The following is a 130,543-nucleotide window of genomic DNA, read 5'->3' as shown; positions in this document are numbered from 1 at the left end:
GTAGGGAGTATCCGCAATGGCACTCTAACAGAAATAAATGTTCAAATTGATTTGAACAGTGGGTTTTACATGTTTAAACACCATTGATCTTTTTTGGCTGTAAACACAACCCACAACCCGAACCACACTCTTAACAGTTTTGTAAAATGCTTCCACCTTTCCTCATTCGTCCAAAACCTCCTAGAGTAATTAAAAACGTTTCCCATGGGAAAACAGATGTTTTTAAAGACTTTTGCAAACTTTTTTAATTGGCTTTGTTGGCTGCTTCTAAGAGTCATCAGGATTATAAACTTGTTCTTGTATAAGATGATAGGAACACTGTTTGTTTGGTTCAGTAGCAGCAGAGCAGGCAGGATATTTGTACACACCCGCCATACTGCCATTACGAACTGCCCCCATTCATTTCTATGGGTGATTTCATCAGTGCCCTGTCTCCCCTTCATAAAACCTTCCCTGGCATGATAACATAGAGCACAGACGATCATTAGTCAGGCACTAGTCCACTAGCCATAAGCATCCTCAGGCTCCATGTTGATGTTTCCATGAATGACAAGGATAGATACAGCTGATCCTTAGAAAGATCGTGATACATGAAAAAAATATTTCCGATTCTGTAGTATGTGATGGTCTTGCAGATCTACCCACTATTGCCTCTTTTCCACTGCCAGTTTTCTGGTATAACAGCTCGACACAGCACGACTCCGCTGCCACTTCTTGCTTCATGATTGAGCTGTGTCATGCCTATTTGAAAATCAAAAATTTGCAGCCGAGTCGCGCTGTGTCGAGCTGTAGGCCTACCAGAAAACCGTCAGTGGAAAAGAGGCATAACTGACCCAGTGCAAGATGGTGACATATGTGTCGCTTACTACCTGCTGCCTAAAGCAGAGGAGAGTATAATTACATGTGTAACGTAGAACACAGCGGATCATTAATCAGGGGCTATAGTCCGCTAGCTAGCTAAGCGCTAGCGTGTTCATTATCATTAGTGGATGACCGAGCGTGCCGCTCCCTGCGCCTTCATTAGACCCCTAACTTATTAGTGCACGAGGACCAGCAGGCCTAGGGCACACACACACACACACACACACACACACACACACACACACACACACACACACACACACACACACACACACACACACACACACACACACACACACACACTCTCTCTCTCTCTTTCTCACTCTCTCTCGATGATGGATCTGTTGAAGGCACAATTAAAAACACTAGGAGCAAAGGCGACAGAGAGAGAGAGAGAGAGAGAGAGAGAGAGAGAGAGAGAGAGAGAGAGAGAGAGAGAGAGAGAGAGAGAGAGAGAGAAGCGTCCTGAGTGCCATATGTTGGTGGTCATGGCAGGAGCCGGGAGTAAGCCATCATCAGGGCTAATTTGCGGGCCTGCAGAGTGGCTGCACTGGCCTGCTGTGAGGCTTCTCTCCTCTCCTCTTCTCCTCTCTCATCCTCTCTTCATCTCTCTCCTCCTCTCTTGACTTATCTCCTTTCCACTTCCCTTCTCTCCCCTACTCTATTCTTGTCTTCTCCTTTCCTCTTCCCTTCTCTCCTCTGCTCTTCACTTCTCTCCTCCCCTCCCTTCTTCCCTTCTCTCCTCTCCTCTTCCCTTCTCTTCTCTTCTCACCTCTTTTCTCTTTTCTTCTCACCTCTTCTTCCCTCTCTCCTCTTTTCTTCTCTTCTCTCCAAGCCTGTTGGCGTTGAGGGCCTGTGGATCCCCCAGGAGGGCTGGACCTAACCCAGTCAACTATTGGCTCTGGCAAAACCCTTCCATAAATCACGTTCCCTGGCCTGTCAGTCGTGTGTGTGTGTGTGTGTGTGTGTGTGTGTGTGTGTGTGTGTGTGTGTGCGTGCGTGCGTGCGTGCGTGCGTGCGTGCGTGTGTGCGCGCGTGCGTGCGTGCGTGCGTGCGTGTTCTGTCTTCTTCAAGCACTAGCTTCACCTGGCAGACATTTGAAAAGGTTTCAAAGAGGTGAAAGAAAGTATATCTTCCTTCGACATGTCTACATATTGTCATTTTTCATTTTCATTTTTACTTTTTCAATGTGTTTTTTACCTTTCACTGACAGGTGATATATAAAAACTGAGTGGTAAGGCAATATCCCAAATATCCTGTGGCAATATCCATAGAAACATTTCATGATTCATTGTGGCTCAACAGTGGTTTTGTATTATTCATACATCTCCAAAAACAAAAACAAAACAAAGCCAAATCTGTTTCCTCCTGCTCTGTACCAACAGGTGAAGCCTTTGAGTGGCAAGCCACACAGTTCAATAACATAAAAGATTCATTTTTGAAGAATAGGTAGAATTTTGCTTACAGTAATATAATATAAAGCCAGGGTTATGAAACATTGTAGCAAGTGGGAGGATGATATGTCAGAGATATCATGAGCATGAATAGTGGTACTGTCACAGCTGTACAGGCATATGTCATGTTCTGTGGTGAGTGATTGGATTGATAAACACACACAAAGACACACGCCACACATGCACGCGCTCATGCACACACACACGCACACACACACACACACACGCACACGCATACACAATGTCATGCTATTATTCCGATGGCCATAGAGACATCCCTAAAGGCAAAGCTACTTATCACGCGGTTGTATAGCATGTCCTTGAGTCATGACTTATGAATGTAGCAATATGTGAGAGTGACACGTTTCAGATGATAATGTCATGGTGTCATGTAGGAACCATGATATGAAATTCATCTCTTCCTCTTCAGACACATGCTCGTCTCATCTCATCTTCCCAGTGGAATAGCCATACAGGCATGTTCACTAACACTGCAGCCTAGAAATGCAGAGATGTAGGCTTACATTCAGGGCTGGACTGGCCATCTGGCATAGAGGGCATTTCCCGGTGGGCCCTGCACCCTTGTGGGCCCCTATTTTCAGAAATGTAATTTAAAAAAAAAATGTTTTTACATTTCTGAAAATAGGGGCCAACAAGTTCCGCGCAGCTAATTATGGGGGGATGGGGGGGCTTTAATCCAAAAGTGCCCGGGCCCTATTCCTCCCCTCCCCTAGTCCAGCCCTGCTTACATTTTAAGTTTACTTAGACTCTTGGGATCCTGAGTGACGACTGTCTGAAAGTTAAATGTACTGTATGGTTCAAGTTCAAGTTCAAGTTCAAGTTGGTTTTATTGTCAATTTCTTTACATGCACTGGTCATACAAAGAATTTTGGGCCATGGAAATGAGCTTTTACAAAGTACAAAAACGCTGAGTAGTATTCATTCTGGTCTCATGGAATTCCCTGAAGTGAACACAAGGCTCATCGTGAAATTTGGGCCGAATCCGGTAAACTGCCATAGATTCTGTGTTCCAATTAAGGAGCCATGTTCATGGATTTCTGTGGTTCTTGTGATTCTTCTGTGAGAATCTCCTGTAATTTTCCATTCCCCTTGTAAGCTACCACTTTGGTTAGCTAATCCTTTATCCAACATCCCATATCTCCTCCTACTGTTTGATTCACACCTCATTTAAATAAGAAGGGTATCACTAAGCTATAACGCATCAGTAAAGAAGTGTCTGGGGCCCTGCCGTGGCCAACCAGTATACCCTCTATAGGGCAGTCTCTAAATCAGAATGGCATGACTATAATGTGCTACTACAGAAATCTTTGCAATGGCAGGCCTATAATAATGTTGTGTTTTTAAATATTGTTTTGTTGTAGTGAACACATCATGTGCATTGAAAGGCTATCTGATTTTGAGGTGTTGTTGAGATCGTCGGTATGCTGCCCTCGGCCTGCGTTACTGGTGCAGAGCTAGACAGCTATGAACAGTTCAAGAGAAGGCAAGCTGAAGCGTGATTTTGTCCTTTTATTTTCTTTCTTTCATTTCCTCACTGACTTTTCACTTGCACTTTCACTTTGTACACTTGCACTTCCACTCTCAATACTGTGAAATTGTTAACAGAAAAACGAAATAAACATACATGAATTCCACATACTCAAATGTTTCTACATGGCACAAATCTACACGCAATCCAGCGATCTAATTTCAGCATACACAAACGTGACCTAGCATAGCTAAGTAGAAACAGATTAGCCAACATTTCCAGGCAAAGTATACATCATTTCTAGAGCCAAATAGATTGAAATTTACCTCAAAATATCAATGCAATTTCGTTACAAACTAAATCTTACACAAAAGGTTACGTACAGACTAATATTGTCCAAGGCTCAAGTGTGAAAAGATATGAATTGCGGGAGAGATGAAGTCCGTGGCTTTACGGCAGAAAACACTTGAAAGCACTGACTGAAACTGACCAGGAACAACCGTATCTCGTGCCGTTCATGAAATATTTACGAAAAAACCCCAGAACAAATCAACTGTAAGCTTCGTGGTGCCGTCACGAGATAGCCTCGTTTGTCGTGGTTGAGTGACGAAAGGGGGAATTGACAATTGGGGTAGTTTAGTTCTGGGGGGGAAAATAATGGGGACGGACGTCAACAATCAAGCGTGAAGGAAGGGTAACTGGAAACGGGACTCACAAGTTTCATACGGTAATCAAACATTTCAAACAAGCGATTTAGGGTTAGGTTTAGGGTTAAGGTTAGGGTTAGGGTTAAGGTTAGGGACAACGTTGGAGGAAGGGAGAGATGACATGAAGCTGACACGACGACAGGGCTCCCCTCCCGGAATGCACGCTGCTTGGGGCACTCGCACTCTCTCTCTCGCCCTATCTCTCACCCACTCTCACGGGCGACAGCGAGCGTTGCCCAACCACGAAAAACGAGGCTATCTCGTAACGGCACCATGAAGCTTACAGTTGATTTTTTCGCAAGACTGGGCTCCCAGGAAGTAGAATTGCACAGTAGGCACAGTACCGCGTAAAAGTGGCGGTATTCACCATAAGATTTACGTGTGCCATACTAATCTGAGGCAAGGAATTACAATAAATGGAAGGCAGAACAGTGGGTAATACAGTATATTATCATAATGTTATTATATTATTACATTATTATATTTCATATTTTATATTGTATATTATCTGTATAAGTTCATTTAGAGTAGGATACCCTCCTGGTGTGTCTTCACCACTGCCAGCAAGGCTTTGTTACCCCCTGCTATTATATTTACATCTCTGCGGGGTGCACACAAATATAGTGCAGCCCTCTAGCTCCTCTACCTAGGGCTTGTTTAGAAGGGTTTATAGTGTTCTCATTGTTTTACTATCCACAACACTCACTGACATAAAACGACACGTCTTACTGTACTTACAAGCCTAATTTACACCAATATTCTCCTTTCAAACAGAATAGCATGAATAAAGCTAGCATATAATGTGTTATTACAAGTGTTTGCAATGGTATCATAATAATATTGTTGTGATGTTGTGTTTACATTTTTCTATTTTCTTTTTTTTTCATTTATTTTCTTTCTTCTTCTTCATCTTCTTATTATTATTATTGTTGCCAGTGAACAGTGACGCCTTCCACCGGCAGAACACATCATGTGCAATAAGAGGCGGATCTGATTTTGAAATGTTACATTATATATATTACTATATTGTTTTTCCCAGTAAGACACGGTCCCTGTTATAAATAAGCTGCTACCTGAATGGCAATGCCCAAATCGTAATACTGTATTACCAAAGGCCCCGTGTACTGTCATAGTGGTGTTGCACTAGGATAGTAAAGTTTTTGCAGTGACTATTAGGCCTACAGAGTCCCACTAGTGGAACAGCACACATTAAGGGGCTAGTTGCTACATACAGTATACTATTATCCGAGTAACATCAGGAAGAGTAGGCTACCCTGCCGTGCTTCCGCCACAGCCAACAAGGATTGTTGTTAGCCATAGCTGGATTGGCCATATACGGGATACAAGGCATTTGCCCGGTGGACCATACCTGTCAACCATCCCTAATTTCCCAGGAAACTCCCTATTTTTGACTCATTTCCCGATTTCTTCCCGATTTTACATTATTTCCGGAAGTATCCCGGATTTTTCACATTATCAAAAAACACCGTCGGTACAGTAATTATACCCACGGCCCTGTCCGACGAGCCACACCCCCTCTTGACGAGAGAGCCAGAGGGTCTCGCTTATCAAGCTACCTGCCAGAACATTGTATGCCAGATGCCACCAAGAATTGAAGTTCCTTGAAAATACGAGCTGTCTGTCACCCTCGAGCACCGTAGTTTTCTAGCACTTGTACACCCACTCTTTGCCTCAGAAACCGTCAGTTCATGCAACGCATAAAACAGCCTCGAAACAGCGAATCATGCGATTAACCTAATCACAACCTGTAGGCTACCAGCACAAAGTTTTGAACGAACAGACATCTTATACGACAAAACAATGTAGTAAGGTGGACCTTTAGATGTTAGTTTTCCTAAAATAATAACCATCAGACTGATACTTGTAATTGCACGACTACGCCACTGGGGGACTGCCACCCCAGAATATATTTTGATTTCAACCAATAAGGCACAACAGGTTCGGATAGAATGGACAAGAGACGTACCTTTGTTTAAAGGAATAACAATGTTTTCTTTATTAATACAATTGTAGTCAATTAAAACCCTGCGCCGCTGAGATAAAAACAGTAATGCACATTAGAACGGGGTTGGCTGCCCCAGGATAAAAGGGGTTCACCGAGCTAGGCCAGCCGGGCAGGCTTACTAGTTGAGAATAAATTAAGTTCACCACTCGTGCACGAAACCAAGGGGCCTATGGTAAACGCCAGTCACACACACACGCGCATAGGCTCACTACGCTATGTAAGTGATTAAATGACAATAAGTGTGGATATCCACTACACACAGAATAAATCCGTATAATCACACTCAAAACTACTAGTCTACTGTATGGCCCGGCCCGACTAGCGTACATAGGCCTAGAACTGCGACAGCCAAACCCCGTACAATGACAAAGTGACAAGCTAAAGCGGCGGACAGGCGAAAGAAAATTAAAGAAACAAACAAAACAGAAAGGCTAAACAATTTCGTAAGGGCAAAACAGCGGTGAGCAGCTGCCGCAAGCAGTCTGCCCACAGAGACAGACCCTCGACGTACTCTGAGGTGTCTGGAATTAGGTGAACATACACAGAGATCAGTACATGTTACATACAAATAGTTGACAAATGTTTAACATGAGCTATGCATAGGACAAAGGATCTTTACAAGCTCACCTCAACAACACTGAGAGGGAGGGGAAGCCACTGGGGTTAGACGCCACGGGAACTGGCTCCTGAGAATGAACAGTAGCCTATGTTTAAATACACAGCTCTAGCTGGTTGCAGTCATCTAGACAAAACTGTGATCACACATACCTTGCTGCACCCGTAGCAAAGGCACCGGGCATCATCAGCGAATACCGGCACACCGGGAAGGCTCCAATGAGCCGGTCTAATTCATCTGATTTTATAAAAACAATGGCATAGCCACCAATTACGGATTAGCCACTGAGCGGCTACCTGAGTCCCGTGACGTCATTGGGGTATGGGACCTGCTGAGGGACACACCTTACTGGACAGGCAGTGCGCCCTGTTACAACAACAAGAAACTCATTGCGCTCATTTCATTGTTTTGTTTTCATTACATTGTTTTTCCTCGCTGTAAAACGTGTTCTGAGGGATTTTAGACAGGACTGTCTTTGCACGTGCGCTGTTGTGAAAAGCAGATAGAACGCACCGTCCGATCCGTCTCTGTCATCCCCTTGACTGTCAGAATTTGGCCTTTGGAAAATTTCCCGGATTTTGGCTTAAAATATGGGAACTTTCCCGGATTTTGGGAGCTCAAAGTTGACAGGTATGCAGTGACTGTTGATGATTTTGGCCTACACCTCCCCTCAATGCAGTGGTATCAGTTCTCATGTCGCTACAGCTGACCTCTCAAAGTCAGATTTAAAGTGGTAGTTCGCTATTTTAGACATTAAGCCCTGTTTGTGTGACTTCTGGGGTGAAGTAGAGATGTTCTCATCACAATTTTGACATTTGGTGCTGAACGGAGCATTTGGGTATCCAAGACTGCAGCCCCCCCACCTTTAGGCTACATTGACTCCAATAGAGCACTCAAGCAATCGATTATAAAATGGCATTAAACTTTTGTTTGAGAAGACATGGAACTCACCGTGTGGTCAGTGGTAGACTGCGATAAATTGACCCGAAAATTGCAGCAAAATATGCCTTCTAACTGTTGTTTAGCATTTGGCGGACCTATTTTTCCCCAGACGCCGTTGAATAGCAGTAGACATCCAGCCAGTAGGTAGCGATAGTATGTTGTTTATGTAGACATCAAGGAGCGAGGTAGAACGGCTATCTTTGAGCGGGACTGGCTACAAAAACTACAGCTTGCATACAAACCATAGATAATAACGTAAACAAACGCACCCCCATTTCCGGTCGCGCGGAGTAATACTAGTCAAACCAATACTATCAATGAAGACGGACAATAATGAATATATCTTCTCTGGAAGCGTATTTCGCGGTGATTTTCGAGCCACCGTATCGCTGCCCACCTCTGACCACTCGGTGAGTTTCATGTCTCTGCAAACGAAAGTTTAATGCCATTTTATGATCGATTGCTTGAGTGCTTCATTGGAGTCAATGTAAAGGTGGGGGGGCTGCAGTCTTGAATACCCAAATGCTCCGTTCAGCACCAAATGTCAAAATTGTGATGAGAACATCTCTACTTCACCCCAGAAGTCACACAAACAGGGCTTAATGTCTAAAATAGCGAACTACCACTTTAAATATTCATTTTGGCTGTGGTGGTCACAACAACTTGTAAACAACTGAAACAACTGAAAATCTCTCTCAATGCCTGGCGTACCGATCTTGGCGCGAAAATGCCCGGTCTTATTTTCTGCCCCAGTCCAGCCCTGCTGTCAGCCCCTGGAGCTTTCCTCCATCTCCACCCAGAGTGCTCACCAATATAGTGCAGCCCTCTGGTCCCCTCTGTACTCGGAGCTTGTTTAGAGGGGTTTTGGCTCTAAAACACAGGCCTTGTTTTTCCTCCATGAGCATGGCGGTTGGGGGGGCTTCAGAGAGAAATGGCTGCTTAGAGAGTGAGATCTTACACGCCTGGGTAGGTGGTGATTGTAGAGGTTGTTTACCTGAGCCGGTCGGATCGAAACTTTTGATGGTGTCTCTGTGTGTGTGTGTGTGTGTGTGTGTATGTATGTGTGTGTGTGTGTGTGTATGTATGTGTGTGTGTACGCGTACGTGCGTGCGTGCGTGCGTGCGTGTGTGCGCGCATGTGCACATGCTGGTATTAAACTCTAATGCATTTCTGAAAAATATCACCTATGTTGCACAAAAAAACATTGCTACTCTCATTTTCTGTGTCTTTCACTTCTGAAAAAAATAGACGGGGAGTATGGTGTAACAAGGCTGCAAAGCTCACCTTGCACAGTCGAGACAGCCAATAGCGAATAGTGAATGCAGACACACACACACACACACACACACACACACACACACACACACACACACACACACACACAGCCGGCACTCATGTTCAGAGAGCTGAACTGTCGAACCCAATCTGCCGCGCCGCGCGCCTCGTTAATAAGAGCCTGCATTCCTGCGTTTCTTTCATTCTTTCTTTCAGCTGCATGGCATGTTTGTAGTCATTATACCCTTGTCTTGTTGCACTGTTGTTTGCTGTTGTTCTTGTTCTCCCTCCTCATATCTCTCTCTCTTTCTCTCTCTCTCCCCCTCTATCTTTCTCTCTCTCCCTCTTTCTTTCTCTCTTTCTCTCTATCTCTCTCTCTCTCACACACACACACTCTTTCTCTCTCTTTCTCTCTCTCAGTCATTCTCTCTCTCTCATGAGCACAGGAGGAATTTTCTTTTTTTTCTACCAGTATCTACCAGAAATGCATTAGTACACACACACACACACACACAGAGAGACACAGGCACATAGACGCAGATAGGCAGACAGACAGACTGACAAAGAGAGACACACAGACAGGCTACTGGATGAACAGACACAGACACAGACTAAGACACACGCACGCATGCGCACACACACACACACACACACACAGAGTGTCTCTTAGCCTTCACCAGGGGTCCGTTTCTCGATTCTTGTCGTTGCTAACCGTCGTAAGACCGTCTTACCATTCCCTTGGATTTAGTGGTGAGCGTCGCTGTCAGGGAGAGTTGAGTCGCTCTTGCGAAGGNCTTTGCTAACGACGATAGCAAAGATGCTTTCGAGAAACGGACCCCAGAGCTGTCCATCTTTCCATCTCATGCTGAACATCTCCATCTAGTGTTGACCGGGCCTCTCCTCTTCTCTACATGTCTCCTTCTCCTCTTCACCTCTCCTCTTTTCTCCAGCTCGTTTTCACTCCTCTTCTCTCTCCCTCCTTTCCTCTCCTCTCCCTCTGCCCTCCTCTCCGACTCCTCCTGTCCATCTCTTTTCCTCTCCTCAGCTCCCGGCTCCTTATTCTCTCCGCCTCCCCTCCCCTCCCCATCTCTCCTCTCCTATCCACTTCTCTCCTTCCCTCCATCTCCTTTCTGATTCCTCTCCTCTCTGCTCCTCTTTTATGCACTGCTCTCATTCCCTCCATCTCCTTTCTGATTCTCTGACTCTCCTCTCATCTCCACTCTCCTCTTATCTTTTCTCCAGCTCCTTTCCTTTCCTTTCCTCTCCCCTCCTCTCCTTTCCTCTCCTCTCCTCTCCTCTCCCCTCCTCTCCTCTCCAACAGATGCTTGGGTCTGGTGCTGATGCTTCTGCCATGGAAAGCTAGCTCACCATGCCACATCCCCCCAAAGGCAAAGGCTGAATTTACACTCTGTTCATTTGCAACTGCTCTAGACTAGAATGGACACTTCTTCACATTTTCCTAGCAGCATGCATGAGGCTTCCCAGCAGAATCCACAGACATTTTTATAGACACCATGGGGCCACATTAATGTTCTGCCCTCTTCCCAGACTGCAGCACACAAAAAATGATTTTTGTTTTTCCTTTTCACCCGAACAACCTTTTTATTGAGGCCTACCCCATTTCTGTCACTGTGGTCTTCTGACTCTCTTCTGAACATACAGTATAAAGCTGAGTAACTGAATGAATGAGTGCGGAAGCAGTTTTGCCAAATTGAAAAGCAAGAGTTAGGCCAAATTCACAACAAGGCGTCGCGGAACGGAAGCGAGACGCATGAGGTGTTTCTGCTTAAGCTGGGCTTACACTGTGCGAGTTTTGCCACGATTTTTTGCACGACTTTTTGGGAGTCGGGCCGATTTCTTGCTCAATCGTGAGTCTCGCATCGTGCAGTGTACATGGGGTGAAGACAAGCGATTTCACCTCACGATCGTGCAATCGCAGGGTGGCAAGAAAATCAAAACTGTTTGAAATCCTGGTCGTGCCTCGTGACTAAATCGCACAGTTAAAGCAGTGCTACGACCCAATTTGACACACATGCACAAGTTAATAGAGCCGTGCGATTCGTTCTTGATCGTGCCCTCGTCTCCACCTCAGGTGCGCATGTTCCCTCCTCTGCAGCCCCGACAAACACGCGTGTCGTGTCGCACAGTCGGACCATTCTGCTCGCATCCGACCGTCAGCTCGTATAGTGTGAGGACGTGAGTCATGAGATATGAACTTTTAAATCGTGAAATTTCCTCGTGGAGTGTGAGCAGGAGCTTAATACCCACGACTGAAAATATCGCAGTGTATGCCCGGCTTTAGTTTCGGCCGGTGTGATCTACTCTGCCTTTCACACCGACAACGTCGGCGTGCGCGGCCAGTCCTGTTCAAAACCCCCCCACAGCCAAAGCTAGCGTGCTACTTTGCCATCCATTTGAATGGGACACCACCGGCCAATGCCGCCCAAAATCTGCTCGAGTTCTATTTTCCAAATGCAGCGCGGAGCGGAGCCGGGTCCCGCGCCACTGACGCCCGACTACCTCCGATTGGTGTGGAAGGATAGATATGTTTCCATGTATTTTCGCCACCGCCGGTAAAAATCGCTTCCGTCCCGTGACGCTTCACCGCCTTGGTGTGAAGCCGGCCTAAGAGGGGTGGGGGAAGAGAGAGAGAGAGTGTATGTGTGTGTGTGTGGGCATGCGTGCGTGCGTGCGTGTACATGTGTGTTTGTGTGACACCATCTCTCCCTTGCTGTATAATTAAGCCCATAGAGAGTTGTGCAGAGCAGAGGGGCACACCGGGGGCCTTAAGGGCTCTGTGGGTCGTGTGCATGTTTCACACTGTATGAATAATACAATACATATGCAGGGCCCCGACCGGCCAACCAACCAAGTGGGGTGCCGAGAAATAAATGGACAGTGTCACCACCTCCACGCCTGAGCCGCTGACAGACTAATTCCAGCCTGTGTGTATGTAGTGGGAGGTATAAGTGGACTTTCTTGTTCTTCTTTTCTTTCTTCTTTGGATTTTTAAAATCTTTTTATTATTTATTTTCCGTTTTTTCCCCCTTTTCTCTCCCAATTTTATTTCTTTGGAAAGGGGAAAGTAAGTGAAGGCCATTTATTTGCCAGCCATCCCTATTGGCCTATTTGTCCAAGTCAAATATGGTTGGAATTTTAATGGATGCAAATACAAATTGCATATGGGGTTATTGATGACCTGTTTTTAAATGGACTTTTTATGAATTAAGGCTAAAGAAAGCAGACCTGCCTTCGGCAGTAAGTTGAGTTGAAAAAAAAAAGACAATTAACTGCTCAATTTAAACTCCAGGCAGAGAGCGGACACTGACACAGTCTTTTCCTTTAATGTTTTATTCTGCAGATATAGAAAAGAGAAGTTTCAAAAAAATATGTCCAACTCCCAACTGACCACAAGAAAGCATAGACCATTCTCTATACAGCACACAACACGCATACATACGATGACCATCAGACTGTAAAACAGAAATGACACGTTCATGAAGAAACAATATCATCCAGCATTACGGCATTAAAACATAACAGCACCATGCCTCTTCATCCGTTGAGCGAGCATGGAAATTCATGCAGTTCCACAGAATTATTATTTCAGTCATGACAGACCGCTAAAATATTACAGCGAAGGGAAAAAAAAAACATAATATGGCCTAAAGACAGATTCACTTTGTCAAAGTCCTAGTAGTGGTGAATGGTTTCATTACGGTATTGCACACAAAAATGTTTTTCTGGCTGCGACAGACCACATACCTGATGAATGTTGACATAAATGTAGGACAAATAACGTTACAAACTCTTAGTTTCATAGTGACTGAACGGAGTCGGATCAATTAAGCCAATTACACCACAATCAGTAGGATGTCAAATCATTTGATTCTTCCTCACCCACGGTTTCCTGGCTGGCTTTCCATCCAATTGTAGTTTTTATTTGACAGCGCTGTCACACAAGAGATATTACTTCAGCCACTCTGTTACATTACATCACCACTAATCTCAATGGAAGTGCAATTATTCCCCCAAAAGCAGCCCTTGTCATTTCCCGGCCCGATTTATTCTTTGGTATTCTGGAATCAGAACTCTGATTTCTTTACCCATGTATTGTACTGACCAAAAACACTGCTAAAGAAAGCCTCCATTTTTTTTCCTGTCTGTGACAAACCTTGGCTAGGCTATATCTGATTTTTTTTGTTATGTACATTTAAAAAAGAAAAGAAAAAAGTTCCTCAATTAACCCACTGCTGAATCGGGGGTTACTCTACTCGGTAGAACCCCTCAGGTTCCTTCAAGTTCCCTCAAGTTCCCTCAGAGATGCCTTTACAGGGGCTCTTTACAGTGGAAACCCAGGGTTTCTCAAATAACCTTTTTAGGGGTTCTCCAGTTTGGCACTGTGGAGGAACTCCTAAAGGTTCTCCGAGGTTCCTTTTCGAGAACCGTGGGGTTCCCTCACATAGGGCTTTCAGGTCGACCAGAACGGAGCCGGTGCCGGTGCCCACACCAGTTAGGCTACGTTCGGCACTAAAGTGCTTATCTGCGAACCTCCCGTGTTCATACCGGGCTCTGAACTTTATCCGCACGTGACTGTGTTATCCATATGAACCTGCTGACGGCCACGCTGTCATCACCGTTCGTGGAGAAAAACCTAGTATTTTGCCGTTGGTATTGCGAACCAACTTTCGGGTTCGCGAACGATAAAAGCTGTGGTGTGAACACGACGGTCGGTTCGCGATTAGGTGCGGGAACGGGCACCGGCACAGTGTATGTTGTGAATTTCATTGTTTTGTGACCTACATATGCTGGGTAGTGAATGTGAACACTTTGTATTCAGCTTTGGCATCTACCCAAAAGGAGGGCTTCCATTATAAAGGCATTGATTTCTGCTTCCTTCCAATGGCCTGAAATATTGATACAGTGTTTAACACCAGGGTAAAGGATGGGCACAGTGACAACTTGTCCTCTCAAGTCCCTGTATGAATAATGTAAAACATTCTACCTTTCTCACCCCTGTAGGTACGTAAGGTAGCTTGTTCGTCTTATTCTTTGTGTCTTATGTCTTCCTTTTGTGCCTTTTATTCTGTCCTCTTTGACCCCATTGGCTAGTTAACTCTCTAATAGCTGCGTTCATAAGATCTGAAACCTGTCACTGGTGCCTTGATCTGTCACTCACCCTGTGATTACGCCCCGTCCCTACCTCCACCTGACCACACACTTTATCCTCAATCCATTGTTGGCTTTCAAGCCCATCCACAATGCCAACCAGGTTCCCCCCTAATATCTGCTGTGCCACATGTGAACAGTAGCACATTACATCTCATTAGCATTCCATTCACCAAAGGAATTGAGTAAAACCTTACTTTCTACTATTTTGAATTTGAGTACACTTTACATACAAATCTGAGAAGGTTTCCATGTTTTTGACACTGAATATCGAATGAAATACAAATGCACACATCCAAGGATTAACACTATTCAAAGCATACAGATGCCATATATCCACATACACATTCAAAGCAAGTCCACCCTCTTACCTGATTGTTTTTTTCTTTTTCTAATAATCTTACAATTCTTACATCCCCACCTATAATTGCATATGTGCAGTGGCCTTGTGCCGTACAGTATGTGCCTTGCAATTCAATGTGTCCGACCATGTGGCATAGCCTACAGACACTATACACAAGAGAGAAAAAGAAAACACAAAACAGTCATCCAAACACACATGAAAAAACACACACACAAACACACTAAGTGCACAGTGTTTTTACAGTGCTAATTCAACCCTTAGAGAGTGGTACCAACACCATGGGTGTCGAATTCAACTCTGTAAGGGTTGAATTAATTAACACTGCAGTATTGACTGTGTGGGTGAAAGGTTGCACGTACGGAGTACAGAGACGCGCCCCGTCTCGTCTACCTCTCCTCCCCACTGGCTTCTCCAACTGGGTAATTAGAGAGAGAGCTGCATTCAGGAGGAAAAGCCATTGCAGCATTCAGGAACGCCAAAAAATAAACACATATAAGCTCAGGAGAGCAAGGAGAGAATAGGAAGACCTTGAAAAGGAAATCTACATATTCAGGATACATATTCACACCGCTGAATGGGGAGAACTCTAATGGGAGAGCAGCAGAGAGAGAGAGAGAGAGAGGGAGAGAGAGAGAGAGAGAGAGAGAGAGAGAGAGAGAGAGAGAGAGAGACAGAGGCAGAGGCAGAGAGAGAGAGAGAGAGAGAGAGAGAGAGAGAGAGAGAGAGAGAGACACACACACACACACAGAGAGACAGAGGCAGAGAGAGAGAGCGCGCAAGAGGGAGAGAGAGAGAGGACTCACTCATATCTCAGTGGGGTGGATTCACTAACATGAATAAATAAAGGTTGTTGTGTGAGAGAGCACTGAGGCACTGGCATTTATGTTTGTTTTGTTGCATGTTTGTGTGTGCGTGTGTGTGTGTGAGCGTGTGTGTGTGTGTGTGTGTGTGTGTCTGCATGTGTAGACTATGTGAGGTGTCTCCACATCATTCCAATGCATGAAACAGTGACATTAGCTTCTCTCAAAACCACGCCCCAATCCTAGGAGCCAATCGGGGTGCCCGCTTCTTCTTAGTATCTCCCTCCCTCAGCCACAGTTTCTTCCTCCTGGCATCAAACAGTCCTGCAGAATTAAAAAAAAGAAACATCTGTTAAAAAGCTGAGTGAAGCACACCTCCTAGTCTGTAACCATGAGAAACGATACCTGATCAAGAGACCCTGTTTGAAAAATCAATGGTGGTGGAAGCAAGGACTAGATTTTGGAGCGGAGTCTATTTGTTGTTATGGTAATACACAAAACTTGACATCTGTCCAGTAACGGTTCTCAACTAAGATTAAGGAATCAGTGGGCCCTAACAACAGAATAGGTTTTGAGGGCTACAGCGGTACCAGAGAGAGTAGAGAGAGAGAGGTTCCATTGGCCCATTGTTTCCGGGTTCTATTATTGCAAGGGGTGGGGGTGAAATCCCCCTTTAGGCAGACCTAAGGACTGTTCTATTCAATGCTAGGATTATTATGACACGTCCCTTTAGGCAGACCGGAACCTGGTCACGTTAGGTGCCCATAGCAACCTATTACAATGGCATATCTCTATATACTTAAAGAATCTCTGGTGGTACTCTTGCCATGCAGGCTGTGTAGAAGGTGTTCTGTGGTAATAGGGTAGGATAATGAACTGTAAAAATAATGAAGTACACAACTTGTGAGTTAAAATAGATGGTTGATACTTAACTTGTTTAACAAGTCTGACAGGCAGACAAAGATGCGTCCGCCTATGTATTACCGCCTTGTGGACACAGGAGGGAGTTACAATTTATATTTTTATGGGCTTTTTGGGCCTTTATTTCAGATAGGACAGTGAAGGTGCGACAGGAAATGAGTGTGGAGAGAGATGGGGTAGGGTTGGGAAATGACCCCGTCCGGACTCGAACCGGGGTCCCCATGGGCATGCAAGCCCAAGTGTGGGGGGCTTAGCGCGCTGTGCCACAGTGCCCCCGGGAGTTACAATTTAAAGAAAGCATTTCAGACGGACAGACAGACAGACGGACGGACGGACATACCCTCTTATAGAGATGCTAGGACGCATCTAAAAAAGGACATGTTTCGGCCCGATATGGCCTTATTAAACTCCTGTACTCGTTCCTCACAATGCATCACATATTCTTTTCTTTTTTTCTTTTGGACTGACTGTTAAGTGAATGCCTGTACATATCTGAACATATCTGTATGTGATATGAACATAAAATGAACATAAAAATACAGTGTAATGTGAGTTGTGTAATGTGTATTTTGTTGTATATTCAACTGTACATCTTACTTTCCTTCAGGATCGATAAAGTAAGGTAGGTATCTCTAATCTTCACTCATCTACACAAATACTCCCCTGTCTCTAAACAGCATCTGATTGAGCGTTTAGAAAGGTCACATATTACCTTAATGTGCTCAAAGCGAGCGCTGATTTTTACTCAGCAGGTACTAATATGCATAGCAAGACACAAGTTTACTAAAGAGACCCTCACATCTCTAGGAACGCTACCTAACAAGCTATTTACAACATCAAAGAGGCTGGCTAAATTAAGCCCTGGTGAGAAATACATGTAAGACATGACACATATTTTTTTTTTTTTTTACTGGCGTGTTCTGTGCAACAAGTCCAGTGGGAGAAATCGCTTTTAAACTGCTGCCAATGTGTATCAAAATGGCTGCCAAATGTGTCTTAACTTGAATATTTTAGTAGCACACTACAAATGCAAAATGAGCTCTCAAGTGAATATTTTCTATGAGCTTCATCATCTCATCTACTATAACTCTAATGAACAGACGCACTCGTTTACTCTGCTGGTGCCCTGCTGGTTTAGTTCCTTCATCAATTTGAGCTCATAAAATGTTTCATAATGACACTGATATTAGGAAACACAGTTGATGCAAGACAGTTGAAGGCTTGTGTACTGGGTGAATGTGAGCCATACATTGTGAGGCAATTCTGAGTGTTCGGAGGAGTAGAAAAGCATTTAGTTTGTGTTTAAGTTATGCATTTAGCATTTACATTTTTTTTATAGTATACCATCACTTTAGGCAACATGTTCACAGAGCTTATACTAGGGTGACAATATTTCGGGATGTGAAAACCAGGACACTTTACTGTGATGGGCGGGGAAATAGCCTAGATAGAGGCCTATTCATTTTATGGTTACCTTACATACTGGACACCCTCAATTCATTAGCTTTATAATCCAGTGCCACATATTCCAAGTAACCTACTTTTTCTGTACAATTCAACCAGGTGGTTCAATGGAATGTTAAAGTAAACCATATTTCAGCATGTGAACACTATCACACCTTACTGTGATGTGCAGGGGAATAACCTATAGGCCTATTCATTTTATGGACCTTTGTCTAGTTAATGTTACCTTACATACAGTGATGGACAACCTCAATTCATAAGTTTACAGTCCAGTGCCACATATTTCAAGTTTTTTTCTCTCCCAATGTAGAATAGTTCCAATTCATAGATTGTAGAATGGTCCCAATTCAACTAGGTAGTTCTACAGAATATTCAGGTAAACCCAGGTCATTTGGAATATTCTATGTGGCACTGGACTATAATGAATCCAGGTTGCTCATCACTAAAATGTAACATTGAGATATGTTCATGGAGTTAATCTTGATGTGAATCAACATATGCCTCTTCCAAGAAGTTTTTGGGACTGGGCTGCTGCATTGACTCGATTCACTTTGTCCCGGTCAATATTGGGGAATTTCCCCAGTAACTCACCGATGATGAATATTTGCATTTTGACACAGAAGTGGTCAAATGTTTTTCTTTCTACTAGTTCCTTGATTAAAAGAGACGGGACACATCCTCATGGATGCGCTTCAAGTACGCCCATACCATCCGGTTATAGTTTGTGTTTACGTCACCATACTAAAATTCTTGCGTTGTTGCTTATCAGGTGCGTAATTGTATGCATTTGAGAAAGGGTACGTGGATTTGGCAGAAGTGAGAAGCAACAGGCTAGAACTACGGAAAATGAAAGGGTTGAAGGGTGTTCCGGGACTTTAACCCATTGTGTCCTGGAGTGACATATACGCTGCATTCAGGTTCTTGAGATTTGAGCTGTTTTATAAACAATGTGGCTATGTTAGAGCTGAGTGAACACATTCTATTGCAAACTGGGGGTTCTAGCTTTTAAATGCAACTTATTCCATGTTTTTATGTGCTTCGGAGACTTTAATTAGGTTTTAATAGGGAGAGAGCACCTTTTCCCAAAAAGGGCTAAGGCTAAAATGGGCAGGGTTGCCAGATGCGTCTGATGATTTCCAGCCCAAAAAATGCTCAAAACCTGCCAAGAAGCACAAAATCCCGCCCAATTCTATTGATTTCTATGGCAAAAATTGGTCTGGTTTTTCTGCTAAATGCCATTTTTACCCGCACACGGCCATCCTAAGCAGCCCAACTGGGCGGGAAACAGCCCAATCTGGCAACACTGAAAATGGGTTAAAACAATGTTGGTGACATTGGAATTTAGTTTAAATGCAAGCTCCAGTAAAGCAGTGTGTTATGTTTTACCCTAAAGGGATTTTAATGTTCCATGACATTTCCACCATTTCATGAAAATACCCCAGGACAGGTCGTAAAATCAGGACATGTCCTGGAAAATACGAACATTTGTTCACCCTAAAAATATAACATTACATACAAGCTCTTGTATCTTGTATCTCTTTGTATCTCTCTGTATGTAACAGAGCTTGAAAGTCCCGCCCCTTAGTTCCGCATTTCACGGGACCTAAGCTGACCATCTAACAACATGGTAGCGAGTTAATGTCTTCTGATTACGGTCATTATATGCGCTGGGCTACAAATATGCTGTTTAAGAGGCTAGATATAGATTATTCGTGCAGAAGTATTTTGTTCTGAGGCTGTCTGCTTGAAAAATGTGAAGAAACACACCCTTATAAATCGTTTGGAGTTTCGTACGAAAAATTAAACAAAAATATCAGAAATAACATATGTGGAGCTCGTGGCACAATTCGAAGGGGATCGAAATATCATTTTAATACCGTGATTGGATTACATGCTACGATTTTCGGCTGAAAACGCTGTTGAGGTCCCATGAAATCGGGGAAGTGACGTCACTTTCAAGCTCTACTGTATGTTGGCAAGGAGCCATGTGTTGTGCACCACACCTGTTGGGACTGAATGAAGCATTGCTCAAACCATGGCTGGACTGGTCATCTGGTATAGGCCTATAGATTATTATCCTGGTGGGCTGACAGTCCTCAGGTGCCAATGCTTTTAGGTTCTCTTAATCAGTCGAATTTCGTTCGACGTCTCTCTATGGGAGGTCCTCATCGTATGAGACATCCACCGAAGCACCTTTATAGACCAGTAGCCGCTCTCCAAGAGGGTATAAAAACGGGGGTCGTTCATTCATCTGGCCATCTTTCATATTCGTATCAGCTTAACTGTCCACTTGTAACGAGCCTTCCCCAACTTCCCCAACTATCGCTGTGTCAGTAGATAAGGTAAGAGTGGTTATCAAGCCTTCCACGGTCTTGTCTACCTGTTTGCCTTGTTGAATGATATTCAACTGATAAAGAGAACAATAGGACATGTATAAGTCCCCGGTTCTCTGAAGGAGAATGAGAAAGACGTCTCTCTTCCGTTCCCTTCTCGTTCATAAGCTCAGAAGATTGGTTGTGTAAAAATGGCCAGACGCATGCGCTTTTATACCCTCTCGGAGAGCAGCTACGGGTCCTTGCAGCTATTCGCCTTCAGCTGTGATTATAGCTTCGGTGGATGTCTCATATGATGAGGACCTCCCATAGAGAGACGTCTCTCTCATTCTCCTTCATATATAGGAGTTGTTAGTGCTGTATTTCCAGAATTCATGCTGGTTTTTCACGAGTACTTACCTGTACCACCACCACCAAATTCTAAGTACTGGTAAAATTGCATTATTCTCCACTGTCCGCCATTCTGAATTTCTAAAAACAAAATTATCTGCAAAACTTACTGTACTTTGGTCATACTAGTAATTATTAGTTCCATATTTATTAACTGTTCATGAAAAGATCAAATCTGGCAGTAGATAGCACAGCTTCAATGAGCAGCATAGTTGCAATACCTACTCTGGCCACCATCCAGTGAACCTCTACCTGTGGACTGTGTGAGGAGCTGGTCTATGTCAAAAATGCCTAGGCTATTTGTCACACCTAGTCCAGCCCTGGCTCAAACTGTTTCTTTTGAAAAGGGAGGAACTCATTTATGCTTGTCCTTGAATATGTAGCAAACAACAATAACTTGCCATGCCATGTTCAGCCTAATGTTATGTTTCTTCATACCGCCACCTACATTGTGTGCATCATCTCTGTCACCAATTGATGGTAGAATTAAGCCCATTAAAGATGTCGTCGATCTGACTTGAGCCTTTCGTTCCACTACAATAGGATGACCAACGTCCGTATTTCCCAGGACATGTCCTGATTTTACGACCTGTCCTGGGTGCAAGAATTTTAGTACAGTATGGTGACGTAAACATATAACCGCATGGCATGGGCGTACTTGGAGTGCATCCCATGAGGATGTGTCCTGTATCTTTTTATCAAGGAACTAGCAGAAAGAAAAACATTTGAGCACTTCTGTGTCAAAATGTAAATATTCATCATTGGTGAGTTACTGGGGAAATTCCCCAATATTGACAGAAAAACATTCGAGCACTTCTGTGTCCAAATGCAAATGTTCATCATAGAGGAAAGGCAATCAGAATAGAATTCATGTAACCTCCAGAAACCTTTGCATGTGTCACTCAATGACTCAGCAAGTCAGCTCCTTAAAAAGAGATATTTTCCTTCATAAATCTTTAATATATTACTTTCCAAATGTTAAAACTCATAAAATGACGTAAATAAAAACACATTATTTCAGTATTAAGTGAAATTATGTTTGATAAAACAGCAAAATGTCTACAATATGGCCCATAGACATGTACACATATACTGTAGACATGAAAGCTGCCAAAAAGGTTGTTTAGCCTACACTTATTTGCAAACATTCAAAATGCATTTTAGCATTAAACATGCCTAAAAGTGCAAATGTGAGTATAAATGATTAATATGGCAAAAGAAGTGTAATGAATTCATGTAAATATAGCCTCATTCTAATCTAGTTCTAAGTAATTCCAATGGGGTTTATTGCTGTGAATGGTCAACTATATCGTTCCATTACTGCATGTTTTTTAAAAGGATTTTTTGGGGCCGTTTGGCCTTCATTATTACAGGACAGTATGAGAGTGGACAGGAAATGGTTGGGAGAGAGAGATGGGGCAGGGTCGGGAAATGACCCTGGCCGGACTCGTGGGACACGTCTTCTGACCAAGACACGGAGGCGTGAACATATTACACCTGTACTCGCTGCCCTCCACTGGCTCCCCGTACGATACAGGATACATTTTAAGATTCTTTTATTTGTTTTTAAAGCCCTACACGGTCTGGCACCCCCCTACCTAGCTGATCTTTTAACTTTACAGAGCCACTCCAGGGCCAACAGGTCAGCCGACCAAATTAGCTATTTTCCAGACTTAAAAGTAGAGGGGACCGAGCCTTTGCAGTTGTTGGCCCAAAACTGTTGAACGAGCTCCCTATTCACATCCGCCTAGCGCCCTCCTTAGCTGTTTTTAAAGTAGAGCTTAAGACCCATTTTTGTGCCCAAGTTTTTATTTCCCCTTGATATATTCTTGTCTTTTAAATCTCATCTGGGCCCTATTGACTTACTGATTTGTTTATTTATTTATTGTTTTAACCCACCTTCTTTTTTTAACCCTCTTATTTATTGACACTCTTGTGTGATTTTCATTCATTTATATAGGTCTATTTGTTCTTATTGATACTGACTTCAGTATATTTTTCAGTCTTATCGTATCCACTAATGCCTGTGTTTTTTGTGTGTTTTATGGATGTCTCCACGTCTTTTGTCAATTGTTGCTTTATGTTGTTTCAAGTCTTTTTTTACTTAGGCCCTTCTGTTAGCACTTTGGTCAGCTGCTTTTGTTGTATTAAAAGTGCATTACAAATAAACTTTGACTTGACTTGACTTGACTATTCTACAATCTATGATTGGGAGAGAAAAAACTTGGAATATGTGGCACTGGACTGTAACCTTATGAATCAAGGTTGTCCATCACTGTATGTAAAGTAACATTAATTAGACAAAGGTCCATAAAATGAATAGGCCCATAGGTTATTCCCCTGCACATCACAGTAAGGTGTGATAGTGTTCACATGCTGAAATATAGTCACCCCACTAAAAGGGAGTGGTCAATGCAGTATCTAGTGTGCATGTCTAGGTACCGGTCAATGGCACATCCCTCTTCTGGTTGTTCAACACATAAGCAGGTGTAATACACCGAAATCCAACACTAGTATCTGATCCCCGATCAAGTCAAGTCAAGTCAAGTCCTCGATGAGATGTCTGTGAAGATGGCACCACTCCTCATACTCCTTCTAGCCAGCATGCTGGCCACTGCAGGTAATAATGACAGTAATTCAAATACATTTAATTTGTGCTCTCCACCTCTTTGTAACCGGATGCAAAGGATTTTATGCTTCTATGGTTGGTAATTTGATGTTCAACTACCTGTCTGACTTAAAACAGCGTGGATGCATTTTCTGGCTAATTTAGAACAGGTTTGTTCTCGACAATGATTAGGATGACCTAGCACCATTGTAGTAGTTATTATCATTTGTGTGACTGAAAAATTGCAAATGTTTACGTGCCAGGCCACATACACAATTAAAGAAGCCTTTTAATGGTGATGATACAGTTGACAATAGGGATGCAAATTATTGATTAATTAATTAATTGTTAGTTGATTGACCTTATTGATCAACTTACGATTAATTGATAAGCAGCATTCTCCCTAGTAATCTCAATATTTAAAAACAAAATAAAAAACAATAAAATATGAACTAAAAATTCAGATAAAATGCTACATTTTAATTCTATTTATATTCTTTAATCCAAAGGTGATTAAAATGTTCCCAAAATTCACGCACACTTTTCACATGCCCATTTCACCTGCGTCTCTCGTCAGTCAAATTGGTGATTAATTGCGATATTTTTTTCTAAAAACGATTAACGCATTAATCGATTTAAGTCGATTAGTCGATTAATTGTTGACATCCCAAGTTGCCAACTTTAAAAGCTTTGGGGTAACAATACTAGAAAATTTTATTTGGCCAGCTTATCACTATAACACTTTTACCAGAAGAATCTGGAACCCCAGTGGGCACATTTTCTCAACTATTTTAGCTCAAAATTAGCAGCCGATCAGCTCCTTGACCAGCAATGTTGCTCAAAAAGTTGCCCTGTATATCATTCATGATCTTAATGGTTAGGGAGTTGGTCTTTTGATCAGAGGGTTACAGCTTTGAATCCTACAAGTATAGGAAGAATGAGGGTGGTTCCCCCCTTATCTACAGGTACACAGTAAAAATACAAGTGTTATTTTAACTATTAAAGACTTGAAATTAACTAAATTTCAGATAACTTTTGGTCCCACTCAAAAATAGTGTTAAATTTACTCTTTGGTTCGTGCAACATTTTCAAAGTGAAGTATAGTATTTTATACAGTATAGTATGCCTATAGTAGGCCTATTTTTATTAGCCTGGCCGCGCCAAAAACCCCTACAGCAAAGCTGTGCCGGGAGCAAATTCATTTTGCGGCCACTAGGGGCGTCTAGATTTCTAGGCTACTTATTTTTATAGTATCTAGTCAGTATTTTGTAAATATCAGCACTGAAATGTGAAGATAGTATTGAACCTTGGTGAACCTTGAGCAGAGTGGGTGGGTGGGTAATTGTCTTGCTTTAGAGTTGAAATTACGCTGACCATCAGCAACATTTTACCTGACTTTTGACACCAGTGTTAGAATAATTTGACTCTCCCCAGTGTTGTAATTACTCCAGTTTTCTAAGTTTACTGGAATTTTTACACCATTTTTACTATGTATGGATGAGGATAAAGCACTTAACCTAACATTACTCCAGAGACCGTAATGAATACCTTGTCGTATTGGTTACTGAAGTTGTTTTGTATTAAACATTTTCCCTAAATGTACATAATGCAGGCCTATCAAATAATGATGAGAATTTGTCATTATTGTTGTTGTTGCGCTTCACAGGACCTGTTTGATATTTTTAAAATGTGTGTGTGTGTCTTGTTGTGTAGGACCAGAAGAATCACCTCTCTGCTTCCTATCTGAATGATGTATTCTGTTTCAGATGCCCTGCAGTGTTATTCCTGCACACCGTGTCCTACTCCTGAAGTGACCAATTGTTCTGCGGCTTATGATTCCTGTCTGAAAACAGGTGAGTTAGCAGAACTATAAAAAGGAATATTCATTTAATGTGTACACATGAGTGGTCCATCATGGCAGTGATGTCATCTTGTCAGTGTTGTCGCTGCACTGTAAAATGTGTGGTGACGGTATAACTCTTAAAGAGTTGAAATTAATCTATGGTCAGTATAACATTGTCAGAGTCAAATTTACTCGCGTGAATAGATATCATCTTGCTGTAGACTTGCAATTACACTGGCTATCTGCAGAATTTTACCCTGACTATTGACTCCCCTGTGTGGAGAGTCAAATCACACCAACAGCCTGTTGGTGTGATTAGACTCTCCACACTGTTATAAACACTCTATTTGGAGTTCTAATTTTGACAACCCAATGTTTAACTGTGTGTTTTCCTGATACCACCGAATTCACTACAGCCTTGCATTGGTGCATCTCTTTGTGCTCTCAGTGCATGAGCCGACAGGTATTGTGGCTAAGTCTTGTGGCCTGAAAGCTGCGTGTGCTGTTGATATACCTGATATGAAGTCCTACTGCTGTGAGGGGGATCTGTGTAACGGCGCTGAGGCGATTGGGAAGAACCTCCTGCTCCTGCTGGTGCCCCTGGCCTCCATCTTTGTGCTGTCCTAAGCTAACACCTACTCCATCAGCTCCTTGCAGGATCAGAGAGGTTTATTTTCTTTGTTTGAATGTGGAAGTGTGGTAATATTGCCGGCATTTAATCCTTTTGGAGTAAAACTTTTCATCCATTTGTTGTTTGATTAAAAAAAAAATGATTTTGTTATGCCTCACACCTCAACCAGAGAGTGGGGCACTGACTTTCAATTCCTGCCACATTAAAAAAAACTAACCTTGCTCATCTTCACTAAACTGGTTTGGCTTGTGTACTCTCCGGTCCCCATACTATATGGTGTGCTTCTGATTATGTCTTTATTTACATGTGGATTTTCAATAAAGTTGCCTGTTACGTAAATGAGATGTAAAAACTGAAACAATGGTGTTTGTCTGTGTCAATTGTTACATTTATGGTAGCCTCAGCAGCTGAAGGCTTGTGTATTTGTGTGTATGAATGCACCTTGAGTCAACTAGTTGGGACATGGTACTATCAAAAAAATGATTCATTTGATTTAGTTTCATTTGAAAGAACCAGCGGTCAAAAAATACAAATCCTTACCTTTAATTATAAACTTCCCATAGACATTAGACAAATATAAAAGTGAAGAAAATGACTCAATAAAATACCTAGGAGTACATCTGCCTAAGAACTTGGACACATTGGTCAGGCTAAACTATCAGCCACTGACCTCCAAAATAAAGAGGACATGGCAGGTTATTCCTTTTTTAACCTTTGGCTCAAGGGTTGACTCTGTTAAAATGAATATCCTGCCAAGGTTATTGTAGGCCTACCTCTATCAAACTTTACCTTTGGAGGTTGCAAAACAACATTTTTCGGAGTGGGATAAGCAAATATATAGGTATATTTGGAATGGTCAAAGGCCAAGGATTAAATATAAAACTTTACAGCTCCAGAAAGAACATGGGGCTCCCTTGCCTACTGGAATACTATTGCGCTGCTCAGCTATGCCCCATCATATGCTGGTGCAACCCTGGATACTCTGCTAGGTGGAAGGACCTACAATTAGCTATGTGTATCCCACTCCAGGCAATTGTGTTGGACGAAGTACTAACCAAATACCTTCTGGACAGGCCGAATCCCTTTATCAATCTGTCCTTTAAACATGGTTGGTTCTAACATACACTTTTGTGCAAATTAAGACACATAATCAGTGTTGACACCTGGGTTTGCTGGGTGTTTCGGGTCTCACAACAGACACCCTCGCACAGGAGGCCCAGCCAGGGTGATCAAGCTTATAAATGCTTGTATATTGCTTATAAATCTGAAAGTATTACTAAGACAATGTCTTAAGATTTACAATTAGTATTCCTTTCACATTTGACTTTCTTTATGTTTGTATTATTTGTTCACAAATGATCTAGATCTGCATCCTAGGGATGCAAAACTAATACCAATCCTCTTAGCTGCATGTAAAAAGGCCTTTGCCCGTAAATGGCTAAAGCCCCAACCACCATTCTCTAACTCACCGATGATGAAATGTGCATTCCGACACAGAAGTGCTTGAATGTTTTTCTGTCAACTAGTTCCTTGATAAATAGAGACGGGACACATCCTCATGGATGCGCTCCAAGTGCGCGCATGCGGCTATAGTTTGTGTTTACATACTAAAATTCTTGCATTTTTGCTTATCAGGTGCGTAGTATATACATTCGAGCAAGTGAGAAACACAACAGGCTAGAACTACGGAAAATGAAAGCGTTGAATTTGTGTTCCCTGGCCTTTAAAAAATGTTGATGACATTCAAATGTATTTTAAATGCGAGCCCCAGTAAAGCCAAGTGTTACTATATGTTACCTAAAGGGATTTTACGTAATGTTTCAGAGACATCAAAACCCAGACATTTCCATCATTTCATGAAAATATCCCAGGAAGCCCCGGACAGGTCATGATATCAGGACATGTCCTGGGAAATATGGACGTCTGGTCGCCCTATTGTAGTGAAACGAATAGCTCAAGTCAGATTATTGTCGCCACGTTTAGTGGGCCCAATGCTACCATCAATTGGTGACAAGATGATACATACAAAGTAGGTGGTGGTACGATACAATACAGAATTAGCTTGCCACACAGCATGGAGCTTTCACCAGAGGCCTTGTTTGCCCTTACAAGTCACCCCAACGTTCCACCACCCACCCCCTGCAACCCTGATCTGCTCCCCTGCCGAGTGAAGGTCATGTCGGGGGGCCCACCTCTGGCGAGTCCCAGGCTCTGCAGGCCCCGGTCCTCCTCCTCCTCTGGGGGGTTCTGGGCACTGCTCTTGAGGTAGCGTCCGTGGTGGAGGGAGGGCGGAGCGGGGAGCGAGTTCGTCCGCCATGGCGCCACGACTCTGTGTGGCTCGTCCTCCAAGGCGTTCCCTTCAGGCATATCTGTGTGACAGAGAACACTGACGTCGGACCAAGATTGCTGTGTGTGTGTGTGTGTGTGTGTGTGTGTGTGTGTGTGTGTGTGTGTGTGTGTGTGTGTGTGTGTGTGTGTGTGTGTGTGTGTGTGTGTGTATGAGAGAGAGAGACAGACAGAACAGACAGACAGAGTGTGTGTGTGTGCGTGTGTATGAGTATAGGTGGTAGGTTTACAATATTTCACAGATACACACAGGCACCCACTGACACACATACTATATGCACAATCACACACACACGCACACACACACACACACACAATCATAGTTTTGCGATAATTATCACGACACCTTGATTTCCAGTGGGCTTTGGATAAACTTTAAAACTGCTAAGTGCGCAATAGCCAAGAGACATGGCATTTTTGACGTTTCTCAAAACAGCTTAGTACAATCAATCAATCAGCTCAACCCCCCTCCTGTATTTATCTCTCCGGGTCGTTTCATATTTGCATCAGCTGCACAATCGGGGTCAAAATGAGAAGCAGCTTCTATTATCACCGCGTCACACAGACAATAAGCAGCATCGCCAGGCAGCCTCATTTGTATACCCCGAGCAAACACACAACACAACGCACACGGGGAGAAATGTAAAGAAGAGTTCAAACATCCCCTCCGGCGAGTGGCCCCCTCTCTTCTCTCTGTTCTCGCTCTTTCTCTCTCTCTCTCTCTCTCTCTCTCTCTGTCTCTCTCTCTCTCTCTCTCTCATAAGAGGCGACCTAGCCGTCGCTATATCCCCATTCATATTTCATGGCGGCACGCTTTTATTGTGATTAGTCATGTAAATAAAATGAGATTTCTTTATTCTTTTCTCTTGGTAATTTACATTTATATTGAATTAGCGTCTGGGATGGGAGAGGAGAGGAGAGGAGAGGCACGGACGGGAATGGGGGAGAGTGTGTGTGTGTGTGTGGGGGGGGTGATTATGGCGGCAAGATTACGGGCAGATTTCATCGCCATTGTGCCGGGTAATTAAAGAGAAGGGTGGTGGTGGGGGTGGGGGTGGGTGGGGGGGGGGGGGGGGGGGCAGAAGAAAGGAGACAGATGCTCCCGTGCTGAAACCTGTTTTCATTATCAGAAGAGGGCCACCATTACCAACCATACACTCAACACACACACACACACACACACACACACACACACACACACGTACATGTAAATACAAAAATAAACACCACACCCAAACACACGAACACACACATATGCACTCACACACGCACGCACACACACACACCATTTCTCTTCAGCATCTAATCCCTCTTGACCAGCCCCCCACCCACCCCCATCTCCTCCTCCTCCTCCCATCTTGTCTTCCGCACACAGTGGGTCATTATTGCACAAATTCACAAGTCTAGCCAAACCAATATACGTATCAACATCAACATCAACAAATAATGATATTTGACAATCACCATAAGATTCATCTAAGCTGTCCACAAGTCAGTGTACATTGATAGGTTATGGTCATTATGATGCCTAACAGAGGGTGTGCTTAGATCCGCTTAAAGGAATAGCCTACTGATTTTGTTGCCAACATGATCTCTATTCTCCCTTCATTATTCTTTCAGAAGTCATCATTTGTATGCTGAAGCCTCCACTTGGCAATACAGACAAAAAGGCCTAAAATATTAAAACATCTCAGACTTTTCATTTTAAACTGTTCACATGAATGACTGACCACCAGCAGGCGATCTGGACCCTGCGTTTTGTCTACACAGTGGACATACAGTGAACACGTTTCAATTTTTCACATTTCTTCTTTCAACTTCAACACTCAAAGAAATGCCATACATAGTCCAACTATACTTGTTGACATACAGTGTGATGCATTTTTACTTATTTCTGTATATACCGTAACATTTGTGGAAAAAATAGAATATGTATTTATTCAAATATTTGTCGTATGCATGTTGTTTTGCTGTGTGTATGCAGCAAATATTTGTACTGTTTGCGTGTGTGTGCGTGCGTGTGTGTGTAGGTGCCAACATCTGTGGGCATGTGCATGTGTATGTCATGCATGTTGTGTTGCTGTGTGTATGCACCACAGGACAGTAGCCTTAGCGTTGCAGATCTGGCTGTACACCCCATGACCGCATGACAGCACAGGACAGGGGCAGGACGTCCCCTCCCCTCCCCGGCCCTCCACTAATGATGTCATCAGACACACGGCACAGCACAGCACAGCAGCCAGCTCAATTTGCTCTCTCTCTCTCTCACACACACACGACTCGCACACGAACACGCGCACACACACCACACACATACCTTGTCTCCCCTTCCATCTCTCTCTTTCTCTCTCTATCTCTCTCTCTCTCACACACACACACACACAAGACTCGCACACACACACACACACACACACACACACACTCTCCTTACATCTCTCTCTCTCTCTCTCTCTCTCTCCAACCATGCCCTATACAGTCTGTCACCTACGCCACTGTCACTCCTTCCTCCGCTCCCCTACTCGGTGGCTGGATGCGAAGATGAGACAGAGGCTACAATCAGGGATCGGAACTGTTGATTGAGGAGGGACGGAGGGGGGACGGAGGATGGAGGATGGGGGGGAAATGGGTGATGGAGGAGGGGATGAAGGAAAAAAAACTGTCAAGAGAGAGGGGGATGAGATTGTGGTGGTGATGAGAGTGGGGGAGAGAAAGATAAATAGACAAAAAAGATAAAAGATGGAGAAAGACGAGGACACAGAGGAGAGAAAATAAGCAAGATAGAGCCAGAGAAAGAGAGAAACAGAGAGAGAGAGAGCGAGTGGAAGAGAGGAAAAAAACGCAAGGAAGAAAGAGAGGTAGAGTGAGAGAGAAAGCCGTAATGAGGCTCGTCAAACAGAGACAAAGGCAACCTGGCAAGACTCAATTTACCTGGTGGGATGAGGTCTTATTACCAGGGGGTCGACCAGTGTGACCCTCTACAGTCACAGTCCATTACTGCAGGCACACGGACACCCATGCATTGCCCAAGCATCTTCCCTCTCTCTCTCTCTCTCTGTTTGTGTGTGTTTTGGGGTGTGTGTGATTGGGAAAGGGAGAGAGAGAGAGAGAGAGAGAGAGAGAGAGAGAGAGAGAGAGAGAGAGAGAGAGAGAGAGAGAGAGAAAATAAGAGAGCCAGAGAGAGTGGAAGAGAGAGAGAGAGAGATGGTGAAAGAGAGAGAGAGAGAGAGAGAGAGAGAGAGAGAGAGAGAGAGAGAGAGAGAGAACGTGAGAAAGAGAAAGAGAAAGAGTGTGTGTATGAAAGAGAATGAAAGAAAGAGAAAGCACAACCTCTCTCACGAAAGTATCCAAACCCATCACAGTGTGTAAATCCCCGTCAGGGAATTGGAAACAGAAAATGAGTGGCGCTCTAGTCTTAAGTGTCCTCCCAAACCAACATTCAAGAGGGAGGCATGTCCTTCCTCCACAGCCCTGAATAACAAGCAGTGGCTGCTCAACCGTGAAAGGCGGCACTGGCAGTCAAATCAGATTTTATTTTTTTAAACATTTTAAGAAATGCATAAAAATATAAAAATGGAAAGCGCATCCTGAAAAGCTCCCTGTCTTGTCTCTTGATAGCAGTCTCTACGGAGTGATGGGTGGCTGGATTGATGGACAACACAAGTAGTTGAATTAGACTTTTTACATTTTGAGACATTCGCAAACATCTCTCTCTGCCCCTCGCTGGCTATGCCTACAAAGGGATGGATAGTGATGGTGTTCAAATTAGAGGGTTTTACATTAAAAAAAATATGGAGTAGCCCCTTAATGCGCGCCGTACCTCCAGTGGCACGCTGTAATAGTCATTGAAATGCAACTACCATAGCACTACAATACTATGACACAACACAGGCCCTTTAGTAATGCACCACGACTTGGTCATTGCCATACTGGTAACAACAAATGTATAAAGCCGCATCTTAAGGGGTTAAAATAAAATTGTGAGAGATGGAAGAGGCACACTAAAACTGCTCTGTCTCTACAGATGGATGGATGGATGGATGGAGGCCTGCCAACAGGGTGGGAGACAAATGGGTAATTTGTCATGGGCCCAGGGAGAAGAGGGGGCAGAATTATCGTATGCATTAAATGGGGAGTCTCTTACATGTGATTTTACCCTGGGCCCGGCTAAAGATACCAGTGGCCCTGGATGGCTGGCTGGCTGTATGGATGGATGACTGAATGGATAACTGGATGGATGGATGGATGGATGAATGAATGGCTAGATGGATGGATGGATGGATGGATGGATGGATGGATGAATGAATGGATGGATGCTTCCCACGTCCGTTTCCACTGCTGCCTTTTACCTGATCAATATTTGTTTCTATTATATGGTTACCTGGGAGATAAGTCTGTCAAAAGCGAGAAAAGGGGAGATGGAGATGGAGAGAGAGAGAAAGAAGAAAAAGAGAAAAAAGGGGGTGAAAGAGCAAACCAACAGAGCCGCATAATCCATTATCATTTAATTACTTTAAACAAAAAGCGGCAAAAAAATCAAAGGCCAATAATGATAATGAGATCTTTTAATACTAATAAAGAGAAGAGAGCTGCTTTTATATGCCTCAGATCAAAGCTGCGCTTTTAATTTGAAGTACAAAACACGGGGCCTTGTCGCAGGCTCATTCGGCATGCATGGATTTGCAGCCCTTTTGTGCGCGGTGTGGTTTTGTTTATTCGGGGGTCTTGCTGAAAGTGAGTGAGGCGGCCAGGCTACTGAATGGGCTCTATATTTAGACTAGATTGGGAAGAGGTTGGTGGCCAAGAAGGGACACACTACATGTGTGTGAGCCACACACACTCTCTCTCTCTCTGACACACACACACACACACACACACACACACACACACACACACACACACACACACACACACACACACACACACACACACACACACTTCCATGCATGCAAACATATGCACACTAACACATGTATAAACCCAAGTTTGCAATATCTCTCTCTCACACACGCACGTGCACGCACGCACGCATGCAGGCCCGCGCACACACACGATTAACATGGCGGACACTGAATCCTGGTGATGGTCACCGTTATTCCTTACAAACTGGACTAGATGAGACATAGGTGCGCTCCTCCATTTCATTTTTTTATATCTAAAATGGAGCCGGAAATCCACCCACCAAGTTCCTTTCATGACTGATTCATCTAGAAAGATGACGGAAAACATACAGTATCTGGACCCGAATCATTTAATTCGCTCCCCAGAAAAGACTTCATCCCATCACCAGTTTTGAACAGCCTACCTACTGTATTACATTGCCGGGCCAAAAAAAGGTCACACACTGTAATACACTACATCAGGGCTGGGGAACCTTTTTCATTCGAGGGGCCACTTCAAATTCACCCGAGGGCCGTAAACGTCCTCCGAGGGCTGTACTATGAACACAAACCAGGATTTCCCCCTGAACTTTAGGCCAAAATTGAAGGCCGCCACCTTTAAAACAGACCCCATCATCTCTAGGTCGCCTGAATATAACTTAATTGTATTGCAAATGTATTTTCTCAGATTCCGCTACAAAATTTGTCATAGGCTATTTCATGTGAAGCTGCATAACATTAAAATTACATCGGGGCCGAATAAAACGGCCTCAATGGCCGCAAACAGCCCTCGACACATAGGTTCCCCACCCCTGCACTACATGTAGGGCCTACTGTGCCTATTCATGCTGACTGTAAAATTTTGCCAATATGCGACTGTATCAAGATTACGCTCATGGTGTCATCCTTAGTTATTTAGAAGCGTATGACAGGGCTGCCCAACAGGCGAAGCTACATTTTCAATTCAGCTATCTGGAACACAATGTAATTGCTTTATAAAGTAAACGTATCACCTAAGTAGCCTAGACTATCACATGTCTCTCATGAATCAAAATAACCTGCATGTGGCCTAAGCCTTACCATGCAAGCTACCCAATGTATCAGTTTTGGTGGCCTATAACCAAACCAATCTTGGTGAGAAGGCCTAAGCATGAGCTTCGATACATTACCCCTCCTTAACTTGTCGTTGTGCCCCGAGGACGCACCATTTCGAGAGGGGCTTTGCGTAGTCATTTTCACCACCGCGGGCCCCACTAGAGCAGAAAGCAGAGGCAGCATCCCCGGATAATGGAAGGGCACCGACGGTCAGTGACCCCGAGGCTGGCGCTCTGCCAGGTTACAGCGGGGATACTCACTCTTGCTACACAAATGGCGCTATTCAGCGACATTGAGGATCACCACCACCACCACCTCCACCAAAAGCCGCGTCAGCAGCTGCAGTTTAAGCAGCTTTACTCTCGCGCTCTCCTCTCCCGCCATCCATAATAACTCCATCTCCCCACGTAGTCGCGCCGTCAGCCGGTGATGCCGAGTCCTGAACCGAGATAACGGTGACTGAGGCCGCATACTAGCTTTAAGGAGCTGTTGCCGATTCCGGATGTTTTCCATTCGCGGCACCCCTATCGTCCTCATCTTTCATAAGGCAGCCAGGAGCCCCGGGCGCGGGAACCGGAGTACAGATGAGAAAGGGTGACAAGAGAGCGCCGAGCCATGCGGAAGAATATGAGAGGTGGCGGTGTTGGTGTTTTGCACAAGAGAAATGTGAAAATGGATAGTTAAATATTTGTTTCCCGTTTACCTCAGGTCCTATTTTAGGATAGTAATGAAAAGAGTCTCGCAGTGGGGTGGCCGAATGCGCTGAACCATTTAAAGTGCACCTGGTAGGCTAGGCCTAGACGTTAAAGGTCAGATGCTTTCATGGTAAAGCACTGGAGCAACACTTTCAAGCCCCCGGATCAACCATTTAAGAAGAAACAACACAGCAAGTGTAAGGAATTCAAATGTGATTAAACTATGATGGTGTGGCTGATGTGGGAGACAAGCGCGAGGAGTAGGAGACTTTTAAGCAGCGCGCGCCATTAATAATGCACACACATCATTCCTTTAATTGCCTCAGTGAGCGGGATTTAGGGCGGGAAATGTGTAGGTGGATTGCAGAGAGAAAGTGTGAGCTCGCTGTCGTCTGCTGCAAGAAGGGACAGAATTAAAAACGAGACTTCAAATGAAAGCTCCACGTTTGGATATTTTAAGGCACAACACCATCCCACACACTTCTCTCCAATAATATGCTGGAAGTGCAGTTGAGCAAACTTTAATTAGGTGGGCCGTGAAGATATAGCCTAACTTTACACAAAGTTAACTATGTACCAACAGGCTACATATTTTCCCTACATTTCACAATATTTATTTTATTCTATTTGTTTAGGGCAAAACGTGATTATGTATGGAATCCTACTCAAAAGCAAAAACTCTTCTAGTCTAAGGTCTGAAAGAAATGCTTCCATAGGATATATTTATATTCCTTCCACCATGCTGCCGTCAAAACTGGACAGGAATTCTAATGCAAACAGGTGCTTGAGGTGACATCATCGACCAGGCCTACACGGCGCAATGGAGAAACAGCACCATCTAGCCTCTATGGTGGATGATGCCCCTTTCCCACTGCATTTATTCTGGTGGATTACTAAAGTAAGGACAAGCTTCACTCTTTACCTGATAGACATACTCTGAACACTCTCCAATAAAATCAACAAATTAAACACATTTGCCAGGTTATGTCAAATTGTGTCACTGTAGGCCTACCACAAATAAAGCTCAACTGTTCTGGTTAAGGGTTAAATCTGTTGTGGGCTGTGTGATTAAAAGATATCCGACCTACCTAAAAGGTAACCAAAATATTCCTGGTTTATTGTGACACATAATGAAATAAGCAACCAGGGTATGTTTATTTCATTATGTTATAGAGATTGCCAAGTCACGTGACAAATGGGTCGGAAACGCCTTTTGCCCCAATCTTTGGCAAATCAAATTGTAGCGCTTGTTAGAGAGTGGCCTTGATCCGCCAATCCTCATCGTTTAAACAAGAAAAAACAGACCTAGGCCTATAAGTAAATTTTGTTGGGGCAATGACGTCACGTTGGTAATCTCCATTGCTGTTATTACTGTGGGGTTGCATTTACATGCTTGTGCCAGCAGATGGCAGCATTGTATAATGAACAACAGAGCCAATGGCTCTGATGAACAACCTCACTTGCACAAAAATGGCCTCTACCAGATTATCAATGTCAACACAATCTGATGGGTCTCAATCAAATCCTCTGGATTCACAAAGAAATGTCAAATGTTCACGATAGTGATCAGGACTCCATGCTGACCAGGCCAAATGAAATGGGGCAGTGTGTGTGTGTGTGTGTGTGTGTGTGATGAGACTTGTCATGATAGGCTAATCCCATTCACGTGCACACACGCACGCACGCACACAAACACACACATACTCTCTCTCTCTCTCTCACTCTCGCTCTCGCTCTCGCTCTCTCTCTCTCTCTCTCTCTCTCTCTCTCTCTCTCTCTCTCTCTCTCACACACACACAGTTGTAATCTGTTTTTTTCTCAAGGTCACACTGGATAACCCTTAAAAACTATATGTTTGCTGGTCTACAATTCCAATCATAGGGATCTGGTGAGGGTTCAGATCTCATGGTAGGCATGGTAAAGCTTTTCCTTCCCATCCAGGCTCATGATGCTGGGCATCTGGGATGCTGGGTGAAGCCAGCAGTGATGCAATATCTACACTAGTCTGAATGAGAGCTGTTCGCTTTCCCTGGGCCGTTTCGAGGTATTTGGAGGCCCTAGGCAAAGAGGGACTTGGGGGCCCATTTTCCTCTTCAAACTGTTGGGGAGGGGCCCCCTAAAGAGGGATTTTGATAGCAGTGCCATTGGCCTATTCCTATCATTTGAATGTACATGAACAGCCATCACCAGGGGTGGCCCCTTTATAAGCTGGGGGCCCAGAGGCAATTGCCCATTTTGTTTGCTTGGTTGTGATAGGCCTGTTGTTCCCTAATGTTTGGCCTGACATTATAAAGATAGGACACCGTGTGTCCCCACCACCACAGCAGATGCAGGTTTGATTAAAAATGCATTGGAGGGACCTCTGCGGCTGGCAATCTGCCCCTGCAATCAGTAGCAAGCAAACACCCTTTCCTCCCTCCACTTCTCCAACACTCTCTCTCTATCTATCTTCCTCTTCTATTCTCCTTCACACCCTCTATCTCTCCATATCTCATAACTCTGTCTCGCCCACTTTTCTCTTTCTCTCTCCTTTTGTATAACCCCCATATTTCTGTCTCTCCCTCCTTCCATTTCTCACTGTCTCCCTCACCTTCTCTACCACCCCCTCCTTTCTGCCTGTCCCTCCTTCCATTTATCTATGTCTACCTTTCCTTCTCCATCTCTTGCTCTCTCTCTCCCTCACTCTATTTCACACCTCCTTTCTCTCTCTCTCTCCCACTCATTTCTCCATGCCACTCGCCCTGAAACATACTTAGCGGCTCGTGCTCTCAAAAATGCACAACTCACTAAGTAAACAAACAGACTCCGCTGGCACATTCCACCAGCCTGGTGTGCATTTCAGTTGGGTTATGCTTCCCATGCAAATTCTTCGACTCTTTTTTCAGAAAGAGTGTGAGAGAGACAGAGAAAGAGAGACAGGCAGACAGACAGAGAAGAGGTCACCTACCCATCATATAGCTGTTTGTGTACTTCTGTTGTGTTAGGCTATTGTGTTATTTTGGGCTATGGGACCATAGTGCTAATACAATCCTGCTAGTAATAAATCACCTTTTAAAGAGAGAGAGAGAGAGAGAAAGAGAGAGAAAGAGAGAGAGATACACACACACACAGAGATACATTTTCAGATAGTTTTCTACACGGCCAGCTTCTTAAGAGTTTGTAGGCTACCACTACAGCTGTTAGTCATAGCCAATGTCATGGACAGACAGATACCATCTCTGAGCTTTCTGGAACCTTCCAGAACAGTCACAGTTCAGGCTGGTGTCGTGTCGATATGAGCTTACTGTCAAGCTGAAATACCAAGTCATTACAGCGCCTCTAGGGGTTAGAGTTATGGTTTGGGTTATGTTAACAGCCCATTGGTAGCCCATCTCAACGACGCATCCAATCTTGACAGAACACCAGGCAGGGATTGTCAGGTTATTTCCCTGAGGGAAAAAAGCTAGTGATTTTATGTTCAGCGTTATGCAATGCTATGAAGCCTGTCTCTCTGGTATTGAAATGTGTTTGCTGGTGCAGGTCAGGACTTGCTTTGTGAGCAGCCTATTATGAAAGCAGTCAAAAAAGAAAAAGAAAAACCTCAGAAATTTCCCCATAAGAGGCCAAAGGCAATCCATGTGGGGTTTTTTTTTTGGGGGGGGTTACACAAAATATAGCACATCTGTCTTCGTCTGAATAGACTTGCCGAGAGACAAGGTGTGTGTAAATGTAGGCAGGGCACTGCCATGTTTAAGGGCAAAGAGAGAAAGTCAAACAAGTGATGAGTAAAGGGCTGATGCGAGTGAGAGAGAGAGAGAGAGAGAGAGAGAGAGAGAGAGAGAGAGAGAGAGAGAGAGAGAGAGAGAGAGAGAGAGAGAGAGAGAGAGATTTTCACAGCGGGCACTCACTACTTCACAGACACTAAGTCAACACAGTCCCTCATCTTAAGATAGAGACACATACCTAAGTGGCAGCAAAAAGCCCTTACACACACTAGCACACTGAGCACGCCCCCACGGATACACACACACACAGACTGGAGTAGACTGGACTATACTCTTTGTGTAAAAACACAGACACTTAGATTCCCTCACATCCATGTGCACACACTGTCATCAGATGGCTAACTAAAAAAAGATAATGGATTACAATAATGCATACTACATTGATTCCCAATCATAGGGACACATAGCAGGGTTACTCAACTTCGTCAATACAGTGCACACGCACACACACACACACACATTGTATTATAATCAGTGCGGTTACAGCAGCTCCCATTTTTACATTGATAGCCAGGCAGCTGACAACTGAGAAGGCAAGGAAACCCTTACACAGCACAGCAGACAAAGATAACAGCTAACTAATGTGGATTGTTTTAATGATCCGGGCCAATGCACTGTGTTGTAGAGTAAAAAACAATGTCCCTGAACCACAAAACCATAGTGGCCTCGTTTAGGCCTACATGACACATTTAATTCATGTAACTCACTTTAACTCTGAATGAAGCTTAATTCCCCTTGGAAAACGTCATGTAAACACTTCACAATTCGGAATTAAATGAATGATCAAAGTAAACTCAACAGAACTATTTAATTCTAAATTGTTAATTCAGAATTAAAAACGCCATATAAACGTAGCCAGTGTGCAGATCTCAATTCGGACAGCTGGCAAGTTGGACATATCCGGTTTGGATGTCCTTCAGAAATTCTGAATCCGAATAACCCGTTTCCACAATCCTGATTATTATTCGCTTTACAAAACATGGGAAATAACTCTCTATACTTGGTCCCTTTAAATGCAAATAGGTTTGTGGGGGGAAAACATTATCTCCACGGTTACACCCAAATTCTGAAAGGTAATTAACGCAGGAGCAGCGGTCTCCGCGGTGACCGTTCTCTTATCGTCTGGGCGCAGCAAGGAAAAGGAAGCCATCTAGAACGTGCCAACATACCTAACCCGCAACAAACAGCTTTGCAATGGCCATGCATCTGCAGTGCAGGCGTTTGCTAGTACTACAGGAGCCAGTCAGTAGTTATGAACCAGTTCAGTTCCTTATTACCCCACCGAGGGACTCCGGGTCTGTTGGTTTGGATGCTATTTTAGAAACTCAGCTGTTAGTGTTTGGCTTCCTTACTGCCACCATTAGTAGTTAATGAGTAGCCTAAGCGAGAGACAACACAAGACAAGTGGCCTACTGCTGCTGCTACTACTACTGGAGTTTGAACAGCAGAGGTGTTGTATGACTGAGCTGAAGATAAGATTGTGTGATTTCACCAACATCAAAGAGGTTTAGTTTCTTCAACTGTAAATTGAAACGTTATTTCACAGATATCAAAGCAGTTCCGTTTCTTCCCCTCTTTCCATGGAAATATTGTTTGCCTAGAGTCCAAATAAATGCTGATGTTGACAGACGAGGCTGTGAGAAATAACAAGAGCATGGTACAATGGGACAATCCAACAGTTAGTGAAGCAGTGACCAGTATGAACTCTGTGAGAATGTGGAGGTGATGTGGCAGTGAGTGAGCAAAAAACTTTATTTACAAGGCAGGTGTTTTAATGTGGTTAAAGTTAACACACACCAGTGAGCAGGCTCTGAACCGCACACGCACGCAAACACACACACGCAAGGCACACACACACACACTCCAAACACATTAGAAATGCATCAAAAGTGACATCAGTTTGATCAAAATCACCACACACAGACAGCGTGAGTGCAACAACCCCCAAGAGGGTGAAACTGAGATTTATTAATCCCATTAGGAAAGTCTTTTTATTATTTTATTTCTCTTGTATTTATTATTCTTTCTGCCCCCCAACCCCCTTAATAGCTAACTGGATCTCCTCTGCAAAATACACAGACCCTCCTTTATTCATGTATTACATAATACATTTAAATAAGTCTCTAATATATTCTCAGTTCTTGGTTTGAGGTTTATGCTGTACATACAATGAAAAATAAGATAATAATAAAAAAAATCACACACATTGAAGCCATGTCACTGGCAATCATGCAGAAATAAGAAAGTGAAAAAAAAGATCACTCTTGCATTCAAAACATACAAAACAAATGAAATCGCCCAAATAAAACAATGCATTATCAAACACTATTAATTTATTCAACATTTTAATAGCATGTACAAATGGAATAAGTTGCCAACACCAGTTAGGAAGGAAGGAAGGGAGGTAGGAAGCAAGGAGGCTGTGGTCAGGGTCAGTGAATATTAGGGGTAAAACGGGGGTAAGACTTCAAACAGGATTACCCCACCTGGAGGGAAAAGGAAGAGAAGCAAAAAGCAAAAAGAGGCTCATTTCAAGATGCACAGAGTCAGAGACAAGCTTGTGCTTTGGAGTCATAGGGGAAAAAAGGCAATGTGCTCTTAGGTAGCAGGGGAGAAGAACATGAATGAACCGAGGAACAGTCATTCGGCAGCAGTCAGTAAAGCCAAGGAGCGGGGAGCGGAGAACATAGACATATTATCTACATGGATGTACACATGTACAGTATCTACATATAAATATGTCTATGGTGGGGAGTGGGAGATTAGACATTAAAAAATCAAAAGTGCAATAAAGCAAGGCGTTGGGATTAAGACAAAAAAGAGTCTTGTGGTCCGAAAAAACAAACGATGGTCCCCAAAAAACAATGTCCATAGTTAACAACAATACCAACGATCATAATTAGAACTCTTGGAATAAATCGGAAATACCTAGAACAATAACAAAAAGCTACAATTCAGTTTTTCACCCGTTCTGCTGGTCTCTCATGGTGATCAAGTAAAATGTCTCCAACGAAACAAAAAATACACAGGTCCAGTTCACAGAAGTTAGGTAACAAACGGCACAAGTCTACTGTATCTTAGCGACATAAAAGATAGAGCTTATAGAGAGGAAAGAAGGAGTCAAAGAGAAAGAGAGCTAAAAAAGAGCTACGACCAAGAGAGATTTGGAGGAGTTGTAGAATAGAAGGGAGGTGCAGAAGAGACGGTAGAAGGAGAAGTCAAAAGGTAGATGTTATACGGTAGGTAGGTAGGTAGGTAGACGCCGCAACAGGTGTGAGAAACAGGTCCAGCAAGAACCAGCACAGAACCCTGTGTCAACCTTTCTCGGAGTGTGTGTGTGTGTGTGTGTGTGTGTGTGTGTGTATATGTGTGTGTGTGTGTGTGTGTGTGTGTGTGTGTGTGTGTGTGTGTGTGTGTGTGTGTGTGTGTGTGTGTGTGTGTGTGTGTGTGTGTGTGTGTGTGTGTGAGATATATAGAATCTGAGGCGCAATGCATCAGTTCAGCTGGTTGAGAGGTCGCTCAAGTGTGAGGCCAGTTAGGGCGAGTGTGTCTGTCGAGATGCGTTGTCGGCGTGTTTGGTGGCGGTAGCGGTGTTGTTGCCGTTGTTGTATTGGAGGGGGGCGGCCCCCCACTCCAAATGTGACGCCACGCCCCCCTGCCTGTACGGCTGTGCTGATTGGCCCACTGGCTCACTTGTTGTCCAGCCTGAGCATCTGCTCCTTACCGTTGACTGTGAGGGACTTGAGCTCGCCATCTTCCTCCACCTCCACGCGCTCCTGCCCATTCTCCACGATCCTGGAAACATGAAACACACACACACACACACACACACACACACACACACACACACACACACACACACACACACACACACACACACACACACACACACACACACACACACAGACACACGCACACACAGACACACGCACACCATCCTCACATTAGACCATCGTGGAGTTTCTATGCAGTCTTAAAGCAACAGTAAGCAGTTTTCGTCTTCGCTCATCCCACAGGTTGGAGGCAGAAGTCTCTCACTTTTATGCAAGTTTGGAGGGGTAATATTTCTGCAGTTTTGTGTGAGATTAATTGTTTGGGTAAAGGTTGATGAAGTGGTCTTTTCGAAATCTTTATAGTTGTTAAAGGTTCAGAAGTAAAACAAAAGAACCGTCACAGGACCAAGTACTTGGGAACAGAGAGTCAGGCTGAACAATCTGAACTAAAAAGTCATAATGCAGTGTTATTTAAAACAGACAGAAAATGTGCTGTGATATGCTTATAAATATTGCCCATATTGCAGTATATAATGTTACATTTTAAATTAAGGTTTATATTTCAATAATTGAAGGGCGGCATCAACAAGCACTATTAAATTATATAATAAAAATCTGTTCAGCTGGCCATACTGTATTTACATGTCTGCGCTAGGAGATAAGAGGCATTGTTATCGCCCACCCCTAACCCAGAGTGCAGCCATTTCAAGAGGACATGTAGTGTTAGTTTGGCAAGATCGAGAGGACAAAATGTCCCCACAAAATGTCCTCACACACGAGGAGACCCTGACATGTCCGACAGTCCATCTCAAACAGCTAATGCTTTGATCTTACAGTATATAAACAGCTGAAACACTGGCACAGAAACATTCATTTAAAATAATAGCAACAATGACAACGTCTTCCATACATACTGTAAATCTCAATGTCTAAATAATTTCTGACAGGGGTCTTGACCACAGTTGAGGCAAACAACCCCATGAAACCTCTCTCTCCCTCCCTCTCTCTCTCTCTCTCTCTCCCTGCCCAACTCGATATGATTGTGCACTTGAGCGATATAAATACTTGAATGAGTCACCTAAACACTCAAGTAAGGACAAACCGCCGCTGGCCGGGGGGCTGAAACTGAGAGCCGTCGCTTCAACACGCTCATAAATATGCACTAGCAAACCCACATGTGGACAGAACCATGATACTACGCACTAGCTAGCCCACATGCTACAGAACCATGACACTAGCTAGTCCACATGCAAACAGAACCCGAACGTCGACACGGATTTGATGACTGGGGTCCCTATCATTGGTAACAATATGAACACACAGAATGTGGACAATTAAATATACACCAGTCAACCCCCATGTGGACAGCACCATGGACATGCTAAGGAAAGGACATACTAAATCACACTGTCACATTACGCCACAGTAGGCCTGAATGACACAATAGAGCTTAGTCTAATAAATATGCCATAACTAGCCCAAATGTGAACAGCTCATAACGTTTAGGCCTATTCGCTGATTGTGTCTCGTGCCATTGATACTGTTGCAATGTGACACTAAGCTCATAGGCAGAGTTCGGCGACATAAATATGCACCAGCTAGCCCACATGCGGACAGCCCATGACGTTGAGGTAGACTTGGGGTCCATATGGTTGGTAGCAATGTCACACTAAAGCCATACTAAAGCCACAGCATGTCACATTAAGTCACACCATGTCACAATGGGAACTTGGTGTACCGTAATAAATATGCAATAAGCTAGGTCACATTTGGACAGCCCATGACATGGAAGCGGATTTGAAGACTGGGGTCTACAGCATGTAATTGAAAGCCTGACTGGCTGTATCATTAAGCATGTAGACAGGACGGGAGTTTGGTCAGGTGAACTTCCACATGTGGGGAGTCCATGACGTAGAGGCAGATTTGTAGATGTGGGGGGTCCATGGCACTGTTACCCTAATAGGCATGTCACACTAAGCCAATAGACAGAATTTGGTCTGGCAAATATCTTATTGAGCTGTAGTGCAGTGTGTGGTGTAGTGTGTTATATGTAAATGTGTTCTCTTTATTACCGTATGTGTTAACATGTTTGTGTGTGGAACTATTTGTTTTGCGGCCATTTTGACCAGGACGCAGAGGAGACGCTCAGTGTCAATGGGACAATACTGGCCGAACACGAACAGAGGCTAACTTTGCCATCTGAGAACTTATTCTAAGTTAAAACCAGCCGGACTCCACCAATGATGAATGCATGATCATATTCGATAATCTTTCTTCTCCAATTTCTTGGGCAAAGTGGCAGCCAGATTTGCTAGACTGACACAAAATGGAAGCCTTGTGTGTAGGCTCATGCCAGGTTGTTGGCACAAATATAGAAAGGTTAATGCGTGTTCTGAAACCGGTACAGTCGTCATTAAATATGCCCCTATGGCATAATGTGCACTGATGCATTGCATGGTTACAAATTGTGTTTACAGTCAACAGAGGGAGGCAACAGGGACTAAGAGGAGCTGTAACTGAGCAAATGGCACTTCAGCCTCCCGTCAACGTCCTTGGCAGCATTCTTAGGTTTATATGCAAGACTGCATTTAAATTAAATGAATTAATGTAAAGCAATTAGGTTACTTCAGTCTCCAGTCAACTTCTTCAATTAAAGATGCAATGTGTAATGTTTTTAGTACTTGATTTCCAGAAGTCACGCTGCCCATTCAGAAAAGTTACCTTTTTCATGAACACTGACCCCCACCATGAAATTCTAAGCATTCATTATGACTGAAAATTGCAATCACATGAAAAGGGGGATCTTCTCCATTGTCTGTCATTTTGAATTTCCATAAATAGACATTTTTAGCTGCAACACTTACTGTACTTTGGTCATACCAGTAAATTAGTTCATTTTTCAGTAAATCTTCATGAAAAGATCAAATTCAGCAATAGACAGCACATTATCAAAGAGCAGCATAGTTGCAACACCTATTCTGGCCACCATCCTACACAGTGCACCTTTGAGATCAAAATGTTCTTTACCACAACATGCCAATCTTATTGGCATGCAGAAAAGGTGCAGGTGTAGTATGTGTCCTTGTGAGAGATTGGGTGAGTGCATGTAAAGCATTAAGGTTGCAAAGCACGTTGGGAAGTCTGCTGACTAATGGGAAAGTGTGTGAATGCAGTGCAGTGAGGGAGTGCACTTTAATTTAGAGGCAGCTATGGCCCAATGGGTTAAGGCAGTGTTTCTCAAACTTTTTCAGACTGAGAACCACTTTGTGTCCCTAAAAATGTTCAGGGACCACCTGTCAACTGAATTGACAGTTGACATGCTAATTTGACACTGCTAATTTTGATGCAGATCACTAACTTTTAATTCACATTAGAAGCCTGTCTTATTGTGGTGACAATATGACTTTTTTTGACTTTGTGTTACAAATATAGCCTACAGCTAGCTTGTCTTGGAAAAGCAGAAATCCCCTCATGGACCACCTGAGCTCTGTCGCGGACCACCAGTGGTACCCGGACCACACTTTAAGAATCACTGGGTTAAGGGATTCAATAGTTTCAGGATTGGATGGAGGGTGGAAAGTTCGATCGCGGTACCAGCGAGGGACAAATACAGAGGGTGTGGTTAAGTGAAAAACGTGTAATCTCTTGAACCTTCATCTTTAACTGCTGTTCTTAATAAGACCGGTAGATAAATCATGTTGATGTTAGGTTAGCTTATTTTTTGTGGATGTGGATTATTACGCATTATGCATTTCTTCATTTTTAACACATGTTAAAGAGACCCAAGACCATTTCTATTTTATTCTTTCCCACTGGGGTCTAACTCTCTTCATTTTTATCTTTTTTTCTATTCTAAGTGATCCACTGTATTCTCATTGGTGTGACTGCAGCCTGCGGCCTGGTTTTATTTGACCATGCACTTGTGAAGCTGACGTACCGTTTGGTGGTGATCTTCCTGCCGTTGATGAACTTGGTGGAGGTGGACACGGAGCGGAAGTTGCCGCCGCCGCCGCCGCCCCCGTTCCCGAACGAGGAGGAGGAGAAGGAGGCGAAGCCCCCACCCCCCATCTGGCCAAAGTGGGAGAACCCTGTGGAGAGAGAGACAGACATATAAAACACACATTCACACACACACACACACAGGCCTCAACACAAACACACATGCTCTCACACACGCAAACGCTCACACACGCAGGCAACACAAGATACAGTACATGGACTCACACAAGCACTCACAGACAGACACAATAACATTATCCATGAAAACAATGCTGTTCTCTCCACACTTATATCCGCAGTAACAAGTATGTGGATACTTTTTTCGTTCGGTAAAATTACGGACAGTGCAACGGTCTTTTGTGACTGTCTGACGCTTGGACACGAATCGAAATGTGTCCCGCCACCGCGTGGGTTACTGTTTTGATGCGCATGCTGATGAACTTTATTGAATGCGTGTGGAATTGAACTGTTCAACGTTGCTTTGATAGTTTGAGACAAGCTTGGACGAAACTGCTTTATTGTCTGTTGTTGATATGCCCGATTAGGAGGCCCTATACGGAGCCCACTAGCTGTCACTGATTTAGGCCAGGTACAGGTTACTGAATCGGAGACACAACCGGAGCCAGAGCTGTCATTTAAAACGCTGACTGCAACACGGCGCGGCAAACTTGGCCATTGCATTCGCAAAATTAAGGAAATGAAAAATAATATTTTTCATCTTATGATGAATGAGAATGCTGATGTTGCTGTTGTGAAGACTGAGTTGCTTGCGTTTAAGATCATACTTGGTGACTTTAATCGTCTACAATTATAGTGACTTTGACATGTCCTCACGCTGTAAACTGATCTTAAACTTCCTAACATTTCTGAAACTGTCGTGTTTTCCTCTTGCCTTCGTAATCTTGATGTTTATCACTAATGGATTATAAAGGCAGATTGCAAAATACACAGATTGTGTCGTCACTTGTAAGTTGAGAGCAAACTTCGCTGCTTAATTAAACCGTAGAATACTTCTCGGTCAGAGACGCTCGCTGCGGACTTCCTCCACGAAGGTGGGGCATCGGCAGTGTGTGCCTGTCTGTTCGCAAGACTACATTGGATTCCTTTTTGATAGTGAACACATTCAGAGAAATGTACCATCGTTTTTTTTCCAGATCACACCCCAATAATAAGTTACCAGCCAAATGGCTAATGAGAATCAACTTGTTACACGCCAAAGCAATTTTTTACCCGCATTTGGCGCCATGGCGCCCGCCAGTGTCAAGCCCTGACACACACCCATACCCGAGTCGAATCCTGAGAAGCCTGCTCCAAAGCCGGGGAAGCCCCCTCCGAAACCGGGGAAGAAGGGACCCGTTGTCCTGCTCCTGCTCACCCCCCTGTGGCGACGACCACCTCCGAAGAAGTCATCAAACGGGTCATCAGCTGAGGGAGAGACAGGGATAAGGAGAGAGAGAGAGAGAAAGAGACAACAAGAGAGAGAGCGAGAGAAAGAGACAACAAGAGAGAGAGAGATAAAGAAAGAGACAGAGAGAGAGAGAGAGAGAAAGACAGAAAGAAAGAAAGAAAGAAAGAAAGAAAGAAAGAAAGAAAGAAAGAAAGAAAGAAAGAAAAGCGAGAGAAATATAGAGAAATAGAGTGCGAGAGAGAAAAATAGTGAAAACTCATTCATAGGATGCTTCCAGTGATGTGTGACCACTAGGATCAGGTTAAGGGCAAGTTATTTGCTGGGCTGGGCAATGACTACCAGGGCAATTACACCACCAACCCTTAAATCACACACACATAGACACACACACACACATCTGCTGTAATTGCATAGCTTCAGAGCAAACCAGAGGGATAATCATAATCATCATCCTCGCTCTGCTCGGAGGAGTGGGGGAGGGGAGAGAGGCAAGATGAGACTGAACATTAGATTCATTTGGAGGAGCTAGGGTGATGCCGTACACACATACCACTGCCACAGAAGATTACACATACCACTGCCACAGAAGATTACACACACGCAAACACACACGCACGCACGCACGGGAGTGGAAAAGGTTGGACATTAGCTGAATGTGGAAGAATTGTGTGATACACATACACCAGCTCCAAAGAGCTCAAACACACACATACACAGACAACACACGCACACACGCACACACACACGCACACACACACATACATACACAGCCATCGGGCCTGTAGACATTCACTTCATGTGGTAGAACTGTGGGATGCACACAAACACGCACAGTCATATACACCAACACATACAGCACAGCACAGTCATACAGCTTCATGTGACACACAGACACCAGTGCCAGAGAGCGAGAGAGCGAGAGAGCGAGAGAGCGAGAGAGCGAGAGAGCGAGAGAGCGCTGTGGAGACGGGCCTGTGTACATCAGAGTCTTAATATCCTGGCTAGCGGTTTAATTCCTCGCTGCTTTCTCTTTTTTCTCCGGAACATTCCTGGCCATTTCCCCCTTCCTTCTCTCCCTCTAAACCAGTGATTCTCAAAGTGTGGTCCGGGGACCACTAGTGGTCCGTGACAGAGCTCAGGTGGTCAACTAGGGGATTTCAATTTTACCAAGACAAGCTAGGAGTAAGCTATATTTGTAACATTATTACAAAGCTAAACATAGCATTTCACTACAATAAGACAGGTTTGTGAATGTGGATTAAATAGTAAGTGATCTGCATCGAAAATAGCAGTGTCAAATTAGCACCCATCAACTGTCCATTCAGTTGACAGGCGGTCCCTGAACATATTTGCGGGCACAAAGTGGTCCTCGGTCTGAAAAAGTTTGAGAAACACTGCTCTAAACTGTGAGCAGCGTGTTCTGGCTGGGGAGCCCAGGGGAGAGAGCCATTTCATTACCCCTATGTAGGTCAGGACAACGCTGGAATGGCTTCAAAACAGACGCCTTTCTAACACATACAGTACGCACACACACTCACACTCGTGTGAATACACAAGTTTAATCATAGAGGGAGAGTGTATTCAGAATAGTGTTGACCTTTTTAGATTTTTTTTTTTGGTCTTTCACGACTTCATTGATAATAGGACGGTTTGAGAGGTAGACAGGAAGTGAATGGGGGGAGAGAAGGGGAGGGCTCGGCAAAGGACCCGGGCCGGGAATCAAACCCGGGTCGGCCGCATGGCAGTTGTCCATGGCAGGGCCGTGTTGATCTTTCTAATTGTAGGAAGTAGCAAACCCAGCTCACTTCACACATTTACATCTAGAGATGTGTACGCTCATGGACTACACACACATGGACTACACACGCACGCACGCACGCACGACCACACCCTCACCACACACACACACACGCACACACGGCCCATCTGTACCCACTTAGGAGAGTGTTAATTTTTAATAGTTGATAGCAAGACTCGAACACTCGCACAGAGAGAAAAGGCTGCAAGGTCATGATCCATGCTCACACCTAAAAAGGGGAATGACAATTCTCTCGGAACGTCCCTCTCCCTCATCTGTACACACACACACACACACACACACACACACACACACACACACACACACACACACACACACACACACACACACACACACACACACACACACACACACACACCACACACACACACCAGAACACACACACACACCAGAACACACACACACCAGAACACACACACACCAGAACACACACACACCAGAACACACACACACACACACACACACACACACACACACACACACACCAGAACACACACACACACACCAGAACACACACACACACACACCAGAACACACACACACACACACACACACACACACACACACACACACACACACACACACACACACACACACACACACACACACACATAAATAATCCCTCACACACTGCACGCACGAGGACAACCTGAGGACTTGCAGGCTGTTCCTGACGCATGACGCATCTTTCCAGGAGAGAGTGTTTGTGATGTGATGTGATGTGTTGTGGGCCACGGCAATCACGTCCTCTGACCTGGCACACAATCACTCATATTTACAACCAGGCCCGTCGACAAGGGGGGACAAAGGGGTATGTTGTCCCGGGCCGAGGGAGATAGGGGGCCCAGAATTGGGTCCCCATTACATTGTATGTATTGGGTCGGGGGCCCTTTAAGATAACTCTTTCCTGGGCCCAGAAAAAGCTATCAGCGGCCCTGTTTACAACCCTCTCCCCTACACACAGGGCTGGACTGGGGGGAGAAATAGGGCCCGGGCACTTTTGGCTTAAAGGGGCTTTTCAGAAATGTTTAAAAAAAGATATGCAGGGTGCGCCGGGAAATGCCCGGTATGCCATATGGCCAGTCCAGCCTTGCCTGCGCACGGATGCACACACATATGCACGCACGCACGCCTACTCCCTCTCCAACACAAACAGACAGACGGACACCACCCACCACTGCTACCCCCAGCTGGGTGTAGAGTTCCCATCCAATGCGCCAAACCCGCCTGCCTAGCACATAATATCCTGGCCCACTTCACCAACGGTGTGTGTGTGTGTGTGTGTGTCTGTGTGTGTGTGCGGTTGAGTGAATAGCAGGACTGAGTCAATGCCAGGTGAGAAGATTTGGACACACACATCCTGCCCCACATCACCCACGTAGTGTGTGTGTGTGTGTGTGTGTGTGTGTGTGTGTGTGTGTGTGTGTGTGTGTGTGTGTGTGTGTGTGTGTGTGTGTGTGTGTGTGTGTGTGTGTGTGTGTGTGTGTGTGTGTGTGAGTGTGTGAGTGCGCACGCGTGTGTGTGAGTGCGCACGCGTGTGTGTGCGCGCGTGTGTGTGGTGGAGGAGGGGTCTGTGTATAGAGCGGGCTATCGTAAGCCAGGCCAGGCCACCTCATCATGTTACCTGCAGCAGCTGTCTCAGGTGACGGTACCGGATGGAGCAGGCTACTGGATCCCACCTGACCTGGCGTGAAGAGAATGGGCACCGACCAGCTAAATCTGGCACTTGCCACACAATACACTGAGCAGGACAGGGCATGCGACCATTATGTGTGTGTGTGTGTGTGTGTGTGTGTGTGCGTGCGTGTGCGTGTGCGCGTGTGTGTGTGTGTGTGTGTGTGTGTGTGCGTGCGTGTGCGTGTGCGCGTGTGTGTGTGTGTGTGTGCGCGCGCGCGCACGCGTGGAACAGGTGACAAGGTCTCCTTGTTTTTAAGCTTGTGTGTTAAGGTGATCGCAATGTGCGTGTGTGTGTGCTTGTGTGTTAAGGTGATCACAATGTGCGTGTGTGTGCGCGCGTGTGTCCCCACGTGTGATGTGAGGCATGATAGTCAAAGCCAGCCACGAAGGCAGGATGATAAGCCGGGAAAGTTTCTATACTGGTCCCTGTGAGGCCAATCAGGGAAATTAGGCCCTGCATGTGATGGAGACCCACTTAGGCGTCAGTGGCCTGCTTAAGTGAACTGAATGCATCTTTCAGTTAGAGGACATCTGGCATTCATTCTGGCTGCTATTTCATTTGTGGTTTTAAACAATAGATATCATCTTTGGGAGGCTTTACGGGAAATTTGATAAGAGGCAGTTGTGTGAATTGGTTCAACAGATTTTTAGGAATGTGAGGTAGGGAGCACAACACTGACAACTTACGTTTCCATGCCTCACTTGCTGAGAAAAAAAAAACTTTCCATGGGTACAATAAAAATGTCTATACTACACTGTAGTAATATATGAATAAAATTTGAAAGTTATTCAAAGGAGCTTCTGATGAATTTTGGGGAAGTGCTGAAGTCCTCTGAGGAACCCTGAGCATTCTCTGAAGAACCCGAATATTCCTGGAAGGTTCCCCAAGGTTCCCTAGATAGCCTTTTTAGGGATTCTTCCCCATTGGAAGGGTTTCACAAAGAGCCTTTGGGTTCCTGGGTTCTCTAAGGAACATTCAAAAATACAAACCCCAACTCCGATGAAGTTGGGACGTTTGGTAAACAGTGAATAAAATCAAAATGCTATCATTTTCAAAACATTCAATCTATTCATTAGATGAAGAATAGTGAAAAGACAACATATTAAGTGTTAAAACCGAGAAAAAAATATTGTTTTGGGGGACATATGTACTCATTTCTAATTTGAGAAATCCAACACGTCTCAAAAGAGTTGGGACGGGGATCAGTGAAATTTAGTAAACATCCAAATAAGATAAAACAACAAAGAAGAACATTTCAAAATGAATTGTACTGACGGACAATATAGGTGTCCAGGTATAAGATCATCACAGAGAGGCTGAGTCACTCAGAATGAAAGATGCAAAGGGAATAATTACCATAGTTATTACATACATTTTTGAATTCCCTTTGATTTACCACGATTGAGTGTATATAAGACATATTTTTGTTAATAAAATCATTGTATAGGTTCATGACATCATGAAATATATATTGGCTGTAGTCTCACTCTAATTCCTGGAGTGCTAGAGCTATTGAAAATTGACCATATTAAGAATGCTTAATGCATGAAAATGACACAGGGGTTAAACATTCTCCTAAGCACCTGAGCTCACTTGAAATAGACCCAGAAGACATGGGAAACTGTCCTTTGCTTACAGAAGTCAGCAGAAGTTGTAGAAGTCCATTCTTTTTGACAATAATAGAGCATTGCACATCCTGTGCTACAGTGAAAATGGACCATCCAACTTGTGTTAGTGCTAGCTTCAAAAGTCAGCCTCCATGATGGCATGCGGATGCAGTAGTGCATTGGTTAAGATGTTCTCACTCATCTGTAGAGTTAAATACAGTGCTGAATGGTATAAATGGGTTTTAAACAGCATGAAAAGCCACTCATGCATTATATTTTGAAGGGAGATCTTCGATTACTGCCACATAGTAAGGTCAAATTGCATTCTCTACTATGTTTTAACAGTGTGGCTCCATCATAAGGACCAGCATGTGATAAAATGGTGGGTTTTTGGTCAAGACCTGTCACACTGTAAGCACTACAGAAAGGAAAACATTGCAAAACATGACAAGGAATACACCCACCATTTAAGCTGGTGAAATCATGTCCAAGATAGGAATTAACACTGTTTTTTATATAAAATCATCTCATCGGTTAATGTATTTAACTGTTAAGTGTTGTCTTTTGTTTTGTTTTTAGTCTTCCTCGACATTTGCTGCCATTTATTGTCCCCGTCCCAACTCTTTTGAGACGTGTTGGATTTCTCAAATTAGAAATGAGTACATATGTCCCCCAAAACAATATTTTTTCTCGGTTTTAACACTTAATATGTTGTCTTTTCACTATTCTCCATCTAATGAATAGATTGAGTGTTTTGAAAATGATAGCATTTTGATTTTATTCACTGTTTACCAAACGTCCCAACTTCATCGGAGTTGGGGTTAGTATGAAGTATGGGGCAGCCAAGTGGTTAGGAAGATGGACTTTAAATCAGAGGGTTGCAGGTTTGAATCCCACCCTTCCACTCCCTACTGCACTCCATGGCTGAGGTGCCCTTGAAGCAAGGCACCTAACCCCACACTGCTCCAGGGACTGAAGAAAAATTAAGAAATGACTGGTTGTTGACTAAAGTGTTAAAAGTTAAAGACATGGCACATGGTTTATGGCAGAGTAGCGTCACTCATACTTCTTTCACATTTTGCCTTATACTATTTTTGGTCTTGTGTCTTAATCTTGAATCTAAAACCTTTAAGTCATGTTGGGCGACAACTCATTAGGAAAGGAATCGTCTCACACAAATGATTGTATTTCCAGCCCGTGGAATAACCTTCAAAGCTTGGCGGCTGAATATGTCCCTCTATCTATTTCAGATTAGTCACACTTACATCACAGCACACGCATACTTTCATACACATTTGACCATCCATCTACCCACCCACACATGCATACATACACACACCGTCTCCCTCCGTCTAATTCATTCTCTCCCTCAAACACACAGACAGACACAGACAGACACAGACACACACACACACACACACAAAAGCCGTTAGTAAAACCCCCTTCCCCTTGCCCTTCCTCTGCCCCTGCCCTGCCTCGCCGTCACCCCTCCACCTCCACCTCCCCATCCTCCTCCCCCTCCCCCAGGCTTGGCTGGCCCTCTTGTTTTATACGGAAGCTATTTCGGAGAGCATTCCAGGCCTCTGATGCAGAGTCCACTATCGGCTGCCTGGCTTGACTGGCTGGCTGGCTGGCTGGCTGGCTGGCTTGGCTGGATGGCTGGCCCCACCGCCACACTCCCCAGCTCAGGGGTTCAAGCCTTATTTAGTGTGGAGAAGGAGAGAGAGAAAGAGAGGGTGGGTGCATTATCACACATGCCATGACCCCAACACCACCACAACACTGCGAGTGGGGACCCACCCCAAAAAGCCTAGCGCATATCATAAACACATGGGGACAGATGACACATGGGGGCAGACGAGACAACACATGGATGTGTACTGTGCGCGGTACTACTATAGGAGTCAGTGTGGTCCCCTTCCCTTCTGACACGCCCAGAGAGTAAACACATGGGCTGACACATGGATGGGCGGGACACATGGATGTTTAGTTTACTATGCAGGTACTACTGCAGGCATAAATCTGATCCCCATTCCGACCCACCCTAAAATGCCTAAAGCCTTAACACATGGGCCGACACATGGATGAGCACAGCACGTGGACGTGTACTGTACGAGTACTATAGACATAGAGGTTCAAAAATGAACTACGCGTGGGCATTGTTTTTAATATGTCCATGTAGGACTTGTCAAATTAATAACTCAATTTGGAGTGCCTTAGTCAGAGAATGTTTTCTTATTTTTGAACCTGGATGTACAATATGTTGGACTAAAGCCAAAGCCAAGGACAAACTCAAGAAGCATACAAACAACCAGGATACAGAATATAGAGTACAGCATATTCCACAAACTCATACTATAGACATACTGTAGATCAGATTGTCTTTCAGCACATCCCATTCCAAAAATCCTTAAAAATAGTAACGCGTACTACACATGTACATTAGGTTGTTACAGGGTATATACACCAATCTTGAATTCAAATTGACTATCATTTAATACCTTTTTTCACTACCTTTAGATGATTGTAGACGGCACTTCGTTGCAAGTCTTAACAACACACATTTTTTGCAAAAAGATGCCTGAAGGGAAGCAGTGCGGGGGGACAGTGCCATGCTCAGGGTACCTCAGTTATGGAGGAGAACGAGGGAGAGCACTGGTTAATTACTCCACCCACCAAACAGGTGGGTTGGGAGTCAAAATGACTACTTTTGAGCTAAAAGTCTAACCTAACCACTTTATTTTGAATCAAAATGCTAAAAAAAAAAAATAATAATAATAATAATAATAATAGCTCGTTTAAAAAAAAATAAAAAAAAACCTTTTGAGCAAATGTACAACTTTTAAGGCCATTAAATTTTGCCTTTTGAATTTATCAACTTTTAATACTTTTTAAAAACCCATAGACACCCTTTGTTAGTCTTTTTTATATATATACGAAGCGCATTGAATTGCACCTGTGTGCAAATAAACTTGCCTTGCCTAGGTGTCAATCTGATGCCCCCTCCAACCCAGCCCCAAAAAGCTTTCGGCGTAAAAACATGTATTAGCTTGACGCATATATGGGTGGGCAAGCGCAATGCAGGCATGGATCATGGATGTGTACTACAGGGGTACTCAAGCCCATCAGTCTCATCCTAATACGCTCTCAAGTCTCATCCATTACATTCATGTACACAGAGAGACACACGTGCGCATACACACACAAATATACGTACCACATACCGTATACAGATGGTCTCATACACACACACACACACACACACACACACACACACACACAAACACACACACACACACACACACACACACACACACACACACACACACACACACACACACACACACACACACACACACACACACACACACACACACACACACACACACACACACACACACACACACACACACACACACACACACACACGTGCCTACTAGCAGCCAGCCATATATAAACTCACGTAAACATGCTGACTATCTAGCTTCCATTCCTATGCGCTGTACCCCTCATGTGTAGACTGCAAAACCCACCCCCTGCTCTCCCACGCACACACACACTCCTTCACAGACAGACACACGCATACTCACACAGGTACAGGCACACATACACGCGCGCTCGCACGCAGACAATACACTCTCCAAAAGCACTCCAGGAAAACCTGTCTGTTCTCTCCACTCTCCTATACACACAAATAGCCACTCTCCCTCTCTCACAGGTACAGAGACACACTTCATACGGTACTCCGCAAACCACTCTGCTCTCAGACTTAACCGCACCGCTGCGGACCAGCACTCCAGACAGACAGTGCTGTCACACACTCTCCCCTGTCTCCACTTTCTTTTCTTTACTCACCCTCTCTCTCTCTCTCTCCCACTTTTTTTTAAAAACATGCTCCCCCTCTCTCCTTCTCCACCTCCTTTTCTCCCTCACATTAGGGCTGGGCAATATGACGATATATATCGTTATCGTGATATAAAAGTGTATATCGTGACCTTTCTCCTATATCGTTTATATCGTGATATTCAATTGTATACAACTGATAAAATTACTATCATTTAATTACATTTCATGTTGTCACATTACACACTATAAGTTCATGTAACTGTAAAAATAACAATAAAAAGATCCATTTTAAAGAAAGGTTGTTTTGCGACATGAAAAAATAAAGAGCAAATAAAGAGAATAACGGAAAACGTATGTAATTGTGCTATATCGTGATGTATATCGTTATCGTGATATAAAGTAATCCATTTCGTGATATATTTTTTTCCCCAGCCCAGCCCTACCTCACATACTGACACACACTCTCCCTGCCACCACTTTCTTTTCTTTACCCATTCTCTCTCTTCCACTCTTTTTTTTAAACAAGTTCCCTATCTCCTTCTCCACCTCCATTTCTCTTGCTCCCTCACATACGGACACTGCCTGCCGTTAGTCCTGCTCTGCTTTCTGTCGGGAAGATGTTTTTCTCTCCTTCTGTAAACACGCATCTAATTTCAAACTCAATCTGTTTAATACTAACAACACCCAAGACACATTCCCAACGTCCGTTCACTTCTAATGGTGAGAAAGTGCTGGTCTACTTTACGCTCCAAACCTCAGGAGTCAAAGGCTAACCTCAAACAAACAGCACTCTTGACACTGTAATTTACTGAGCCTGAGGGAGTATCCTGACAACAAAAAAACAGAGAAGAATGGCCATCAGCAGATTTGTCTATGTTTATGAGCAGTGCACACACAAGAATGTGTATGTGAGCGTGTGCGCACACAGACAGACACACAGACACACACACAGACACACACACAGACACACTTGGATGATGGATGCTCCTCGTAATTAAGCAGGATTAGGCAGCAGCAGAGAGAGTGTTTGCCTGTGTGTGTGTGTGTGTGTGTGTGTGTGTGTGTGTGTGTGTGTGTGTGTGTGTGTGTGTGTGTGTGTGTGTGTGTGTGTGTGTGTGTGTGTGTGTGTGTGTGTGTGTGTGTGTGTGTGTGTGTGTGTGTGTGGTGCTGTACTAAGAGGTTCTGGACACCCAGGCTGTGGACACCAACCAAGTCTCACAGCTGGATAAAACCCCTCCCCCCATGGACACATAATAAGGGTTCCTGCTCTGGAGCAGCCAGGGGATAAACAGCAGCCATTGTTGTTGTTGTTATTTATCGTTTGGGTTTGTTTGTTTTTTTCTTTGCCTTCTGGTTTCTGTTGATCTCTTCTGGGCTCTGCTTGCTGACTGGCTAAGCTCTAAGCGATTAGAGACACCAAGCCTCAGTAGGAGACACTTCCAACAGCAGGCTTCGCTTCAAATGATGACAAAAGAGATGGCCAGACTTGAGGCTTAACACACAGTAAAAGAATAACGTGTGGCTCACTCTTTCCCCCCCTTTTTACGCACTTATTTAATGCAGTGATCTCAGACCGTTTTACTGAGGGGTATTAAAAAAGGCTTCCCAATCATGACGCTATGCCTCACTCCGACTTGTGCTTTACGACAGCGGTCCGGATCTATTAAAAAGAATCTGTGGCTATCTGCTCAGGTGATTAACCGCATGTGACCACGTCACCAATGGGTCTTTTTGTCACCCTTGGCCAAATCAAATTGCATTTGTAAATGGTGGCGTCACGGATATAAACATTCCATTTGCTGTATGCACTATCAAAAAGATGGAAATCCGTTTCATTGGAAATATTACAAACCAGACTGAGTTCACAGAGTTTCCCTTCCTGGATCTGATCACCCATCACCCTGTCCAAGTTCACTGCTGGCTCGCCTCAAAGACGCGAAAGTTACAAGATCGCATAACTGTGTTTACCGAAAAAGTCTGCAAACGGATCTCGGCCGCCGAAGAATTCCCTGAAGACGTCCTCTGGGTTCCGGAATGTGAAGCCACCACCAAAGTGGTTATCATAGTGTCCTCCTGAGAAAAAGGAGAAACGGGGGAGGAGAGGAGAGGAGAAGAGAGGAGAGGAGAAGAAGGGAAGATGGGGGAGGAGAGGAGAGGAGAGGAGAGGAAGATGGGGGATGGGAGAGGAGAGGAGAGGAGAGGAGAGGAAGATGGGGGAGGGGGGAGAGGAGAAGAGAGAAGAGGAGAGGAGAGGAGAGGAGAGGAGAGGAGAGCAGGTGAGAGGAGAGGAAGATGGGGGATGGGAGAGGAGAGGAAGATGGGGGATGGGGGAGGAGAGGAGAGGAGAGGAGAGGAGGTGAGAGGAGAGGAAGATGGGGGAGGAGAGGAGAGGAGAGGGGAGAGGAGAGGAGAGGAGAAGAAGGGAAGATGGGGGAGGAGAGGAGAGGGCAGGAGAAGAAGGGAAGATGGGGGAGGAAAGGAGAGGGGAGGAGAAGAAGGGAAGGTAGGAGAGGAGAGGAGAGGAGGGGAGGGGAGGGGAGGTGAGGGGAGAGGAGAGGAGAGGAGAGGAGAGGAGAGGAGAGGAGAGGAGAGGAGAGGAGAGGAGAGAGACAAGTTAGCCTTAAACTGTGGGCCTTCCATGACGCAATAGTATAAACATCCTGTGGAAGACATTAAACACAGAACACCTGCTCCTTCAGCTCAACCTTTGCACCTACTGTTCTACTATTATACAATTAAACAATACCAGTTAGAAATATGCTGTATTTTCATTATGTTACACAATGATATATACTGTACATTATGTTATATGTTAAATATTATATACTATAGTATATATGTGTTATATACTAGAGTAGTTTTACACTACATATATACACAGTATACTATAGTAGTTTTACAACAATACAATTGTAGTATAGCTATGTCAAGTCACGTCAAGCTGACTTGACTTGACTTTACTACAATTGTATTGGTGTAAAACTACTCACTTTCAGTACCAGTGTACAGTAACGCTTCCATACTGTCACATGACAAAGATAATGGTACTAATGTGTCAAGCAGTTGGTTACGGCACTTTCCCAATCAAAAGATAGCCAGAGGGCCTGACATTGTGTGCCCATTTCCTGTGGAACTGTACTTACTTAAGAACATCTTAGTCACTTCCTGTTAAGAGTCATGCTGAGTACAAGAAAAACGGGCTGGTTGCAAATCATTTGAATGGCTGGACCGTAACTGGCTAAATGAAAAGGAATGCGTTTTGCTCTCAAAATGTATCCTAGGGGCAATGCTCTCTGAACATTAATGTTGTCTGAATATCACCATACCACAAGGATGGGAAGACACAGAAGTGATATTCTGCCCAAACATACTGTAATGACATACTGTCATTTTGTCATGTCCAGAACACAATGGTTGAAACCACTTCCCAAGCAACAGGATTTCGAACTTGCCCAAAACGTGCATAGGTCATGACACTTCGTGACACTGACTACTATAAAAATAGTAAGAGGATGCTTGGTGAGGCAGACTTTTTAGTTTAGGCATCTTTTAGTTTACTTGGTCCAGCACCCAGTAGCATTTAGAGCAGTGGTTCTCAACCTTCTTTGAACAAACGCCCCCTTGACCTTATCATAAGTCTGAAAACACACCCCTTAGGATTAACAAATAAAATACCCCAATGGCATGAGCACCACGCCCCCCCCACCCGAGACTCTCTAGTGCTGTACAGCCCCCGTTGAAAAACATTGATTTAGATGGATGTGCATGTTTTCTGTGAGTTCAACAGCACTTAAATAAGACTTACCTCTGTCACCACCTCCTCGACTGAGGCCTTCCTTGCCAAACCTATCGTACTGGTTCCTCTTGTTCTCTGGTGGGAAAAAACAAAGAGCATATGCTGCCGTCAGGCAAGTGGCCTTTAAGAAGCATCAGGAGGCCACGCAGACACACACAGACACACGCACACACAGAGACACACGCACACACAGAGACACACGCACACACAGAGACACACGCACACAGAGACACACGCACACAGAGACACACGCACACAGAGACACGCACACAGAGACACGCACACAGAGACACGCACACAGAGACACACGCACACAGAGACACACAGACACACAGACACACACACGTGTGCACGAGCACACAGACTCACAAGCACAAGCACGCACACACAGGGTGTGGGGTGGGGAGTGTGAGTGAGGGGAGTGGTGCCCCTTTCCCCTGGGGCAGAGATAAGGCACTTAACCCCTCCAGTGAAAGTGGCTGGTAATTGTGTCTAGGGCTGCACGATTTTGGAAAAAATCATAATCACGATTATTTTGGTCAAATCGTAATCACGATTTTAAATCACGATAATTGTTTTTTTTCCCGATTAAAAAAAAAAAACTATAACAAAGAACCAAGCTATGACCAAGAATGAATTAAGTTTACATACGGGATGAGCAAAATAAAATGAATTGTAATAAATATGTAAAGGCAATAGCATGAAACTTAGGTGGAAAGATTTCTGGCCAGAAACACCAGCCTATCAAAATGTTCTGGCTTCAAGGACGCTCTCAAAGGTAGGTCACTATTGCCACGATTAAATCACGATTGAAATCACGACTTTGATTTCACGATTTTATCACGATTTTCGATTATTTTCGATTAATTGTGCAGCCCTAATTGTGGGATTTGCATAGTGTGAGATACACGCGCCACACAGCCTTGACTTCGAGGAAAGCACAATTGACTGACGCAAAACGGCAACAAAATGTGTAAGACAGTACATTCAATGTTGACATTATTAATGTTAATCTAAATGTCAGTAGAGTTGTGAGTGTGTACATTAAGACTGGCCTAGTTGTAGCTGAGTGTACAGTCCAGGCTAACTACGCAAGAAGGCAATTTCAGGCCAGTTTGAGACTACACAGAGGAGCTACTGGAAGCTTATAACCTGATAACACACTGTGGGACACATGACCCAGTTCAGTAGCACAGAATGCAAACAGCATCCACCACACACAGACAGATTCCTCCAAGACAGTCACATCTGACTCAACAGCCTCTTGCCGCCAGAGCAACTCCAGTAAACTCAACATCAGTAAGTCAGTAGCCATGCGAGGCGGCGCTTCTTTTGCTTTGGAAACCACAACAGAAGACGTTACACGTTCCAACCAGGACACGGTGACATAAAGCAGATCGCTGTGTCCTCATCGCTACGTATTCAGGTGGTGACCCAATTGTGTCTGGCTAGATTTGTACCACAGTTTAACCTGAGGCAAATTGTACAAAGAAAGGAGGGAGAAAAACACAACGAAAGTGGGCAGCAGGTGTGTAGGCTAAAATGAACCCTAACAGCATGCATGACCACCTGTTACACACACACACACACACACACACGCACACGCACACGCACACGCGCGCGCACGCACGCACGCACGCACGCACGCACGCACGCACGCACGCACGCACGCACGCGCACACACGCGCACACACACACGCACGCACATGCACGCACACATGCAGCCCCACACAGAGTGGCCTGATAAGGCTCAGCCAAGAAACCACATGTGCTTTCTTCCAACAGACGAAACGGCAAATTACACCAGCACCTTCCAACTTCCTACTTTCACTTTGACCAATATGTTCTCAGAGCAGCTTTCCTGCCTTATCCTGAGACCTGGTATTATAACAACATTACATTACCAATTTACAGAATAAAGCCATTGTTCTCAAACAACACAGTCCTTATTGTGCTGCACCTCATAATCATGTAATAACACCAACACAGGGGCACCCGGTAGATGTGGGCTTTTCCTTCTGGTGACTTCAGGTGATTTCACTTATTAGCTGAATCTGTTCTACAGGCTCAATGGATCAACGGATCCATCTGGCTCAATGAATTAGCCGGAATAAATATGGGGCATAAATGTTACTTTCCCAACTTTCAAAGACATCCTTCTCTGCTGGCTGTACAAGAGAGATGGGTTTGAGAAACTCTAGAAATGAGGCGAAAGCTCCCGCTAAGCTCATGCTAGACCTATGCCAATCGCTTCGGGTCTTGGACCATCTTCTTGGTTTCCACAGATACCGGACCTTTCTCGGCCAACCAGCCTGACACACACACACTGCTTGCAGCCCTTTTCAACAGTCGTACAGCACAGCGTAGAGTAGACAACCTCATATTTACGAGCCCTATTCTATCAGGCCGCCGGCCACTTGGATGTGAAGCGGCCGGCCGCACAAAGAGACGTTTTTACAGTCCTGAGAATCCCGGCCCGTTAAAAGGTGATGGCGTACTGTTGGGAGGACTGTTGCTTGGTGCGCACACGAAGGCGGTAAATATTGTTTCGGTCATGAGGACCACTGTTTGTTCACTCTCAACATTTGCTCCAGCTTTCGACCCGGCCTGCACACTCGGGCTTGTGGACACTGTGCAGGAATGCCTCAATGACTAACAAAGAGACTCTCTCACTCTCGCAGAGATCCGCTCACACTATCCAGAGCAGAAAAAGCATTGAAAAAATGATAAGCCTTACACATTATCAAACGTTTGAAAGTTATTATGACTCATCTCCAAAGCAAATGTTAAATTTAGCCTGGTGTCTGTCCCGCTCCTGATTTCAGACATTGTGCCTCGCCTTATATGTTTCAGCTCTGATGATTTTCTCTCCCCTCAATGTTCTTTCTTCTCTCTCTCTCTCCTCCTCTCTTCCTCAATCTCTCTAACCATCCCCCATCCCTCCCTGCAACCCTGACCCACTGTATTAACATCTTGTGCTAATGAAATGAGCGGTCTATTCCCCCGGCCACAGCATTAGATTAGGGCATCAGCGTGGCTGTACCGTGGGAGCTGAGGAGTAGGCTAAGTAACTAACTAATGTGGCCTAAACCCACATGCTGCGGAACTCGGAATGCCACGCAGCGCAGGCCATGGCAACCGGAATCCTGTGCTCGCTTAGTAATTATGGGCTTTATGATTGAACTCAGTCTGTCAAAAGGGCACAGCAACCCCAAGGCATACGCAAAGAGAGAGAGGGAGAGAGAGAGAGGGAGATAGAGAGAGAGGGAGAGAGAGAGAGAGGGAGAGAGAGAGAGAGAGGGAGATAGAGAGAGAGGGAGAGAGAGAGAGAGGGGGAGAGAGAGAGAGAGAGAGAGAGAGAGAGAGAGAGAGAGAGAGAGAGGGGGAGAGAGAGAGAGTGGGCGGAGAGAGAGAGAGAGAGAGAGAGAGAGAGGGAGATAGAGAGAGAGGGAGAGAGAGAGAGAGGGAGAGAGAGAGAGAGGGAGAGAGAGAGAGAGGGAGAGAGCAAGAGCAAAAGTAAGGGAGGAGAGAGGGAAAACAAAATAGTTCTGAGAACTGGAGATTGGGTACACTGGTAATGCTGGTTCAGTTGACGGTTCAGGGGATGGTACCACTAAGCAGAGACAAAGGCCACAGGGAGGGTGGGACTGGCAGAGAATCATTTCAGCATCAGCACATTCACGCCATTTTTAATTTATGGGAAGCGAGAAAGAAACAGCTGCAAACTCAAAGTGCAAAAGAGACCATGGCAAAAACCACAGTATTTCACTTAATAATTGATAAACTGCAGAAATGTTCACAGACAAAGGGGTTAAGTACCTTGGGAGGAGTGAAGAATAAAACGGTGGTTTGCCTGGAGGTCCAGTTGCTCAACAATGGCTCATCTCCTCTGTGGCGAATCTATACAGTATGGGCGCGTTCAGCCCGATAGAGAATTCGTTGCATGCAATGCAGGTCTGTGGACCTTGTGCCTTATAACACAGGCGACTTCACTAAGTAGCTAATCCACATGTCTAGTGACACGATTACAATCAGCCGATCTTTTAATACTTTCTCATCCTGGAAACAGGATGAATTTCTTACAGGTTTCAAACGGCATGATTGAGGATATTCACAGACAAACTGATTGGAGGAACTTCGTGGGATGGATTTTTGTTTAAAACTTTCAGAACTCAGTATTGGCACGCCTCTGTTGGGAGAAGCGGGTGCTTGTGTAGAGCCTACATTTAAATTCAACACTCACAGAGAAGGACAAAATACATCTACTTCACAGAGTTAACTGTAACTAAGTGTTGATTTACCACTGCAAAATGTACTGTGTGGGAGCAGTGGGTGGCTGGGTGAGTGAGAGTCTGATGGCAGCAGCAGTGGCAGTGAGTGGCTGATGATGATGATGAGCAGTAGCAGAGAGTAGCAGTGTAGGACAACAATACACCCTGCAGAAGAGAGTTACATTTAACTCTCTATGGGTTGAATTAACACTGCACAGCATACTGAGAGAGGGCAGTGGATGCTTGTGTGTGTGTGTGACAGAGAGTGTGAGTGTGCAAGAGAGAGAGAGAGAGAGAGAGAGAGAGAGAGAGAGAGAGAGAGAGAGAGAGAGAGAGAGAACGACAGAGAGAGAGAAATAGAGAGCAAGAGAGAGAGAGAGAGAGAGAGAAAGAGGGAAAGAGAGAGGGAGAGAGAGTGTGTGTGAGAGAGAGAGAAAACACACAAGAGAAAGACAAAAAGAAAGAGAGAGAGAGAGAGAGAGAGAGAGAGAGAGAGAGAGAGAGAGAGAGATAGAGAGAGAGATAGAGAGAGAAGGCAGCAGCAAGTGTCTACCATAAGCAGTGGCAGTGAGTGGCTGATGGAAGCGTCACAGCCAGCCATGAGGGAAAGCACCGCAAGCTAGTGGCCAAATGAGCTCCATCCATCACACGCAAGGGCCCAATGGGATAGTTTTACAACCACACACACCGCACAACACACACACACATACACGCACACACTGCCAAACACACACACAAATACACACACCACACACACACAGCCTCAAAACACACACACAAACAACCATGCGCACACATGCACACACAACCACGGCCAGTGTCCAAAGCCTATAAATGCCACATAATGGGGACAGCAACAATGGCCTCTAACAAAAGCTCAAGTGACCCTGACGAACATGCTCACACAGACACACTTCTGAAGAGCTGGCGGGTCAGGAAATGTAGGCTTGTGCTGTGCTGCGATGACTTTGTTATGCTTTCAAAAAACAGGCCATACTTGTGATGACTTTACTATGGCTCACAAAAGCAGGTCATAATGACAGTATGTAAGTCTTGTCTTTGTTTACTACCCTCATTTTACAGAACTTGCTTTGTTTTTTTTCCGCAGAACTTGAGTCAGGAGAACTCCACAACAAGGGAAATTTCGGGGTTCACAAAGCCAAACAAGCTGACGGGCAGGCGCTGCTCTGCATGACAAATTGGTGGCCACATAAGGACAGCTATTGTGGCTCGCCTGCGGTTTCAAACATCACTCAGTCCAGTGTGCTGAGCACAAACACACAAGGGATGGAAGTGGATCATGTGCAAATTCGGGGCTTTTTCAAAACAGAAATGATGATCATATGATTATATCAATGTATGCAGACAAATTGCTTGAAGCAGACGTGGATACTGTGACAAACTGCTAAACGTGGATAATGTGTGGCCTTATTACTGCCTTATTGTTTAGCTTCGTCTAAAAATGAGACACTGAACATTGACATGGACATGGGAGATAGAGATGAACAAAAACAGACAGAATGAAAGAGCGGACAAAATACAGATGATGGCAGACAGACAGATGGACAGATGCAAAGAAAGCGAGAAAAACTGAAACAGAGTTACTGGCAGAAAGACTGTGTGTGTGTGTGTGTGTGTGTGTGTGTGTGTGTGTGTGTGTGTGTGTGTGTGTGTGTGTGTGTGTGTGTGTGTGTGTGTGTGTGTGTGTGTGTGTGTGTGTGTGTGTGTGTGTGTGAGAGAGAGAGAGAGAGAGAGACAGAGACAGAGAGACAAAGACAAAGACAAAGACAAACAAAGACAAAGAGAAAAAGAGAAAGGGAAAGAGAAAAAAGAGAAAGAGGCAGACAGAGGGATATAAAGAGAGTGTTACCATCTGACAGCACTTCATAGGCCTCTGAGAGCTCCTTAAACCTCCTCTCCGCCTCGTCCTTGTTATCGGGGTTCTTGTCTGGGTGCCATTTCAGGGCCTGTTTTCTGTACCTGTACAGGGAAGACATATACAATACATACATGCTGTTATTATAGAATAATCCCAATTTTCCACAGCAGTAGAGATGGCACTTATGTTATGCAGACACGGACCACACACATGCAAGTTAGGGGTGTAAATAAAATCGAAATGTATCGAAGTATCGGCCGGCGATTTAATCGAATTGCATCGTATCGTGGGGCATTCTTAAGTATCGAAAAGAATCGAATAGCTGGCCCCTGTGCAATGCCCTCGCTCCATAACACAATAATAGTGGAAAAGTAATTGAAAAAAATCGAATCTAATCTAATCGCATCGTATCGTGGGGAATTCTTTAAGTACCAAAAATAATCGAATCCCTGCTTTAAGAAATCGATACCGTATCGTATCGTAATGGAGGCTGTGATTTACACCCCTAATTCATTTCACTTCAAAAGGTTGAGGGAGACACAACAACATGAACGAGATATTGAAAAGTGGACTAAAAAGATTCTGTTGTGATTCCCTCGGCTCCATCAGGCTCTGAGCTCCATTCCGCTTGAGGCTTGCAGTAGCCACAGAGGGATTGGCCTCTTATGAAACATATCTCTGATTAATAAAAAATGATTGAATCATGACACATCAACCCTGAAGGCCAGGCGCGGGCTGATACCAGAGCAGGGAATCTGAAAGCTCATCATCATCATAATCATCATCTCCACCATCGCCATCATCATCATCATCACCCCGCAGGTGCACCTCAGTACTCGCTCCTATCAAGAGGAGACAAAAATAAAAGCGTTCATGCTTGGATTTCTAAATGTACAGTAGAGGAGAGGGGGCTGATATAAGGGGAGCCTGTGCGTGCGTGTGAGAGCGAGAGTGAGAGAGTGAGAGAGTGAGAGAGTGAGAGAGTGTGAGAGCGAGAGCGAGAGCGAGAGCGAGAGCCAGAGCCAGAGACAGAGCCAGAGACAGAGAGGCACAGAGAGGCACAGAGAGGCACAGAGAGGCACAGAGAGGCACAGAGAGAGAGAGCGAGACAGAGACAAAGAGAGGCACAGAGACAGAGACAGAAAGAGAGACAGAGAGCAAGAGAGAGAGACAGAGAGCAAGAGAGAGCGAGGTCTATGAGTGGGTTGGACATGCATATTCTTCATAATGCATGCACTAGTCCAGTTAGTGTGTGTGTAGACCAACTGTGTCAGCACATCTGTGGCCTCAGCACTGTTTAAAAAGAAAAAAAAAGCCTCTGCCCGTCGATACCCCCCCGGACAAGAAGAATCCAAAAGGGGCGTGGGGGGGATTTGCTATTCTCAATGCTCCAAAAGAACATGCCTCTCTGGGGCCTTTCATGCGGCCTGAACCCCCTGAAAGGGGTACAAAATAGCTGAGTCCATGGAAGTCAATAATGGAAATGCCTCATCATAACACCAGCTCTCTTTTTCTGCCACATTGTGAAAATGAATAAGGGTGGAGAGTGGAGATGCATTGAACGGTCACGCGTGAGGGCGTGGATTCACGCACGCACACACACACACACAAACACACATGTGCATTCACACAAATCACAAACGCACATGACATGTACACACACGTGCACACACACACACACACACACACACGTACGCGTGCGCACACACACACACGCACACACACACATATACACACACACATGCGCGCAGGCACACACAAGCACGCAGACACACGCGCACACACGCACACACACGCGCACACACACACACACACACGCACACACTTGCACATGCAGACACAGCGTTTTACATGTACCTACACGCCCACAGCTTAACAAAATCTGGAGTCCTCTAAACTTCATCCCCGATACTTTTCCCAGAGTCCCCAGAATCCATGATTATGAGTCACACAGATTACGAGACCATTACATTATTAGCCAGCATACAAGGATGAAGTTTGAGGAACCAGGACGGAGCTTATGGTCACTGTGTGTGTGTGTGTGTGTGTGTGTGTGTGTGTGTGTGTGTGTGTGTGTGTGTGTGTGTGTGTGCGTGAGTGAGAGAGATGCGATACAATAACCAAAACTAATCCCAGAGGCAAAGCATGTATGTGTGTGTGCATACTCTGTGTGTGTGTGTGTGTGTGTGTGTGTGTGTGTGTGTGTGTGTGTGTGTGTGTGTGTGTGTGTGTGTGTGTGTGTGTGTGTGTGTGTGTAAGGAGGTGAGGAGTGACTGAGTAGGAACAGAAGATGATCTTGACCTTTTGAGCCAGCTGCTTCGAGACTTCAGATGTCTGCAGTGTTTTGCTGAGATATAGCCTCATGCAATCACTACTACTGCGCTACTAATAATATTGATGTTACTACTATCATAAACATCTACTACTATCACTACTAAGGCCCCCTCCATAACTTACTCTGATTGCCAGTTATACCACCTGGTATAGTAGGCTACTTACCAAAGATCCTCAATATGGTAAGCAAGATAATAAATCATACCATGATGTGTCACCAATGCAACAAAGTGGAATCAAGTCTGGTGTCCAAAATGAATTTGACTTTCCATTGAGCTCCAGTCATTCTCCTAGTCTCCTAAAGGGGCATGGTTGCCATAGGATTGCAGCTTAGAACCTTACGGTGCATTCACACCGCAAGTGCAGACGTCCACTTAACGTCCACTCCACGTGTCCGGTATCAGTCCAAAACGGTTAGAATACATGAACAGATCATGCCTTGCACACAGGAGCGCGGTGTAAGCGCGGTGTAAGCGCGGCGAATGTCCGACCCGACCGGACATGTCCGCGATGCTCCTTGAAAATAGAACTCGAGTCTATTTTCCTGTGCGGACGTCCGCGTTCAATGAGCGGCTTCCATTGAAAATGAATGGCTGCTGCCCGTGGATAGAATGTGGACGCTGACTGTGCAGTGTGAAAGGCAGCCCGCGAACCTCTCGGACTCGCAATGCTCCCGAACACGTTATGCCAAGGTGGATATCTTGGTGTGTATGTAGGCTACCGCTACATCACATTGATGTTGAAAACTCCTAATGAACCATCTCTACTTCATCAACTGTCTCTGCTTACTCCCAAGAGCTCAGATATTCTCTGTATTCTCCAGTAGTACTATATCCTCTCTATTCTGCATTGCATATGCAATCACTACTGCCACCCTTAAGAACGAAAGATGGATGGAAAGAGAGAAGAAATTCAATGAAAGCGAAAGGTGGTAAAATAGAATAAAGACAAAAAGGCAAAGCTTGAAGAAAGGGACGGGCTTAACTGAGACACCTCGGTCACACTGAATGAGAAACGTCACAACAGATGAGAAAAGGGGATACAGTACGCCCTTCCTAGAAATGAGGACAAGAGACAGAACAAGAGGAAGAGGAGACATGAGGAGGGAGGAAGAGGAAGAGGAAATAGTCACTGGAAAAGGGGGAAATGTATCGTCCCCAGAAATGAGAAGATCAGGCAGAGCAAAAGGAAGAGGAGCTGTGAGGATGGAGGATGAAGAGGAGAAAGGAGGAAGGAAGACGGAAAGATGATGAAGAAGAGGAAGAATACATCATTGCTAGAAACGGGCCTGAAGGAAAATCCTCAGCATAAACCTTTCACACTTTTTATTTTTGCAAACAAACTCCGTCAAGCCTGAAATCAGGCACTGAGCCTGAATGCCATCAGCCCTGTAGAAATGAGAAGACCAAGACAGACCAAGAGGAAGAGGACGAAGAGAAAGAAAGAGGAGGAGTTACTGTGTCCCTTTACAGAGAAAACAGCAGCGCTGGCAGATGGCACAGTGACAACACTTCTTCAAGAGGGCGTGGAATGAAAGGAACGGGAGGACGACAGATGAAAAGATATACAGGAAGAGAAAACGCATGAGCAGAAAACGAAAGAACGCCAAAGAGAGATAAGGTGGGATGGGCAGCAGCAGCATTTGAAAAGCGAAATAGCAGCAGAGGAGATTAAGGCAGTTGGTTTGTAAACAAAGGATCTTTGACCACAGTGGTGTAGGCTACACGTGTAAGAAGATCGCGGACAATACACTTCACAACCCTCGCCCAACCCAAGTGCACACATTTTTTTTCACACAGACATATTCTCTTTCACATACACACTCTGTACAGCAGTTCCTCTCTTGCTCACACACACATATTACAATAATGAACAATAATGCAGGGGTCGGTCTGGTCTCCTCTCCTCTCCTCTCCTCTCCTCTCCTCTCCTCTCCTCTCCTCTCCTCTCCTCTCCTCTCCTCTCCTCTCCTCTCCTCTCCGGCTGCTGCCAGTGCTGCTTGTGTTTATCCTGGGTTAAAATTAGTGCATTACATCCTCCACTGGGGCTCCAGCTCCAGCTCCAGCTCGGACTCCTGACCCCAACACCCCTCCACCTCCACCTCCACCTCCACCCCACAGGGGCACCGAAATAGACGGCCTTGCAGGATTCGCCCTCCCATAAAGCACACACACACACACACACACACACACACACACACTTACAGTGCCATGAGAAAGTTTGGGCACCCTTTTGGAAAATCATTACATCGGTTTATTTCTCGTTGAGCTTTTAAAGTAGCAACTTCCTTTTAACATATGTTCAAACAAAATTCACAAAATTAACCAAGTTCTTTCTATAACACCCATGATAATTCTTCCACTGCTGAAATGTTTCTTTTTCCCTACAGTTTAACAAATGTTAAAAATGAAATTGCTACTTTAAAAGTTCATTGAGAAATAAACTGATGTAATGATTTTCCAAAAGGGCGCCCAAACTTTCTCATGGCACTGTATGTACCAAGAGAGCTGACATTAGGACAGCCTGTACACAAAGGAGGCAAAAAGAGCAACAACTTCCACATTGAGCAAGTCTTTTGTGGCAGCATGTGCAACCAAAGAAAATACTTGAACAGAAACGAAACAAAATAAAGTAGATCCTCTCTAACTCACGCTTTCTTGATGTCATCCTGCGACGCGTTCTTGGGGACGCCCAGGATCTGGTAGTACTCCACCATGGCACAGCGCAGCTCCGGCTGGGCCTGAGGCCTGCCCTCCTCTTCCTCCTCCTCCTTCTTGACCTCCTCGCTCTTTACGACTTCCTTCACCACCGGATCAGCCTATTCAGAGAGACACAGGAGGAGAAACTCAGATGAGATCATGCAGAACAAAAAAAGCCAAATCAACCATAGCTGAAAAAAAATCTCTCTGAGTACGTTCATAAACGGTCCCTCCGCATTCTTGGAGCACACAACAATTAGAGGTCAGACTTAGAATCCATAAATTCAAAGCTCTCGTTCAAGAGTGGAATTCTCACTTTTTTGGAACCTAATGCAGTGTCCTTTTGAACTTGCAAATGCACCCTAGTCTTCAAACACAAACATTGAAAGAAATGGAGATAAAAAGGCTGAGGAGAGGGAGAGAATCCCGGGGGAGAAAAGAGGGGATGAATAGAAGGAGTAGGATGGAGAAGAGAAGACAAGGATACCTAGGAAGCCGTTGACAGAACAAGACGCATGGAACTCATGATGGCTCAGATTCAAACACGCTTTCCCTCTTTTCTCCCTGCCCTTCCCTTTCTCTCTCTTTCCCTCTCCCCGTCCTTCTTCTCCATATGCCACTCTCTCCATCCCTCTCTCCCTCTCTCTCTATCTCACCGTCACTGGCGGGATGGCAGTGTTCAGCAATGTAATCTAGAGCACCAAAATAGAAGCCCTTCAGAGAGCAGGACAGAGCAAAAAAAGAGACGAGAGAGAGAGAGAGAGAGAGAGAGAGAGAGAGAGAGAGAGAGAGAGAGAGAGAGAGAGAGAGAGAGAGATTGGAGAAGAAGGAGAAGGAGAAGGAGAAGGAGAAGGAGAAGGAGAAGAAGAAGAAGAAGAAGAAGAAGAAGAAGAAGAAGAAGAAGAAGAAGAAGAAGAAGAAGAAGCAAGTCAGACTGCAAGGGAGATTGAACGCAAGCACAGGAAAGAAAGAAAGAAAGAAAGAAAGAAAGAAAGAAAGAAAGAAAGAAAGAAAGAAAGAAAGAAAGAAAGAAAGAAAAAGCTAGAATGAGAGAGGAAGAAACAGAGAAATGCTAATTGGAAGAAATAAATAGAGCATTGGTGGAGTGAGAATGTGAAAAGGTGAGAGGTCACATATCTTACTCCAGTATTACATAATGATGGTGCGTACTGAGTTTAGGTGTTAGATTTCAGGCGTAAACTTAAACCTGGAGGAGCAGAGACACGCCCATCTCTCATCTGGGTTCTACAAGGGAAAGGATAAGAAGAAGAAAGACTAAGGAGTAGGAGTAGGAGATGGAGATGGGGGTAGAGAGAGAGAGAGAGAGAGAGAGAGAGAGAGTAGCCAGTGTAGTGTCACTGTAGTACACTCACATGAGTATTGATTTACGATAGTAAAAGCACCACTAGCAGGCTTGAAGCTTCCAATCATAGAACGCTTTCAATCAGCTTTGATTTCATTTGACAAAAATTTAGTCCCGTGCAAATGACCACGTCGGTCGTACACCATTTGCACTCACACTAACTTTTGTGAGTGTTCACTTTGTTGTTGCTTTTCATTTACACAATTCCAATCGTATGACCAAAAATTGTGGTCCACCATGCAATTAACTTTACAGGGACAGAAAGAGAGAAGGAGGGAGCGAGGGAATGTGTGAAGGTAAAACAAGGTGTGTGTACAGTAGGCTGTGTCTGAGTCAGCATTGCGCTCTCCTTTTCCAGAGAAACGAAATTTGAGAGTCAGAAAACAATGAACAGTGGACTCCCCTGTTATCGAACAACTACCAGCATCAAAGCATAGGCAGAGGTTTGATGTGAAGTCCTCCAAGTGTGCAGGTACGCTTAATACAAATCTAAATTCCCCAAATTTAGCTCTGCCGTTAGGGCACTAAACTGCTGTGCCGGCGACCGGGGTTCGATTCTGGCCCAGGTCAATTGCTCCCCGTCTCGTTCTCCCCACTCATTTCCTGTCTGTCCATCACTATCCTGTCCAAAATAAATGCAAAAAGCCCCAAAGATATCTAAATCCGCCGAATGTGTACGCATACCCCCATAGACATTGCATCCACCCACGTGTTGATAAATGAATTGGTGAAACGAGGTCCCGTGGGTCCAGGACAAACTCAAGGTGTATAACGTACAGGATAGCACAGTATCCCTGTGTGTCAGGTAAAAACAAATAAGCCAGACAGTGTGCTAGGGTCCAGAGGAGATGAGCAAGTACTCTCTCAAATCGGTTTTCTCTGGGTCCCAAAAGTACAAAAACAAACATTTTTATCCAGGGGGCAGATCATTCTTGAATACATCCCTACACGCACAGCTGACACACACACAGCTGACACACACACAGCTGACACACACACACAGCTGAGACACACACACACACACAGCTGAGACACACACACACACACAGCTGAGACACACACACACACACACACACACACAGCTGACACACACACACACACACACACACACACACACACACACACACACACACACACACACACACACACACACACACACACACACACACACACACACACACACACACACACACAGCTGACACACACACACACACACACACACACACACACACACACACACACACACACACACACACACACACACACACACACACACACACACACACACACACACACAATGATGGAGCACACCACAGAAATTAACATTTTTAGTTGAAGTCAGATATATTTTCCTAGACGTATGACATGTGCTGAACCAAATAAGAAGCTGTTAGCATGGAGTTTAATTAGTCCGCTGGGCCGGCTTTGCTCTGCGTGTCAGAAGTTAAGTCGCAACCCTGATTGGACTCATCTAACCCCTTTACAGTCTCCAGTAGATCTGGGCTGCATTTCCAAAATAGCGACCCTTTTTTTTTTTTTTAGTATTGAACCAATGTCGTACGATATAAGTTCAAACTTAACACGCCCCGAAATATCACAGACGTTTCTCTTTAGGTATGGTGATCTACTGGTAGTGCACATGGTCTGTTCTCTTTCTGATGCATGATTCTGATTCTGTGTACGCGTGTGTATTGTGCGAGTATGTGCGCATATCTGTATTTCTCTTGTGACTGTGATCAAGTCTGCAGAAGACAAGAACCTCCCACAAACCTAGATCAGCACTTGCAACAAGGCTCCGTTGTGTCTGTGTGTGCAAGGGGGAAACCATGTTTGTCTTCCTACACACCTGTATCAAGTTCAAGGAAATCCTAGGTCACACAGAATCGAAGGGTCGCAACCAAAGTGCTTTGAATACAGGAAACAGTCTTTGTGTGTGTGGGGGTGAAGGACACATTTAAGCTGATGCATGAAGCCCCCTCTACACAGTGTATGTACTTACATCAACATGAAAGTGCTTGGTCTGTACAATATAGCAGTACATGTCCATGCAGTGCAGTTTGAAAACACAATTTTCATACATAAATAATATACTTCCATATCTAATCTGTCTCTAAATTAAAAATATAGAACAAAAACACATCAAATGACCCTTCATATACCTAGGCCATGTCCCTTGACATACAGTACGTAGGGGTCTGGACTTGGAAAGTGGCAACCATGCAAACACATCAGCGGACACAAAAGCTAAAAAGAGACACTGGACTGTTTTCATAACAAGAGCGACACAAGCGATAAAAGCAAAATGCAAACTTTCCGACATTCCCATTGGATGCGAGGGCCGTCGCCGAACCGCATCATAGTTCATTACCATAATATTCGCTGAAGTTCAACAAGCTGTCGCTCGCGTCACTCAAATCGCTTCCATTGCTGCTGTCTCTCTTGACTTCGTGTTTTAAAAAAGTCCCATTTCACCAATGTGAACTACTCAATTCAGGTCTATTCAGACAACTGAACTGCACAAGTTTTGTTGTTGTTTTTTGGGGGGCTTTTCTAGCCTTTATTATGAGACAGGACAGTGAAGGACAGACGGGAAGTGAGTTGGGACGAGAGACGGGGAAGGGCTGGCAAAGGACCCAGACGGGAATCGAACCCGGGTTGGCCGCGTAGCAGACGGGTGCCCTTCCGTTAGGCCGCGGTAGGGCCAACTGAACTGCATTTGTATAGCCACATCCTTTGTGTGGACTATCCAAACGGCTTCACATTCACCTACTCACACGGCAGCTGCAAAAGCTGCCTTGCAAGGCGCCAGTGTAGCACACTGGGTGCGGTATGGTGTCTTGTTCAAGGACACTTGGACCTGAGCAGGAAGAGATGGACTCGTACCAGCAACTTTGTGATTTCCAGGCTTCTTACAAGGTTAATGTCACCCCAGTATCAACTTCCATGTAAGGCGTCACTAATGTAGCAATAGTGAATCATTAATTCCAGATTGGCACTGCTCAATGGGAAGATGCTGAATCCTTTCTACAATAGCTGTATTCTATAATTACCTACAGTTCCTCCAATGTATGACAGCTTTGAAGCATATGGTTGCACATGTTTGAATGTTGCTGTGTTCAAAAGTCATGAATTTGTGAATCTGCTTAAACAACCCTTCAATTCAACAGTTGCCCAAAATGGATTATGAATCATCGGTCATTTAAACCTGTTTGTCGATACTGTATGGTAGCTTTTCGCCATTTAGAATCCCCCCCCAGGTTTGTTTCTGTTTTGAATCAACCATTTGAGTAAAATGTTTTAATGTGTACATCAATGATACAATGATAAGTGAAAATGTATACTAAATGCAGTTATTTCAGCTTCCTGATTTCCCTTTGCTGAGCAATGGCAAACTACTTTGAGATACACTTGCCACCTTATTTGCCGAGATTTCGCTTTATGAGTAGTTTTTTTTGTTGTTGTTGTTTTCGTCGCTTATTTACCCTTAGCTCGGCACAGCACGTCACTGTAGGGATAGAAGCCTCCTTTGTTCTGGAAAGCTGTCCATGTGACACTGACTCATTCCCATTCATCATAGCGTGCCAGTCATTGTTGTCACATTGATCTGTAGAACCTGGACCAAAGCCCTGTGTGATGTCAAACGGGGGCCCACCAACTAGCTAATCTGGTGCTACATCAATGCCAACCGATGTATGCGCACACAAACATACATGAACTGTCTGGATGTCTGTTTTGTTGTGTGTTCATGATGAGCATGAAAGCTTTTGCTTGTTCTTATTATACCAGAAGCCTTGTGGTGGGAGACTGTGTTATTCTCAGAGGATCAACTTACAGAATATTAGGTTTAAATAGAAAGGGTATTCTGGTATGTGAAGTAGCACTTTGCAGCATCTGTGAGGGGTTCCATAACAGGGGCTTCAGAATGGAAGGTAATTTGTGTTGTAAGCATGACAAAAGTGCAGTATTTTAAAATGTAATGCAACTTCAGAGCATGCTGCTGATGTAGCTTTCAATCCAATCTTTGAAAATAAACAATGCTTACCCCGCAAAGGTAGAGAGAGAGAGAGAGAGAGAGAGAGAGAGAGAGAGAGAGAGAGAGAGAGAGAGAGAGAGAGAGAGAGAGTCAGAGAGAGACAGACAGAGATGGAGATATCTCAAAGAACACCTCAACTCAAAAACACACATCCCAGCGTCAAAAAGTAAGCGATGCCCCTTTTGCAATGAAATTGAGCTCCCTTTATCTTTCCTGCAAGTGTCATTTGATCGCATCTACAGCACTCAGCGATGTGTCCGTACAAGTTTTGTTGGCAGTCGTCTAGCTGTTGCGAGATACCAAAAGGCCCCGCAGCTCAGAGAGCCCGGGACAGTAAATCTCCTCACTGCGTTGGTAATACCCACACCGCACCGTTCTGCGCCACACCTCACCACTCCTCACCTGAGCTCAGCACTAAACACTACCAGCTTTCGTTTTCTGGCAAGCACTGCACAAAATACTCTAATCCCCAAACATGAACAGCATGTGCTAGTGATGGTTGGCTAATGCAGACTTGTGCTATAGGAGAGAGAGAGACATACACAAAGCTTGAATGATGCTGTATATATTGTATTGTTTCGGCTTAAAATGAGACACAGAACATTGACATGGAAAATAGAGATGAACGAAAAGGAACGAAAGGGGGAACAAGAGACAGATGATGGCAGAGAGGGACAGCGAGAAAAACAGAAACACTGAGAGAGTGAGAGTGAGAGTGAGTGACAGAGAGAGCGAGAGAGAGCGAGAGACACAGAGAGAGAGAGAGAGAGAGAGAGAGAGAGAGAGAGAGAGAGAGAGAGAGAGAGAGAGAGAGAGACAGAGAGAGAGACAGAGAGAGAGAGAGAGAGAGAGAGAGAGAGAGAGAGAGAGACAGAGAGAGAGACAGAGACAGAGACAGAGACAGAGACAGAGAGATATTTCAAGAAAACATCAATCCACAATCATCCACCAAAAGCCTGATCAACATGGTTAGGGTTTGACACTTGTCCCAAAAGGAAAACAAGAAACATGGGAAATGGTCTAGGGATGCAAATCATTGATCAATTCATTAATCATTAGTTGATTGCCTCATCGATCGACTTTCGATTAATTGATAAGCGGCATTTTTCACCTGAATTTCAGTGTTTCAATAGGGCCTTTTAAAATATCAACTTTAAATAGCACATCATGTTATATTTGCCTTATATTATATTATGATAATTATATTTATATATTATATTATATTATATTATATTATATTATATTCCTCAAGTAATTATGCATAAGGACAAGAAAGCAGACATGGTTTTTATAGTATCTCCTCGCTACCTTTGCTAATAGCAGAGAATCTCTAAGCTATGAGAAAGGTATGTACCATTGACTACCATTATAGCCCCGTTGGCGAACACAGACAAGTGAAAGATGAATGGGAGCCTATTGGGCTAAATGGCTCAGCAGGGATTTGTAACGGTTCTGTTCTCTGGTTTGTAAAGATGTGTGCACATTCTGCACCTTATCATGGAAGTTGTATTAGACGTGAAGTTAAAGGTTCCTGACATGACTTCGTTCTCCTAAAGACTTGTTACTTTTGTCCAGCAACACGCTAGCATTCGGCTAATACATGCTGGCTGAGGAATCTCTGCGACTATTCACAACCAGAGCTGACGAGACGTACTCTGACTAATCCTCGCAGAGACATCTACGGTCACACACCTCAAACACCCCCACCACCGTCTAACATGTTAATTGAAGGTGCCCAAATTCTTAAGGATGAGCGCTGTCATTTCCTTTACCCCATTACCGCTTTTCCACCACCTTAAATGCAATAGGCTAAATAACAGATGTCCGCAACAATCATAGCATACCTTTAAACACATCGACATCTGAAGTCAGACTTAAAACTACAAAACACATGGCGAAGTGCCGTAAAGTCGATTGTCAGGTGTTATGTCATTGCTATACAGCTCCAGGCCACTTTATTAGAATAGCATGAAAAAGTTGATTTATTTCCATAATTCCATCAATAATGTTAAACTGTCATGGATTGTAGATGCATGGCCCAGTTGTTTAACTATTCCAATCATTCAAGTTTTTCTTTTTACATAATTTGGCCTTCCAGCTCAAAAAACCCATGAATTGGGAAATTCGCATTATTAGAATATTGTAATAAAATCACAATTTTCTTCATCAAAATTCGTTTCACATCAGTGCACATCAAATCAGTTGAAATTTGGTACTTTCTACATAACATGCAATGTTCAATACTTGGTTAGGACTCTCTCTGTCTTAATAACAACCATGATGCGTTTAACATTGAAGTCTTTGGCAGAAACAGTGCATGGGAGTAATGGAAGGCCAGATATCCTTGATGCTTTGCCGTCAGCTGTTCTTGTTTGTTGACCTGGTGTCCCACACTTCACTCTTCAATATACCCGTAGATACCCATGCTACGTTTTGGTGTTAACTCACCAGTTTAATTCTAACTCACCAGAAATAAAACCCCATTCATTTTCAATGGGGTTTCATTTCTGGTGATTTAGAATTAAACCGGTGAGTTAGCGACAAAATGTGGCATGGAAATCTACAGGGTATATTGAAGAGTGAAGTGTGGGACACCAGGTCAGCTATACAAAAACAGCTGACGGCAAAGCATCAAGGATATCTGGCCTTCCATTACTCCCATGCACTGTTTCTGCCATTGACTTCAATGTTTAACGCATCATGGCCGTTATTAAGACAGAGAGAGTCCTAACCAAGTATTGAACATTGCATGTTGTGTAGAAAGTACCACATTTCAACTGATTTGATGTGCACTGATGTGAAACGAATTTTGATGAAGAAAATTGTGATTTTATTACAATATTCTAATGATGCGAATTCCCCAATTCATGGGTTTTTTGAGCTGGAAGACCAAAATGTGTAAAAATAAACAATTTAATGATTGGAATAGTTAAAAAAACTGGGCCATGAATCTATAATCCATGACAGTTTAACATTATTGATGGAATTATGGAAATAAATCAACTTTTTCATGCTATTCTAATAAAGTGGCCTGGAGCTGTAGTTTAAATAAGGGTCATTTTCACAAATCTAACACTTGACAAGATGCAAACGTGTCGGCAAATGCTTTCACTTACTCTTATCTATCGAACGCGACTTCATTATTTCCAGGGAAAAAATGACACGGGCAGATACAATTATAAGACGCATACAGCCCCATTGGGACCCATTCATTATTTACTTGGCTGCGAGAACATAGCTGCAGTGCCACTCCTGGCCACCACCTAGTGACCGTTCTCGTACAATATTCCATTTTCTCTGCTAATAGGTTTCAACACAGACACAAAGGAGTAAACTCAAAGCAGATGTAGAGTTCTAGTCTAATTTTTGTCTAAAGTCGATTAATCATCCCTAAGATGGACTAATTGAGAGAGAGAGAGAGAGAGAGAGAGAGAGAGAGAGAGAGAGAGAGAGAGAGAGTCAGGGATGGAATGAGACAGAAATATAGTGAGACAGGTATGAAGAAAGAGTGTGATGAATATTACATCACAGGAAGAAGGAAAGATAGGGGGGTGGAGCGGAGGAGAGAGAGAATCGCTCTCTGATAATGACCGTGACGAAAAGTTGAAGGAAAGAGAAAGAGGGATTGAAGAATTGTCAAAGTCAGCAAGAAAACAGAGGCTTCCGGTTTGGGACATGTAGGAGCAGGACATGAGAACGAGGGTCTCCTGAGATTTTGACTATTTATCACCTGAAATACCTATATACCCGACTTTACACCGAAGTAATCGTTTCATAAGTTTATTACTCATCATTGTCCGCGTGTTTTGTGGCAACTATGTCTAAGAAAGAGTCTGAGAAGAAACCCAGCCGAACTATAAGCAGTAGAGTAGCTAACATGGCGGCAGCTGCTAATGCTGAAGATTTCGGCGTGATACTGGCTGCAGAGATGGAAAAACAACGCGAGTATTTGAAAATGGACATGACGTCTCTCATCAATACTTCGCTAGCACCTATCCAGGCATCTATAGCGAATTTCCAAGAGGCAGTGGATACTCTGGAAAAGAGGGTCGCCGCGGTGGAGAACACAGCAGGTGATAACTTTGACGCGCTGTTCAAGGCTGAGCAGGATATAGCTGAATTGAAAAAGCTAAACGCTACTCTGACTGATCGCATTGACGACCTCGAGAACCGGTCTAGAAGGGTGAATGTACGCATCATTAACGTGCCCGAAGGCAGTGAAAAGAAAGCAGAAAACATGGTTGAGTTCGTCTCGACTCTCCTGAAGGATTACATGGGGGACACTTTCTCTTCGCCACCCAGACTGGAACGAGCCCACCGGGTCTCACAACGGAGACCTAAGGAAGGGAAGAAAGGGAAAGACGAGAAAGGGAAAGCGAGTCCGAGGCCAATTATCGTCGCCTTCCACAGCTTCCTAGACCGCGAGCGAGTTCTGCATTGGGCAAAGCAAAACGAAATGACATACGAGGACCACACCGTGAGATTTTACCCCGACCTCAGTGCTCATCTCTCAAAGAAACGCGCAGCTTTCAAGAACGTCAAAGCGGCCCTTTACAAGAAAGGAATTGAGTTCAGCCTTCTCCACCCTGCCCGCCTCCGCGTTTACCACGGAGGTGAAACGCTACTGTTCGAGACACCTGCTGAAGCTGAGGCTTTCTACTTCCAGAGGATCGAGAGGAACCCAGGCATTCTCCTGACTGAGGAGATTTTGGATGCTCCAGCTCAGTCGGAGGAACAGGAATAGGACAGGAATATGCGGCAGCATATCCAGCAATGGGTAAAGTACAGAAAGACTGAAATGTCATGTCATGTTTCGGTGGACATTTAATCAGATTGCTTTATGTTTAAGTTTTTCACTTTTATTTAATGGTGAACAGGCACTTTATATTATAGGTAAATATATATATATATTTTTTCTTTGTGTCATTACTCAGGAGCTCCCTCGAGAGCGATGACAAGAATGAAAGTGTGTTGTTGGAAGTGTTTAGAAGAGGGAGGAATCCTGCGTGCTGCTATTTTAGCAGAGTTAGGAGGGGGTGTGTTTTTTGGGGATGAATGGGTAGACTGGACCCTCTATATTTTTTGTAATTTTGCTGTTTGTAAGTTCTTGGTTCCACTCTTTCTGTGTACCACTCATTTTAATGATGTTAGGTAGACATGTCACTGACGTTTGTTTTGTCAGGGAATACAGACTAATATTATCTGCATTAGTGTTTGTACCAAATTAATATGGCTAATAATAGTGCAAATCACTCAGGCTCAGCTGTAAGATTTATGTCTTGGAATGTTAAAGGCCTCAATGGTCCTGTAAAAAGAGGCAGAATACTCTCTCATATTAAAAATCTTAAAACAGATATCGCTTTTCTCCAGGAAACACATTTAAGCAATTCAGACCAAATGCGTTTAAAGAAACATTGGGTGGGCCAAATATTTCACTCTAGTTTTAACAGCAAATCAAGAGGTACAGCAATAATAATGCACAAAAAAATTCAGTTTAATTCTTCTAGCGTTATCTCTGACCCACAGGGCCGATATGTTATAGTATCAGGGACACTATATCAAACTCCTGTCTTGTTGGTAAATATTTATGCCCCCAACTGGGACGATGCAGGATTTGTTCAAAAGGTTGTATCTCAGCTGGCAGATCTTGATGCTAACATGCTGATCCTGGGTGGAGATCTGAACTGCGTTATGAGCGCAAATTTGGACCGATCTAATCCCAAAACACAGACCCTATCTAAAATGGCTAGCAGGTTCTCAGAATTTTTCAACCATGCTGCATGCGTGGATCCATGGCGACATCTCAATCCACATACTAAGACATTTTCTTTTTATTCCAATGTACATCACACTTATTCTAGGATAGATTACTTTTTTGTAGACAGAAGACTCTTGAACTCAGTAGAGGCAGTTGAATATTTAACCATTGTAGAATCAGACCATGCCCCCATAATAATGAATCTCATTTTTTGCCAAAACTTCAGCTCTCGATCTCATTGGCGTTTTAACACCACACTATTGTCAGATAACACATTCTGCACCTCAATTGAAATAGCCATACAAAGATTTCTAGAAACTAACTCAATTGACGAAGTGTCCCCATCACTGTTATGGGAAACCCTTAAGGCCTATCTTAGAGGAGAGATAATTGCATATTCTTCTTTTATTAATAAGGAAAGAAAAAAACAAAAACAGCAGTTGATTGAAGCCATATTTGAATTAGATAAAAAGAACTCCATAGCCCTAAACGCATCCCTTCATAAGGAAAGAATATCATTACAAACACAGTACAACTTAATATCTACATCTGAAACAGAACGACTTATAATGAGATCCCGAGGGTCATATTATGAGCAGGGAGAAAAATCAGGACGTCTTTTGGCACATCAACTTAAGTCTAAGTCAGCGGCACAGATTATATCTGAAATTGAAGATGAAGGGGGAAGTACCACAACCGACCCCTTAAGAATAAACAACATTTTTAAAGATTTTTATTCTGATCTGTATAGTTCAGAATCTTTAAAGGACACATCACTGTTTCATAATTTTTTCTTAAATTTGGAAGTTCCTACCCTGTCTTCTGATCAGAAAGAATTCTTGGAGGAACCAATCGAATTGAGGGAAGTTAGCTCTGCCATCTCAGCCATGCAAAATGGAAAGTCTCCAGGGCCGGATGGCTTCCCGATCGATTTTTATAAAAAATTCTCAAAACAACTAGCTCCACTGTTGTTGGATATGTTTGATGACGCTATGTCAAAGAGTAAATTACCTAATTCTCTTAATGAAGCAACCATAACTTTTTTGTTAAAGCCAGGCAAGGATGCATCTAAGTGTGGGTCATACCGACCAATATCCCTTTTAAACACCGATCTTAAAATCCTCTCCAAATTACTAGCTACACGCTTGGAAAAAACATTGCCATATATCATATCACCTGACCAAACAGGTTTTATTAAAAACAGGCATTTATTCTCAAACATAAGGCGTCTTCTGAATATACTGTATAGCCCCTCATCGACTAATATTCCAGAAATTGTGGTATCTTTGGATGCTTTTAAAGCTTTTGATCGAGTTGAGATGGACTTTCTCTTTTATGTTTTGAAGAAATTTGGTTTTGGTAAAGCCTTCATCAAGTGGATTCAACTTCTTTACTCCTCCCCCCAAGCCTCAGTTATTACAAATCGCATCCGCTCCCAAAACTTTCCTCTGTCCAGGGGTACCAGACAGGGTTGCCCATTGAGCCCTTTACTATTTACACTTGTCATAGAACCACTAGCCCTGGCTCTCAAATCAGCACCATCAATAAGAGGCATTCGAAGATGGGGATTAGAATCAAAGTTGTCACTATATGCAGATGATTTATTGCTTTACTTATCAGATCCATTGAATTCAATTAATACTGTTATTTCAGTGTTACATAACTTTGGTCAGATCTCAGGATATAAACTTAATCTAGAAAAAAGTGAGTGTTTACCCATAAACAGTCTAGCTATGCAAATCCCAAACCATGCCCTACCATTTCATATTTCTAGGTCAGGTTTTAAGTACTTGGGTATCAATATAACGCCTTCATTTAATAACCTCTTTGATGAAAATTTAGCACCACTCATGTCTAAATTAAACTCAGATTTGCAAAGATGGGATGTTCTACATTTAACCATGGCAGGCAGAGTGAACTGCATTAAAATGAATGTTTTGCCAAGATTTTTATTTTTATTTCAATGCATTCCTATTTTTTTGCCAAAGTCTTTCTTCACTAAACTTGACAAAATCATATCTAGATTTATATGGAAGGGTCAGAACCCTAGAATTAAGAAGGAGTTCTTACAACGGTCAAAGTTGGCCGGCGGGTTGGCTCTACCAAACTTTAGAGCTTACTATTGGGCGGCAAATTTCCACAAAATAGCATATTGGATTCAGTCTGCTGATACAGATTGGTGTGAAATGGAATACATGTCATGCACATCATCATCTCCTCTCGCTCTTGTTTCATCTAACCTTCCAATGAAGATTTCCAGGTTTACTTCCAATCCTGTGGTTATATCTACATTAAAAATATGGGCTCAGTTCAGAAAGCAGAATGATTTGAGGGATACTCTTTTGACTTACTCTCCACTGTGCAATAATCACAATTTCCTACCAGCAAACCTTGATCACACTTTTGTCACCTGGCATAGGAAAGGAATTAAGAGGTTTAGTGATCTGTATATTAATGGATCTTTTTCTTGTTTTGAGGATTTGTGTGCAAAATATGAGCTTCAGCAAAAGGACATGTTTCGCTATTTTCAAGCTCGCCAATTTGCTAGAAGTCACAGCCCTCATTTTCCTATCCTTCCGAGTGAATCTGTTTTGGACTTAATTTTGAAGGCTCCTTTTTTTCTGAAAGGTTTCACCACACACTGTTATGCAATAATCAGGAAAACGGACATTGTCAATACTGACAAGATCAAAAACCACTGGGAGAACGAACTTGGAACTGAAATCTCTGAGGACACTTGGACTGACACTTTGAAAAGAGTGAACAGTAGCACATCTTGTGCAAGACTGAATCTCATTCAGTTTAAGGTTGCTCATCGCTTGCACTGGAGTAGAGCAAGGATTTCTTCCATTTACCCAAATGTTGACAGCAATTGTATCAGATGTCATATTCATGTTGCAGATTTGACTCATATGTTTTGGTCTTGCCATCTGTTGAGGGGCTATTGGTCTGATATATTTGATGTACTATCAAAAGTCTTTGGAGTCACTTTACAGCCCTGTGCAATGATAGCATTATTTGGAGTACCAAACAAGGAGGCAAATTTAACTAAAAACCAACAGAATATTGTGGCATTTGTTTCCCTGCTTGCAAGGAGGCAGATCTTACTTCATTGGAAGTCAAGTGCGCCACCTACTGTTGCCCAGTGGTTAAAAGATGTAATGCTATTTTTGCACTTGGAAAAAAATAAATTTGCTATAAGACGCTCAGACAAATTTAAGTCTGTTTGGGAACCCTTTCTTTCATATTTTAGTGATCTCCAAGAACTCCCACCAACATTGCAATAAATGAAAGATTTTATGGTTTTAATTTAACAATTTGGAATGCAGATTGAATTATGTATCTATTTTTCATTTGTCTGTTCTGATGTCTACCTATATTTACCAAAAAAAAACCCTGAAGTTTACTGTTGGTATGGTTTATTTTGATTCACTAATATTACAATTATTATTACTTTTCGGTCCAGTCGGGGTGGGGGGAGGGATGGGAGGGGGGTGGCTTTTTGAGTGTGTATAAAGTTTTAAAAATGAGAAGTCTTTTGTAACAATGATGATGTTTTATTGTTTCTACCTCTGACTTTTCAATAAAAATAAAAAAAAAGTCAGCAAGAAAACAGAGGAGATTGACAGACCAAGAGAGAGAGAGAGAGAGAGAGAGAGAGAGAGAGAGAGAGAGAGAGAGAGAGAGAGAGAGAGATTGACTTTTTGCAAGAGGGCCGTGTGACTTGCGTTCTGAACTGGGCTTGGAATTCCACCCATCACCTTAAAAGGATCAAATGAGGCGGAATATGCTCATATTTAGTCATCATCATCATCCCCATCAGATGACTCGCAATCCCTGGTTTACTACACCATCCATTGTAGGCTTACGGATGGCTTAAGAACAGATCATCTTGAGATCAGAGAGAGTAGAAAAGTAAAATCCCTCAACAGAAACTCAGCAAATTCGCATTAATTTAAGAAGGGGATTCCTGAAACTTTCAAAAAACAAGTTATGGTACTTTATGATACTAGTATGATACTGCTGAGTAAAAAGAGGGTTTAACATCTATGCCCCAACTACACTCTAGCATCAATGAGAGACATAAAAGTCCTCCTCGATCACAGCCTTTTCTCATTAACAAAGCTGGATGGTTCACCAGAGAAGGCTTTTACTTAATGAGTCGGATACATTTCTCCTTTAATCAATGTGAGGATGGGCACTAGTACTACCTGCCAGTCCGTAGCCAGCTTGACAATGGAGAACAGTAAAGCAGTGTAGAGTAACAGAGTCAAATCGAGCAGAAAAGACTAGAGTAAAATAGAGTAGAATAGACTGAGTAGAGCTAGCCAGGCTGTGCCCTCCTAGTGACGCAACACTTTCAGCGTTGCAACTAGTCAGGTCAAAAGCAATGCAAGTACTTCCTGAGTTCCTGCAAATACAGGAACTCCTCCTACTTTGTCGATAAGCAGACAACCATAAGCAGACCAAGGGAGGCAGGTCAACCATGCCGTTTGGGAAACATTAATTGTTATGCTCTTGGTCAGACCAAGTCTTGAAGAGATTTGAACGTCGATGATAATCAGGCTAGAGTAGAGCAGCACTCTGAGCTTCCTGCTCAGCCCTGTAACCAATGGCAACCAAACAAACACAGAAAGGGGGGTAAAAATAACAGCACGGTAAGTGACTAGTTCCAATAGGAGGGACTGGCCTGGCCTGGCCGTATCATGCTTGTTTTCTATTTTTACGAGCGGTGGCCTTTTAAAAGGGGTGTTTGGAAGGCCGTCATGCCATGCTCTGGCGGGCATCATGGGATGCCGTGACATCCCAACGCATGCCTACGCCGGCTAACAGGAGAAGACAAGTGGAGTGGAGAGTGGACTGGAGGAAACCACCTTAGTCCTGTGAAATGTTTCCTGACCTGCTCGGTCGCCAAAAACCAGGTGTCATCGTTTGTCAAGGACTTGGTAGTTCCCCTCACATTCTACACATGCTTGACCTTCAATGTTCTCACCTACCTCCGATTCACAACCACATACATTACCTCAGTCTCTCGGTCTCTCTCTCTCTCTCTCTCTCTCTCTCTCGGCTCTTTCTCAAGTTGGCTGATCTCCCTGTCACTCATCTTTCATTTTGCTTTTTGCTGTTTCATGAGTTACAGACAATAACGCTTTTTTTTTTATCTCATCTTATCTATAGAGTTCATCATCTTTAATTGCTCTTCACGACAGACATGATTGCCCTCAGTCAGCACTCCTTTTCCCTCTTGCTCCCTTTCTGTTTCTCTTTGTTTCTCCTTTTTCTTCCCTCTTATTTATCTTTCCGTTTCTCATTTTCTCACTCCTTCTTTCAGCTTTTGTACTGTTGGTCTATCTCACTCACTCACATTACACCTCTCACTCACATTACACCTCTCTCTCTCCCTCTCTCTCAAGATGTGACAGCTCAGCTCAAGCTGGCAGTGAGCACTGCACTCAGCAGAGCAGATGTGAGAGCGGGCGGAGAGGAGAGGAGAGGAGAGGAGAGGAGAGGAGAAAAGCAGTGCAGCAGTCAGTCTGGCACTCGCTTGTTTGCTCCTTTTGCACAGCTGTCCTGACTGCTCACCGTCAGCCCCCGATTAACGAGGGGAAAGAGTGACGAGCCAAAACGCAGAGCACAGAAGCAGCCAACAGAGAGAGAGAGAGAGAGAGAGAGAGAGACAGAGAGAAAGAAAGACAGAGAGAGATGAAAGGAAGGACAAAAAAAGACAGGGGGTCCATGAAGAGGCAGGCAGTTGAGTGGAGGGGAAGAGGTGAAAAGTCCAACAACTGAAGTCAGTCCTGAACTCGGCCTTGGCAGCTACTCATCGCGGTGTGTGTGTGTGTGTGTGTATTGTTGTGATTTGTTTACAGTGGACAAGAGTGCTCTCTGGGGATCAGGGTAGTCCATCTGCCTCCCTCGAGTGTCTCTCTGGTCCACATCTTCTAGCAGAGACTCAGGAGACGCTAAGGACAGGAACTGGACCAGTTGAATGAATGAGAGTTCACACTCTACTGTATGGTTAACTTCCAGTGTTGTAAAAGAAAGTAACAAGGTTACTGTGCCTCACTGCGTAGAGTACCCATACTATAGACATGGGGGACCCAGGTTCGAGTCTGGTCTAGGTCAACTCAATACCTAACCCATCTCTCTCTCTCTCTCTCTCTCTCTCTCTCTCTCTCTCTCTCTCTCTCTCTCTCTCTCTCTCTCTCTCTCTCTCTCTCTCTCTCTCTCTCTCTCTCTCTCTCTCTTCTCTCTCTCTCTCTCTCTCTCTCTCTCTCTCTCTCTCTCTCTCTCTCTCTCTCTCTCTCTCTCTCTCTCTCTCTCTCTCTCTCTCTCCTCTCTCTCTCTCTCTCTCTCTCTCTCTCTCTCTCTCTCTCTCTCTCTTCTCTCTCACTCTCACTCTCTCTCACTTTCTCACCACTTGCCTGATGTTTCTTTACCATCCCATCACAACACTACAAACTTACAAAGCCAAACAAATATATTTTAATTAAAAAAAATGAAAGTGACAAGGTCAACAGACCTACATCTTGTACCCTCCAAAAAGCAAACCTGCTACCAATTGGACAGATGGACTGACATAGCAGTGAATGGAGCTGTCGCACATGACTAGAAATGCTACAAAAAGTTAAATGCAGCTCTGTAGCCTACTGATCTGGAGCTCTCGGTCAGCTGAAGAGAGATCAGCTAATCAGTAAGGTTCACTGTATTGGGCCGAAAAAGCCAATTTCTTCATCTGGGTTTGAAACTTCTGTTCACTTCCTGCAAATAGTGATTTCTTCTGAAGCTACATGCCCAGAGCACTAGTACTGAGGGTTTTGGGAGCATTGGCTGAAAAATACAATCAATTTAGGAATGCAACAATTTTAAAAAAGATCTCACTGTACTGTTCCCTTTTAAAGTGAAATCTTCAGGCCGGTACAACAGTTCTTGTGAGTGAGCCAGACAGGGGAAGGAATTCAAATGATTTACATTTCCTACGAGTGTCCAGGAACTTCAGATTTCCTTGAGATCAGGATATAATACACGGATGTGAAGCTGAAGTCAAATCGGTCTTGAAAATAGAAAGCTTTTGACAGTGATGTACATCATTAGCGCAAGGGGTAGGTCTTTGTTTAAATGTTGAAGAATAGTGTACAGGTCAAGGTATATGGTTATTTTGGTTATTTTGAAAATAATGAGCTTGTGATAACAAATTGAATATATAGCCTGTGTATACTACAGTTTCATTTTAATATAGTTTGTTTCAAATATCAAACATCTTGCCAGGAATATTAGAAGAATTTAACATTTCAACCGAGAAAGACACAACACACTGTCTTTTGGGAGCCCTCACGATCGATTCGATCACGATTCGGGAAAGCGATTCGATTGGGATCCGATCCGATCCAACTCCCATTGTCATTGTGACACAGCACTCCACAGCACACAAGTGAACACTGCACACAACGAAATTGCATTTATGCCTCACCCGTGCAAGGGGGCAGCCCTCAGTGGCGCCCCATGGGGAGCAGTGCGGTGGGACGGTACCATGCTCAGGGTACCTCAGTCATGGAGGAGGATGGGGGAGAGCACTGGTTGATTACTCCCCCCACCAACCTGGCGGGTCGGGAGTCGAACCAGCAACCTCTGGGATGCAAGTCTGACGCCCTAACCGCTCACCCATGACTGCCCAAACAAGTAACAACGTCCATTGGTATGAAGCCCCAGCCAGCTGTGTGTACTTCTCTAGAAGAATTACATTTAAGCGGGTAAAGACTCCAAAGGCAAGAGACACAGTAAATGCTACTTTGGTAGCAAATGAAAGGTGATGGGGGAGGGTCTCAACACACCACAGCAGGAGCATTTAGTAGCATCTGTTAAAGATATCTTGGAACAGGAACCGGAAACAAGCATGGTCTCACCTAGGGCTGCACAATTAATCGAAAAATAATCAAAATCGTGATAAAATAGTGAAATCGAACTCATGATTTTAATCGTGATTTAATCGTGGCAATAGTGACCTACTTTTGAGAGCGTCCTTGAAGCCAGAACATACTGACAGGCTGGTGTTTCTGGCCAGAAATCTGTCCACTTAAGTTTTATGCTATTGCCTTTACATAATTTTTACAATTCATTTTATTTTGCTCATCCCGTATGTAATTCATTCTTGGTTATATTTCATCTTGTTATAATTTTCAAAAAAAATCTGCAAAAATCAATAATCGTGATTAATAATCGTGATTATGATTTTGACCAAAATAATCGTGATTATGATTTTTTCCATAATCGTGCAGCCCCAGTTTCACCAACACTTGTTTTAACATTTTGCCATTTCAAGTAATGTCCACATGCCATTTTGTATATCAGTATTTTTCTAAGATCCGTTTTTATGCCACTATACCGAAGACTTTGAAAAGCTCAGCCTACATATAACAAATACCTTTGCACTCCTAATTCCTAAATGCCTGGACAGGCCAGTTCCTTTTGCCGAGTCCGATGACATCATGGGTAAACTTTAACAGCTGTGCTTAGACCTGCATGAGGGGAGCCTTTCTAGGCATGCCTTTCCAGTCTTCTCAACATGGTCAGTGGTTTGGCTTGCCTGCATTAGGCCCTTCCCAATCAATGACTTCTTTTTAAAAACACAGGAAACGGTCACATAAATCTGCACAGGCGTCATCCCTTACTGTAAGTTTTTCCCTAGTTTGAATACAGATTAGCTGAGGCTGGGAGTGATACACACACGCATGCACACACAGCCGTAGCAGACACATATTGCAAATCAGGTCAGTGCTGCTTAGTGGACCAAATAATACAAAACACAAGCACACAGAAACACACTTTGGTAAAGCATAATACTAGAGGCCACACAAGGCAACATCATATTACTGAAAGCTATGTGACAATACAGAGTGATCCGCTGGCCAGTTCAGTTCACAGATTCCCCAGGTCCTGTGCGTGCCGTGCACACTCAAAAACATCCATCACCAACACGCCTGTGGCCGACACTGGCACTTGAATGAACTAGATGGCCGCATCCATCTCCTTTACAAATCTCCAGTACTCATGACCAGGAGGCAAAAAAGATGCTCACTAAAGCACCATGTGACATGGATGAGTGGGACTGTGGAGGCGACAGTAAGATGCTCTTAAAGATATTTGCGTGCAGGCAGCTGCAAAAAAAAAGTGAAAGGAAAAAAAAACGGTGGGAAAATAAATGATTGTAATTTCTTTTCATGTCTGCATAATGGGTGAATATTTGCGTTTCACACTCAGCTGGTGTGTCGGATGTAAACCAGAGCAAAGGATGTGCGTAGCAGCAGCAGCAGCGACGCACCGCATAAGCCGTACTCAAGGTCAAATCGACTTCTGGAGAAGAGGGGAGCCGGTTGCCAGGCAACTGAGTGGCTAACAAAAGTCAGAGCTAGTAGCAGCAAAGGATGCGCTGAGCATGCGGTGTGCATACACACATGTACTCAAAACATAAACAAAACCATATGGTACACAGTAAGCAAAACTACATTTAAAATCTATTGAAAGGACGCTCATGTCATTGGGGACAGTTAACTGGTTTCTCCCCCTTTAACAAATCAAAAACCACATGTCTACACGTCTCTGAATGAAGTGAAAGTGAATGTATTTTACGAATCGGATCAGACTTGTTAGCCCTTTGAAGACGCGTCCTCTACTAATATCTCAATGTTCCTCAGCAGGGAGCCTGCCCACAGAGCCCAAAGGGACCTCGCTACAGCATCGTCCCTTTAATTGGACAAATCATAGAGGGACAATATTATCGCTTCATCCAGATAACAGCCCCCCAAGAGGCTGCTTTCCCCAAGGGAGCTTCAGGCTATTTCTGGCCATTACCAGCCTGTGGCTGCTAAATCTGAACGATTTGATTTCTCTATGGCATATATCATCTCCCTCGCAAGAGAGCAATCTTTTTTTTCTCCCCCATTTTTCTCTGAATGGAGATACTGAACATTAGCCACCAACTTCGATGTATGACATAGCCTTCACAACTAACTTCTGTACAGAGTCTACATTTCCATCATGCGCTCACACTACTTTCAGTACAGCATAGCCTGCCATTGTATGATTCAGAAGGGAAACCCTGAGATTTGCCTCCATTTTTACAGGGAAGGGATGCTTTGACCTTGCTGGTGGAGAAGGTCAGAATGTCAACAGCTGCATCAGCAAGGTCAGGTGCATTCAGCAGGATGGCAACAAAAACATAAATGAACGAACGACAACATAGGCTAAGCAGGGCATGAGGCTGCTCATTGTTCCCCTGTTAAGCTCGTAGTAGCCCTTTACAAAAAAAGCTACCATTCTTTGTTTTGACAAAAGAGTGCAGATGGGGAGTAGGCTAGTAACCTGGGCCCGCCCATCATGACTGTGGCTGTGACGTGAGGCTTCATTGGATTTCGCTTTCAAGTCATTCGAGTTTGGTTAACCCGCCTCTTCTCAGCTGTTCCTGAAGTGGAACATTCTGGAATCCATGAAAAAGGAACACTAGGCATTCTGCACCGGAATCAGCCTGACTTCATGTAACCAAAGATTCTTTTAATTCTGACGGACTCTGATGTAACTCTCTCCAGTAGAACACAGAGACATTATGAGGAAATGTTTTGTCTGTGGGCAGTTTGCCAGAGAGCCAGGCCAGGTGGTCATAGGAAATGCAGCCAAAAACAAACATTGGGATGAGATTAATACTTTGACATTATTCAGCAATATTAGAATTGGGTCCTTTTGGGATAATAGGATTTAAGAGAAGTATTTTTTTCAACAGGACTTTCCGATGCTATTACACAAAGTATTAGTTATCTACCTACCCATCAATCACAAGATTTCAGTGGATTATCTGAAGCTATGGCGTTCGCCAGACTACATCAGAGGGGAGGTCGGAATAAGTGCATAAGAAAGTATGAGAATCTCCAGACTGTAACTTGTGTAATAATTTGCTAGAGTGAGAGAAGGCCACACGCCAGTTCCTATGGTACCTCTCATAAATGTTGTCAAATGAAGTTCATTTTTATTGTACCATATTTCCTGGGTGGACACGCTAAGGGCTTTCAGATGACTTTCTCCTGGGCCTGGCAAAAGCGGTCAGCGACCCTGATATCAACATAAGCGTCGTTCTGCTTTGAGTAGCTCACAGTCATTCTGGGTTCCTAAAGGCAACCACAGTTAAGGGTTTCATGTGACAAACACGGCAGACATCTCCAAGAGTATGGTCTGCAAATGGATACAGAAAACATGGCTAGATATTTCCGACAGTGCCTTTGGAGTTGATTCAATGGCAGGTCTGTGAAGGTCACAGACAGGAGTGTTTTCTGTCAAGAGTATGGGTTGAGAGAGAAAGGGGGAGAGAGGAGAGCGATATAAATATGGAGAGAGGATGTCTGTGTGTGTGTGTGTGTGTGTGTGTGTGTGTGTGTGTGTGTGTGTGTGTGTGTGTGTGTGTGTGTGTGTGTGTGTGTGTGTGTGTGTGTGTGTGTGTGTGTGTGTATGTGTGAGGAGGGTGGGGCATAAGAAAACACAAACAAGCAAGCCCTTGTGATTCGACAGCCTGTACCAGTTTTCTGCATTGATTTTGTTCTCTGCATGGGAACACTAGTGCAACCGTATGGATTCCTATAATCTGATCAGATAACCTGGATATGAATCTGTTCATGAATCAATTGACAGCAATCTTTAACCATTTTTATCAATTTGACAAAAAGTCTATGGACTGTGTCACATGGGTAGCCAAAACCAGTACAGAATGTACAGTGGCCTAAAGCATCTTAGGTGTTGACAGTCCCAGGTGCTGTCAATGTCAAGAGATTGGGGCAAACAGTAACTGACCAGAGAAACATGGCTCAACAGAATTTCTAGAAACGTAGTGCAGCCTGCCAGTTGATTATCGTTAACAGATAACAATGGACAAAAAGGCAAATACATTTAAGTGTTCTCGCCTGGAACAAAAAAAGAGTACAGACATAGGCCTACTAGGGAACATGCCATGATAACAAGCTCGCATCCATACACTAAACGATCCATAAACAACCACGAACTGAGAGTCACTTTTAGGTTAGCAAGTGGGGGGATATAGACTATACATTCTGCCCTGGTCTGAGTCTGTGGTAGTTAAAACAACTTCAACAGTTAAGTATTTGATATGGCCTACATCTCAAAATATACAGACCAACTTTTTCAGCATCTGTCGGCGAAAAGAATGCTGACTGTAGTCGACAGCATTGCCCCGGCTACAACAATGCCTGCCCAGTGCCCACGAAATAGTCTACATAGTTGAAGACTTGTTGGGAACAGTTAACAATTTGTTGTCAATTACCTCCTACAACGTTGATCTCCAGAGAGGTTCTTTGTTCAGGCTCCTCTTCCAATCTATGAATTCCAGTGATGGCAAGTCAAGCTTCAGTCTGTTTCAACAGCAAAGTCCTGTAAGATGGTACTATGCGGCTGGATAATTGTTTCTGTCCAAATGCAGAGTATGCGTTACTTCTTTGCCACGTTGTTACGATATCAAGCGTGGGTCTGTTTCACCAGTGGGTGAATCGTCGAGGCAGAACGTCCTTTTGGCTCCCTAATCTTGAACAGTATCGCATCCATGCGCATCGATGTACATTCTGTTGCGCAAACTCAAAGCAGTCTTCAAAAGGTATAGCTGGTAATGCAACGTCACTTCCTCTCGTTATTAATAAATGTGTATTTGCTGAAACCTCAACCAACCAAGATATTTTAGCAGGTTATTATCAGACTCGTGCTCGTAGATTATTGCGTTTAGATATGTGAAAGAATGAAAGGTTATAATCGCCAAATTAGAGTACCCAAATGCGCGCTAGCAGCCTACTTGTTTTATCTCGCCATCTAGAGTACGATTCGGGAATGCCAACGGAATACTAGGTATGTGCTGTATCTACCCTACATCAAAGGTTACACAAAGGTATTTCATTTATGCTGGCAGAGTTCCTTCGGGTAAGGCGCACAATAGCTGATTTGGTACATGCGCCTTGTACTGCGCGTTACGCAGCAAACATGACGTTTCTAGCAGGCAATAATTTTGGCATTCTCATATACAGTAAGTAATTGCAATTTAATGGCGCCCATACTTGTCTTTTGGCCAATTTTCGTCCACTTTTTGTCGTATAAAAATCACCCCACATAGGGCCTGGCCTAACCTCTTTCTTTGTTTCACCATTGCAATATCTCCTTACATACTGCCTATAAAAAGTCTTTTAATAGTTTTTTGTGATGTAGGCCTAAAAAATGTCAGAAAGACTAATTTCATAAAGTTTTCCCACATTTAATATATTTGACATATACTATAACCTGTACAATACAATAGAAAATGAAAACTAATGTGATCACACTGACCTAAATACGCACACCCTTAAACTAATACATTGTTGCAGCACCTTTGGCTTTTATTACAGCACTCAGACTATTGGGATTGGAGTCTATCAGCGTAGCATATCTTGATGTGGTAATATTAGCCCTCTCACATCTTTGCAAAGGCACTCCAAATCTGACAGATCTCCTATGCAAAGTCCTCCTCAGATCTTCTGACAGTGTGTCTTGTGCAGACTTGTGCAGTCGTGGGTAAGCGGTTAGGGTCTCAGACTTGTATCCCAAAGGTTGCCGGTTCGACTCCCGACCCGCAGTTTGGTGGGGGGAGTAATTAACCAGTGCTCTCCCCCATCCTCCTCCATGACTGAGGTACCCTGAGCATGTTACCGTCCCGCCGCACTGCTCCCTTGGGGCGCCATTGGGGGCTGCCCCCTTGCACGGATGAGGCATAAATGCAATTTCGTTGTATGCAGTGTACACTTGTGTGCTGTGGAGTGCTGTGTCACAATGACAATGGGAGTTGGAGTTTCCCAGTTGGGCTTTCACTGGGACTCAGGTCTGAACTCTGACTGGGCCATTCCAAAACCTCAGTCGTATTCTGGTGAAGTCATTCTTTTGTTGATTTACAGTAGGTGTGTGTTTAGGGTATTTGACGTTCTGAAAGATTAAGTTCCTCTTCATTTTTAACTTCCTAACAGTGGGCCGAAGGTTTTGTGCCACTATCACTGCCACACTGAACTGTTCATAATTCCCTCTCCTCCCTGACTAAGGCCCCAGTTCCAGCCGGAAACCTGAATCCCATCAAATATCTGAGGGGTGATCTGAAGAGGACTGTGCACAGGAGATGCCCTCGCAATGTGTCAGATTTGGAGTGCTTTTGCAAAGAGTTGTGGGTAAATATTGCCACATCAAAATGTGCCACACTGATAGACTTTCACCCAAAAAGTCTAAATACTGTAATAAAAGTCAGCGGTGCTTCAACAAAGTATTTGTTCAAGGGTGTGCAAATTTATGAAACCATGTCCATTTAAAAAAATATATTTGCTATTATTTTTCCCTTTAAAGACTTATGTTTGTTTTTCAATTTTACAATACAGGTCATAATGTAGGCCTATATTAAATGTGGAAAAAGAAGAAATAAAACTGTGTTGTCATTTTTTTCGTCCCAAAAACCTGGCATTTGAACAGAAGTATGTAGACTTTGTATAGCCTCTGTACATACTACACTCTACCCTGGGGCAAGATCAGACAACCCTCCATGTACACTCACCGGCCACTTCATTAGGAACACCTCTCTAGTGCTGGGTTGGAGCCCCTTTTGCCTTCAGAACTGCCTGAACTGCCTGCAACAATACTCAGGTAGGCTGTGGCATTCCAACAAAGATACATCGGTACTAATTGGCCCAAATTGTGCTAAGAAAATATCCTTATGCCATTATATCCCCAGCCTGAAACGTTGAAGTTAGGCAGGGTTGACCCATGTTTTCATGTTTTTGACGCCAAATTCTAACCATTCCACCTGAGTGTTGCAGTAGATATCAAGACTCATCAGACCAGGCAACATTTTTCCAATCTTCTAGTCTCGTTTATGGGGAACCTGTCCAAATTGTTGACTCATTTTCCTGTTCTTAGCTGACCGGAGTGGCACCAAATGTGGTTTTCTGCTGCTATAGCCCATTTACCTCAAGATTTGATTTAATCAGGGATTCTCGTATGCATACCTCGGTTGTAATGAGTAGTTGTTTGACTTAAATTTTTATCAGCTCAAACCAGTCTGGCCATTTTCCTCTGACCGCTGCCATCAACAAGGCATTTTTGCCCACAGAATCGCTGCTCACTGCATTTTTTTTCCTTTTTCGTCCCATTCTTTGTAAGCCCTAGAGATGGTTGTGTGTGAAAATCCCAGTAGATCAGTATTTTCTGAAATTTTCAAATCAAGCCCTTTCGGCTTGACAGCCATGCCATGTTCAAAGTCATTTAAATAACCTTTCTTCCCCATTATGATGCTCGGTTTGAACTGCATCAGATCATCTCGACCATGTCTACATGCACAAATGCATTGAGTTGCCACCATGTGCTTGGGTGATCAGAATTTTGCCTCAATGTGCATTTGTAACAGGTGTTCCTAATACAGTGGCTGGTGAGTGTATAGCTATACAGTAAGCAAAGACACAAGAATGCTGAGCACAATGCATAAAGGCACTGCAGTGCATTTTGAATGGTTTACTAGCAAACCTAGGCTACCTATGATATTTGTATGCTTAAGGCGCCATTGTTGTTGCATAGTTGCAGAACAGAAGTAAGAAAAACATGCACACATTAGTCATAACTGATTATTATTCTCACATGTAAATGTACTTACTGATATGAATGGCACATCTCTCAGTCAGTGGGAGTGCACTCTACCTCAGGAATGTGTCCACACCTCCCCTTGCTTCATGTTTAAACCTGAACCTGCATCTCAGCAGTGGCTCAAGAGGTAGCCCGAGGCTGCTGAGGCGAGTGTGTGTATGCAAATATAATGGGCAAATAAACCTCTAATGAATGACTCATCAAGCAGTGAACTATTAAAGCAGAGAGAGAGTGTGTTTGAGTGAGTGTGTTTTGAAAGATTTAACCTGTCACCTAATCAATTAGCTTGATAAACTTTGGTAATTGTGTATTTTTATGCAAGTCACAGTGCACAATCCAACCACCTTCCCCATAAAAAAGTAGGCTATCTGAAAGTTAGGCTCGATTGCAGTAATTCAGTCTCTTTGTCCTACCAAAGCTGTCCTCTTTCATTCCTGCATTAGATATTCAAGTTTTGTTTAATTTCATTTCTTAAGCTGTTTAGCGCTGCTCTGATTTGCTCAGGTCTTGTAACAGATGTTTGAGTCAAAAGGCAAGTAATAGGCCTACACCTTTCTGCTCCCCTCACCCTCTCTGTTCAATTCATTAGTGCCTCAATTTGCCATCGTGTCGGATTATATAATTCTGAACCATGATATAATGAATGATTTTAGTCAAACAGATGTTCAGTTGAATTATACACAACCCAATGATTACCCACAACACAACTATAGTGCTTCTGAAATCAAGGGAAGAGAGCATGTTGCCTACTTCGTAAAACAGACTACCCTTCAGCATTCATTCAGATTATCTTTTTGAACAGTCTGGATTAGATTGTGTGTAGCTATTGGGCATGGGGCAGATACACAATTTGGAGGTCACTAAATGTTGACACTGTGCTGTGGACATTCTGTTGCCACTAGGTGGTGGTCTTGCTCAATAAACCACCACTGTGTTAAGACCAGGCATATCAAACTACAGATGTGGCCCACCAGGAGGTTGACACCCCTGGTGTGGACAGTAGGCTCATTCATTTTCTTTGTGCTGGACGTCAATAGATATCGGATGGACCAGTAGTGAAGAATATAGTGGAATGAGTATTCCATTGTAATGTGAAAAGCAAAAGCAAGCTCTTACTACAGGGCATAAACATGAACAATTCTCTCAGCAAGCTGCCTTTCCTGTATTAAAGCTTTTTATGTTTGTCCTAAATATTCAAAAATTGAATTCTAGCATCATTATTTCCACGAGTTAAATATTAATAGAAGCTAAATAAAAAGAAAGAGTTGTGCTTGAAAACAGGTTGGTTTTATTGTGCAAACTGACACTGTATTTGTAGTATTACTCAAAATATCCTTTACTTACTCTTCTCTTAAATGTACTGATGTCACTGTGCTATTTTAATGTACATTAATTATTCAGCTACCAATTTAGTATGAGACTACACATCCATTAAACGTAGGCCTGTGGAGCACTCCCCATCGGTGATATTTTGATGCGGTCCTTCATATCCATTATAATGAACCTGTATTTATCTAATGGCATCCAAGATGATGGATCTCTTCGATGGACTGAGCTATTTAAGAGCCAATTACGGCTCTCTGAGTTTTCCCACCGCCTGCTGTAAAGGCCTGTGGTGTCACAGGACCGGAGAAATAATTGCACTGCAATAACAGGAGATGCACTATATTACCAAAAGTATTCGCTCACCCATCCACCAAATGATCAGAATCACGTGTCCTAATCACTTGGCCTGGACAAAGGTGTATAAAATAAAGCACCAAAGCATACAGCCTGTTTTTAACAAATATTGTTCGAATTGAATTCCGGAATTTCACACTGTAAATATCTACATGGTTATTGGTGGGCTGCTATTAGTTAAAATAAATTTAACCGCCATCTTCACATCCTTCCTCCGACTCCTCATTTCTTCCATAGAGTCGGCTGTCACGGTACCACTTCCACACTCTCCTTTCCCTGTAATGCAGCCTGGCATCAGATTTATGATGAAGACACAATCTTAATTTGCTTCCGAGCATTAATGTGCCTGATAGTGGGTGGGGTAGGCCTTGCTCAGTGGATCTTAACTGGATGTTTCTTTAATTATATGTCAGAGGCCATCAAAATCCATAATGAACCAAATGTTCAGCTCACAACACATTTCACGGTCATGCGTGCCACACACTTGGCACCCTAAAGGCACAAAAGGCCACTTGACCCATAAGCCTTAAAGGACTGAGAAAGATCTGAAATGAAGGTTGAAATGTTGCCGTGAAAGTTAAGTAATAAAATGTTTTTGGAGCACACAACCAATGTGCAGACCACTCTCTCTCCCCATTAGAAAGAAAAAAGAAAGAAAGAAAAGAAAGCAAGAAAAGGGAAAAAAATAAATCCTGAAAACATCTCTTTAATACATATTCATTTACACACCCTCACCTCCCCCATGGCATGGGTACACTGATATGCACACTCTGTACAGAAGGAACTCTGGAGCGTCAAGACAGCACTGCATTTCAGGGAGTGCACATTGAGACTGTGTCCACTTTTTAAAGATCAAGCAGCTGATTTCAGCCTTCAAGTCCCACATGTGAGGGCTCCATGGCCAAAGCTGAGGAGAGAAACACAATCTGTACAAACACACTGTACTGTGCAAAGTTAACGGCACACAGAAAAATGTGTGGACATCTAACATATGGGCAAATATACCGATTGGCCACACTGCTCACCACAAAACGTGCTTTTAACGCTGTCTCCACAGTCTTAAAAACCTTGTTTAACATGGAATAGAATACTTTTAAAAATAAAAAAGAAAATACAGAAGACATCATGATGGCAATTAACGCTGATATTAATTACCAAAGTACAAAAAAAATCCCACAAAATTATCATTTTGTTATTGTTGGTTAATAATGGTTCAGTCATGCAGACTTCATTGAGGAGGAAACCCAGGGAGGTTGGGTAGGTGCTCTTGGGGTAGAAAGGGTCGTGTGGCTGGACTTGTGGCACGATGCTTGCCTGCTCTAGTGAGAGTCTGAGACCATGCGTGTCCCCAAAGGCCTACTGCTCAGCAACCTTCGACCCTTTTAATGCTTGAAGGTGCTCCAGCCGCCTCGTGGAGCTGGCGGTAAATCTTGACCAGCCCTCCCTCTTTCTTCTGTTAGCATTGCTAACGTTTTTAGCCTCTTGTGCTAACACTGGACGATATCCAGTCATTTCAGTGCAGCCCCAACTTCAACACGGCTAAGTGGTGTTGAAAGCTGCTTTTTGTTTTTCCTTCAGTGGTCTTTCAGGGGGTGGTTACTGTTGTTAAAAATACAAAGAAGGCCAGTGTATTTTAGCATGTCTTACGTTTCTGTCTATGTATGCTTGTGTTAGCTTAAACTAAAGCATCAGTTCTTGCTTCAGCATGGCAAAGTCAAGGGTTTCTGTTAGCAAGGCTAAAAAGCATCTGATTGTGGTGAATCAGCTAAATCTTTGGTGAACTTGCCATTTTGAACAGGTACATTTTTGTACATTTTTTTGCGTACAAACTCCCAAAAGTTAAATCTTGGCTGTAGAATGAAGGTTTTTGCACAGAAGCGACTAAAATCTATAGTAGCCATTCCTTTTTTTTTCTTTTCAATACATAGGTTTTTCTTCAAAATACATTGTTACATCATCTTAAAATAAAATGTCTTAATGTCCTTTGCCCGCTATGCAGTGTCCATCTAGTGCCTTTTTAGTGCTTCAACAGTCACTGTTTCCAAAAAAAAAAAAAAAAAAAGAGAAGATCTTGACAGGATATCTGTGCGCCGATTGGCGAGTTATTTACGTTCTCATCCAATCACTTCCAGTCTTTCACCCGAGACGAGCGCGGCCTGTCTGATCCGACCCTGTCTCTTGGCTATTGTGGCTGTTTTGTGTGACAGTAGTGGTTGCTGACACGACCATTACACATCACCACCAACAACAGCCACCATCACCATTCACCACGGCAACAGTTGCCACCCAGGTCGGTTGCGTTGCCCCAGCGACAGCGACGCTGACACCAACCCCCGTCCGACGCGAGAGACCGGCCGTTCCTCAGCTGAGCTCGAAGCCGGCAGAGGACTCGATGGCGTACAGCAGCTTGTTCCTCATGAGGTGCTCGTCACAGAACTCGGGCAGCTTCAGCAGGTTCATGCAGGTGCTGGCTGTGGGGAGCCGCTCCAGGTCTGTCCCTCCGTTGTGGATGCAGAAAGCCGGGTACAGCTCCTGCGGACACACAAACATCACATTACATTACATTACATTGCACCTAGCTGACGCTTTCATTTACTCAAAGCGACTTACAACTATTATTTTTCAGGGTATTGGTTACAGTCCGTGGAGCAATGTGGGGTTAGGTGCTTTGCTCAAGGGCACTTCAGCCATGGATGGAGATGTAGGGAGAGGTCAGAGGGGATTCCAACCGGCAAACCCTAGATTGAAAGACCAACTCTCTAACCACTAGGCCACGGCTACAAACACATGGGAACATAATAAATAATAATAATAACACTTTTGTCTTATATAGCGCCTTTCAAAACACCCAAGGTGTTTGTGTGTGTGTGTGTGTGTGTGTGTGTGTGTGTGTGTGCGTGCGTGCGTGCGTGCGTGCTTGACTATGTGTGTGCGTGCATGTAAGTTAATGTGCTTGTGGAACTAGCAGCCATAAGCCTCCATGAAAAGATGTGTCTTAAGATGTTTAAACATGATCAGTAAAGGGGCATTCTGGATGTGGTCAGTGCAGATTGTTCATGAGACATGGACAGTCAAAGAGGGTGACAGGAAATGAGTGGGAGAAAGACACAAGTTGGAATCCAAAGCCAGGTCTCCGACATGTGAACATGATGGGACTCATATCTGTCTGCGAGAGACATACGAAAGCTCAATTTACTTTGACTATACCTGTACAGCTAAACATCAGGAATGTTAATTCTTACATTATATAAATAAATAATGGTATGATACAACTCTGTATTTATAGATGTGCATTGACAATGTAGCCGAATTTAATCTAATGTGTAGCAGAATATCATTTTGCACAAAATAATTGTACAAGGTACTTTTATATGTAATCAACGTGATGGTGTATTCGTTTTTCATCCACCCGTAGAATCGATGCCGAATAGACTGGAGCAGAGTAGAGCAAGCTACAGTAAGTCTTCTAAATGAAGGTGGTGTCTAAAACCATTTTTATACAAGATTGGTTGGAAAGGCTGTTGACTTCTGCTGCGTCTCGTTGACAAAGCTGATTTCGACTAAAGGCCGCTCCAATGACTGTATATCCATCTACACTGTATAGGCATACTGGTTGCTGGGGCGCCCTCTGTAATTGCGTCCCAATCTGTGCTCATTTGGCCGCGCCTCACCTAATCTCTTCCTGCTCGAGAGACTAGTGACCCTCTGTTGCCCCCCCTATCCGCAGACGGAAGATGGACCGACAGCCCGTTAGCCTACACTGCCCTCCACCATCCTGCTGGACAGACGAATCCTTAACGCCTAACGTCCCAGCTGACGATGTCCGAGGCTGGATGAAGGCGACGACCCCCCCCCCCTCCCAAAACGAACCCCACGTTTAACGCTTCCACACTGGGCCAGATTGGCTGGGGCTTGCAGAGGGGTTGTGGCGAGGAGGAACGGTGCGACGGTGCTGATTCACTTTAACAAGGCCATTTTTCTGACAATTACCGTATTAAACTATCGTTGGTTATTGGGGAAGTGTCACGGCAGCGGCGATAATTTTGAGAAAAAGGTTTCCATCATCTTTTTTAAATGGCTTCCCTTGACAGGGCTATTTCTCCCCTAATGAATTCTGGGACGTTTAACGGCACCTAATTAAGGCTGAGCTGGCTGCGGAGGCTGAAGGGGTGAGAGGGCACCTCTCCTTCCAATCGCCACACTCATTCACTCCTCCCTCCGTTTTTTTCCCTCCCTTCATCTCTCTCTCTCTCTCTCCTCTCCATCTCTCCTTCCGTCTCTCTTCTGCTGCTGCTGCTGTCCCTCCCAAAGTCAAATTCATTAAAAACAGGTGCAACACTTGCTGACTTCTCTCTATTGAAGGGGGGCAGGTGTGTGTAAGCACGTACCTGCATCTTTAAAAGTCTTTCTGAAACATTTTCCAACCCAAGAAGAGGAAGAAGAGAGCTCTTTGGTGTTTTTAACCTAATGACTGTCATAAACAGTGCTAATAAAACAATCAAAGGACAATTATAGAGCCTGGTTAGACTAAGTAAGACATTAAATTCCTAATGGATCTTGATGGGGGATTTTTTTCGTTTTTTCGTTCTTTCTTTTTTTCCCCCGATCATATTCCTCCCCATCTCTCCTTCATGGTTTTAGTGTCCTATTCGATAAGGAGATTAAGAGGCGAAAAAGTGCTCCGACAGAAATTGGCAGTCGATGACACCGTAATGGAATTCCAATAAAAGCCACCTTCATGATGGTCATGTGGTCTGGACTTATCATCATCATCATCATCATCAGATAAGTAGGAAACTTAAGGTGAACTTGAGGTGATCTATTCGGTCAATGTAGGTAACACCATTTCAATGCAATGCATGAAAAAAACATGGCAACAAATTTAAAAACCTCAAGGTAGCATCGTTAACAGTTTTTTTTTTTTTGCTTTTCTGATTTAACAAATTCAACTGCCAACGTTTACACAAGGCACATTCTTTTCCGATCAAGGCGTCCCAAACAGGCGTTCGATGGGACGTTTCTATTCCAATCGAACCTTTTATTAGTTAATAACAGCACTAAATGTGGTAATGTAAACAGACCTAGTCACTTAGCTGTCTATTGTCAGTTATTCCTTTTAAATATGACACATTGTGCGCGGTGAACTTCTCCCAAAGTTCAAACACGAGGTGAGGTGTCTACTATAGTAACGGAGACAGGTTGGTGTTTACCCAGCCAAGGAAGGGGGGAAGGTTAGCGACAATTGTCTCCAGGTGTGACACAACACCTTCATGTTTGAGTCACGACCGCAGGTGTCACTTGTACAGGAGTCACCTGGAGGTCACCGCCAACGCCAACCAGAGAGCCTCCACACTCAAGATGCGATCAGCTGCCAGAAGTCAAGTCATAGATGGACAAAGCCTCAAATCACGTTACAAATATGTTGGGGTGAGACCCTCCCCCCCTAACCCAAATACCGGTAGCTAAGGCAGATAAGTCTTATTCCTGAACTGGCGGCTTATCACACCGTGATGGAGAAATGATGGCGGCCCCTTCTGCAGCTTTATCTGGAGGGCTGCTTTCATTACATGCCCATTACCTGCCTGCCAGCCAGCACAGCACACCTCACATAGTGTCACACCACTACCTCCGACACACACGCACACGCACACACAACAAAAACACACTCATGCACGCACGCACGTGCACATCCACGCATGCACGCATGCACGCACAGTGTTGAAATAGCTAGCCTTCATGGTGTGCAACAAAGTAATCAGCATCGATAGCTGGATAACAGGTCGTGCAACAATAGAGGCGGTAGAAAGAGGTGCGACTGGCTGCAGGAGCTGAACTCTAACTGAACTCTAACCAGCAGCGCACATCCATGCCTGAAAAAGTCAACGTCCTGTAACATCTTTGTTACAACCAATTGTATCAAGCCGCCCAGTAGTGAATTGCTCAGTTTGTCAGTCAAGTACATTAGGTAATTAGTGAGCTGCCCTTTATTGGAGAGCACATGCATAGGAAGCACACTGCAGGATATGTACTGTCATAATCCACCCTCAAACTCCTTTAACCTTAAACCCTAGATCAGTGGTTCACAATCTTTCTTGAATAGACGCCCCCTTGACCTCCTCAGAAGTCTCCCAATGCCCACTCAACCTCATCATAAGCCTGCCAACGTCTCCCTTAGTATATTAAAATAAAATAGAAGAATGCCCCCCAATGGGAACTAAGCCCCACCCCAGCTGCATCCTTCTCAACGCCCCCCTGGGGGCTCCCCAACGCCCCCTGGGGGGCAGTACCGCCCCCGTTGAGAAACACTGCCCTAGATGAACTCTGACCTTGAAGCCAAGCAGCGGTGGCCGTGAACAGCTGGTGACAAACTTTAGCAGTTTCCTCTTCTCGTCGTCGGTGAAGCTCTCCACCACCTCCCAGAAGATCTTAATGACGGGGTGAGTGGGCGTGTAACCACCTGTGGGTCAGACAGAAGTATTTAAGTTTACTGAGGTACTCCTATAAGAACTGCGAAGACTGCACCAGCCATTTGTAAAATATTCCTTTGCCCATTGAAACATCAGATTTTGTGGCTTTAAATATGCTATGGTACTGGTAATAGTAATATTGGAATCGAAAGAACGTACCTGAATAGTTGGTAAACTTCTTAAGGTCATCTAGGCAAATGGGCACATGAGCTCCAGAGATCAACACCTAACAACACACAAAGACATGGACATTAGGCAAATATATGGAATACATACAGTATATGTAAAAAAAAAGGGGGGGGTGGTCAAATTGGTCAGGGGGGGCTATGCGTAGGTGTATGTGTTGTGTATGCGTTTATGTCCGACCATCTCTGTACAAGCAGTCACCACCTCTCACACACACACACACACACACACACACACACACACACACACACACACACACACACACACACACACACACACACACACACACACACACACACACACACACACACACACACACACACACACACACACACACACACACACACACACACACACACACACACACACCTTTCCACCCACCTGTATTTCCTGCTGGTCAAACATGCGTAGCCACTCCAGGTTGACAACGTTGGCTAGGCCCTGTCGGAAGGCCAGGCAGTGCGGCCGGATCTGTTTGTTCAGACGGTAATCTGCCACTAAATGGATGTAAGCTATCCGGTTGGCCGTGGTGACGGGGATGTCCTTGCCGCCTGGCTTCAGCTCAACCACCTGGAAACGACACACACATGCACACACGGACACATGCACACATCTCGTGAGGAGGGCTCATCAATAATGTTTCAACACCAAGTGACCACTGGCTCTACACCATCTTGGGTGAAAAGAGGCACTTCATATCGTTAGACGCTGACATATTATAATAGATTTGGGTACCGGCTCAAGAGTCATTATGGTACCATTTTCAACCTGCTCTGAAAATAAATTATTACAGAAGTTTACAGTTTGATCAATTTAAAACATGTTAACTTTCATCCTACATATTACACTGGGATGTCCTTGCCGCCTGAACTTCACTCAAACACCTGGAGACAACACACAGTGCACACAACACACACCTCATAAGGGCTCATCACCAATGGTTAATCCTCAATGGTTAAACCAATGGAGTAAGTGAGGGGGAAACAAATGCAAGACCACCTGGGTTTCCATGTGTTAAAATGGGCACTTTTAAACTTAATTAAGCACTGCTGGGCTGGCATTTTGTACTCCTCTACATCTGGATGTTTGTTAAATAATCTTAACAGGGTTTTTTTTAAATGTTTTTTTTTGTTGTTGTAATTTCTCATAATTCCTTTCAGATAATCTGAAACAGCAATATTTCTAGGCTTTAGCAGCTAGCTGCTACCAGCTCCAAAGACAGCAGGCTAGTTTGGCAATAGGAGTAATATCACTAGACTCGGCTGGAGGAACAGAAGAAATATTAAACTCAATTACTTAATAACTTGAGGGGAGGTGAGAAATGTGCGCATTTCCAGAAATGTTGGAATGAGTCTTTAACCCATTTTGTCCTAAGTCCTTTTTTTGGAAAGGGTGCCATCTGCCTATTAAATCCTAAATATCTCAACAACCGAAGCACATACAAACACGAAATGAGTTACATTAAAAAGCTAGGACCCTCGATTTGCCTTAGAATGTGTTCCTTCAGCTCTACCATATCCACATTTTTAATAAAACAGCACAAATCTCAAGAGCCTAAATACAGCGTATATGTTGCTCCAGGACAAAATGGGTTAAAAGGGCCAGCGAGAGGGAAAAGGGACAATATGTTCAGCAGTGACGGCCTGGTCACAGTAGCATGTGGTCAACTCTTGTCCCCGACCGGGACGGGACAGCTGGGCCCTTTTTTAGCGCTTGGCACTCAATGACCAGGAGAACCACATCCAATTAACTTTAGTGTGCGGCAGATCCGCGGGGGTCAGACACCTCGGCAAACCTGCGCAGGAAAAGCTCAAAGCTCCCATTCAGTTTCAATCTCAATACATACGGCGAAACGTCTGTGTGTGTGTGTGTGTGTGTGTGTGTGTGTGTGTGTGTGTGTGTGTGTGTGTGTGTGTGTGTGTGTGTGTGTGTGTGTGTGTGTGTGTGTGTGTGTGTGTGTGTGTGTGTGTGCGCGTGTGTTGAAAAGAGGGAGGGGTTTCCGCTATAATGGAATGGCCAGCGGCCATCATGACTTTTTAACCCTGATTATATGAACAGATTCCAGTCCGAAAATTGGTGAAAAAGGTTTGCACCATTAATCAACGTGCACTCCACACAACCACAAGAAAGAGGGGAAGGGGGGGGGGGGAGAAATGAGGGGCCTACATCGGTATTTCTCAAGTTAGCAGAGGGTAAATATCTCCGCAAGACTTTATAGTTGTTTGAGATCTCATCAAAGGATGACTTTACTGTGCACAGAAGCAGGAGCGTGTGTGTAATGAGGCCTGTTCCTGCTTTGACAGCGGTGCGATTGGCGCTGGCTTTTGTGGGAAGGTTTTTTATCTGGCCTGTGTCTGTGTTGCCAGGGGCACTGGCGGGGCACGGCCTACTGAGTTGTGCCTAATCTCCCATAAATGGCTTCCCTAAAACTGATAGCAATAAAAGAATATAGAGGCTGAGCCTGAACTTTAACTATACTCTACCTTTACTCTACATATTACTATAACTTTAATATACTTAATGCTTAATTATTCTCACCTAATACTTCTTTCGGTCATGAGCAAAAAACAGAAGGTTTTGAGCCTAAACTTTTTCTATCCAAAATCTAAGTGTACAAGGTCTAAGATCTGGACTTCCATCCAAATGGCTTCTGCAGGTCTAGTCTGATGTCAGGTTTGAACTCGTTTGACTAGCATGACCTGGATGATTAAGACTCATTGAAGAGGACCCCTGGCTGAACATGATGTCAGTCTAATATCTCCCTTTGCTCGAGAGCAAAATCTGCATTCCTTATTATTCCTTAATATTATCTAAAGATGAGTCAAACGTGATAACATCCAAACATTGACAAAACTCGTCCTATTAAAACGTTCTCATTGTACACCTATTTTTTTCCACTTGCAGACAAACACTGCCAAAGCCTGGCATCAGGCTCGGTGCCTGAATACTATCAGCCCTGCTTCCCCTATCGCTACCGCGGTGGCCTTTTACAATCCCTATCGAGTACGTTGAAACTACTTTGTGGCCTATTTACTGAGAAGCCATTAAGCTGACGGAGGCCCTGGTCAAACAGGGAGTGCGGGTAGTCAGTGTGCCCAGCGAAAGGTGCCAGAGAAGGGGCACAGCCTCACCGACAAACCCCTTCCCTTAACCAAGCACCCCACGAGTCACGTCTCTGACCACATAGTCAAATAAATGTAAATACCGAAAGGAAAGGAGTTATGCTATAGAGGTGTGTCGTATCTCAATAAGGTGACGCGAAAAAGTGTGTGGAGATTAGTTTGGATACTGTATGTTTATGACCCATGCTTACAGTATGTGACTGATCAGGAGAAAAGGGGTGATGGCTGGTTTATCAATGAAAGCCTCCTTGAGAATTAAAACTCTGGTTTGAGTGCGTGTGTTCATTCTCACAGCGAATGAGTTGTTTGACTGTCAACGTGCAGGGCCGAGGGACATAGAGCGAGATACAGAGCGAGAGTGAACACACGCATGAGAGAGAGAGAGAGAGAGAGAGAGAGAGAGAGAGAGAGAGAGAGAGAGAGAGAGAGAGAGAGAGAGAGAGAGAGAGAGAGAGAGAAAGGAAAAGAGAGAGAGTGAGGGACAACGTGCTTTATCTCTCCCAACACAGGTCCAGAAATAAGGATCAATCATTAACAGCAGAAGCGGGGGGGAAAAAAGAGTGAACAAGAGAAAGACAGAGAGGAAAACGAATGAAAGGTGGCTGGTGGATTAAAAAATGAACAAAGATTCAGGCAATGGACTGACCCTGAAGCACACTGCACATCAAAAATCCATGTATTATTTGAGAGAAATTGTAATGGCAAGATTAGGCAATGCTTTTGCGGGACAGGCTGAAATGTTGAAATTCATCATTTCTCGCTTAACCTAAATCAAACCCACACCTCTGACCTTTACTATTCATCAATGTTTAAGTGGATAATTAAAACAGTTTTATAATATAAATCTGAACTATCTGGCTATAGGGGTCAGCAACAGACAATTTTGTGAATGATATTCAAGTCATACTTTTCTCCAAACCCTTGACTCTGGTTCCTCCTCCATCCTCACATTACAGTTTTCTATTTTTTTGGCTTTTTGGGCTTTTATGTTCCTGATAGAGAAGTGTGAGAGCTGAAAGGAAGTGAACGGGAGAGAGGCATGGGGAAGGTTCGGCAAATGACCCGGGCCAGAATTTAACCCGTGTGGCCGGTGAAGTAGCCCAGTGCCCTACTGTTAGAGCCACGGTAGGGCCTTACATTATTCTCGAGGGTGTCTGAATGCAAAGTGTTCACCATTGCCGCTATTGTAGTGAATGAATATTTTGCAGTGGCTGAACATTTCAGATTCAGCAGCAATTTGTTTGTCGTCATCCCTTCTCTCCAAGATCGTTGCCAGAAACTCCCCAATGTGGGGGGCACTGTGACACATCACGCTAACCCCTCCACATATGGGCTTGCACACCCATGGCGAGTCAGGTTTGAATCCAGCTTGGGTTCCTTTGCCAGCCCTGCCCCATCTCTCTCTCTCCCACCCTCTTCCTGTCATACTATCAGCTATCCTGTCTAACGGGTTCAACGTGTTTATAAACACAATGTTGTGAGGAGGGGCAAGACACTGGCAGCCAACCACGTGTGCTATTTTTTTGACCGTCAGCGGGTTCCAACAATCAGAGGTTGAGTTGTGCGCAGCTAGTGTCGCACCACCAGGAGAAAACAAAAATGTAGAACCCATGTATGAAACACAAAAAAAGCCCTTTAAAAGCCTCCTAAACACAAGGTAATTTACCTGTGCTTCCCCGAGGTCGTTGTTGACGATGGTGAAGTTGAGTCCGAGGTCCTCCACGTCCTCCTCGTAGCTCTTGAGGAAGAGCAGGTTGCGGTACATCTCGGGGTCCAGCGAGGCCAGGTGGTGGATGTCCACGTCCGCACTGGTGCCCAGCAGCTTGGACAGGAAGAAGCTGGCAAACGGCAACTCCACCAGCATGTTCTCATACAGGGCCTACAAGGCAGAAGCAACACAAAGACAAGGAGATGTAAAGGGCAATCGTGGTCTGTGGGGCAGTCGCGGTCTAGTGGTTAGAGAGCTGGTCTTTCAATCTAGGGGTTGCCTGTTCAAATCCCCCCTGACCTCTCCCTACATCTCCATCCATGGCTGATGTGCCCTTGAGCAAGGCACCTAACCCCACATTGTTCCAAGGACTGTAACCAATACCCTGAAAAATAATAGTTACAAGTCGCTTTGAATAAATGAAAGCGTCAGCTAAATGTAATGTAATGTAATGTAATTACCTCCACCAAGGAGGTTATGTTTTTGGTCGCGTTTGCCTGTCTGTTTAGTTGTCAGCAGGATAACTCAAAACATTATGTCTGGATTTTCATGAATTTTTGTGGAGTGGTTGGAAATGACAAATGGAACAAGTGATTAAATGTTGGTGGTAATGCAGATACAGGGATTTTTTTCTAAATTCACCATTGCAACATAGGGCGAGTTTTGACACAGAGTTAAGGACCAGTAAATTAATGTAAATAATAGGACACAATTGAAGTCCATATTTATCTTCCATTCAAACTGATTGTATGAATGTAGTAGGGGTGGCACGGTTCACAAAATTCGTGGTTCGGTCCATATCACGGTATGGAGGTCACGGTTTTCGTTACTCTACGGTTCTCGTTTTTTTTTGTTCTTGTTTTTTTATTCATAACAAATGGTGCACTGGGAATATTAAACCATATTTATGCAATTGCAATTATAAAGTGATGATGCGTAAGTTGAATTTGACCTTTTGCATGTGTCTGAGAACCGCCTCTTGTGCTAATCTGCGCTTGCATGGTATCGTCAGCTGATGCGAGCTGTCTGAGCATCCCAAATGTCCTCTTTCAATTGGCTAATAGAATCAGACATATCAATATCCTACATATGGTTTTGTGTAGGCTTATAATGTGAAAATGGTGTGATTTTAATTGTATCATCCTCTCTTTGGTATTGTATGCTAATGTTTTAATCAGAGAGACTGGGTAAGATACTTCTAGGATCTCTGTTTTACATATTTTTATGTGCAGTACATGAACTGCGGTTTGCCAAGGATTGCACGGTTCGGTTTGGTATGTGTGTGAATTGTACGGTTTCGGTTTCGGTTTTCGGTGCGGTTTGTGCCATCCCTAGAATGTAGGTGTATAACAGTGACTTTGACTGATGCAAAGCATCTTCCTCAAACTCTGTGTGCGAGTACAGTGTATTGTGATTGAGACACCAAGTAATAGCGGACAAAGAGGAAAACATATTGTGAAGAAGCTGGCCAATTTGCTGTCATGTTCTCATACATAAGGTACAAGTCCTACTGAAGAGGCAAGACAGAAAGAAAGAACAACATTTTTGCATATAATGAACCTTAAGTGTGGTGCTACCATTTGTGGTAAGACTTTTTAAGAAAATTAATAGCACAACCTGTATTTTTTTCAGCCTACAATAAAAGCAAGACAGAGGAAAGATCCAATGTAAAAATGTTTTACGTGAACATTTATGTGAATTTCAACCCACATGTTCTCATATGAAACCTAGATGAAACGAGGGAAATCTTACATACATGCCACAGATCATTATACTGCAGAGTCTGAGAACTGCCCATCGCTACCCTCTTCTCACACACACGCGCACACACACACACGCAAATTGAGAAACACCTGACAGATGTTAACACCAGCCCATTGCGCACAGCATTCAGGCAATCCATCAAACACACACACACACGCGCGCACACGCACACAGAGGCCTGAGGAAATGCCGTAAGGCAGGCAGTCATTCAGCCAGGCTGGCCGCTCGATCAGCAGGCAGCTCAAACTTTATAAATGTCAATCCTCACCTTGACCCGCGAGGCACCATCAGGCGGTGACAGAGAGCAGGTGAGTCATAAAGCACAAAGCTAATGTACTGGAATAGTGCTCAAAAGAGCAGATTGGATCACATTAAAATATACAGGGGGGGAGGGGGGGCGCTTATAAATGATTGCACTAAACGGCTCACACACACACGCGCACACGCGCACACACGCACACACACCTTAACGGAACACATCAGCTAAATGGATTATAAATTCAGCCAAATTTCCATAATGCATGCATCTTTATACACACGCGCGCACGCGCTTGCGCACACTCACACACCTCACTCTTTCAAACACACACACAGCTTGTCCGTAAATCACCCAGTATTTTCTAAACACAGGTTAATCGGGCTACCTCAAAACAGAATGAAAGAGGGCGGGGAGCGATTGAGAGTGAGAGGGGAGTGCAGAGGGGTGTGGGGGGGCGGGTGGACAACAGAGGTGATTCTTAATGCAAAATAATCCACTTAACATTTCACACACACACACACCCTGACCGAGCTGTTTGGAAAACACCGCCTACACACACGCACACACACGCGCGCACACACACACACACACACGGCAGGCCCCCTCCCCCTGTTTGAAACCTATCAATAACCTGCGCTGCCGGGAAATGCCAGCATTAAAGGACGCAAGGGAAAAGCAGGAGAACATTTTCACACCGGATGACTGAGGGTGTGAGAGTGTGTGTGTGTGTGTGTGTGTTTGTGTATTCACTTTGATGTTTGTGTGTTTGTGCGTGTGTGTGTGCGCGTGCGTGCGTGTCTGCTTGGGTGTTCAATGTTCCTGTTGTGTGTTGTTCGCTTCGGTCCCGGATTGTGTGGGCATCAGTGTGTGTGCGCGCTCGTCCACGTTTGTGGTGTGTTATTTATGCATGTTTATTGCCAGAAATTGTGCCAAAATGACTTAGGATGTAAAATAGGGGTGCAAGGGAGAATTAATTATGAGGCGCGGGCCTTTTAATATAAGTGAGTGCCGTGGCAAGGCAATTAATGCAAATGTGGAGAGCAGAGAGAGCAGAGAGAGGGAGAGAGAGAGAGAGAGCAGAGAGAGAGAGAGAGCGAGAGAGAGCGAGAGAGAGAGAGCGAGAGAGAGAGAGAGCGACCCAGCCCAGTCGGGCGATTGCTAAGCGGTGACAGCGGGCCCCGACGGCCTTCTGTTAGCTGCCAGGCTAATTTGTTAATTTACAACATTAAGAATCAATAAAAATATAATGCGCCTCCAAACGCATCACTATCAATCAGGAGTTTTCTAACCTTCCTCTCCCTCTCTTTCTCTCCCTCCAACTCACTCACTCCACTCGCACTTTCTTTCCCTCTCCCGTCTGTCCCCTGAAAATACTCCTTGGCTTTTAGCTGAAGTGCACACAAACATACCCACAAACACAAACACAGACACACAACAACACATGCCTTCTCCCTTTACTTCCAAAGAAAGTTTGAGGAAGGCAGAAATGGATAGACGACAAATGGAAATGGAGGGAGAGAGAGAGAGAGAGAGAGAGAGAGAGAGAGAGAGAGAGAGAGAGAGAGAGGTGGGAAGAGTGTTCAATCAGCAAGAGAAGAAGATTGAAACAAAAAGAGTGAAAGAAGAGAGTAGAAAAGAAGGATGGGAGAGAGAGAGAGAGAGAGAGAGAGAGAGAGAGAGAGAGAGAGAGAGAGAGAGAGAGAGAGAGAGAGAGAGAGAGAGAGAGAGAGCAGAATGAAAGAGGGGGGTTGCTTTGTGAATGCATGCTGGCTGGCCACTTGCGTTATGTTTAGGAGACCTGTAAAAATATACAGGGGTGGAGAAGGTCCGTAATGGCTGTGTGTGTCTGAGAAAGACTGTATGTGTGTGTGTAAGACTGTATGTGTGCGCGCGTGTGTGTGTGTGTGTGTGTGTGTGCGTGTGTGTGTAAGACTGTATGTGTGTAAGACTGTATGTGTGCGTGTGTACGTGTGTGCGTGTGTGTGTGCGTGCATGCGTGAAAGAGATGAAGGTTGGCAGGACGTTTGATCTGGGCAGCATTAATGGAGAGCTGTAAAACTCTAAGATTTGGACTAATGCTTCCACAAAAGCACCCCGGCGCAACGGCATCACTATTAGCAAGCTGGGGACATGAGGGGGGGAAGAAATGATGCAGGCAAAGACACAGCGAGGGCAAAGAAAAGGAAATAAAAATGGAAGAAAGAAATGAAAACAGAACAAGAAAAAGAATATAGGAGGGTATAGGAACATACGCAACTGAAACTTATAGCAAAGCAAATAGGGTCATATGCCCTTTGTAATCAGGCAAGCAACAAAATATACAGTGTATTCAATGTACAAGGGTCATTCTGGCAGAGACAATGTCAGTAAACCGTAGAAATTAGCATAATCACAACGATTGTACAACTTGCACTGAAGGGGATGAAAGTCTGTGCTATGGCACAAATTCAGTTCAATGGTTTTCTTAAATATCCAAATCGGCATGTCAAGTTTTGCTCAATTCTCTGATAATGAAGTCTGAAAGTGCTTGATTTGCCTAGAAACAAGCAATCTGTTAATGTTTGCGAACCGGCCCAAAAGAGTTTTTTTTTTTTTTAAAGTGCTGTACGGTCTGGACGTCAGTCAGAGAAACGATGAAATCAGAGCCATTTTTTATATTTAAAAAATTGTGGCCCCATAAAAAGAAAAAAGCGGTCAATACACATTAACAAACAATGAGTCACCAGTGAAAGTCTTGAGTGTGGGTGACATCGATAAACTGCAGGACTATAAAATATAAAAGGCCAAATGACAAGTCTCCTTAAGTAGCATGGCAGCTTGATTTCAACGGCCGGGGACAAACAATAAGTCAGTCAGCCATTTTTGGTCTGCCGCCTTAAGTCTCATTTTACAGAGTGGCATTGTGTCCAAACGTGCGCGCGTGCGCACGCACACACACACACACACACACACCTTACCATAATGCATCCCACTCAAACCTGACTATAACACATTACCTTTGACAACAGCGGCAGCCTTCCCTATGGAACAGAGAATGAATATCCTGCCACAGGCAGTGAATCTTTCAACTGTATCTGCATATTGGTCTGTGTGTGGGTCTGTGTGTGTGTGTGTGTGTGTGCATCAGTGCGAGTGCTTGGATGCGTATGTGCGTGTGTGAGTGTCTCTTAGTGTCATGGTGTGTGTGTGTGTGTGTGTGTGTGTGTGTGTGTGTGTGTGTGTGTGTGTGTGTGTGTGTGTGTGTGTGTGTGTGTGTGTGTGTGTGTGTGTGTGTGTGTGTATGCACGTGTGAAAGATGAACATGTGTCTGCGTGCGTATCAGTGCGAGTGTGTGTGTGTGCGTGTGCATGTGCACGCATGTGTGTGTGTGTGAGTGCGTGTGAGTGTCTTCATGCATGCGTGTGTGAGTGTGTGAGCGCGTGCGCGTGTGAGTGTGCGCATGCATGCGTGTGTGAGTGTATGTGTGTGTGTGTGTGTGTGTGTCAATCTGGATATTCAAATGTGGTAACCCACCCCGTCCCACTCCACTCCGTAGAGCGGCGATGATGCAATTCTAATCTATAGCCGTAGCCTCCTGGACGGCTCTAAACAAATATCAATACAGCGCCGGCACTCAGCCTGCCACTTTGCAGTGTATTTATGGGCAGAGTGGGGGTTAATTGAAAGTCAAATTCAAATTAATTTCTTCACCTTAATTGCCACCGCCATTAGTAGGGAAAGGGGACGGGGGAGAGGAGGGAGAGGTGAGATCAGGGAAATGAGGGGTGTGTGTGTGTGTGTGCGTGTGAGACGTGTGGTGTGTGTGTGAAATGTGTGTGTCTGAGTGTGTGTGAGTGTGTGTCCGTGTGTGTGTGTGTGTGTGTGTGTGTGTGTGTGTGTGTGTGTGGTATGGTGATGATATGAGGGAGGAGCACAAGTCCACTGACTGGTCATTTCTCATTAGCGAAGATTCCAGCATGTCCAGAGTAAGAAAAGAGAGGGGGTGGAGAAAAGGCAGGGTGGTAGAGAGTGAATGAGAGATAAAAGAGAGAGAGAGAGAGAGAGAGAGAGAGAGTGTGTGTGATGCCTCTGACTGTAAAACAGATCAAAACTCCATTATAGGGGTGGCCAGGCCTGCTTATTTATGTGCAACCTTACTCAGGCTCCACACACACGCACGCACGCACGCACGACCTGATTTAAGGCCGGCTGCCCTGGACGGCTACACAAACAGCAGGCCGGAATCATCCACTAATGGAGCAGGCAGATTAGGTGGGGGGTGGTGTGTGTGTGTGTGTGTGTGTGTGTGTGTGTGTGTGTGTGTGTGTGTGTGTGTGTGTGTGTGTGTGTGTGTGTGTGTGTGTGTGTGTGTGTGTGTGTGTGTGTGTGTGTGTGTGAGGGGTTGGGGGGGGGGATAGTGATGGGGAAAGAGCTGTCATGAGCTAATTCTTCCGCCCACCGCACACGCACGCACGCACGCACGCACGCACGCACAGCACTTGGCTAATTACCATCTGTTGCCGTCCATCGTACCATCATCACTGCCATCATCTTGTGCATCCTAACGCACACTCGCCTCCTGTACGAAAGTGTGTGTGTGTGCGTGTGCGTGCGTGCGTGTGTGTGTGTGTGTATGTCCCTTTGGATGTGCATCTGTGTGTGTTAGAGTGTGCATGAACATTACAGGTTAATAAATAGCTGGGTATCTGTTGGGAAGGAGGTTGTTGGGCCCATTAGGTTGTTGAAAAGGGTTAATGGGGCCAGATGGGTGCTTGGGAGCAGGGTTGCCAGATGAGGCTGATTTCCAGCCCAACAAATGCTCAAAACCCGCCTGGAATCACTAAATCCCACCCAATTCTATTGATTTCTATGGCCAAATATTGGGTGGTTTTTCCCTGATAAATGCCATTTTTACCCGCAGACGGCCATCCTAAGCAGCCTAATTGGGTGGGAAACCGCCCAATCTGGCAACACTGCTTGTGAGGTAGGCTAGAACTCGAGGGGTAGAGACCTGTCAAAACACATCACCACCCCGAGAAAAACACACACATACATTGAAGTCGTCAGATGCGAAGGGGCCCAATACAAGGGGCCCAATACAAGGGGCCTTCAGCAAAACCATGTCAGAGAGGATACACCTTTTTTGTAAAACTCACTTGTTTACCACCACACATGCTTGACACCATCTAAAGCAAATTTGTTTATCTTGGTCTCAAGAGAGATGAACAGACCAAGGATACGGATCACTGGAACCATGTTGTGTGATCTGAAGAGACCAAGATAAACAAATATACTTTAGATGGTGTCAAGCATGTGTGGTGGTAAACAAGTGAGTTTTACAAAAAAGGTGTATCCTCTCCATAGCCAAGCATGGTAGTGGGACTGACATGGTTTGGGGATGCATGAATGCTGTCAACATTGGCAATCTGAAATACACCTAAAAGAAACATGCATGTCATCATGCACTGTGACTACTGAAGCAGATCCTGATATTCTCCATAGGATTGCATTCAAATCTCACACCAATCTATTTAAGCCAGGTGCAGACTCAAAATGTAAAAGTTCAATGCAAAGACAGGTTGAAACGCACACTGATGACCTCCCTTTTCATCCCTTTTCATTTCGTTTCAATTTGAGACGATTCGAGCCAACACAGCCCCTTCTCTACCGGATTTTAATCTGGGGTTTACTCACTTTTGTGAGTACATGTTCAAACATTAATGGCTGTATTTAGTTTTTTTCTGAGTGAACAAGAAATTTAAGCGGTTAAATATGTTGTTAAAAGGTCACTAATCATTGTATCAAAGTGAAATTTCTGTAATGCTTTCCTATGAAAAGATATACTCAAAAATCTGCAAAACTGTGAGGGGTGTATTCACTTTCGTGATATACTGTAGGTGTAATGTATGTATACTGTCTATGTCTAATTGTCTATGTCCACACCTAGAGTCTAGAGTCTATGTCTGTCTGCATGGGAAAGTAAGAAACGTAATTTCAATGCTTTGTATGACTTGCGCATGTTGAGAAATTGACAATAAAACCGACTTGACTTGACTTGATTCTTGACTTGAAAAAGTGAAGCATCTCGAAAAGAGCTGAAAAAAAGACAATGATGAGTCCTTGGGTACTGAGTGACTATTCAAATGTAGCGTGAGAAATACTGCATGTTGAACTTGGTCTGAATTTCCTTTGAAACATGATAGTGGTGATGGCAATTTGCGCCGTCTTTATAAAAAGAAGCATTCGATTTTATCAAAAGGACAAATATTTTCATTAGGCTACTTATTGCCCCAGGGTTTAAAAGGGTCAAACACATACGCCCATGGGCATATATATCAGTCAGATGAGGGGCTATATAATATATTTACATATTTATATACGGCACGCAGACGAGACAGCCCCGCCCACTGAACCTGACCCCTGACCCTTCACCTCCCATATTAATCTGGAGAGAAAAGGTCACTGACTCACACTCGCCACTAGGGGGCCAAGGAAGACTCCAACTGCAGCACACTTGCAAAAAAGTGTGTGTGTGTGTGTGTGTGTGTGTGTGTGTGTGTGTGTGTGTGTGTGTGTGTGTGTGTGTGTGTGTGTGTGTGTGTGTGTGTGTGTGTGTGTGTGTGTGTGTGTGTGTGTGTGTGTGGGGGGCTCTAAATTATGTGTTTTCATCACCTCATCACCATCTTACTAGCCAAACACACTCACAATGGGTCAAAATGGCTAGGAAGTTGGTCTTTTCTACCAGCCAAACGGAAATTTCAAGTCAAAAAAGTTGCTTGAAAAGAGAAAAAACTTTTCTTCACCAAGGCACTCCAAAAAGTATAGTTAAAATGTCTTTATTATTATGACATGTCCATTAAGGACTTTTAAAATTGCCCACGCGTAGCGGCAGTTGAGCCTTCTTCAGGGCAGGGAAATTTCAAGTTTTTGAATTTGTCCGGTTGGCTGGTGTTAATTCAGAGCCGTGTGTGTGTGTGTGTGTGTGTGTGTGTGTGTGTGTGTGTGTGTGTGTGTGTGTGTGTGTGTGTGTGTGTGTGTGTGTGTGTGTGTGTGTGTGCCAAATTACTGTTTCAAATCTATGCTTAGTTATAACAGATGCTGAACTGATTTACAGACAAAACACCTTTCCAGTTCACCAGATCTCACTCCCATACAGTTCATTCTCAGGTCAAGAGATCCAGCATAACATACATTAGCCACTATGGCTGAACAGGGCACCACTAGTCTATTCCACTAGAGTTTACCCAGGCAGCCACTGGCTGCAATACTGCCATAATAATGAACTGTAACAATCCTCATTAAACACTAGGCAGTGCCTTATCACTCTCCATGGAGTACACAACGGGCTTTTAATGACATTTCAATTGTGGCCCTGCAAATGTGGTGCTTTGCAAAGCCAGTGGATTCATTTCCCATGCAAATAGAGCGTGCTGATAATACGAGGGCAAGCCAATCGCTGGTCTTTTAGATTGTCTGAGGAAAGCGGAGTTGAAACTCACACGGCCAGAACGGACAGAAAGACAGGTGTCAACAGGCTGACTGAATATGGGAATATCCCATTCTAATCAGGGGTGGACATTAAAGGACCACTTCAGTCAATTTCAATATGCTGCTGTATTGCTCACGCTACCCTTGACTTGTCAGTACCCTGTGATGCCACATTTTTTGGCTCAGCCTTTTCCGAAATATGAGCCATTCTAATGGGGGCATTTTTAACAAATAATAATATAGGCCTACTCCAAATATTTTCCCAAAAGGTACCGCTGTTTGCTCAAAAACTTGTACATGTTTGGGTTGAATTAGTTAAAGCAGACTCTGGTTGTTCCTTCTTGTGATTTCCGGGAAGATCAGACCATGTTTTATGACCAATTTTGACAGAAATGTAAGAAATTTCTAAGGGTGTACAAACTTTTTCCTAGGACTTTATATAGAAGGCAGACACCTTTAAAACAGTCCCCACCTTCTCTAGGACTCACGAATATAACTTAATTGTATTGCAAATGTAATTTCTAATATTCCTTTACAAAAGATGTCATATTTCATGTGAAGCTACATATACATTACGTAAACGGCCCTCGAGACAGAGGTTCCCCACCCCTGGGCTAGATAGTTGTTCATGAGGTATTCAGGGTTAGTTGTCTGTGTTTTTTTTTTCTTCTTTTCTTTAACATGATGCATCAAAGTGCAGATGTTCTAAAGCAATAGCATTAGTGCCAGTATCACTGCTTCATACATGAAATGACTTAAAATTGAATGAACTTTTACTGTCAACAACAACAAAAACTGCGGCACAAGGGGCAATCAACAGATATAAACTACTGTGGCATGTCACAAAAATAAGCTACCTGTCAAATTGGCTAATAATGAAATCATAACTAGCCACAGCCAAGTCTTACCAGCATTTGGCGGTTACCTTCTTTATTTCAGTTTTCTACATATTCTCCTTTAATTGGTAGTTTTGTAGAGGACAGTGTACTGGCATATGATAATGACTTGTATATTGAAATGTGTATGTGCTACAGAAAAAAAACTCTTCCTCGCCCTCCACCTTTCTTCCTCACTAACAAGCATCACCTACATTGACACGGTATCCTCCCAGCTAAATGGTCTGGATATGATTAACATGAGCTTTGGTTTATTTTTCCTCTTTCAACACCTCTCCGAAGCTCTCACACCCCCTTGTACACACACACACACACACACACACACACACACACGCACACGCACACGCACACACACACACACACACACAAAGACACACACACACACACACACACAAAGACACACACACACACACAAAGACACACACACACACAAAGACACACACACAAAGACACACACACAAAGACACACACACAAAGACACACACACAAAGACACACACAGACACGAGAACACACACCTCATTTCACTGGAACAGCCTTTAGTCTATCCTGGATACACCGAACGGCATTTGCCCCCATTGGGCTCCGATGAGGTGGAAGAGGACTCATCAGACGCTACTCAGACAACACTAACAACCAACACCTCTCCCATTAACACACACATACATACATGCAAACACATACACACACGCACATACAGTATGTACACATACATAGGTACGTACATTTACATGTACACGCACATGCATGCACACCCTCGCACGCAGGCACGCACGCACGCACACACACACACACACACGGACACGCACACGGACACGCAGACGGACACACTTTGTTGAGCCCATAGCTTAGTGAGCCAAAAGACTAAGATAGATGCATGGATGAATAGGATGGCTCTACTCATTTGATGACTAATGGTGGATGACTAGAGGGATGACCGCATTGGTTGTATGGCTGCATGAGGTGTATATAATGACTATGGCAGGGCAATGACTGCATTCAGCGATTCATGTATAGTACACCATACTGTATGCAGGTCACCCCCAAAAATTAATTCACACCTTAGATGATTGTGAAGTAGGTGATTTTTAAAATTCATGCAGTTTCCCAATTGCAACAGAACTCATTATTCTCACAGAACTCATTATTTTGTTGTATCGTCACCACCTACTGTATTGTCAAAATGACAACCATTCTAGTCCAGGCACTGCTGACAAAGCAGATCACAAATAATTGTCCTGGATTTTGTGCATTCACTTTCAGTGACTGTTACTGTTTCAAGCTATCAGTTTGAGAGTACGTGGTGACAAAACCATAAAAGCGATTTAAGTCTGTAAATTCTATTGCACTGGAACGACTGGATTTGGCGAGTGACTAGGTTTACCGAATGCATGACATCTGGGTAAGCGAGGTGGTGCTAGTTTACCTTCCCCCGACATCCTTCCTAGGAAGTAGTAGTGTCTGGTGAATGGGTCTCCGACCAGCATGTTCACACTGGGGCTGGGACAGCAGGTCCTCGTTGGAACAATTGTGTCAGAGTGCTTCCTTAATTTACTTTCGAATGAATTAAGTACCTCCTCTACTCTACTCTACTCTGCTATGCTTTTTGAACGGCTGGATGATATGTGCTGTATTTGGTTGATTGGTGAATGTGTATATTTTTTGTGGATGATTGTATTTTGCTAAACAAATTACTGAAGTGGAGGACAACCCTCTCAGATATATCATGTGAAGTAGCTGATTAAAATGATTATCTGACAAACAAGCATTTTGGGAGAAGTGCTTTTTATACAGGGTGACAAGTGAAGAAGTGAATTACCTTCCCCAGTATCCTTCCCAGGAAGTAGTAGTGTCTGGTGAAGGAGTCTCCGACCAGCATGTCTGCGCTGGGGCTGGGGTAGAGCAGGCCCTCGTTGGTGGTCTTGAAGAAGCCCTGGTTGGGGTTGAAGCCCGTCTTCAGCAGCTCGTTCAGGAACTCCCGGAAGATGCCGCCGCCGTCTATGCCGGCCTCGTCCAGCCCGTGGGCGTTCAGCAGGTGCACGCGGATACGCTTCTTCAGGTCCGGCTCTGCAGATGAGGGGATCGTAACAACAACCACCATCATTATTAGGGGTGTACCGAATCCTGATTTTTTTAAAGTTCTGATGAATACTGAGTCCACTGAGCAAGATTTAGCCGAATACGAAACTGAATACCGAATACTACTCAGATCACCAAAACTGAAAGGGAACCCTGTCAACAAGGCCAAATCTGAAACAGAATCTTGGATTCGGTACATCCCTACATCCCTACATTATTGCTAAATTTGCACAGACTCATTTTGGCATGTGCCGTCTTCAGTATGCAACATTGTAACAATCTCCTTGCTACAACTGACTTTTGAATTTGAATGGAATGACTGCTTTAACCACCTTTATTGACAGGAAGCGACTGAAGGATAGGAATGAGGCAGGGTTTCCCTTGACTTAGTAAGAAAAATAATATTGTGCAAATATTGTCCGAAAGTAGACTTATGAACAGTTAGACATAGTAGTAAATGGAGGCGTATTATATTAGAGGAAGAGTCATTTATTAATTAAAAACCTTCAGAAATGTTATAGAGAAAATATCATCGCCATTCAAATTATATACGTACGTGAAAGAGCACACATGAATGTATATGTGCATATATGAGAGCAGGGGATATTCAAATGTATAAAAAGGTCATCTTTCAGCACTATTAATCTGCACTCATAAATCACATTTCCAATAACTCACATGGTCAGGCCCACACACACACAAACATGCACACTCAAACGCACGCACGCACCTCAACTCGGCCCGTCTTTCAATGGGTCTGCTTCAAACGTTTCCTTTTAATCATATCACTGAGGCAGCCATACCCCCTTTCACTGTTTTACCTAAATTACTACGCCGTAAAAAAAGAGAAGGCGCTTGACTTAAAGGCATTGATCTCTGGCCTTTTATATGTTCCATTACGGTTGGAATACGATCGGCGCAGCTTGTGCTTTGGCGACTCATAACAGCCCAGTATCAAACATCTCGCGGCCCCATTTCCAATTAAATTTGACGCGATCAGAAGGCACTTGCGTTGAAAAAAAACCCCTTAAATACGAGATGTGAGGAGAGGTGCAGATAGCCTGACCTCCCGACACCTCAACACACACACACATACACACACAGACACAGGCACACACACAGTGTGGTTCTCCCACTCTCAAGGTACGCCACCCTACCAAGGGGGCCTTCAATCTGTCTAATAACATTTGAATGCATTTCCATTTCGCCTTCTGTCCATTACAAATTAATCTATCACGCGGACCCTAAATAACGCCAGCCGGCACCTTCTGTGACAGCACTTAAAGCACCCAACATGGATGCACTTCCACTCACTAACTCACTGGAAAACTAACTGACGTCTTTTGAGATGATGCGGTTTATGCAATAAAAAAAGAGCATGCTGTGGGATTGTGCATCGAGTTCGTACAAAAATTGGACAGATGTATGCATCTTTTTGTGCAATGAATGTCCAAGAATCAGGGATGAAAATCAGCAAATTCTGGTAAAATATGAAAGTGCCTAGTAAAATATAATGTATGTGTGTGTGCTTACAATGCCATTTCCATATCTGGTGTGCGTGCGCATGGACACGCGCATGTGTGCGTGTGCGCAATCTTCGCATGTGTACGTGTGTGTGTGTGTGTGTGTGTGTGTATGTGCGTGCGTGTGTGTGTGTGCGTGTGTGTGTGTGCGTGTACCGTTCTCCGGTGACAGTTTGTCGTAGGCGTCTTCATAGATGTAGTTTCTGCGGATGGTGATGCTGATGCCGTCAAGGAATGGCCCGTCACCCTGTACGTCCCGCTTGTCCGCGAAGATCAGACGCTGGAAGATCTGGACACACACACGCAGAACACACATGCGCACACAAGCATGCACGTGCACGCACACACACACAAAATGCAAAGAGGATGTTAACATGTTTTCACTGGGATAGACTGGTATTAAGAAATATTTGTGAAGTGCGATATGTTAATGAAATTGATGAAAATGAAGTTCACAATCATCATCAACCATTGTTTACTCAGGCCATAGACTGAGCAATGCCTAGAGTTTACAATTCAAACCAGCAACAATATAAAAAAAACGAATAAAAGTAAAAAATAATACAAAAGCAGGTTATTTCTATCAAATCGCTGAAAAAACAGAAAAGCAGACATGTGATTTGTCCTGTGGACCCGATTGACCCATGCTCCATTGAACAGTGTGTGATGTCATGTTATGTTATAAACAAAATAGCAACCAGTTAGCAGTATGAATACAACACAAACATGGAGGAGTAGAAAAGAGATGTGTAGACAAATAAAAGCAGCGCTATAAACGAGCTAATAAGAGACACTGACAAACTCCTTTACAAAATTAGCCCCAATATAAAGAGCTTTCGACATAAAAACAGCTTACTCTGGAGCAAACGGAACAGAAACACAAACGTCTTTTTCAGCACGGGCCGATCAGTGATCAATACTCTGGAGCGGCTCCAATCATACCCATTCATTACCATGGCAGAGGCGTATTGATAGAGGCCCACCCATGCTGGCGGAGAGGGATGTGGTAACAGAGGCAAAGTGATTATGTAGCTCTGAAGACTCAAACTGGCTTTTCAAAACGCTCTTAAACATTACTGGATTACTCTGACGGAGGGGAACGGGGCTCATTGTATTCAAATGAACAACAGGTCTACTAGAACGCATTAAGATCAGGAGCAGCATGTGTCCAACACAAGCTTCAAGTTCCGCTGCAGCTTCTATTCTATGCATGTATATTTAGCTTTGAGAGCGCAGACATTTTTGTTATTCTTTTTAGAACATTAGGCTTTAAGTCGATCTCTTCAGTTTGCATGAGTTTGCATGGTGCCCGTCTCAAAATCTATACAATCATTTTAAAAAATGCTGCTCCTATTGTGGTGCGATTGTTTTTCCATGCCAGAGTACCAAAAGTCGATACAAATGTGAATGTCTCCAGCGCCACGGTAAGTTTTTCTAATGGGAAGTATTTTTCCCACAAGGCTCATTCGGCTCCGTCAGCCCAGTTACACATATGTGGGGAATTCTGATAGCGCACCGCAAAAGTAGTCACCATTCACGTACAAATGACTCATTTAAGCACCAGATAACCCAGGACAGTAATTCATTAAAATGTAATCCTACGTTGAGTTCCTTAAATGGGTTAAAATCACAACTGAAGCAACATCGCCATTTTCCCTCTTTGGTCATGCATCATCTCTTTGGTGATGTGGGTCTCTTTATGTGTGTGTGTGTGTGTGTGTGTGTGTGTGTGTGTGTGTGTGTTACCTTGACTCGCTCTTCAAAAGGCACGACGAAGGGCAGCTCTGTCAAGATGGCCAGATGCCGCTCCTCAGACACAGACAGCTGAGGAGGCTCCAGACCCACTGCACACACAGACAGACAGATAAGAGAGACAGATTAGGAGAAAGGAGAGAGAGAGAGAGAGAGAGAGAGAGAGAGAGAGAGAGAGAGAGAGAGTGTGTGAGTGTGTGAGTGTGTGTGTGTGTCTGTGTGTGTGTGTGCGTGCGTGCTTGTGTGTGTGTGTGTGTGTGTGTGTGTGAGAGTGAGTGAGTGAGTGAGTGAGTGAGTGAGTGAGTGAGTGAGTGAGTGAGTGAGTGAGTGAGAGAGAGAGAGAGAGAGAGAAACAGAGAAAGAGAGAAGGGCGGACAGACAGAGGTTGCCGTGGGCCTAATAGTTAAGGAGATGATATTTGGACAGGTTAAGTTGCAGTTTCAAATTCCGCATCATTTATGGTTGAAGTGCCCAGGAGAAAGGGATCCAACCTCACATTGCTCCAGTGAGTGTAACCAATATCTTGTACGTCAATAACTTTGGATGAACGCATCAACTAAGTGTAATATATTACAGATTGACGCACAGACATGCAGATGGACACACAAATGAGAACAGAGTACATAAGACAGAAACATCTAACATCTAAACGCACAGAGAAGACAGGACAGGGTAGGTCAAATAAACAGACGAGATGATCAGAGAGGATAGGCAAAGAAAAGCACATCAATCTCGATTTCCAACCATGCCCCCAATAACCCCCAGTCACACATCGACACACTCGTCTAGTTGTCCATCCCATCAGCCTTCAAGGCCATCCATCTCTCCTCATCTCTCCATCTGCCAACATTCTTTTTTCACCCTTCTATCCATCCAATTCATAGACATTCTGTTTATTTGTGGTTAGTTAGCCTCTCTCCATATACCAATCATTCTAGTCAACTAATTTGCCCGCCCATTCATCCATCTACCTACCTATGTACCCATCTATCTATCTATTTATCTATCTATCCATCTATCCGTCTTTCCATCACATCATCATTCCACTCAGTCCCCTTTCTATGGTAAAACCAAATCCTGAGGAATGATCAAATTTAGGTAGGACTTTACATTACTGTCCTTGTTAATTAATTACAGTATGACCAATATTTTACATGTAAACATGATGTACTTTCACTGTACGTTAGGATTAGATATGTAGAGACTCTGTAGAGTAAGTTCATAACCTTACATGTTTGGTGCATAGAGATACACCGCAAAATGAAGTGTTACCCCAATTTAAACCATGATGTCCAGGGTCCACTTCAGACTTACCATAATATACACAGGGGTTAGACAAAATAATGGAAACACCTGTCATTTTAGAGTGAGAAGTTTCAAGGCTCAAGTGGACCAGCCTGTTGGCCTATCTTCATTATTTTGTCCAACCCCTGTATCTATCTGCTGAGCCTCAGTCTTTTTTTCCACTCAATATCTTTATTGATTCTGTGATCACTTCCCATTATTATTATTATTGTAAGCATTTTAAAGCGTTGACATTTTCACCATTGGCACTATCAAATATCACATTGTGTTCCACGGATGTCTATTTTCTGTTGTTTATTTTATCAGTGCAGTAAGACTAACGTTTCGACATGCGTCTACATCCTTGGAGGACTCTGATGAAGACGCATGTCGAAACGTTAGTCTTACTGCACTGATTAAATAAACAACAGAAAATAGACATTAGTGTGGCACCAGATTATTTCCCTTTTCTACTTATGATTTAAACCCACTCTGGTTGCACCGGATTGCTAATTTAGAAGCGCGGAGTGCGTATCTCCTTTCTTTGCATCACATTGTGTTCCTTACAAGAAAGGAGATCTGAAAGCAATTTGGGAATTAGCAAATTAGGAAAACAAAAGTGGAACTACACAACCTGTGTCCTGACCACAACCCTTAAAAGTACAACAAAGGTTGGTTCATTTATCTTTTGAGTGTGTGTGTGTGTACATGTATCTGTCTGTGTGTGTGTGGGAGTGCATATGCCTATCCGTGTGTGTGTGTGTGTGTGTGTGTGTGTGTGTGTATGTGCCCGTGTGTGTCCATCTGTGTCTGTGTGTGTGTGTGTGTCTGTGTGTGTGTGTGTGTGTGTGTGTGTGTGTGTGTGTGCGTCTCTGTGTGTGTGTGTGTGTGTGTGTGCGTGTGTGTGTGTGTCCCTGTGTGTGTGTCCGTGTGTGTGTGTGTGTGTGTGTGTGTGTGCTTGTGTGTGTGTGTCCATCTGTGTGTGTGTGTGTGTGTGTGTGTGTGTGTGTGTGTGTGTGCCCCCGTGTGTGTGTGTGTGTGTATGTGCCCCCGTGTGTGTGTGTGTGTGTGTGTGTGTGTGTGTGTGTGTGTGTGTGTGTGTGTGTGTGTGTGCAGCAGTAGCAGCCCCATTAAAGAGTGCTCAATCCTGCCTCCCTCTGCTGGCTAACACACACTTTTAATTAACTGGACTGTGAGATGCCCGTCCACCTGCTACACAATCTCCATTACCGGGACGTTTGTTTTGTATTAGAGCAGGCCTTCTGATCGTTTCAAACCTCTTCAAACCGCACACGCACACGCACACGCACACGCACACACACACACACACACACGGGTGGGGGCGGGCAAAGGATAAAGAGCTAGACCAGCAGAGTTTAAAACATTTACCCCCCCCGACCACGCATCCCCACTACCATTCCATCCTCTATCACAGCATAATCATTCTGCTCAATTAGTCAATCAAACTCCTGCTCCACCCGCAACACACACAAACGCGCACACACACAAACACACAACCACCAGCTCCAGCACCATCAAGTCTCCATTGCAGAGTAGAAAATACGGCCCCCATGGTGGTCAATATGGCAGTCATCTATCACTAGTCCGTAACACACACACACACACACACACACACACACACACACACACACACACACACACACACACACACACACACACACACACACACACACACACACACACACACACACACACACACACACACACACACACACA

General features: G+C 44.0%; 3 protein-coding genes across 5 annotated transcripts in view; 1 reads left to right on the top strand and 2 right to left on the bottom strand.

Annotated features, from left to right (window-relative positions):
• Positions 1–12,705: 12,705 nt before the first annotated feature.
• On the bottom strand, positions 12,706–95,555 carry dnajb6b (DnaJ heat shock protein family (Hsp40) member B6b). 3 transcript variants are annotated; one of them, XM_063207087.1, is made up of 10 exons: positions 95,253–95,555; positions 71,732–71,898; positions 66,738–66,847; positions 60,606–60,671; positions 58,769–58,873; positions 47,673–47,867; positions 46,381–46,531; positions 42,395–42,465; positions 28,086–28,262; positions 12,706–16,027 (listed from the first exon to the last, which is right to left on the bottom strand). In XM_063207087.1, exons 2-10 carry the CDS (start codon positions 71,794–71,796, stop codon positions 15,927–15,929), a joined length of 1,041 nt encoding a protein of 346 aa, XP_063063157.1. In that variant the 5' UTR covers positions 71,797–71,898; positions 95,253–95,555; the 3' UTR covers positions 12,706–15,926. The 3 variants fall into 3 exon arrangements, with proteins under 3 accessions (XP_063063157.1, XP_063063159.1, XP_063063160.1); XM_063207089.1 differs by having other exon boundaries at positions 47,727–47,867; positions 95,253–95,554; XM_063207090.1 differs by lacking the exons at positions 12,706–16,027; positions 28,086–28,262 and adding an exon at positions 40,984–41,156 and having other exon boundaries at positions 95,253–95,554.
• On the top strand, positions 23,035–28,067 carry LOC134455792 (CD59 glycoprotein-like). Its single transcript, XM_063207091.1, has 3 exons — positions 23,035–23,431; positions 25,186–25,272; positions 25,711–28,067. Exons 1-3 carry the CDS (start codon positions 23,371–23,373, stop codon positions 25,887–25,889), a joined length of 327 nt encoding a protein of 108 aa, XP_063063161.1. The 5' UTR covers positions 23,035–23,370; the 3' UTR covers positions 25,890–28,067.
• A 5,433-nt stretch (positions 95,556–100,988) lies between the features above and the next one.
• The window catches only part of ube3c (ubiquitin protein ligase E3C), a 70,059-nt gene continuing 40,504 nt past the window's right edge, over positions 100,989–130,543 (bottom strand). The window contains exons 17-24 of the mRNA XM_063207086.1: positions 127,517–127,614; positions 125,927–126,059; positions 123,988–124,235; positions 111,742–111,954; positions 107,335–107,523; positions 106,927–106,993; positions 106,627–106,757; positions 100,989–102,832 (exon numbers count right to left, since the gene is read on the bottom strand). Coding sequence (XP_063063156.1) covers positions 102,662–102,832; positions 106,627–106,757; positions 106,927–106,993; positions 107,335–107,523; positions 111,742–111,954; positions 123,988–124,235; positions 125,927–126,059; positions 127,517–127,614 — 1,250 coding nt within the window. The 3' untranslated portion in view covers positions 100,989–102,661. The remainder of the gene's footprint in view (positions 102,833–106,626; positions 106,758–106,926; positions 106,994–107,334; positions 107,524–111,741; positions 111,955–123,987; positions 124,236–125,926; positions 126,060–127,516; positions 127,615–130,543) is intronic.

The sequence above is a fragment of the Engraulis encrasicolus genome, chromosome 9 (genome assembly GCF_034702125.1).
Source record: "Engraulis encrasicolus isolate BLACKSEA-1 chromosome 9, IST_EnEncr_1.0, whole genome shotgun sequence".
NCBI lineage: Eukaryota > Metazoa > Chordata > Actinopteri > Clupeiformes > Engraulidae > Engraulis > Engraulis encrasicolus.
Note: the sequence above shows the minus strand (reverse complement) of the source record. Positions and strands in the feature narration are given on the sequence as shown.

Excerpts from the sequence above, each read along its gene's own strand:
- LOC134455792 (XM_063207091.1), top strand. The coding sequence starts at position 23,371 with ATGTCTGTGAAGATGGCACCACTCCTCATACTCCTTCTAGCCAGCATG. Across the intron at positions 23,432-25,185 it reads CAGCATGCTGGCCACTGCAG|ATGCCCTGCAGTGTTATTCC; the intron begins GTAATAATGACA and ends ATTCTGTTTCAG. Across the intron at positions 25,273-25,710 it reads TGATTCCTGTCTGAAAACAG|TGCATGAGCCGACAGGTATT; the intron begins GTGAGTTAGCAG and ends TTGTGCTCTCAG.
- dnajb6b (XM_063207087.1), bottom strand. The coding sequence starts at position 71,796 with ATGGTGGAGTACTACCAGATCCTGGGCGTCCCCAAGAACGCGTCGCAG. Across the intron at positions 58,874-60,605 it reads TCGAGGAGGTGGTGACAGAG|GAGGACACTATGATAACCAC; the intron begins GTAAGTCTTATT and ends CCTTTTTCTCAG. Across the intron at positions 16,028-28,085 it reads GAGCCTGGGACTCGCCAGAG|GACTGTTTGATGCCAGGAGG; the intron begins GTGGGCCCCCCG and ends TTAATTCTGCAG.